Source organism: Haliotis rufescens, unplaced genomic scaffold (genome assembly GCF_023055435.1).
Source record: "Haliotis rufescens isolate VD_foot unplaced genomic scaffold, xgHalRufe1.0.p SCAF_1, whole genome shotgun sequence".
Taxonomy (NCBI): Eukaryota; Metazoa; Mollusca; class Gastropoda; order Lepetellida; family Haliotidae; genus Haliotis; species Haliotis rufescens.
In genome coordinates, this window is record NW_025963779.1 from 34,363,130 (window position 1) to 34,480,832 (window position 117,703).

Genomic DNA, 117,703 nt, shown 5'->3' on the forward strand with positions numbered 1-117,703 from the left:
ACATCTTGCCATCTGATTGGCGAGTCGCTGTGTGCAAGTCGACTCGCTATTATAACTATGACGTCATATGTTTGATTCACAATTAATTAACATCTTGATAGATCTAGCTAGGCACACAAAATATTTCACCGAATATAAGTCTCCAATAAAAGAATGTGTGGAGAACTACGGTGCGTTGATGTGCATGACCATTCCACCCCGCAAGTGCTATGACTAGCTGACATTTATAACGCCACTACCATGAGGTGACGCCATGCACTTGTCTGCCGCATCACACACTGTTCAAACAACACAGTGTTTTTGTCGGACACAAGGTAGAATCTAACTGTCACAGTATTTCAACGCGGTTCGCCTAAAAATGTAGTTTTAACTCGTAATGATGAATTCGTTAAACATACCAAAAGCGGTATGTACGGGGATGTTACATTAACCAGGCACGCGTTTTGCATGAAACATGTGCATGTGCACGTCAACCCGTGGGGAATTCCGGGTAAGATTACAGGGTGCCGTTATACAACTGTCGTAAGTCCATGTTATGGTATGAGAGATACGATCACCTCAGCGCTAAGATCGCTTTGTATAACGGGACCCATGTCCCTAGCAACCTATGCTTGGAAGGGGCGACTAAATAGATCGGATGGTCAAACTTGGTGACTCGGTTGATTACATGTTGATTGCATGTCATCGTACCACCAATCGGGGTGCTACTATTAAAGGCCCGGGGGCGTCCGGAGACGTTTGGTGACGCCCGGGAGGTTTAATCGGAAGTCCAGGAGTAAAAAATCGGTACATAAAACATGCATTTCTCAGTTTGGGTCGATCATGAGAATATCCCCTGTATATGGCGTACATACAGATTTTTATACAAGGGGTTATAGCTAAAATGGCACCTCAGCAAAACGTCCCCCTTCGAAAACGGCACTGATTGGCGAAAACGCCACCTCGCCTATTAAAGTTCACATGGTCCCTTGCAAATACAAATAATTGTGAAATTTTAAAACAAGTTTACACACACACGCACGCACGCTCGCACACACACACACACACACGGAGCTATGTGACAGCGATCTGTAATTAATCAAGTCAAACGGGCACGATTGATATTGACCAGTGATCCGCGCCGTCGGGGAGCGATGAAATACTATATAGAAGCAAATGTTGCAGGGACCCATCTACAGTGGGAATACGTCAAAAGATTTATGTTTGTTTGTTGTTTTACGCGGCACTCAGCAATATTTCAGCTATGTGAATAATCGAGAGTGAATCTCCAAATCCTGTGATTGATATCGTGAGCATCGATCTACCCTATTGGGATACGATGACATAGAAGCCTGTCCACCCGATCCCGTTAGTCGCATCTGACGACAGGCAACTACTTTAATTTGCATGATACCATTTCCAGTCGCTTCTTTTATTACATATAGTCAGTTATTAGGATGACGTGACCATATTGCCCAACGTTGACACTATAGTATGTCATCTGTTGTAAAGCTAATAGTAGTCAAGGGAGATAATGCAGTAGGTGCCCGTGATGTCACAACCTTGCTCAACACATGGCAGGCTGAATGTGTAAGGGAGCACATTGATATAGTTGTCAGTTTGAAGTCCGTCAGAATCTAAACCACAACGAGACATAGCACTCCTCTAAACAATCATGGAATACATGACGGACAGTCAAGTGAAGTCCACAAATACTATGTAAGTTCTACTGATTTATGATGCTCATCAGCTATTCATCATGTTCACGATCTTTCATTTGGAAATGCTTGATAAGTGTTACTGTTATTATTTGTAACCACTCTTACGTAGATCCTATCCTACTCCTTTAATAAGATATGTATTATGGAGATCATATACTTTTTAATAATTAAGCTAAGACCAAAGTGATAGAATTATTTCTTCAATGTACTAATGAGCTGTGTATCCTTTTTGATTGCTCGTGGTATACTTAAAGATGAAGAGTTTGGGAACAGGATGGTATAATTATATGTCCATGATATTCCATAATTTGCACTTTGACAGAGCTTGCGAAGGCTGGAGAAAACTCAGCATTGGATTTTAGTAAAATGTTTAGTTCTGTATAAGCGACCAGTGGATGTCAGATAGTGAAAGTGTAGCAATACATATCTTGAAGCTAATTGCATCAAGTGTAATTGTTTTTGGTTGATTAATTTAATTACTGAGACAAGAAACATGAAACAGACAGAGCCTTTGAGGTGCATTGCGTCCCTTGATCATGCCAGGACCCACAGATCAGGTGTTCCAAAGATAAAAGATTCATACCAGTTGTACAGCACCATACATGTGATCATTGGTTTTAGCAAAGTGCTGTACATGTATGACCTGCATCACTTTCTATCCACAACAAACTGGGAGCTGTGATATAACAGAAATGATGTTCAAAGCTGTGTTCAAACTCAACCTAGCCTCAGCACCGCCTGGTATAACAGATGGCTATGATGGCCAGAGTGACCGTGACTTTGTAAAACCTGCTTCTGTTGAATGAACCAACAATTAGACAAGCATGTTTTGTTCTTCAGCCTGTGCTGTAGATGTGGGACCCCAATAGAGCCGAACCCAACAAACACGTGTGTAGCATGTCTGCGAGGACAGATTGACATCACAGAGGGAATTCCCAAACAGGCTGTACTCTATTTTTGCCGCAAGTGTGAAAGGTAAACCTTACGTTTGATGAAGCAGCTTCTGCAATTTGAATCATGAGTTTTTACTAACTGTGTACAATAAGCAGTCCTTGGATCCTTGGAGATTTGCTCCTATAGGATTTGAATTTAAGGACACCTTTATCAATCACTTTAGCATTGGGCTATCACAAGAACTACTCGACTTTCATCATGTTCATGTTTTGTTTTGAACACTTTCAATTTACATTACCGTATTTGCCATAATAAGGCACTGGGCATTTAGAAAATGGATAAAGTAGGGCGCTTATTAAAACCATACATGATGAGTTAAATTTGTTTTCAGCGATTGAGTGGCAGTGAATAGACTTTGTTCAAACATTGATGAAACTGAAACGTTTTTGATGATAGTTACTAGGCAATGATAATTTATATTCCCCTTCTGCTCTGCCATTTTCTTTAAAATATCTAACTATACATGAGCAGGACACTGTATAGATCAAATACGGTATGTCCCTCAGATTTTTAACATTGTGTGATCAATTTTATTGTAAAGCATAGCCTTTATCTTGTATCAATGTAAAAACAATGTTGTTGGTTCTGCAGCTTTATTTGAGACAAATCTGCTATTACATATGTGAGAGAATTGCCTATATCCTGGTAGTGATTTGTACACTGTGTAGACCTTGAAACCAACTCACGCACTGTATGATACATGTACTGTCAGGTATCTGCAGCCTCCTGCCACATGGATATCTGCCCAGCTGGAGTCCAGGGAGCTCCTCACAGTGTGTCTCAAGAGGCTTAAAGGACTGGCAAAGGTAGGGCATGTTGAAGAATGCCTTTTGCCTTGAAAGGGGCAATGTGGTCAGGCTAGTTGACAGTCATTGCAATTAGCATTCAAGTCATTCAATTCCTACGCTGTGTGGCTGTATTGTGTGTGATGCACATTTTGTGAGGTTTATCAATCAAACAGTTATGATTACTGATGACTAAGACCAGTCAGACCAAGAAGCATAGCTGGTCCCTTAGATGTTCTTGCAATTGTTTTGGTCATTTTTAGATTTAAATAATTATGTTCTTCATATTTTCATATTATGTAAAGGATTTGCCTTGTATGCCAAGATGGAAGTTGTTTTAACAGGTGAATTAAAGTGATGATGATGTTGTGTGAAGTTTATTTTGCCAACGGAGTATTCTCTCTTGACTATCAGATTTTGATTGAGAACCAGAGAGTTAAAGTACAGTTCTAAAGAAAATATATGAAAATGATGAAGAATGAGAAAAGAAGCCAGCTGCAATAAGATTGTTTCTTTCACAGATGAATGATGGCTCTTATGTTAGCCCATGCATGAGTACTGCTGTCTCTGAGTTGAACATTTATTCTACAGGTCAACCTGGTTGATGCAGGCTTCATCTGGACAGAGCCTCATTCACAGAGAGTCAAAGTCAAACTCTCGGTACAGAAGGAGGTACATGAAAATACTCCATTAGTCGTTTGTCATTAAATATGTAAGACTGAAAGGAAATTGTGTCCAAATACCAAAGAAATGTTAGATAGTTTAGTATACTAGTTTACAGTTACATCCTTGATGAGGTTGTTTGTATTTTAACTCCGCAGTATTCCAGCTATATGACGGCGCTCTGTAAATATATCGAGCCTATGCACTTAAACACCATATGAATAAAATCAAGGAAACTAAGATACAGCAATCTTTAGGAGGAACAGATTTGATTGCAGTATAAGTTCCTTGTGTAAGACTTATCAAGATCTGTATTTTGTACAGGTGATGAATGGGGCAGTGTTGCAGCAGGTATTTGTGGTGGAGTTTGTTGTCAACAGTCAGATCTGTGAAGACTGTCAGCGTGTGGAGGCCAAAGACTACTGGAAGGCTGTGGTGCAAGTCAGACAGAAGGTACTTGTCCTCTCACCAGGGTAGATGGCAGCCTCGTCGTGCTCAAGATAAAATCTTTTGCTTCGATATGATATCTCTGTGTGTGAAGATCTAACAAACCCTCCATATTCAGGACAGCCAGTCAGCTCTGAGGATGATTAAGTTTTGGTACGAGTGACCAAGGTATTCAGAGCAGCATATGTGACTTCTGTATCTCGAAAACGAACATACATTAGCAGTTCTGAATGCAAAAAAACAACAAAGCCTGCACTATGATATTGTCATCGATTTTTTTATAAACCACGGTTTCTGAAAGGGAGATGATCAGAGTTCACTCTGGGTTCACCTGACAAGACCTCCTTTTGATGGTTTGTCAGATCTTAACATTGATAGTTATTACAGGGTAAAAGATCTGATTTTAGAGACATTGATAGTCAAGTTGGTAAGTTGTTGACTTGTCATGCAAAAGACTGTTCAGTTCCCTGACACTTGTGATCATGAATATGTGCTACTAAACAAAACATGAAACATTGCTCACACATTTAGCAATAAAATGCCTTAAAACGAGGGAGTATAATGGATGTTAATAATTCACAAACATTTTCATTCTTGGAAAACATTACACTTTTGCTTCACAAGTTTATTTTATAATCTTTTTGTTGACTGTAGACAGAACACAAGAAGACCTTCTTTTACCTGGAGCAGCTAATCTTGAAGCACAAGGCTCACTCCAACACCGTCAACATCAAGCCAATATACGGTGAGGCTCTCTCTCATAGGTTGTCCTTAGAGTCAGGGTAGGAATCTTGTCAGCACACTTGCAAATACTACAAACACTGTTACTGTCATTGCAGAGGTAACTTATTAAATATCTCTCATCAAATAATTACTTTCAGTGAGTGAAAAATGATCTCATGGCCATAAATAAAGTTTCTTTTAAGTCATTCAGAGTTGATCCTTAAATCTGGTGACATCGGCAACCAAATTAGTTAACCCTATTGCTGCCCTTATGTCCTTGACACAGGTGCCTCCTCCTCCAGTTATTCCATTTACTCCTTCATTGGTTATAAATAAATTATGTATATCAATATTCATTTTTTTTCTTAGATATTGTGATTTGCTATGCAGAGTTGCCTCCCTTAGGCTTGCCAGAACCCTACAATTGTGTGTTTGAATCCCAGATTCACCCTGATTATATCTGTCAACTGCCTCTAGTGGTAGAGCATCTGCCCTGAGAGTGGAGAGTCAGGGGTTCAATCCCCGGCCGTGTCATACCAAAAGACGATAAAAGATTGTACTTGTTGTAACCCTGTCTGGCGCTTGGCATTAAGGGGCTATAACAAGGACTGGTCAGCTTTGAATCAGTATACTGTGTCAGAGTTGGCTATTCTGGCAATACTGTTCAAACTCACTACTTGTATTTCGGAAAGTTTACTGAAAGTACTATGTACATGACATTTTTTCCTTGGTGTTAGGTGGTTTGGACTTCTTCTATGCCACTCAGCAGGACGCGAGGAAGTTGACGGACTTTCTGTCAACATATGTGCCGTGCAAGTGAGTCTAGCAATTCATAATGCTGATTGACTAACCTAAAAATGTGTTTTGAAAATGTTTGATTAACATAAGCTTTATTAACTTTAGTGGAAAGGTGAACCATTTCATTAACATATAATAAACTTACAACACCAATATTTAAGGATGATCTTGTTTCTTTGAGAAATGTTATCTCATGTTAAAGGGGGCACAGGTGGCCCAGCCGTCTAAGGCGCCGCAATTCGCTGTGCAGAGTTGCATCCTTTTGGCATGCCAGAAACCTATGATCCTGAGTTTCAATCTCGGTTTGCCTCGATTATGTTTCTAGGTTTGTCAGCACCATAACCATGTTCATGGGTTTCAACAAAGTGATAAATGTCTAAGACCTGCATCACTTTGGGCTTTCCTCCCACATCAAGCTATAACTGGAATACTGTTCAAAGTGGTGCTAAACCCAACTCAAGCACTCACTGTCTTATGTTAAAATGTCTATTTTGGTAATTATAGTTTTGAATTATATTACTGACTTTAAAACTCAACATTTTAGGAAAAGGGGTTACCTTTTTTTAAATTAAATGACTGAAAATGTCATCAAATCTATATTTAATTGACATTGATATCAACGTTGTCTAGTTGGATAAACATAAATGGTGCAACAACTGTCAGCTGGAAACACTTTCAGGTTTGCTTCCTGTCATATAGATGCTTCCAAATATTTGTCAGTGTGAGACGGTAGGGTGTATCATAAACTGGCCACAACGGCAACGGCAAGTGATTACACATACAAAATAATGTTATTTCATGTGTCAGATACAAAATAATGTTTTTTCTGGAGTCAGATACAAAATAATGTTTTTTCATGTGTCAGATTCAAAATAATGTTGTTTCAGGAGTCAGAAACAAAATAATGTTGTTTCATGTGTCGGATACAAAATAATGTTGTTTCATGTGTCAGTTCCAAATAATGTTGTTTCAGGAGTCAGATACAAAATAATGTTGTTTCATGTGTCAGTTCCAAATAATGTTGTTTCAGGTGTCAGATACAAAATAATGTTGTTTCATGTGTCAGTACCAAATAATGTTGTTTCAGGAGTCAGATACAAAATATTATTGTTTCATGTGTCAGTAACAAATAATGTTGTGCCAGGAGTCACATACAAAATAATGTTGTTTCATGTGTCAGTACCAAATAATGTTGTTTCAGGTGTCAGTTGGCCAAGGAGCTTGTGTCGCATGACCCACATAACAACACCTACAACTACAAATACACCTTCTCTGTTGAGATTGTTCCTCTCTGCAAGGTAGGTATTGATGTCATTCTACCTGTTACTGTCCTATTGGTATTGCTTATCCTTAGAAATAGTGGCCAAGTACGTCTGTATGTTGTGCTGGCAGACGGGCTGCAAGTTGCAATGTCCACTCTCAGGATTGTTGAAAACTTCACAGAATCATTCTTCATACTGACTTGTTTGAAAGATACATTTTGACTATTCTGTAGTAGTTTGGGCTGATGTTGCATCAGTAAAATAGTAGTGTACAACACTGATGTGATAAACACGTCCTCTGTGGATAGTGTTGCCATGTGAGTGAAAGGTCAGTGGTTCAAAAGTATGCCCCTTTAAGAAAGACAAGTGCGACGTTTCGGTGTAGATCACTTACTTATCACTTGCTTGATAAAGGTGTTAGGATCTACACCCAAACGTCGCACTAATTGTAATGAAGAAGTTGTTCATCCATAGAACTTGTCTTTCTTCATCACACCAACTTCTAAATGCCACTGAAAGAAGTTATGCCCCTTTAGTTTTAACTTAGAAATGATGTACTGTGTTATGGGTTTTCGGACATTTAAGAAACATTCATAGTATTCTTGCTCATCAAAAGAACAATTGTAAAACATCTCACTCACTTATAAAAGACAACTTTATCTCAAAAACAGGCCATCATCTGAGTATTTACATTTTCTGTGTGATGCCACACCCTGCGCAAATGATCGCAATAAACCTATGATCCGGCGATATGAGATATCCACAACATTATGATAGCGTGTCATTTATTACCGGCATTATATTTTATGAGTTCGTGTCTAGCTACAGAAATCAGATATGCTGCTCGGACTGCATCACTTGTTCTGATTGTGAAGTTCGAGGCCTCAGTGCTGATTGGTTGATGAGGAAGTTCACCTCACCTGACCTATTTTTCTTCTGTTGCCAGGACAACATAGTGTGTCTCCCCAAGAAGGTGGCCCAGTCACTGGGCAACATCAACCCCCTGTGTATCTGCAACAAGGTGACACAGACCATTCACCTGATAGACCCCAATACTCTGCAGGGTAGGTGGAGTCGTGCTTTTTCACAATACCAATTGGGCTGAAAGCTTGAGCTAAAGTTTGTCATGATCATGTTGATTGAGCCAATACTAAAACACATTTATGATGGGGCTCATTTGAGCTAAGGTGGTTTTGGGTAGCTAGTGGTTGAAGTGTTCACTTTTCACGCTGATGTCCCGTGTTTGATTATCCTGTGTGTTCATAATGTGAAGCCCATTTCTAGTGTCCCCTGCTGGGAAATTGCTGGTTTGTTACAATCTTCTTGAGGCAAGGGTGTTAACTGACTATAAAAGTCCCGTTTCAACCCTTGCTGAAATAGGCTGGAATTGCGGAGTTACATTTTGGCTGGACTAAAGATCTATGCATTGACCAGTTAAAATCATGTGATGAACTAGACATCCAGTTCGCAAACAAGATGGATTTCAAAGTGCAAATTTCGGCCGACTGCCAACTGGGCGTCAACAGATATTTGCACAGTGACAACATGTCTCTTATTGTCTCTTATTAAGCGCACTCCTTGTGTTTTTGCATTGAAAAGAACTCTCTGACCCACTTCAATTCAACACACTTCAACCTGGCATAATGATGTCAATATAGGTAGATGGGCCATGAAGCTATGACTACATAATTACTTAGAATGCTGAGTGAAGATACACATCCAAATACATGTTTTAGACAGCAAATTAATCGATAGATGGAAGACGTGATTCATGTTATTACATAAGTTTATGGAATGGTTGGAGTCTACTGGTTTTCAGTTTATGAACTACCGGGATTTATTTTATGATATGAACAACTGCCTCTGTAGTCCAGTGGTAGAGCGTCCGCCTGGAGAGCGGAAGGTTCGGTGTTCAATTCCTGTCAACGTCTTACCAAAGAAGTTATAAGATGGTACTTGTTGTTACCCTGCCTGGCGCTCGGCATTAAGGGGTTAAAACAAGGACTTGTCAGCTCAGAGTTAGTATACTGTGTCTAAATGGGATATTCATGTTAAACTGCGGCATGGTAAATCAGTGGGCTAGCACTATAAAATCAGCATTAGTCTGGACAAGAACAAGCAGCCACACACACACACACACACGTGCATGCACATCGCTATATAAGTGCAATAATCTTGGACGCGATGTTAAACCCCATTTCACCTTCTCCCACCTAATGATATGAACAGTGATGACTTTTATCAAGACTTTCATTTTATTTTTATTTTTTGTCCTCAGTGGCTGAATTGAGTGGCACAGTGTTCTGGAGGACGCCTTTCCGGATTCTCTGTGGCCCCAAACAGCTTATTGAGTACATGGTGATGCAAGTGGACTACATTGCTGACAAGGACCGGCCCCACAGAGTCCCAGCCTCTACCAAGGTAGGAGTCCACCTCCCTGTGTGTATCTGGGGTGGGATAGGACCACAGTCCCAGCCTCTACCAAGGTAGGAGTCCACCTCCCTGTGTGTATCTGGAGTGGGATAGGACCACAGTCCCAGCCTCTACCAAGGTGGGAGTCCACCTCCCTGTGTGTATCTGGGGTGGGATAGGACCACAGTCCCAGCCTCTACCAAGGTAGGAGTCCACCTCCCTGTGTGTATCTGGGGTGGGATAGGACCACAGTCCCAGCCTCTACCAAGGTGGGAGTCCACCTCCCTGTGTGTATCTGGGGTGGGATAGGACCACAGTCCCAGCCTCTACCAAGGTGGGAGTCCACCTCCCTGTGTGTATCTGGGGTGGGACAGGACCACAGTCCCAGCCTCTACCAAGGTAGGAGTCCATCTCCCTGTGTGTATCTGGGGTGGGATAGGACCACAGTCCCAGCCTCTACCAAGGTGGGAGTCCACCTCCCTGTGTGTATCTGGGGTAGGATAGGACCACAGTCCCAGCCTCTACCAAGGTAGGAGTCCACCTCCCTGTGTGTATATGGGGTGGGACAGGACCACAGTCCCAGCCTCTATCAAGGTAGGAGTCCACCACCCTGTGTGTATCTGGTGCATGACAGGACCACAGTCCCAGCCTCTACCAAGGTAGGAGTCCACCTCCCTGTGTGTATCTGGGGTGGGATAGGACCACAGTCCCAGCCTCTACCAAGGTGGGAGTCCACCTCCCTGTGTGTATCTGGGGTGGGACAGGACCACAGTCCCAGCCTCTACCAAGGTAGGAGTCCACCTCCCTGTGTGTATCTGGGGTGGGATAGGACCACAGTCCCAGCCTCTACCAAGGTGGGAGTCCACCTCCCTGTGTGTATCTGGGGTGGGATAGGACCACAGTCCCAGCCTCTACCAAGGTAGGAGTCCACCTCCCTGTGTGTATATGGGGTGGGACAGGACCACAGTCCCAGCCTCTATCAAGGTAGGAGTCCACCACCCTGTGTGTATCTGGGGCATGACAGGACCACAGTCCCAGCCTCTACCAAGGTAGGAGTCCACCTCCCTGTGTGTATCTGGGGTGGGATAGGACCACAGTCCCAGCCTCTACCAAGGTGGGAGTCCACCTCCCTGTGTGTATCTGGGGTGGGACAGGACCACAGTCCCAGCCTCTACCAAGGTAGGAGTCCACCTCCCTGTGTGTATCTGGGGTGGGATAGGACCACAGTCCCAGCCTCTACCAAGGTGGGAGTCCACCTCCCTGTGTGTATCTGGGGTGGGATAGGACCACAGTCCCAGCCTCTACCAAGGTAGGAGTCCACCTCCCTGTGTGTATATGGGGTGGGACAGGACCACAGTCCCAGCCTCTATCAAGGTAGGAGTCCACCACCCTGTGTGTATCTGGGGCATGACAGGACCACAGTCCCAGCCTCTACCAAGGTGGGAGTCCACCTCCCTGTGTGTATCTGGGGTGGGATAGGACCACAGTCCCAGCCTCTACCAGGGTGGGAGTCCACCTCCCTGTGTGTATCTGGGGTGGGATAGGACCACAGTCCCAGCCTCTACCAAGGTGGGAGTCCACCTCCCTGTGTGTATCTGGGGTGGGATAGGACCACAGTCCCAGCCTCTACCAAGGTAGGAGTCCACCTCCCTGTGTGTATCTGGGGTGGGATAGGACCACAGTCCCAGCCTCTACCAAGGTAGGAGTCCACCACCCTGTGTGTATCTGGGGCATGACAGGACCACAGTCCCAGCCTCTACCAAGGTAGGAGTCCACCTCCCTGTGTGTATCTGGGGTGGGATAGGACCACAGTCCCAGCCTCTACCAAGGTAGGAGTCCACCACCCTGTGAGGGGCAGGATAGGACCAAAGGGTCCTACGCTAAGGCTGATTGTGTGTCATTGTGTCCCAAAGGTATTGATTGTTGTTGACTAATCAGTATTAGGGACCAGTTCAGAAGTTTGATGTTGGATGATCTGTCTTCCATAAGTTGAGGGGTGGAGGGTTGATGGCCCTGTAAGTTTTCCAAACGAAAAATCAACTTGCCTGTACATGATTTCTCAATGTTTCATATCGTAAACTTAACTAAGCAAAAACTCTCGTCCCATTGTGCTAGTGGACTGTATGTTTACATTATGGGACCATCTGGTTGATATTACTTGTCAATATGGTGGTTTTTTAAAATATTTGTTCCAGAAAATACTGGAAAAGTAGCTTGTTTGATGGATATGGCGGATGTCTTGAAAAGATTTGTTGTTTATTGTTATTATTTATGAGATTTGTTGTTTATTGTTATTATTTATGAGTTTGTTGTTTATTGTTATTATTATTTATGAGATTTGTTGTTTATTGATTGTATTTATGTTTGTAGCATGTACTGGCTGATCTCTGGGTAGCCAGGATGAGCGACCTCGGGGTCAATGACCAGCAGTACCACTGCCGCACCCATCTTGGTCACCTTCTGAAAGTAGGGGACACTGTCATGGGGTAAGTTCCCTGTCATAATACAATTTGCTTCCTGTTTGTCATAATGATAACTGGGGCACGGGTGGCCCAGTCGTCTAAGGCGCCGCAATTCGTTGTGCAGAGTTGCGTCCCTTGGGCATGCCAGAAACCTATGATTGTGGGTTCGAATCCCGGTTCGCCCCGATTATGTTTCTAGGTTTGTCAGCACCATACCCGTGCTCGTGGGTTTCACCGAAGTCGTAAACGTCTGGGACCTGCATCACTTCGGGCTTTCCTCCCACATTAAGCTGACACGCCGCGATATAACTGGAATACTGTTAAAAGCGGCGTTAAACCCAACTCACTCACTCACTCACTCATACTGATAACTATTAGACAGTCTCCATGTTCTTGTTGATGGAGTGTCTGTCCTGAGAGTGGAAGGTCAGTGGTTTGATGACCTCATTCCAGCTCATTCCAAAATGTTTAAAGATTGTACTTGTTGGTATCTCACCTAAGCATTAAGGAGGGCGGTTTGGAGTCAGTATACTGTGTCTGAGTAGCACGAGTCCAGACTTATACAAGCAGCCATACATGTTAGTCACTATATAAGTGCATTTATCTTTAACAGGACATTAAACCCCATTTCACTTCACCTTCACTTGTTAACTATCATACAAGAAAATACTTAGATAATCTATCATTCCTCCTCTTTTTTCTGAGAATTGTAGATAAAATGTGTTTCCCATCCACAAGTGGAAACACCAGCTCATGTGTTTGTTGTTGGAACAAGGTCACATAAACTGTCTCTTTGTCATGAACAAAGACTGGAATCATCTATAATTCTTTGCGAAATCACTTTGATATGACATCACTTTGCAATGGGCCATTTCGTCAACAGTGAAACAACTTGAATAAGCTTGATAGTCGGCATGAAGCCAAAACTATAATGCTTTCTGAGAATTAGTAAACATAATTGCAACAATACCATTGTCGTTATGGATAATTTTGTCTCGTTTTACTTTCTTGTTATGCTTGTGTAAGTAGTTATTAGAGTAAGCTCAGCCTAAAATTCTTTAATTTTAGTCGTTGGTAATATATCATCAGTTGTTTAAGTTTGAGTTTGGTTCATTGTATGCATGTGCGGTAGATGTGTATTCTGTGAAGCATTATGTTGATTGAAGGTTTTCTTCCCAGGTTCGACTTTACAAATGCCAATCTGAACCACAAGGAGTTTGATCAGATCAGTTCGGAGAAAGTCCCTGATGTGGTAGGTGGGCAGGGCAGTGGTCCCAAGCCAGGGGAAACTGTGGGCAGGGCAGTGGTCTCAAGCCAGGGGGAAACTGTGGGCGGGGCAGTGGTCTCAAGCCAGGGCAAACTTGGGGCAGGACAGTGGTCTCCAGCGAGGGGGAAACTGTGGGCGGGGCAGTGGTCTCAAGCCAGGGGGAAACTGTGGGTTGGGCAGTGGTCTCAAGCCAGGGGGAAACTGTTGTGCAGGGTAGTGGTCTCAAACCAGGGGAAACAAGGGTCAGGACAGTGGTCTCAAGACAGGGGGAAACTGTGGGAAGGACAGTGGTCTCAAGCCAGGGGAAACTGTGGGCAGGAGAGTGGTCTCAAGCCAGGGGAAACTGGGGACAGGGCAGTGGTCTCAAGCCAGGGGGAAACTGTTGTGCAGGACAGTGGTCTCAAGACAGGGGGAAACTGTGGGAAGGACAGTGGTCTCAAGCCAGGGGGAACTGTGGGCAGGAAAGTGGTCTCAAGCCAGGGGGAAACTGGGGACAGGGTAGTGGTCTCAAGCCAGGGGGATACTGGGGGCAGGACAGTGGTCTCAAGACAGGGGATACTGGGGACAGGGCAGTGGTCTCAAGCCAGGGGGATACTGGGGGCAGGGCAGTGGTCTCAAACCAGGGTAAACTGGGGACAGGGCAGTGGTCTCAAGCCAGGGGGATACTGGGGGCAGGGCAATGGTCTCGAGCCAGGGGAAACTGTGGGCAGGACAGTGGTCTCAAGCCAGGGGAAACAAGGGGCAGGACAGTGGTCTCAAGCCAGGGGGAAACTGTTGTGCAGGACAGTGGTCTCAAGCCAGGGGAAACTGTGGGCAGGACAGTGGTCTCAAGACAGGGGGAAACTGTGAGCAGGGTAGTGGTCTCAAGCCAGGGGAAACAAGGGGCAGGACAGTGGTCTCAAGACAGGGGGAAACTGGGGGCAGGACAGTGGTCTCAAGACAGGGGGAAACTGTGGGCAGGGTAGTGGTCTCAAGCCAGGGGGAAACTGTTGTGCAGGACAGTGGTCTCAAGCCAGGGGAAACAAGGGGCAGGACAGTGGTCTCAAGCCAGGGGGAAACTGTGGGAAGGACAGTGGTCTCAAGCCAGGGGAAAACTGTGGGCAGGGTAGTGGTCTCAAGCCAGGGGAAACAAGGGGCAGGACAGTGGTCTCAAGCCAGGGGAAACTGGGGGCAGGGCAGTGGTCTCAAGACAGGGGGAAACTGTGGGCAGGGTAGTGGTCTCAAGCCAGGGGGAAACTGTTGTGCAGGACAGTGGTCTCAAGCCAGGGGAAACTGTTGTGCAGGACAGTGGTCTCAAGCCAGGGGAAACTGGGGGCAGGGCAGTGGTCTCAAGACAGGGGGAAACTGTGGGCAGGGTAGTGGTCTCAAGCCAGGGGGAAACTGTGGGAAGGACAGTGGTCTCAAGCCAGGGGAAACTGTGGGCAGGAGAGTGGTCTCAAGCCAGGGGAAACTGGGGACAGGGCAGTGGTCTCAAGCCAGGGGGAAACTGTTGTGCAGGACAGTGGTCTCAAGACAGGGGGAAACTGTGGGAAGGACAGTGGTCTCAAGCCAGGGGAAACTGTGGGCAGGAAAGTTGTCTCAAGCCAGGGGAAACTGGGGACAGGGCAGTGGTCTCAAGCCAGGGGGAAACTGTGGGAAGGACAGTGGTCTCAAGCCAGGGGAAAACTGTGGGCAGGGTAGTGGTCTCAAGCCAGGGGAAACAAGGGGCAGGACAGTGGTCTCAAGACAGGGGGAAACTGGGGGCAGGCAGTGGTCTCAAGACAGGGGGAAACTGTGGGCAGGGTAGTGGTCTCAAGCCAGGGGGAAACTGTTGTGCAGGACAGTGGTCTCAAGCCAGGGGAAACTGTTGTGCAGGACAGTGGTCTCAAGACAGGGGGAAACTGTGGGAAGGACAGTGGTCTCAAGCCAGGGGAAACTGTGGGCAGGAGAGTGGTCTCAAGCCAGGGGAAACTGGGGGCAGGGCAGTGGTCTCAAGCCAGGGGGAAACTGTTGTGCAGGACAGTGGTCTCAAGACAGGGGGAAACTGTGGGAAGGACAGTGGTCTCAAGCCAGGGGAAACTGTGGGCAGGAAAGTTGTCTCAAGCCAGGGGAAACTGGGGACAGGGCAGTGGTCTCAAGCCAGGGGGATACTGGGGGCAGGACAGTGGTCTCAAGACAGGGGATACTGGGGACAGGGCAGTGGTCTCAAGCCAGGGGGATACTGGGGGCAGGGCAGTGGTCTCAAACCAGGGTAAACTGGGGACAGGGCAGTGGTCTCAAGCCAGGGGGATACTGGGGGCAGGGCAATGGTCTCGAGCCAGGGGGAAAGTGTGGGCAGGACAGTGGTCTCAAGCCAGGGCAAACTGTGGGCAGGACAGTGGTCTCAAGCCAGGGCAAACTGGGGGCAGGACAGTGGTCTCAAGCCAGGGGGAAACTGTTGTGCAGGACAGTGGTCTCAAGCCAGGGGGAAACTGTGGGCAGGGGAGAGGTCATTAGCCAGGGGGAAACTTGGGGCAGGACAGTGGTCTCAAGCCAGGGCAAACTGGGGGCAGGGCAGTGGTCTCAAGCCAGGGGGAAACTGTGGGCAGGGCAGTGGTCTCAAGCCAGGGGGAAACTGTGGGCAGGGCAGAGGTCTCAAGCCAGGGCAAACTGGGGACAGGGCAGTGGTCTCAAGCCAGGGGGAAACTTGGGGCAGGACAGTGGTCTCAAGCCAGGGGGAAACTGTGGGCGGGGCAGTGGTCTCAAACCAGGGGAAACTGGGGACAGGGCAGTGGTCTCAAGCCAGGGGGATACTGGGGGCATGACAGTGGTCTCAAGCCAGGGGGAAACTTGGGACAGGACAGTGGTCTCTCAAGCCAGGGGGAAACTTGGGGCAGGGCAGTGGTCTCAAACCAGGGGAAACTGGGGGCAGGGCAGTGGTCTCAAGACATAAGACTCGGGGAAACTGGTATGAAAAACATATATAAATTATTCTGGCAACATGTTTGTTTTCAATCTTTTCATCCTTTTCGATTGTTAACTTTTACTTCTAATAAAATGTGTAGACTATGAACATTCTGTGGTAATTGTTAGGAACATTAAAAGGTCAATAGCAACTGCATGCACAAAGTTTTTATTTGCACAAGCTTCAGATAAAGAGCCTATGTGTGGGTGGACAGTGCTTGAGCATATGCTTGACCCCTTGTGATATAAAGGAACTTGATGGATGCTGTGGTCAGACTTGGTGACTTGGTTCATTTCATATCATTGTACACCAATCAATAATATCAATCACTTGAATGTTAACATGCCTCAACATATCACTCAAATAGTGCTGACTTGGCATAAAGCAACAAACAAAACAAATCTGAGCATCCTTCACTTGACGAGGCCCACCAATGTGTTAAACAAGTTGACTTGTCTGCTTTATCTGTGTCAGTACCAGAGAGCCAGTGTCATCCAACATGTGTTGTGTCCTGGAGCTATCACGTTGTGTGGTGTTTTCAGATTGTGGTGAAGAAAGTGTTTGACACTTCCAAGAGAATCCGGAAGAGGAAGTGGAAACTGAAGCACCTGAATGACGATGCTGCCATTGAGACTGCAAGCATGGAAAGGTAGCAGAGATCTGGGGGCAGATTGGATGTAAATCTGTAGCTTCTGTAGTGTGTTGAAGAGATGTCTGTGATGCAGTAGTCCTGTTGTCCATGCGTTACTTGCCAAAGATAAAAGTAAAACACTCTAACTAAATGACCTATTTATTTTCTTGATGGATGTCTGTATTTCTCTATATCAGTGTCTCTTCCTTTAGTTTTGACTTTGTAATGAGATATGTTGTACTAGCCGTGTTCATGGTACAGCCTGCTACATGGGGTGGCTACAATGTTACAACACCATGTTCTCTCTGCAGGGACTACAATGAGTTCCTGGAAGATCTGGAGGACGATCCTTCTGTCAGACAAAATGTCAACATTTACCTGGGTGAGTCTCCCCATACAGCTTGGACTAACATTGTCCATTGTCTGGCCCTAACCGTTCTCTGTGGCAGTGTTTATCACCTCTCTTTCCCTCTGCCATTTGGTCACCTCTCTTTCTCATGTTTATAAAAAATGGTAAATGACTGAATTAATGGAGAACATAAAATTCAAGCCATTGTCACATTTGAAGTTAAGGATATCTGCTGGTCTGTGTTAAGAGTATTTCATGTTTAGTCTGTGACTCTCATTTGCACTGTCTCGTATCGGCCTATAGATTGATTTAGAATATGATGTAAAGCATTCCAGATTCATGGCGGTTTGAGTTGTGTGGTGAATGCAAAAACATACCCGCAGACACTCTAACTCACTGGTAGGCACACAGACTGTAAGTATTGAGTGAGAGGTGAAGGGAAGACATCAAGATGTAAAAGATATAAACATTAGTCACCATAACGCCACCACCGGATAATCTCATGGACAAGTTATACCATATTGTCAGTTGTACACATCTGATGGCTCCCATGTGATAATACCGAGAAAGATGGCATCTCAATTGCTACATAGTGTCCACTTGAATGTTGTGTGCCTGCTTCAGATCGGAACAAGCTTGCTGTTGACACAGACGACACGGATGATGAGGGCGTGCCACAGATCTCGCTGCAGGAGATGCTCGAGGATCTCCACATCGCTGAGGATGCAACTGGGGAAGATGGGGCCGACATGATTGAATGATTCTATCTGTGATGCAGTGTTCGATCTGTCTGTGATGCAGTGTTCGCTTTGAGAAAAATTGTCTACTGTTTGAATACTGGTCATGGGACATACATAAACCTACCATGACTCATAGGATTTATATTCTTGAATCTTTTAGGGTTTTTTTTCTTTCTTAAAGGTAAGAAATTTGGAATATCTGAAAAGGCAATTCAATCTTGTAAATATACATTTATTGAGATTTGTTACATTTGTTTGTTGGGATATTTGTGGTCACTGCTACCAGATGTTAAGCACTAACTTGAATGTGTTTCTGTCTTGCTCTTCCATGTATATATTTGTGATAATTTGGGGATTTATCCCGATCACTGCATACTATGTGCCAGAACCTGGAAAGTTTTTTAACAACTTTCTGATAATTCCCTTGTGAATGAATACTGCAAGTCATTTGTGGATTAATGCTAGAAGTCCCTTGCAAAGGCTTGGGGCTAGAAGTCCCTTGCAAAGGCTTGGGGCTTACACCATTCTTTCACTCTGAACAGAATAATCCAAAATTCCTCGTAACTCATTGGTTATTCTCTAATTACTTCACATGATGGGTAATTACAGGTTACAGGGTTCATTATTAGAAAGACATTCTTAAACCCTGTGACCAACCCGCATCAACTGGTGACAGATGTGCTCGTTTTAGTTTATCATGTTTTGTGCATTTGTTCATGTGTGAACTGAGTAGAATACTGTGTACAGCTATTTCCTGATAACAATAAATCACTATTCTAACCAAATCTTGTTGTGTTTATCAGCCATATAAGTCTTTGTTGTATATACTACTCAAAACAAGTTGAGCAACACTCGCAACTGGAAGGCTGCATGTTGCAATACCCACCAGCCATGACAGGTTAACTATCACATGAAAAAGTCCGGTGTTCTTATATCATCAGATAAATCTTTTCTTGACTTATTCACAAAATGTATGTTTTGCTTTATGTTTGATTCCAGTATAGCATAATGTCATTATTTCAACTCAGTGGTAGAAATTAGCCTTTATAGTGAATACTGAATAGTAAGGAAACCCTTAAAACACGGAATGTCAACTTGCCCTTGGGATACTTTCATCAGTAACACAAACTGATTCAGACTATGGCGGGCTGGTGCCAATCTCATTGAGATCAGACGTTTTACTCTTGATGTGAAGATAGGAGGACATCTCCATTGGTTGTGTCCGGTGAAGCTTGAATGGACTTTGACTGCCCAGTCTAAATGAAGGAGCTTGGGATTTTGAACCAATCAGATGTCATCTTTTTAAAATGATTTGGCTTTATTTCTCTACCGCCTTGATTAGGAAATTTTGGTTTGTACAGATGAAAACACACAACAAATATTCCTTCAATTGTACTTCCTTTTGGGAGTAGATCCCATGACACTCAGAAACTTGTCATTTTTGTGGAGGTGTCCTCAAGTATTCACACACAGAGGTATTGTACCAGAGTAAAGATGTGATTGTAATGAGTTTGGGCTAATGCTAGTTTCTGTCTCTGCATCTAGGCTCACATGAATCATGTAGTTTTCAGTGTAACATAAACATCATCACAAATTCATTAAAATCAGATCTTAGTTCTCCCTACCGCTAATTTTAGCGTTAGCGAGAACTAAGATTTGATTTGAGATGGACATCATCAATGCTTCTGTTGAGATCAAAGTTACTTGGGTCCACGTGTGAAGAACGAGTGACCTCTTGTTATGACCTCAGCAAGAGCTTCACATTCTTGGGCACACAGAGCATCACATCATTTAGCCTGGCCATACCCTCATTGTTAGATGGTGTCAGGCTCACTGAGATAGCTGCACAGAAGGAAAGGGTGGCACTGAAGCATGTGATCTACGTCTAATCAAGGGTTTTAAACACCTTCGATATACTTTTTACAGTCTGATTTGGTTCATTAGATCAATGGGGGCACGGGTGGCCCTGTCATCTAAGGTGCCGCGATATGCTTTGCAGAGTTGCATCCCTTGGGCAAACCAGAAACCTATGATTGTGGGTTCGGATCTGGTTCGCCCCGATTATGTTTCTAGGTTTGTCAGCATCATACCCGTGCTCGTGGGACCTGCATCACTTCAGGCTTTGCTCCCACATTAAACTGACAAGCTGTGGTATAACTGGAATATTGTTAAAAGCAGCATTAAACCCAACTCATTCACTCACTCATTAGATCAAGTTGACAAGGTTTTGTTGTAGGTCCAATCACATTATTATCACTTGACCCACTGAGGGTCCTGTGCACCACGTCCAGCAGATCACACAAGGGCCATAACTCTGTCAAAAATATATTTTTAGGCAGGTCTTCGAACTCCAACATAATCGTCTCCAAATGCTGACTTTGTGGTGAAAGCGAGATTGTGGTGATACAATACCTCCAGAATCCATGTTGAATTCCATGGATTACAGGGGCATCTGTGGCCCAGTCGTCTTAGGCGCCCATCGCTTGCAAAGTTTTGCGTCCCTTGGGCAGGCCAGAAACCTATGATTGTGAGTTTGAATCACAGTTCGATCCGATTTTGTTTCCTGGTTTGTCAGCAGTATAACCGTGCACCTTGGTTTCACCAAAGTGGTAAATGTCTCAGAGCTGCGTCACTTCAGGCTTTCCTTCTTAAACTGACGTTATATAACTGAAATACTGTCGAAAGGTGGCTTTAAACCCAACTCACTCACTCCATGGTTTCAAGGTTCTATCATTACACTGGTGAACAGGTACTTCGTTATAAAGTGTAAAACAAATGCGAGTGTGTGGTGCAATCTGATTGGTTGAAAATGTGATCAAATGTGATTTAAGCCTGGAAATCTGGACTATTCACTGAGCATGGATACATTCCTTTACAAGTATCTCTTTTTCTTTTATCAATTCCAAATTTGAAATAGTCATTTGATCAATATATATGAAAACAACTTCGATTCAGTTGTTTCTTTTTCACATTCTGCTGACCTGATGAGTCTTATTATCATGTGATGTCATCCACTGTGTCATGACGAATGATGTCATGTGTGTCTCACAACTGTGAGAGTTCATGTAAAGAGAGAGAGAGAGAGAGAGAGTGTGTGTGTGTTTCAGATAAAGAAGGTTAGCTTCTGTAGTTGACGATGAGTTTTCAGATGTATCCTTATGTGTTCAGAACAGATGTGACTATACATCTTTCGTGATGAGTCTACTTCTACTGCTATCGTATGGAATGTGTGAAAATGATGAACCAAATTGTATCACTTCAGGTAACTGAACACACTATAGATGTTCAAGGGCCATTATTTGTTTATTTGCTGGTTCACAGATTTGTTCGGACAAAGTCAGATGGAGGGAAAAGTATAAGCGTAGATTTATTATGCAAGAAATCGGAGGCGATAGCATAGCCTAGTGGTATAAGCGTTCACTCGCTACGCTGAAGGCCCCGGATCGATTCCCCCACATGGATACAATGTGTGAATCCAATTTCTGGTGTCCACCGCCATGATATTGCTGGAATACTGATAAAAGCGACGTAAAGACGTACTCACTCACTCACTCACTAAATCGGCTACGACTACTAATCGATTGGTTAGATATGAATGTAAAATTGCGCGCCATTTTCTCGATTTTCTAAAAACGATGACTATAACTAGTGTAAATCATATAAAATATTTGTTTGTTGGTGGAAAAAAAATGGAAGTGTTATGTTGAAGAAAAAAGAAAGAATTCAGTTTGTGTTTAGATGGGGTCGGCGGATCTATGATCCAACAAATAAGAAAATGTCACTTGTCGTGTGGATATATTATTCTAACATACTGCGTATGAGTAAACCATTCAAGCTTCTTCAAAAAGATATCAATATTTTGTATAATTAATTAGATTGAATAACATACTTCACTAGTTCGTGTATGTTTTCACGTCCCTTTTCAATTTTATTTTATCCGGGATAACATTGGAAGTAGAGGATCACAGGGGCCACATCTGCTAATACAAACTCTTCAAATTACAATAGGAAAATTGCATTTTTTGACTTTTGGGAATTCATGAAGTGATCCTTCAGATAAATTCACCACTTACAGATAAACAAAAAACTATCGAAGAATTTTACGTTTTTCCAAGTCATTGCAAGAAAATCAAAAGACATTACAAGCAGAAGGAAAATGTTCTTGGTTCAGCCTTCGCAGTGCTCCCCCGATTCAAGGGCAGATAACTCTAAAAGGACTAATTGATGTGAAACTGAAAGTGTTTCTAAGACATGCACATGTCTATCTAGTATATTTGACATCAGAGAATCCTGAGGTTTCCCTAACTACAGTAAAATGTCTGTCTGCAGATTCTTTTTGGAAGGGCGGTGTAAATACGGCGAAAGATGTCGATTTGAACATCCAAGAGGTTGGTTTTCTATACTTTGTTCGGTTTTCGATCAGTGTTATGATCTGAAAACGAGTTGCTTAGCATGTCACAGCAGTCAGCGTCAATAAACACCAGCTCGTTAGACATGTTCGATCTGCATTTAAACTAATGTAAATATTTTGGGGACGTATTTACAAAATACGCCAATGTTGATATTGAATCTAACTTAGAATCTTAGTCATTATCTGTTCTAAGAAACGTGCACCCTACTACAGGCCCGTTAGAATAGGAATATATATCATATGAGCTATTGTTGGAATGATTGCACGAGAGGTGTCTGTAGGCAGTAAAGGCCCCGTGACACAAAACAACCTCGGCTAATGTTAACCTTAACTGCTTAGGTTAGAATGAAGGTAATCCTAGTCTGAAGTTACGCCTGTTTTACAAAGCAACTGATGTGAAGTCCGTGTGTCAACCTTTGCTCTACGGTTGCAATCATCAGGCTGTATGACATCATTTGCTGACGTCATAAATCAATATGCTGTTAAAAACATGACAGTTTGAGATTTGTTTGCCTATTTATAACACATAATTATATAATAGTTGAACCATTTCAACAATGAAAGGGCAACCGTTTAAAAGGATCTCGAAAAGGCCTAATGTAATATGAAACCAACAGAGTGTGTTGATGAAAGCCGAGTGTCCGATAGCTTACTTACATACCAATCTGTCTATGGTGCTGAATATATTTCTGTTTGTCTTTACCATGTTTGTTTGTACATGTTGTGTGAGAATTGAAATACTGTTCAAACATGTGGACCACCTTTAGAACTTTCCCATGATCATGATGGTGACTGTTGGAATTTATTGTGTGGTTCGTGTGAGTGAGTTAGTTTTTATGTCGCTTTTTTCAATATTTCCGCTATGTCTTGGCGGGAAAACCACAAATGTGCTTCACACATTGTACTCATGTGCCTTTGGCCTGACGAGCAAACACTTTGACTAATAGGCTACTCTACTGCTCCGGTATTATAAAAAATTTATGTTGATGAACTTATACAATGTACATCATTCACAGGGGGACAGAATCAAGGAGTACAACGACAGCTGTTCGGTGGGGGTGGTGGAGGGGGAGGAGGAGGAGGAGGAGGAAGTCGTGTCACCTTCCGAGACAGTTTCGGCTCGAGTCAGAACACAAGCCAGTACAAGTGGACAGCCCAAGACAACAAACAACAAACAGGAAATGTTGCTAGTGCTGAAGTTATGTATGTATATTAAATATTTCCTTTATCTGAATTCTGGGGATAACAAATCCTAAGATTGGACATAGATCATGTAGATGAGATGTTAAACTGCAGGTAAATCTTCAGAGAAACATTAGCTATAAAGAGCAGATTCATTGAGTCTCTAGCTGGGATGCAAATAACACAAGTTCTGCTTGCTTCAGTCAGATTTTTCTTATCATTTTAATGTTATAGATATCCTGAGGGCTAGTAGAATTTTTTTACTTTTCATGGGCTTTTCATGTGTCACCACTATTCAGACAAGTAAAGTTTCATCCTTGTCTCCACATCATACAGATTATGCAGTGTACATATTGATTCGTAATACGTGACACTGAAATCATGATGACTAGTCACTAAACAAGTTTGTGCCAGGTTGAAATTAATGAATGAATTAAGGTGTTATACAGATAATCATAGTTTGACAGTCTTGCAAAGACAAACCATTCTTTTTGTAGATTCCAGATTGATGTTTGAAACTTGCTGCATGTTTCTGCCTTCCAAATATATTCAGGGCAATATCTGTTTTCATTTTGTACTACCAGCACTGCTCTCCAGACTGAGATTGAAGTATGGTTGCAGTCCAAACAATGGCCGTTCTCTTGTATCTCCATTGAGAAGGATCTCCCCTGCCTCCCAGGTAACCATGGTTTCAGTATCATGTAAGACCCATGTATCATAGAGTTTACTTGATCAGACCTGCTCTACAGCCTTCGTAGCACCACGATTATCATAACTCTATATACAAAATATATAGATAACAACTTCTTTATTTTACTTTAATAGCAATGTTTCGGTATAGATCCTTATACCATTGCAAAACTGACATTTCAGTATAGATCTTTAATTACACTGGTATAAGAATCTAAACTGAAACGTCGCCATAACAGTAAAGTTGAAAAGTTGTTATCCATGAATTTTGTCTGCTTTGTCGCCGCAGTATTGCTGCCTGCAGCATAAAACAATATTCACTCAGTGTCATCTCAGAGGCTATAGATTCCTGTAGAACACCAGAAACCTATAGAATGTTCAAAGCAGCATTAAATATTTAAAATATTTTTTTTATTCCATTTTCCATCATATTTTACATTTCAATATCATACATAGAGTGTGCATTGATTTATTGTGACATTATTGGCATGTTTGTAGCATGGACAGATCATATATCATAGTTATACAGAGTCTCTAAGTAATACATGTAGATAAGACCAGAAGGCATGGAAACTTGCATAATTACAATTTGAATATGCAATTCAGTTTGTAATTTCATAATATCGAAGTATTTCTTTTTGAATTACTAAAAAGATTGGTTTGACTTCTATTAAATGTGTACAGCATAGATTTTGTTACCATAATTACTGCATTGAGTGAATTGTTATTCTTCTCTTTAAATCCAAACAGTATGTGTTCATTACTAAAATTAACTCTGCCTCCAGTATAGTTTCCAAGCCAATCTGAAAGTTTCGTCCATATATCAGCAGCATAGTAACAAGTCAGTCAACAAGTTATGGTTTTCATGATAATGAATGGGGGCGGTCGGGTAGCCTAGTGGTTAAAGCGTTCGCTCGTCACGCCAAAGACCCGGGTTCGATTCCCGACATGGGTACAATGTGTGATGCCCAATTCTGGTGTCCCCCGCCGTGATATTGCTGGAATATTGCTAAAAGCGGTGTAAACCATACTCACTCACTCACTCATGATAATGAATGAAAGACTATAATATTTCTACAGATGCCTTGCTGCTGGACAAACGAGGCAGATACTGATTTGTTACTCATTTTGTTTTTGTCTAACCTTTGATCTGTCCTGATTATGTTGTTTCTTTGTGTCTCTAGACTTTGAAGACATCTCACCGGAGGAGCTGAGATTCGAGGCCTATGCAGCCATCAAAGCAGGCAACATCCAACCCTATGTGAGTTGATGGTTGATTGCTAAGTAGTCAGTCTCTATTATGTGGAAAAGAATACAGTAGAGCACAGATATAACGAACACGGATATAGCGAACAAACGGATACAACGAACTGTTAAAAAAATCCCAGATTTATCTCCTATATAATATCATATAAACTTTACGTATATAACGAACTCTCTACAGCGAACTAACGGATACAGCGAATTGATATCTGATCACCGACAAGCCCATCTATCACTTATTAGTGACGTGTATAGCGAACTGAGAAATCTCACTCAGTGTCAAGTGTCACTGACAATTGGCTGTATGCAATCAGCGGCGAATCAATACAATCAGTGGTGATGGATCAACCTTGTTAAATTTGCATTGTGTTAATCTTACCTGTACATCAATCAGGCATGTTATTCTCTATTGTTATACTAATTGCTCTGAGAATATTCTGATCTGAAATATGGTCAGCATGGCAGGCATACTGAAATGTCAGAAAGTATAGCTTTTGCCTAGGGCTGGGACGGGTAACTCGGGTACTTGGGTCGGGTAGGTACTGAGAAGGACCCGGGTACCCACAGGACTACCCGGACCTGTGGTTAGTCATGTGTTATATTGTTTAATGACAAAATGATCAAAAATTATATGGTTACACTATAAGACACTAAAGTTCACATTTCTTTCTGACCATGCACCCATTCCTATTGACTTTTATATGTTTGAATAAAGATAAAACTTCAGTGTATGCATGACCAGATCATTTTATTACGTGTATCTAAATACATTTTGTCCAGGGCTACGGTCAAACTATTCCCATCTATTGAGACCTACAGCGGGTACCCGGGTAGGGTCGGATAATAGGAGGGTGGCTACCTGGGTAGTAAATTTGGACTCGTCCCAACCATACTTTTGCCTAATTCTCCTTGTGTGATCCTGCCTGAAATCTGATGTGCAGTGTGTGGAATATTAGAAGTTGTTTTACACATGTTTGATATTTGACAATGTTCTTCCAGCTGTTGGGTAGCCTAGTGGTTAAAGTGTTGGCTCGTCACGCTGAAGACCCGGGTTTGATTCCTGACATGGGTACAATGTGTGGAGCCCATTTCTGGTGTCCTCCACCCTGATATCGCTGGAATATTGCTATTGGGACCCCTGTAGTTTTACTGCAAACAGGCTTTAGGAAATCTCCTTTCAAAAACCTGACAAGACCTGTTTAAACTTTATATGGAAGATCCCAGCAGTGGAGCTCTAATATCTGCTGCTGAAATTTAGATTGTGGACTAAAACATCGTTCTAAACAGTGAAGCACTTGTTCACCATAAAGGTTTTCATGTTCTACCAACTCCTAAATGCCAACCAAAGATTATTATATTTTTTTCAATTTGAGAAAATAATGATCAAGTGTGCTAGAGAATATTGAGAGACTATTTTTGTTAAATTTCATGCATATGTAATTTGTAATTTTTAGTTATATTATATTGTCTGGTTTCAGGTTGAAAAGGTTCGCCTGTTGTCAGTGGATTACAACAACAAAAAGAATCACCTCAAAAATGCCAACCCAGCCCTCAAACAGAAGCTGGTGAGCACCCCAAATATTACACGGCAACCAAGCTAAAGGATAAGAATTAGGGATAGAACGTTTGTCATGGAATTCTAACCAAACAAACAGAATTTACTAATACCAACTTTCTAAGAAGAAAACAAGAAAAGTTTCGATTTCTCTTTCAGTTTTCGCCTATATTGGTTTCCAGTTTTCTTGTTTTGTTTTTTTCTGTTATGTTTTGTGGGAAATGGTATGCACACTTCACTTGCATAGCTACATGGCTGCTGACTGAGTATGGTTTTACGCCGCTTTTAGCAATATAGCTACATGGGTTTCTATGAACCTTAAGTGAACCTTAAGATGTTTTCTGTGTGGGTTTTTTCAAGTTCAAGATAATATTTCAAGTTATATTATTGGGTCATTTTTAAGCGAATCATTGGTAGATTGGGAGATATTGTGTGTACAGCTGACGAGAAAAGACAAACGCTAATCTTAATCTCTGCATATAAAGCAATGCCTAGCAGAACAGGAATTACAATTTAAATGGTAAATCATCATATCATATGACTAATTTGGTGTCTCACTGTGTCAACATGCACAAACGGCATCGTGTGCTGGAGTTATCAACGCAACCAAGCATGTATATAATGGAGTCTGGACTGGACAATCAAGTGATTGACATGAGCATTGATCTACGCAAATTGAATACAATGACCTGCATCAACCAAGCCAGTGAACCTGACCAACTGATTCCATTTGTCGTCTGTTATGACAAGCATAGTCGCCTTTTACAGCAAACTATGTAGTGCCATGAGCATTAACTTGGTGAATGGAATCTGACGCAGTATCAATGGATTATTATTATTATTATTATTATTATTATTATTATTATTAATGTCTTCTTGTTACCTACAGATGCAGTTTATTGAACAACACCGGAATAAGAAATCACCAGGGTAAGTTCCAAACCTCACAAGAAATCATGTACCAGGTGTATCATGATACACCTACACGACATACTGATGCATAACACGATACTTGAGTCCTGATACTATTTGTATCATGATACACCTACACGACATACTGATGCATATCACGATACGTGAGTCCTGATACTATTTTATCATGGTACACCTACACAACATACTGATGCATATCGCGATACTTGAGTCCTGATACTATTTGTATCATGATACACCTACACGACATACTGATGCATATTGCGATACGTGAGTCCTGATACTATTTGTATCATGATACACCTACACGACATACTGATGCATATCGCGATACTTGAGTCCTGATACTATTTGTATCATGATATGCCTACACGACATACTGATACATATCGCGATACGTGAGTCCTGATACTATTTGTATCATGATACGCCTACACGACATACTGATGCATATCGCGATACGTGAGTCCTGATACTATTTGTATCATGATACGCCTACACGACATACTGATACATATCGCGATACGTGAGTCCTGATACTATTTGTATCATTATACACCTACACGACATACTGATGCATATTGCGATAGTTGAGTTGAGACTCTCAATTTTTGCCATTTTGGGGCGAACTCTCCTTGTCTTGTCCAATGGGGCCCAATTGACGCACGGTCGGTCTCTCGTCCATTATGTGTTTATCTCACATGATTGGTCTATCTAGTGCAAAGCAGATTTAGCATTTTGGTTCGTGTTAGGCCAGAACCCGAGTAGATATCAGACTAGATCATAACCAAACTTTAATAAATTTTACTTTATGAAACTCGATTCAGAATGCAAAACATGAATTGATTCATGGGTAGGCATATCATCCCTTGGGCATGCCAGAAACCTCCGATTGTGGGTTCACATCCTGGTTTGCTCGGATTATGTTTCTAGGTGAGCACCAAACTCATTCTTGTGGGTTTCACCAAAGTGGTAAACGTCTGATGCCTGCATCACTTGGGGATTTCCTCCCACAGTAAGCTGACACGCCATGACTTAACTTGAATATTGGTCAAAGCAGCGTTAAACCTCTCACTCACTCACCCACTATGATAATGATGATGTTGGTAAACTTGATGGTGCATCCATTTGAAATAATTGCAAGACTTTTCACGCAGACAGGTATGAAGTCAGTTTAATGAGATTAACGTAATTGCATTGCATGTTTTCAGGGCGCAAGCATCATCTTTTGGGGGTGAGTATTATTATATATTAATACATAACCATACCATAACCATGAGGATAGACGGGTCCGATGCAATAACTTTCTGATATTTGCATGTGTATTTGAGCAATTTTCAATGCTGATTGGTCAATTGAAGCAATATGATGTCACGTTGCATTGGAGACCCGTGAAGATCCGGGGTAGAATAGGTCTTCAGCAACCCATGCTTGCCGTAAAAGGCGACTATGCTTGTAGTATAAGGCGACTAACGGGATAGGGTGGCCAAGCTCGCTGACTTGGTTGATACATGTCATCGATCCCAATTGCGTGGATCGATGCTCATGATAGCGATCACTGGATTGTCTGGTCCAGACTCGATTATTTACAGACCGCCGTCATATAGCTGGAATATTGCTGAGTGCAGCGTTAAACAACAAACCAACCAATCACGTTGCATTGGTGTTGAGAGCAATGATGTCACAGATTGATAACATTACGTCACCTGAATTCAGTGATGTTTCTCTGTATTGTTTACATTACATGGATTTCTTCATCTTCATCTTTAGATGACATGAGTAATATATAGAATAGCCAAATAGAAAATCTGCAATAGTAGTAACACTGATTTCAAACTATTGTTGAGATGATACACATTAATTTTGAAAGTAAGACACATAATAATGTTTTCAATTAAGTCAAAACAATTTAATCTAACACAATTTTTTCAAACCCAGTTCAAATAAAGAATGGATACAACTCGGAATAAGTATTCAGTTTGAGAAATCTGAGTTAAAAACTCTTTAAGAAGGCATTTGAATGTAGAAACTAGAGTTACGTCAATTTATGCTAGGTTTCTGTATAAGAATATAGGGCCCAGTAACCTAGACTTGGTTGGAGGAACACATTGGAGTTACCTCCCTTGTCAGGATTTACATCAAGCTCCTCACAGCGATAGCCCGTTCGCGTAGCTCTCTATACTATCGCTGCCACCAGTCATAAAACCCCACTGTGATAGGTTGCCACAACCATGCTTGGAGTTGAACTGGCAACCGAATGAAAGTGATGACTGTCGTGACGCCGAATACATTCATCGCTGCTAAATTACTTTCTTTGTTTGTCAATTTGAATTTCTGTTTCATTAAAACTATCGTATTATTTACATAGTAAGAATGTATGGGAGAAGTTTGTTGATTTTCCGTTAGTCTGCAATCTCGAATCAATCTGTTTATTAAAACAACAAAGTAAATTCATCTGGAAAACATGGTCAGTCGTAAACCTTTTCAAAATGAAATATGATGGCATTCCCAAAGACATAACAAAAGTATAAACGCTACTACATTTGGGGTTAGAGGGCAAATTTCAAGATTCTTGTAATTGCCGCAGCGATGTTACCGAGAGTGTAACGAAGGTGTCACGCGCTGGGAAGGAGCTTTCATTTACATGCAAAAAAACAATACTGACATCACTGGTTTTAATGACGCTGGCTCATGATTTTGTACTTTTGTGAAATTCAGGGTCAGCATATCTTTAGATTAAGTTATCAAATATAAAATGTCGAAATATCCAGTGTTATTGGTGTAGAATTTTGCTTTGGATGAAAACAGGATGTTGTAATAAGGAAATCTCAGTTCCTTTCTTTGTGATGCCATGGAAGCTTGAGGCACTCAAGCCTTTTATTCCAGAAAAGAAAAAATGAAATTAAAAAAAGAAATAACAGCAAGTATGCTTCGTTTTCAGGCAACAGTGCCTTTGGTGGAGGAGGAGGTGGAGGGTTTGGGAGTGGGACAGGTGGCATCTTTGGCGCTTCAGCTGGGAAGTCAGGCAGTTCATTTGGGCAGGCAGGCGGCTCCTCTAGTATATTTGGTGGTGGATCATCATCATCTGGCTCAGGAAATTTGTTTGGGAAATCCACAGCTCCCTCCTCGTCCAGTGGAATGTTTGGTCAGAGTAGTGGTGGCTCATCCTCAATATTTGGGTCAGCTCCTGCCACTTCTGCATTTGGTTCCAGTTCCAGTTCCTCATCGTCTGTGTTTGGTGGAGCAACAGGTGCAGGAACTACTTCTACAGGGACGTTTGGGGGGTCAGGGTCGACAGGGGGGTTTGCTGGCAGCACTCAGACTGCGCAAACTGGTGGCTTTGGTGGCAGTGGTGGGACTGGGTTTGGATCTGGTGGAGCTTTTGCTGCAGGCAGAACAGGGGGAGGGTTTGGGAGCAGTGCAACCACTGGTGCATTTGGGAGTTCAGGTGGACCATTTGCAAGTAGCCCAGCTGGCAGTGGTTTTGGTGGTGGGGCTACATCCACCTCAAGTGGTTTTGGTGGTGGGTCTACAGCCACCTCAAGTGGTTTTGGTGGTGGGTCTACAGCCACCTCAAGTGGTTTTGGTGGTGGGTCTACAGCCACCTCAAGTGGTTTTGGTGGTGGGTCTACAGCCACCTCAAGTGGTTTTGGTGGTGGTTCTGCTGGTACTGGTGGTGGCATATTTGGGGGAAGTGGATTTGGCACTCAAACTGGGACATCAAGTTTTGCAGGAACCACTGCAGGTGCATCTGCTTTTGGTTCTACACAGCCTCCAAGTGGGGCATTTGGCTCCCAACCAACACAATCTAGTGCACCACCTAGTGGATTCTTTAGTAGTCAAGGGCAGGCAACTGCATCTGCACCAGCACCTGCACCAACACCAGCAAATAACAAGTTGTATACGCCATTAGCAGACTTGACTGAGGAAGAAAAGGCTCAGTTTTCAGCTCCATCATTTGTCCTGGGCAAAATTCCAACCCGACCACCACCACAAGAACTTGTCAATGGAACTGTGGGACGATAACAACTGTGTATATGGGTCTGTTTCATATCAGCACTCCAGTCTTTGTCCAAGTCTTTGTGTGAATATTTCACTTTGTTATTTGATATATTTTTTTGATCAAATTGTTCATTGTACATGCTGCAGATAAATTCTTTATATTGCTTTAAATATTTTGTTTTTCCTTAAATACATGGAAAAAGGCTGGACCTCTAACTTGATAGTTTCTGGGCAGAAATGTACTCATCAACCTGATTAGAGGTTATGAAACTACATTTGTTCATCTGGGTAGTCGTGGAAGTATAGATGAAGAAAAATGGACTCTTGGCAAGAGTTCACAATTTATATGCAGCCAACTACCATGATATTGATTTATTGGTCTCTTGACTTTGGGGATTCTCGGTTAGAATAGGTCCCAACAATGTGTGTAGGTCTTTACTGTCTTAGCCCTTCATTTGCAAGACATCTGTCCGTGCCCAGTTGGCGGTACACATGCATTGCAAATCCTGCAGGCGACCAAAGTCTGCATGTTGAAATCCATGTTATTTGTGCACCGGATGCCAAAATGTAACTCAGGAATTCCAGCCTGTTTTGACAAGGATGGAAACTGGACTTTCATAGTCAGTTAACGCCCTTGCCTTGGGAAGATGCAGCCTTGAAATAAAATTTGACAATTTGCATCCTGGGCCTCAACTAGGCCTACTTATGTTTTAGTTGCATTTGGGGGGTTGAGTTTGAAAGGCAAAATAGTAGTAGTAGGAGCAGGTAATATTGGACTACTATACCAGAAGAATAATTGTTGACACAGGTGAAATGTTAGTGTAGGAACACATTGGTTTCTTGTAAACCTACATTGCTTTTGACATATGGCTTTGGTTTAATTTGGCTGTACCAGAGAATCTGTGATGTGAATTTAAATTAAACACAACCGTGCGCCGTTGATATGTTTCAGCAGAAATGGCTTTCCGAGATTTACGAAAGTTCACTGTTTGAACCAGAATCATATTTTTCAAAACTACAGAACAGGAATTTTCAGAACATCATTGTTCGTTTTAGACTTGGCCTGAATGATCGAAAATTGAACAAAGGAAAAATTCAGCTGTTGGGTAGAATAGGTCTTCAGCAACCCATGCTTGTCGTAAGAGGCGACTAACCTAACGGGATCGGGTGGTCGGGCTCGCTGACTTGGTTCATGCATGTTATGTTATCCCAATTGCGTGGATCGATTCTCATGTCAATCACTAGATTGTCTGGTCCAGACTCGATCACTTAAAGACCACCGTCATATAGCTGGAATATTGCTGAGTGCAGCGTTAAACAACCAACAAACAAACCTAAGGATATGCCCATTTTTTGTCGAAGAGAGATATCCTTGTATGTTGATTTGCCCTATATGCGAAGTCTAAGGAGCAAGTGCTTACCACAGTGGTCTTTACCTCATATAAAATTGTCTACACAAAAGACCCTCAAACACAACATAAACCAGCTGTGTACAAACATCATGCGTTTGTGTTACGAAATGGCATAATCTAAATAAATGACTAAAGTGTTAATGACAGTTTAAATATAACAAAGAAATCGTGTTCCGTTTCACCTATTTCAAAATGGGACATCCTTTACCATAGTCATAGTGAGGACCAGTGGTTATGTAGTGTCCATCCCTGATGAAGGATGGTGACAACCTTTACCATAGTCATAGTAAGGGCCAGTGGTTATGTAGTGTCAATCCCTGATGAAGGATGGTATCACTAACAGGTCACATGTTAAGACTATTTGTTAATAATCTGCTCCTTCACATCTGACCGGATTTCCTTGTCCGTTATTTACAGTGACAGTGAGCTAACAGTTGGATTACCGGTATTTTTACGGACACTCTAATAATAGCGCCAGAAAAAACGCCGGTTTGTTGACAGGGCGGACAGTTTTGTTATCAGCGGGACCTCTCGGAGCCTTTGTGAACACTGCTTTAAAAAAAAAGGTTGATCGCCAATTGACGCGTCGGGTGCTTGCATTTTTTCACTGAACTATTTTATCGATTGAGAAAATCTCCTAACAGTCTGTTTAAGTACTCTGAGCCAAATTACCATTTAAATGCCATATATGACTTGCACATGGCACTAGTTGGGGACCCGTCAAGATCCGGGTTAGAATAGGTCTTCAGCAACTCATGATTGCCGTAAAAGGCGACTAACGGGGTCGGGTGGTCAGGTTCGGTGACTTGGTTGATGAATGTCATCGTATCCGAATTACGCAGATCGATGCTCATGATGTCAATCGCTGGATTGTCTGGTCCAGACTCGATGATTTTACAGATCGACGTCATATATCTGGAATATTGCAGAGTGCGGCATTAAATAACAAACAAACAAATGAAAACTAGTTGGGTGTGTAGTATTTGTATTTCTACTAAACTAAATGACCATGTACACCCCAAACAACCACTCGGAAAATGGAAGATTTCATACCATTCAGCACTAATTATATAACGAGTTCACAGGGACAAAGTTTTCTTTCACAGTAAATTATTTGTGTGTGATATTTAATCTATTGTGTTTTACAATTAGATCACTGCTGACGCAACCAGTGTTGAAAACGGTACTTCAACGTGCAAACATTCATACTGAACATTTATCATCACCCGAAACCAGGAAGTACTGATTATCTGTTCCTCGTGAATAAATTGTGCAAATATGGAGTCAAAGGGCTCGGATCTCAGTTTTATGTGTCTGGGGGGAGTATTCATGTTAAACTGGGGCATGACACACAAGCACGCACGCACGCACGCACGTTCACACGCGTAGCTATAATGTGCAATGATAATGCGACGCTAAACCCCATTTCACCTCACCATTCATTCATTCATTCATTCTTTCACTCTGGACAGGAAATGCGTAATTTCAACGTAGCTTGCTGGTTATTTGCTAATTCATCACGTACAGGGTTCCAATAATCGGATCAATAAAAGTACACATGAAGCACACGCGGAATGCTTCTTTTACTTTCACGCACGTAGGTTTGATACGATTGTTGGTGTAATGAAGACGTCATTGTTGATTACCTGACGTAATTTAGTCAATCATTGCTGACGTCATTACCTTTGGCAACGTTAGCTTCTCACTGTTCTCTCATCATCGGTCATCCAGTGCGTCGTGATCTATTACCCATAGGGTTGAAATAACCAAGTTGATAATAATCACATGTGCACTAGTGCACAGATCGCTTCACGTGCACCAGAGTATTCTTTACGCCGTCCGAACGGCATTGTTGACGTCATTCGATTTTTATTATAAGGTCGGAAACAATAGCTGAAGATTGTTAACATTTGAGGGGCGCTCAAAAGGATAAGAAATAGCAAGTTACAAAAGACATTATTACACCCGCATATGTGTCATTCTGATTTTACGAAACTCCTTTAAGAATTCATGTATTACCTTCGTTCTCGGTTGGGAAATACAGAAATTCTGACACGCGGTTCGTGAAATCAGTATGACACACGTGTTCGTATAATAATCTCAATCTGTAATCCAAAACTGACCTGCACATGAGGATGAGAGCAAGGGTATATCACTGCAGTGTAATTAAAAAATTAACGTCGCGTCCAAGATTATTGTACTTAAATAGAGACGTGCATGCACGTGTGTGTGTGTGTGTGTGTGTGTGTGTGTGTGTGTGTTTGCGGCTGCTTGTACTAGTCCGTGACCTGTATAATGGGATGTCCTCAGATCTGTGTTTTGCGGTAGTGAGAACTAAGATCTGATTTTAATTAGATTGAACTGATCGTTAATCAAGATGAAGATTACAAACATGAAAAAGTTTGGAAAATATCTGTCAACGCCCAGTTGACGGTACACATGCTTTGCAAATCCTGCATTTGACCGAAATCTGCAGGCCAGTTTAAGAACCGGATGTCGATTTCGTTAAGCGATTTTGAATGGACAATACGTAGACTCGTTAGTCCAGCTAAAACATGACTCCGAAATTCCAGCCCAGTTCGGCAAGTCACTTAACTATCTTGCCTCGGGAAGATGTTCATTACAAAGGTTAAGAAATTGCTAATAGGCTGAAAACAGTCGCGAAACACTGCAAATTTAAGGTCCAAAACACAACTATGATACCCTTTCAAATTCATCACCTTTGAATAAACATTTCTTGTTTGTTTCATTTTAGCCACCATCAAACATTGGTGTATACTTAAGAATTGACCTTCACTTTGTGTGAGTTCATTGGAGTATGAACCTGCATAGAGTGAGGGCCAAACTGTATGAACGTCGGAGCTTGCGACGACGTTCATACAATGTTTGGCCCTCACTCTATGCAGGTTCATACTCAATGAACTCACACAAAGTGAAGGTCAATTCTTATAATTTTTTATCACAATTTCTTTCCTCAAAGGACGTAGGCCAAGATCTAAACACAATTTTATTTAGTACGTGTGACTTCATGTTTACACTGACAGCCAAACAACAACCAGCAATATCGCGGAATAAAATAGATCCCCGAAAAGAGAGGTGACATGAGTGTATGGATGCACAACTTGCTCTTCAGAAACATCTTACGCAACACATGTGTTCATATAATATCCCCATTAGATGAGAAAGGTCTGTAATGAACTACCTCAGTAAGTCAGTCACAATGACAGCGCGTCGTAATACATAAATTACATCAAGTACAAGACGTCAAAATGGCCGACACGATAAACGTGACGGGAGGATTTCCGAAGTTGTTAATGAACCTGTGGCGGTTACATGTGTTAGTCATAATTGATCAACTGACCGATTATTGAAAGGTGATTAAAGATGCGTCAAACAGACACCAAGGTAAATTCGTAGATTGCTGGAGACGGTCACTGTCAGCCTAGATACAGATCGAGTCGATACTGACGATAGTTTGGATGTGCATTTTTTCGTTTGTTCATTAGGATGGGCCGTAACGAGGAAATTTGTGAACAATCATGCAGTCAAGCTCTCTTACGTTTCTCAATGTATACTGAAATGCTGAGACCAGGATAAAAGGTTCTAAATGATCAGATATAATGCTAATGTATGTTTTCGTGCTAGGGAATTCCCAGGGGTTTCCCCAGGAATGTGGAAGTAGTCCGTCAGTGTTTACGTCATTTCAAGAACACGGTCTCGTGAAAAACGTATGAACGTCAAATTGTGTCGTTCATACACTTATGAACGTCAACTTCGCGGTCATGTGACTGACCTCTCGTCCAATGGAAAATCCGTATATCGTGTAAACGTCAAATTAAAAAATTATTTTATTTTGCCCGGCAGTTTAATAAATAATGAACGTCGAGCTTCAGATTATTGTTTGATGAAAACGCTAAAGGGGCATTGCTTTTACATGTACTTGTGATATTTGGACTGACTTCTGAAACCGGATACATTCGAGGTTTGTGAATTAAAACAAAGGGTACGACCGAAAGTATTACAGCTGAGTTGTTTTTAAAGTATCGGACCTAGAATCTAAAAAAACCCACAGGGTTCAGCTGTACGTGCCAAACCAGATGTTGGTAGGCAGCAACTAACATTTTCTCGCTGGACAGTAAAAATTGTGATTTCACGCGAGCACATGGATCATGGTTTAAGCATGTTTTTGGTCCTTTTACTTAATAATTCTGAACTATATCTAATTAATATCATGCACCGAAGGGCTTCTGGACCACAAACATTATAGTATTTACATACGACATTATCTGGCGCGACAGAGACGAGTCGAGAACAAGGTGCTTTGAAGCGTAAAACGGCATTATTACCTAATACCAGCGCAATTATATGTCATATTTAGCTTTATTTGGCTAATTTGGGATGTGTATCAATGTAATACCTTTTTACGATGAATAAATCTAACAAAACAATTCCGCACGAGTTGGGGGCGGTCGGGTAGCCAAGTGGTTAAAGCGTTCTTTCGTCACGCCGAAGACCCGGGTTCGTTTCCAGACATGGATACAACGTGTGAACCCCATTTCTGGTGTCCCCCGTCGTGATATTGCTGGAAAAGTGCTAAAAGCGGTGTTAAACGTCACTCACTCACTGTACGAGTTGATTGCAGTAGGCTGCGTGAACACATTTACTGTCAAGGTTGTTGGAATAATACTGTCTGGGTAGTTATTTATTTGAACAGATTTAAACAGCAGTGATATTGATGAAAACATTAAACGTTTTGATAGTCCATGTACTCATTCACAGTTTTCCAACTACCTTGTTTTGGCCGCAAATAGCTTTATACGTCCTCGTGTGGCTTTAAGCAATAAAAACAATGTCCATTGTACGATTCCGACAATGTTGTATTTGTTTGTTTGTTGTTTAACGCCGCACTCAGCAATATTCCAGCTATATTACGGCGGGAGACTGTATTACACGCCTTTGTATATGAATCACTATCAAATAGTGATGATACCAGGTGTTCGCGACAGGGTGAGCGTATCCTGTCCCGCCGGTGGCACCCGTCGCAAATACATGCAACGGCAAATCAATTGTTCACCTGAAAATTGCATTTGTGTCATCTTTGTCACTGATGCGTCAATTTTGGAAATATCCTCTATCATAGAACTTCTTTGCTGAGGTCTTGAATGTTGTAACCTTGATCAAACAACTTTTGAGCAAGCGTTGTATGACCCTTTTCGTAGAAAGAGCATGTTCGATTGCATGTACCTCACACTGTACTGCAGGGAACAGTAAAGTGCGTCCTGTGGGGAACTGTGGGGAACAGTAAAGTGCGTCCTGTGGGGAACTGTGGGGAACAGTACAGTGCGTCCTGTGGGGAACAGTACAGAGCGTCCTGTGGGGAACTGTGGGGAACAGTACAGTGCGTCCTGTGGGGAACAGTACAGAGCGTCCTGTGGGGAACTGTGGGGAACAGTACAGTGCGACCTGTGGGGAACAGTACAGAGCGTCCTGTGGGGAACTGTGGGGAACAGTACAGTGCGTCCTGTGGGGAACAGTACAGTGCGTCCTGTGGGGAGCAGTACAGTGCGTCCTGTGGGGAACAGTACAGTGCGTCCTGTGGGGAGCTGTGGGGAACAGTACAGTGCGTCCTGTAGAAAGAGCATGCTCGATTGTATGTACCTCATAAGTTGTGAAATGTAGACATAGTCATACAGTCATGTTGATAGTTTTTGTCAATCTTTCTGCATAGATCTAAGTATGAAAATATGCTGAAAAGCACCTTGTTTTCTACTCGTCGCTCTCCCACCAGATGACACCAAAGGGTAAAGTAAGAAATATTGAACATTATATTGAGTGTCGAATGAAAATACTGTAACGATTGTGGTCGGGAAGCCCTTCAGTGCATGGTATAATAAGATTATTCATTTCTTAATCAAGTTAACTTTCACAAGGAAAAATGTCTTCGATAACACACACACACACACACACACCACACTTTTTTTGTCATGCAACTGTCATGATATCAGCAGACCAAATCAGGTGTCACATAGACACCCTAGGGAGTGCAGAGTCTATTGCAAGACAGAAACGTCAGTAACGTGTGTATGATCCACGGACATTGACCACAGCTTCATGAAACTATGAAAGCCTAATTCAGTCATACATCATCATATTTCGTATTTCTGATTCCCACACGTGAAATCAAGAGACTATGAATATGGCGGCTTTTGTGCATGTATTTTCATGTATTGCTATAAAATTCACCTTGGCATTTATTCAATTTCGATCGACATGCATTAGGTAGGACAATATGAGAGTGACCCTGTCGACATTCTTGTATTATATGACATACCAGCACACTATCGTGGTCATTGTGGAGCCATCAAACGGCTGTGTTTGCGAGATACATCCACTGCATAGATGGTGTCAAATGGACCTACTTACGATAATGGAATGGGATTCTAATATCATGGCATAAAATGATATGTTTAGTAACTAATGACTGCCGAGTGGGGCGGTAGCTGTTATAAACTTTGCGCATATAGCCATTATTGTCTGTGCACAATGTGCACAATTTAAGCGACCCGTGAAGATCCGCGTAAGAATGGGTCTTCAGTCACCCATGCTCTTAAGAGGCGACTAACGGGATCGGATGGTCAGACTCGCTGACTTGGTTGATGCCTGTCATCGTATCCCAATTGCGAAGACCGGTGTTCATGATATCAATCACAGGATTGTCTGATCCAGACTCCATTATTTACAGACCACCGACCACATATAGCTGGAATATGAGTGCGGCGTTCAACAACTGCGAGTTGCTTATGTGAATGCACACATACACTATATACATGTCATGGGTCAACGCATGTCTTCCGCGTATTTGAGCGTACGGAAGGCCTGGTAAACAGCTCCATTGACGGTGGTTTTGTGCGTGTCGTATGAAGAACCCTGTATGAAACTATTTGGGCCATTACTCTGTTGCCAAGAGCCGTGGTAGGGCTTTCAACTTTCAACCCTAACTCAGTCCACGTAAACCACTACGCCACTGTACTGGGATCGATATTTACGAGTGACACGTACGCTTGTCCTCCGGGTCGATTATTTCTGCATAGCTTACCTCGTAAGCTGTACTTTGTCATAAGCTTACAGGGACGGAAGGCCAGTGCTGTTGGAAAATAAGGCCGCGAATCAACAATACGCGCTTTGTGTCCATATACATTCAGGTGTCTATACTGCTATGGTGTAAAGCCTTTCGCGGGTGTTCGTTTCGTGAGACTTGTATTTGTCCAAGAAGTGTATATATAGACACACGTGCGCTGACAACGACTTAAATTTTACGTATCTGTTTAAATTCCAACGTTTAAGTGATCAGACGCCAAAGACAGATCTATAAAATGTGTACTGTACAATTACACATATTTATATATATATTTTTTAAACTTTTGTCTACATTTATTATGAAACGATACACATAAAACAATGATAATGGTTAAAGGACAGCCTATATTACATAGCAGAGAAGAAAATGATAGCGACAAGATGGACCAGACGAAAAGAATCCTTCAGAAAATAAATTCCACATATATATGCACATTTCAACGACACACATGGGCTGTACATATGTCTGAGTAGGAGAGTAAATCTTGTCATCCGTTTCGGATTGCCATCATAAAGCTATAAACGTCGTGGCGGTCTGTGAATGAAACCATGACGCATTTTAACAGGCTGTCCAACTTAGACACATTATACTGACTCCGAGTCGGGACAGTACGGAGATACATTACATTGACCCCGAGCCAGCCAGTTCTATCCCCTTAATGCCAATCGTCAGGCGTGGTAATAACAAGTACTTTGAGTTATATGTGTCACTAGTTTGGTTTACGGGATTTAACGAGCTGAAAAGGCGTGTACACCAGGAGGACTCAAGGTCGAGGGGTGTACAAGAACGTTCTGCTCGTAAAATCCCCTGCACCCCGCTGGTTGCAGATGTAACGAATTTATCGGAGTGTGTTTGTGTGACATTTTCAGATCTAGCTCACAACCGCAACACTCCTCTACCCAGAGTTCCATAGTACCTCTGCCACAGACCAGCGACATGTGACGAGTCGTCACGTCTTACACACTCCATTCAAGATATTGTGTATGTTTTTCATCTGTTTATTTTTTTATGAGTCTACACATTTAGATAAACATATATATCACAGAATGGTTAGCGTTCATTGAGAAAACATCCAAAAACGTAAAGAACTATTTCCATTTCCGTATTTATCCTTTGTTTACATTAATTTTATGGCTCCACGTGGTGTCATCGAAGAGTGAGTGAGTGAGTGAGTTGTGTTTAACGCCTCTTTTAACAGTATTCCAGTCATATCACGGCGTGTCAGCTTAATGTGGGAGGAAAGCCCGAAGTGATGCAGGTCTTAGACGTTTACCACTTCGGTGAAACCCACGAGCACGGGTATGGTGCTGACAAACCTAGAAACATAATCGGGGCGAACCGTGATTCGAACCCACAATCATAGGTTTCTGGCGAGCCCAGGGGACGCAACTCTGTCATCGAAGAACGGTCACTTGGCTGTATTATATATAGAATACTAAACGAGCTCCCGTGTAATACCAATTTTATGAAACGAGTGAATAGTTGTGGTATCTGACGAGCGAAAGCGAGTCAGATACCACATCCATTCACGAGTTTCATAAAATTGGTTTTACACGGGAGCGAGTTTAGTATTTTATTTATTACTTGCCATTTATAACGTTTTTAGAATCATTCTGTTGAGTATGAATAGGCTGACAACCTACACGATCCACGGCATAGTCCAATTGAGTTAAACAGAATAATACTTCAAACACGTCAAAAGTTGAAACGTATGAATTTAATACCATACAACGGTCCACCTTTAGAATTCACAAAATTATCGTATGGCCAAGACTATCGCAACTCACAATCTTTAACAGACTAACGACTGTCGTTCCGCGACAATACGATCGCCTTGTTGAACGGTCCTTGCACCTCAAAGTTGACAATAACGTCACAATACCCGATGACGTAAATTGTGGAATTTTGTTGCAAGATCCATCGGCGAAACAATGCCATGTGACGTCAGCCTAGCAACAAGGTTGCTGGGGTCATCGAGTGTGCATAAGCTCCTCTCAGTGATCTATCATCTCCACACGCAATGTCGTTGAATAAGCCAAGGGATGTTGAGAGCTTTCAATATTTGTTCGTGAAACGTGTTCCGAGAGTACATAAGCACGCGTTTTGGTATCACACAATGATATATATACATACTGCGTCGTGTGGGGAACAGTGCAGTGCGTCGTGTGGGGAACAGTATTGTGCGTCGTGTGGGGAACAGTACAGTGCGTCGTGTGGGGAACAGTACAGTGCGTCGTGTGGGGAACAGTACAGTGCGTCGTGTGGGAAACAGTGCAGTGCGTCGTGTGGGGAACAGTGCAGTGCGTCGTGTGGGGAACAGTATTGTGCGTCGTGTGGGGAACAGTATTGTGCGTCGTGTGGGGAACTGTGGGGAGCAGTACAGAGCGTAGTGTGGGGCGTAATGTGGGGAACTATTAGAGGTGTAGTTTAGGGAACAGTTTGGGCCGTACTATAAGGAACAGTGCAGGGTATAAGATATATATCAGATCATGGTACCCCAACATACACATCGACCCACGTGGTCGGTAAGCGTAGTAAAAATTACTTTATTCCAATTTCTTTTCAAATGCCATTTTTTAAGAGATATATTAACAACTGTAGTCACATATGCCATTTAAATGAACGGTCTCAAATTAAAAGACCCATTGGACGGAAACCGAAAAAAAAGTAAATAAAGCATATATGTATAGCAGATAATTGTTTGCAGATATAGCATGGTTTGTTTTGTTAAGTCAAGGTTAATGGTGCAGTTGTCGTGTCTACACACGTTTATTTACAAACAAAACATGAGAGTGTGCCATGCGAAAGAGATTTAACACGCGTTTATATCTGAATTCTTTCTAGGTTTTATGTAAGTATGCGCAACACATCACGTTTTAGGCAGAAGAAAACTAAAATCTAATTGCACAGTGGAAAGAGTAATTAGCAGTAATAACAGTTGAATAATTGTTGTTGTCGCGATTGGCACGTTTTCGCCAGCTGATAGCCCAAAACCCTTAAGCCTGAAGGAGCTGCGCAATGTTGTGTGACGGAGTGCTATTTTTAGCTACATTATCCGGTCTCAACAGGTTGGCATGGCGCGGAGCAAAACAAGGTGTGGGAGTGGCGGGTGACAGTCGTTGGTCGGGTTTGTTTTGCCTGACAGACGATTGCACTCAATGTACAGTTAGAACGTTTATAATCGCCCTCGATGGGGACATAACATTGCAGGGTTCAAGCCCGGGTCGAGAACGTGCGTCTGAAAGTGAACAATTACTGCTGAGTCGATGTTGTCATGTGTCGATTCTGTATTTAGCGAGCTCCCACAATTGCTTTTGAATTTAATTTATAGAAAAGACTAACGTGAAACAAGCGTTAACGTAACAATTAAAATAGATGTCAATACAAATGAGGGATTCAATTATTTAAAAAAATAGACGGTGAGAATTCTGTTTATTATCTATACAAGGCCATGAAATAAGACGGGGTATATATCTTTGGGCAATTGTTTTGATAGAGTTATGGCCCTTGTTTGATGTTTTGGACATGGTACACAGTACACCCAATGGGACAACTTTTCTCAGAAGCCACTGACCGCCACCATGGTTTAATGGTAGAGCGTTCACCCGAAGTTCGGAAGATCCTTGTTTTGATCCCCGGCCGCGTCATACCCCCCAAAAATGTTAAAAGATAGTACTTTTTGAGAGACACCCTGTCTAGCGCTCGGCATAAAGGGGCTAAAACTAGGACTGCTCGGCTCGGAGTCAGTATACTGTGTCTGAGTGGGGTATTCATGTTAAAGTGTGGTTCAGTATCTCAGTGGGCTATAAAATTGGCATTAATCCGGACTAGTACAAGTAGCCCCACACCCAGACACGCGTGCATGCACGTCGCGATATAAGTGCAATAATCTTGAACGCGACCTTAAGCCCCATTTCACCTCACCTCAGAAGCCACTGTAGATATAGAAAGATGAAAATAAATTCATTTCTCCTCCATAAAACTTTGCAAATGCACAAGGCCTAGAGCCTATCGTTTTAACAGAAATTTAAAATTATATATTTACAATTGCAAGCTTGCAGCATGGTGGGGTAGAAGATTCTGAGTTCTTTGTTCCATGTCAAAGCTAGCTGTTGAAAGGATAAAAAAGGAAATTGAAAACTTAGTAAGTGATGACATAAACATATAACAAATATTGTTTTCGCACGGAACTGCAGAGTCTCTTTTGAAATAAATACTGCAATGTATCAACTTGTATTACTCAATCGAAAATGGGGATGCTGAATATCCTTACATTTACCTTTTTTGTGTCCTCAATAAAAAAATAATAACGAAACAACAAAAATACAAACTGCACAAAATATATATATGACGCTGCAAATACCGACCTCCCCAGGAGGTAGAAACGAACTTGCGCTCTAACTGTGCCTTACCCATCTTGAAAATTATACTTGCAAATGAGTTGTCTTTAGTATGTATAGACCTGTTCATTCTTTATCCAAGACAAAAAACAATCTAAAATGAGTGAGCACTTTTCTAATCAATGAGGGAACACTAGCAAACATTATTTTCAAACATATTCCATGGGTGAGTTCACAATTTTTGACCACCAAGTGTAAACCTCCCGTATAACAAAAAAAACAAAACATCATTGCACATCAAGGACATTTTACCGAAAACCCAAAGGACTACTTCGTGGGAAGGCTCCAATATCCTTGGTGTGATACCCAGGCAAATTAATTATTCATCAATGCCCAGATTCTACTGAATTATCATGTACATGTTATCCACGTATACCGGCGTTCTCTTTCATTTTCCCGGCGCATAGACAGTCAATGGAAGCGTTAAATATAGTACAATTGTGTCTGAACAAACTTGACAGATGTCTGACGTCGGAACCATTTATTGTTTAAGACGCGCTTCTCTTTGATGTCTAAACGGTAGCCGTCAACAATACGCCGATAACTTGCAGGATTAACAAAGTTAATTACACAGACTTCAATCCGACGTTGATCGAAGAATAGCTTGACAACTCCGACGCTAAGGACTTGCCACATAAGTGCTAATTGACCTGTAGAGAGACTTGAGTGACAGATGAAATGACCGACTGTTTGGGTGCATTAATCCACGACTGCGCTTCCCCACGTGTATTTAGAAATTACGCCATCAATTAGTAGGATTGTATTCAGCATGAGCTCGCGCATAGACTGATACCCAACCCTTGTTTATTGGTTTCGTTGGTTTTGGAAAGACGATCGAAGGATTGATAAGACACTTACAGCATTCCGTGAGAACACGTTTCACCTTCGTTCGACAGGCTGGGCTACCTGGAGTTCATGAGAAGCTCGCACCTGTTGATTGAATTACCTTCGATCACGGAGAGTCGTTGCCACTGGCCTATATTATCGCTCGTATGGCTGCTGTTTTGTCCAGTTTTATTGACATTTGGAACGACAAGAGGTGGGATAACGTTTGTCGGGTAAGTATCCATGTGCTCAGTTTGTGCTCTAGCGTAATCTATACCGAGAGTACTGATCATTAAACCAAATTTCGTACACATAGTCACTTCTTTGAAAATAAGACATGTTTCCCATCATCTCGATGTCTTATTCAGATATCATTCTTTGGATTCATTTGAGGCCACGTCCACCGAAATACGTGTTTATATTAGGACGAAATTTAATATTACGAACTTCTTTATTATGAGGAACACAACGTTTCGGAGTATATGCTTACTCCTTCATCAAGTGTCATTCGGCTGAGTAAGCATGTACTCCGCAACGTTGTGCTCCTCATAATAAAGAAGTTGACATCCATAAATTCTCTTCCTTATGTGTATCATTTCTAAACGCCTTTCAAACACGAACTATCCATATATTGAGACTTGATCACTGTGTAATATCTAATATCTAATCTATCTATCTAATATCAGTTAGTGATTTTGTACTCACCGATTAATATATATTTTAGTAAAGAGACAATTATAATATAAGTTTATTGAAGTGATATTAATATAAAATGTATGTTTTTATACTATTTTGAGAAGAAATATATAAATGTACTAAACAGAGAAAAAAAGAAATGTTCATATAGCTGGCCTATAAGACAGGTTCTAGTATAGGTAAATTACGAGTCAGCTGTCTTTATTTTTGTGGTGTGGGGAATAAAATATATAACAAACACACTTTTTGCAAGGTTTTGAAGTTAACATTTTATATTACTACAATAAAAGATCTTGTATTACTGGATATTATTCTCACAAAATGTTGTTGATGTTGAAATTCCCGGGTTGGGCACCTGGGGCGTTCACCTGCCGTCGATACAGGATATAGGTGAAATATGACGTCACTTTGTCACGTGAGTCCACGCGGGATCGAGGCACATGCGCAGCCGCCGCCATTGTTCTTGGATCAGTGGAAGGGGATATTAGTGTCATTTTTCTGGACATTTTTTCGTTGGAAAGGACCTATTTTAAACCAAAAAGTGTGCCGATTGCTTCTTTAACAACATTTTGTGTGATCAGACTGTGAAAAGACATTTGTTATCCCTTCAAGGACTCAACATCTTAGTGTGATGTCTGCAAGTGTAGATCAGGTATGGAGTTCCCGTCCATGCGATCGGCCATCTTACACCGAGTGCTAAGAATGTCGGTCGCGATTGTTCGATAGTGGTAGTTTTCTGTCGCAATATGGTTTGTATTGTGTTTGAATAAACTAATGACATGTTTTTGTTTAATTTCATATCCACCGATTCCCGTATAGAGGACAAAAGGACAGCCAAATCAAGGTATATATTGGTTACTATCCCGAGTCCTAATCAAAGGGGCAGAATTTAGGCGACGTGACACGCCATCTCTTCCGATTATATATAGGCCACGTTTGATAACACCAGAGTCCATTTTCTCCATATGGAAGACTAGACAGTTAGTTTATATATATCATGTGTGGGTCCAGTTAAGCAGTTGCTTTGACATTTATTTGATATATAAGGAGTCTCGTTCGATTTGAACTGGACTATGCGGAAGGTTTTACAGAAACCACTTTACCGCCATTATTTGGAGTTGGGCGAGGCATGTTCGGTTTGCAGGTCTCCGATATTATATGTGACGCAATTCTGTGCAAAGAAAAGTGTCCGATGAACATGTGTACTGTTTGTGATAGAGCTGTTCGTTTTGAAATGAGATTATATCAGTTAGTTTGAAGGTCGAGTTGAAGAAATAACTACACGAACTTCCTGGATTGAGAGACATGCTCCAGGAGTTTTGTTGCTGTAACAATTTTCTTGCTCGTTGCCACGATTGTTTATAATTTTAGTCTCAAAATCGTAGATATAATTAAGGAAATGAGATTGTTTTGATAGTTATAATACGCCTGTCATGCTAGGTTAACGTTGCTTATGTAACACCTCCAAGTACACATCAAGGGTGTGATTGTAATTTGGGAAAAACCTGGTACATGCTGAATAATCACTTATGTATGTTGAAAGTTAAGATTCTCATTCATGTAGGCCTGCACACTGAATGAAGATTTGATGTGAAATTGTTTGAAGTTGTAAGTTGTAACCATGGTTATTTAAGTCAGGTTGGGGTAACCACAGGTCAGTGTATGCATTTGCTACAATACAAAGTAATGTCCCCAATAGAGTATTGTTGATAACACGATCAGCTTATAATGTAAATGAATATAATGATATTTTGCATAGTACTTATTTATCGAAACAATGGTTGAATCAACGTGAAAATTTCATTTATGCCCAGAACTGTTTGTTATCCTTGACATGTCATGGGATTTATGGGCTGTAAAGATGTGCACAACCCTCACATCACTCTTTAAGAGCATCTTTTAAATTTCTCTTTTGAAGGCATTTGCAACCTATCTAGAATACAACACAGTAAAATTTACAAATGTGTAATGATAATGCCACAAACAACTTGTTTTGTTTCAAGTGTCCAATGGTCCCAATAAAGATTCCGGCGTGAAAGACGAAGAGTTCGACCAATACCTTCAACCACCCCACCAGGTACGTCCCAGTGATTAGTGAAGGAATTTCATTGGTGATAAATAGGTCATAATTGGTTTGTCACAGTTGATGAATCAATATTTTAACTGGTCACATTTTGGTCTTTCACAATAACTAGATGGCCTTTCTTTTCATGAAATCAAATACTGTCCTTTTCAAAACTTGATTGTATATTTCATTAATCAGTATTTATAGATTCAGTTAAGTGTTTTTGTAATTTTTCAGTCATCAATATTATAAGTTTTTAGTTTCTAGATTTGTCAGCACCATACCCATGCTTGTGGGTTTCACCGGAGTGGTAAACGTCTAAGACCTGCATCACTTCAGGCTTTCCTCCCACATTAAGCTGACACGCCACGATGTAACTGGAATGCTGTTGAAATCGGCTGACACGCCACGATGTAACTGGAATACTGTTGAAATCAGCGTTAAACCCAACTCACCCACCCTATAAGTGTTTAACAGGTTATAGCTAAAACGAACCCACGCCATACTGTTACTGTTGCAAGGCAAAAACAGCACCTCATATTTTTTCACTTCAGTTTTGAACAAGCAAGAAATGAAATTAAAGTTACATGTTCACATACAAACACATCTTATTTTGAAATGTTAATCACCTTAAAACAAAAAATAGCCTATGTGACAATTGTTTGGTGTTTAACGCTGCCTTCAGCCATATTCCAGCTATATGAAGGCGGTCTGTAAATAGAATCTGGGCCAGACAATCCAGTGATTGATATCATGCGCATCGTATGCATCAAAAAACCAAGTCGGCGAGTCTGACCACCTGATCCTGTTAGTCGCCTCTTACGACAATCATAGTCACCTTTCATGACAAGCATGGGTTGCTGAAGACCCATTCTACCACGGATCTTCACGGGTACTATGTGACAATGATACATAACAATGATGTTAGTTTTGTGTTGAAATAAGACACAAATACAATCAAAGTTACCAATAAATAAAGCATAAATACTACCACATAAAATGTGTTTTCTTAATTGGTAAATGTAAGGTGCAGTTTTTCCTTGTCCTTCACTATCTCAGTATCTGTTTTTACGAAAATGGTGAAGTTTTGCAGAGGTGCAATTTTGCCACAGCCATTAAGTATGACAAGTTCAATGAATTGATATATTTGAAGGCTTAAAGCATCCCAGTGTACTTACATTGTTTTTCTTGTAAAGTGTCCTGAAGACTTGTTGAGTTTCAATGTTTTTGTTTCAGCAGGCTGGCTACAGTACCGCACCAATGTCAAGCCCTGGAGTTTCCGACCCCTTCCTGCCCAGTTACTACACTCCGTCGATGTCGTTTCCGTACATGGACCAAGGACTTGGTGCTGGACCCTGGTCAAATGGCGGGGATCCACCCATGTTTTCAATGACCAGTTATGACTACAATGGAATTTTCAATAGTTTTGGTTACCCACCTTTTGGGTGGGATTACTCACCGGACTATTGGGGAAATGCAGGCCAGGGACAGAAAAATAACCGACAATACACTGAGGAATATTACCGGCCTGATCAAATGATGCCAGCTGAGGCTTATACTGGTATGAATGGTGAACTTGATCGTGATGGCGTTAATAGTGTGGAACAGGGATTGAAAGGAATGAACTTGGGAGATGGAAAGAAAATGGAGAGTGTTGGAAATGATATGGGAGTTGAACAGAATGGTAATGTGGGTGGTCCTCAGGGGCCTCCCATGGTGACTGGGGGTGGGTCCCAAGCTCCAAAGAAAGCATCTTGGGCTGCCATTGCAAGTCAGCCAGCGCGTCCTCAGCCTCAGATGAAACCTAGGACAATTCCAAGAGCGCCTGTGAACCCCAACAAGCATAACATGGACATAGGCACTTGGGACAATCGAGGAAACTCTGGTAATCGCCAGCAACAACAGCCAAGACAGGGATTTAGTGCTCCTCGACGACAAATGACACCTTACAATTCTGGGAACTCAACTTCTAACAACCAAAACAACTCTGGTGGCAATGCAGGAGGCAGTTCGTCAACCTCTGCATCTGCATCTGCTTCGGCAAGTGCTGCTGCTGCAGTATCGCACCCTGTGTTGGACAGGCTGAAATCGGTCAATCAGTATAATCCCAAAGAGTATAATTTGAACCCCAAAGGAGCCCGCTTCTTTGTTATCAAGAGCTATTCGGAGGATGATATTCACCGATCGATTAAGTACAGCATCTGGTGTAGTACAGAACATGGAAACAAACGACTAGATGCTGCCATCCGTGAGCGAGAAGGAAAGGGGCCTGTCTATCTTCTGTATAGCGTGAACGGTAGTGGCCATTTCTGTGGATTGGCTCAAATGATGTCGCCTGTGGATTATTTGAAAAATTGTGGCGTATGGGCTCAGGATAAGTGGAAGGGTTCCTTTGAAGTGAAGTGGATCTATGTCAAGGATGTCCCCAACAGCCAGCTGCGACACATACGCCTGGAGAACAATGAGAATAAACCCGTGACAAACTCTCGGGACACTCAGGAGGTTCCACCAGAGAAAGGCAAACAAGTGTTGAAAATCTTCCACAATTATAAGCACACAACATCTATCTTTGATGACTTTATTCACTATGAGAAGCGCCAAGAAGAAGATGTCAAGAAGGTATGTATTGGGGTTTGATAGGTTTGGTACAGGTAAGTATGAAGCACAGACGTTAAAAAAAGTTGCAACATCTTCCATGAGCCATAACACATAGCAAATCCGACATTGATTACTAATAGCATCAAATTCAAATAGAGACAGTAATGCTTATAACTCTGCAAGCACTGAACATTTGTGATGACTTTTTGATACACACAGGTAGATTTAACAACAAATTTGTATGTAGCCAGCAGGGCTTCCTTGTATAAGTTAATGGCCTTTCTCCAGACAGGTCTATTACTAAATGGTGGTAGCTGCAAAATAAGAGTACCTGAGGTCACGTTGCCAGCGAGCAGGTTCCTAAAAAGTTTAGAACTCTTCACCCTAAAACGTTTTTCATGCACTCTTAGATTAATTTTAGCTTCCATTTGCCTCATTTCATGGTGATATGTGAGCAAATAAAGAAGTTGCGGTACACAACATTACAAAAGGACGTCCAGTTGTCATTCTACTTAGAAGATCCCATTAAAAAAATTAAACATTCAAGAAGGGATGAAATTTTGACCAGCCAGACAGGCCTTCTAATTTGTTTCAGCAAACCCTTTGTGAATTAAAGTGGCCACAGGCCAATGGGCCAGCACTTAAATCGACCCATGTGCATATGGGGACTAGGTGTGACTGTTAGGGATATTATCACAATTGCAGTAGTATTAAAGCCAACTGGATAATTATATTAATCATTGCAATAGAAATTAATAAAGTATTGCTGACATCTCATTTTTCTCCCTACTACACAACTAAAACCAAGGAAAAGTAACTCTGGTCTTGTCATATTTCTTGTGAACCAACAACAAAGACAAGTTTGAAATTAACATAAAACATGTATGATTTATGACTAATTGCAACTATTGAAACTATCAATTGTGCATACTATCAATGAGACGTGAAGATTTTCGATAGAATAAGTTCTTCAGCAACTCATTCTTGCCGTAAAAGCCAACTATGTCTGTCGTAAGAGGCGAGTAATGAGATCGGTAGGTCAAGCTTGCTGACATGGTTGATGCATGTCATATTCCAACCGATGGATTGATGCTCATGTCAATCACTGGATTGTCTGGTCCAGACTAGATTATTTACAAACTGCAATCATAAAGTTGGAATATTGCTGTGTGCTGTGTTAAGCAACAAAGAAAGAAACAACAAACTATCAACGATATTGGCATTTTAAGATACATTAATTTTGTACTTACAATTGGGCAAACAATTGCAAATAGTTGTACAACCATTACACTCCTAATGGGGACACACGCTCTCAGCATTTGCAACATTGATGATCCAGCTATTATATTACATCGCTGCCATAGCTTTGTTTAGGGAGGGAAATCAACTATCTCAGTACTAATTTTGCACAGTTTCTCTGATCATGAGCTTTGATTGGACGTTTATTTTTTCAATCGAATTGGGCTCAAATAAAAGCTATGGTAGTGATTTTGTTGATGGTTATTTATCATAATAGAATGGAGATATACACTGATGAAAACAGCTTATGACAGATTTATCTTTAACCTTATTTATCATTAGGCAGCCCCATGTAGTCAATCACTGGATTGTCTCTTCCAGGCTTGATATAATTTACAGACGTTACACGCATACAACATGCCCTCTCATTTGTCTCCGCACAGAGATAAGTAGCATATATTGTCTCAGGAATGATATCTCTGCTTTCGTATTATGACATAGTAGATTTTTAATAGTTATTTAATCTCATTTGAATCAGTTCTTTTACTCTGGTATGATACCTCATGTTGATCTGAGGACACCTCCATAGAAGGTCACTTCAGGTAAGCGATCTAAATGAAAGATGTGTGGGTTCTTGAGTCAGTTGTTCAGCTTTCTAAAAGTTTCAGGTGATATTGCTGGAACATTGCTTAAAGTGGCGTAAAACCATACTCACTCGTCAACAAGATTGCTGTTACTAGTGTCAGGTGATTAAAAAATGGCATCTTTCTGTCTTCAAAGACATTTAAGACGGAACACTTATTTTGGGAAATGTATTAATGCAATTGGCTCTTAAGGATGTTTGCTGGTCTTCAGGTTTTTTTTTGAGGACATGTATTTATAAGTGGTCACCAGCACAACTTGTGAAAGAGTCAACTGTCTAACAGAAAACATGGTTGCTGAGCAACATCACAGGTTCTCACTCACGCATTGTTGACACGTCCAGTTATTTTTGGATGAAAAAACATTGATGTTAATGTCACATCTTCTTGAAACAATGCAGTTACCTCAAAACTGAAGTATTTGCAAAGTCAGACAGATGTTAGTAGTTATTTATTTTTGTATATCTTCATATTGGAGATTGGTAGTTCCCCACCGTGATATTGCTGGACTATTGCTTAAAGTGGCGTAAAACCATACTCGTCAACAAGAGTGACTGTCAGTAGTGTCAGGTGATAAAAAAAAAATGGCATCTTTCTGTCTCCAAAGACATTTAAGACGGAACACTTATTTTGGGAAATGTATTAATTCAATTGGCTCTTAAGGATGTTTGCTGGTCTTAAGGTTTTTTTATGAGGACATGTATTTATATGTGGTCACCAGCACAACTTGTGAAACAGATATTATTAGTTATTTATTTTTATATATCTTCATATTTGGGATTGGTAGTTCCCCACCGTGATAAGTCTGCAAATAATTGGTCACAATTCGATGTGCTGAGATGTAATAAATCTATAATCATGGGTTTGATTGGATCCTTGGATCATCAGCACCATAACAATTTGCGATGGTTGTCCAGGACCTGCTTCCCTTTTAATTTTTATCCTACATGAGGCTGATGGTGTAACTATAATAATGTTCAAAGTGACATTAAGCTCATCCTAACTCACTCAGGCCATCAGGAAACCTAGACTGATAACCTGACCAGCTAGCCAAAAATAGCTTTCTTGAATTTGATCAATAATGGAATTTTGACCAGACCGGACAAGCTAACACTAAGTTTACAAGGCTAACAAATTATTTGCAAACTGGCTTCAGGCAAATTGTTTACAGTACAATGTTTCTGAAATTCTCCCATGACGACTCCTCACCCATCAATATGTATTCTTATGGTTTGCATTGTAAATATGAGCAATGGTACAGATGCCTACAAAGTTCAAATTCTCATTATTTCAAACTTGCATTATAATGACAGCTGTCAATATTTTTGACAGGGCTTAAACTTTATCATGCCTTCACTTGGAACTTGTAATGATTGCAATCACAAATTCTGCTTCAAGTTCATGTATGTGTGTAGTGATACATGAATGTCATACTAGCACTACCTAGTGTCTAAATCAAGATAACAACCATTACCAAAGTTTCATCTGCTATTACAGCGGTAGAAACTAACATGTTTAGTCCACTAGTCCTTATGATACAACATACAGCAAAACCCTTAAAAATGGCAAATATCTTCTCATACTTTATCATGTTTATGCTACCTCAACTATTGGACAGTTTGGCAAGAACTGTAGGACTCATGCCAATGTCTGTTGCTGAGTTGTCACCTTGCTTTTATAGCAACAAAAAGTCGTATGGAGGTTTTGATCAATATCAAACACAAAGAACCATGTAAAAATGTTTAAGTTCCTATAGAACTTTCCCTGCTGTTTTTTTTTAGATAATATGTTATGCCTGCCAAGAAAACCACTTGGGTTGAGTTAACTGCTTCCATATCAAGACAAAAATCAATGAATATTATGACACAATCAAAATGAGGTAAATGGGTGCTTTCACTGACTGGATACATCTATTGAGTATTGTTTCGCTGAACTAGAGTTTCCACTTGTTTGAGGCCATCTTCCCACGTCAGTCAGGTTGCTTTGACGTGACAAACGTTTTGACAACAGCAGTATATAAAACATGCTCACAAACATCATTGATAGGTCAGGGAGGGCAGTACTGTTAGTGTTGGGGCTGTGATTTCATGAGTGAGTACCATTCTTGCTTCATCAATTGACCATCTGGAGTAACCCAGAAATGTAATTTATGTTGGTATGCCTTGCTCTATGGGTAAGAAATATAATTTGTGAATCCAAAAGAATAACCAGTAGAGATTATCCGCCAAAACAGATTCCATTTGACGTAAAGTGCCAAAAAGCTGTTAAATTTATATGAATGGACAACTGAAACAAATGTAGCAAAGAATACTTTTTATGGTTTATTGATATGACAGAAATAATGAACACACTAAAGAATGGCCACTGAAAAAGTGCTCTGTTACCAAGGGATGATTGCTTCTGTACAATTATGAAGCATATTTACCTTTCATATTTTCCCATACTTTCAACAACACAATGTTAATATAGCTACAGACAGAAAAAATAAGAAAAAGCCCATGTCTTTGCTTACCATGCTTACTATGTTGATTGCTGTAAGTTGGTATTAATAATCATAATGGTAAAATCTCCTTAGATCCACTTCACAGCTTTTCTCCATTCCTCTACAAATAATTGACCAATTTCAAAAGAAAAAATATGATTCTGTACAGTGTGAATGCAAAGTACATTCAGTGTAGCTTATGAATGAATCTCTTGTAACAGTGTTTTTGCTAAATTAGGCTACCGTATATATATTTTTGACCGACAAAAAGAACTTGCCTGAAATAAGGGAAAAAAACCTATGACTTTTGACCTAATATTTTTAGGGCCAACCTGGGTTTTACCTTGACTTGACCTTGAAATTGGCACTAGTCCTGTACTCCTTGCAAAACTGCCCAATGGTTAAGGTATCACAAGGACTAGTAGAAATTTGCCATTTTTAAGGGTTTTGCTTTATCATTATAAGGACTAGTGGCCTAGAAATGTTAGTTTCTACCGCTGAGTCCAGGGGACCCTCAAAAATTAAATTTAAGGGTCCTTGCAGGCAATTTTAGGGGTCCTGTGAAGTAATTAAATGGCATAGTGTACTGTACAGTTTGATAATTACTTTAGATCCTGGATTGAATCAGTGATCATGTGGACAGTTGTCATGTCTGATGGATGACATTACAGACACCCATAATTCCTCTTGCTGTGTTTTAAAAACAAGAAATCTCATAGTACGTCCCAAAGGATGCAGCATATTTATTCTCTGTGTCAATTCTGCACATTTGTCCGTACCAGACGCACATTTGTGTGTCGTGTAAAACGCTGGGCTACTGTTTTACAAATATGGGAATAAGTGAAATTAAAAAAACACATTTTATCACTGTTTTTTTGTAAGAAATTGCGAATAGTACATATGTGTATAAAAATCTTTATTTTAACAAAATCGTAATTCTGTGAGGTGTGACCTACGAGTTTGTTCTTCATTCACTAGTAGCAGTACTAATCTCAAAAGTTGCGTTGAATTATTTGGGGGGTCTCTAGATACTATAGCAGCAAACATCAAGGAACCCAGGATCCCTTTTCATTTCAAACATGTTTGTTTTAAAATCACACTGAGAACACATGGTGTTTGGGTGTGCTTAACACTGCTTATTTAAACATGGCTCTTAATATGGTGAATACGGTAATATGTATTTACTATTCATGGATTTACAATCCTTGGATAATATGCTATTCATCTCTGGTGGTACCTATACACTCACACACATTAATTAGCCACCTGATTAGTGTTACCACAAATGTCTCCGGGGGTTGTACACCTTGCCACTAGTCTTGTGTAATGGAGGCAGCAAGTCAGGCAGCAGGTGCTTCGTATGGCTATCCCTATATCATTGTGTTTGTGTTACGTGATCAATATATATGTGAGCTTGGTGCTGGGCTGCTTGCTGAGATCATGAGTCATGCTGGGCCTCGAAATACATATGAGATAACAATGCTAGGTATCCATGAATTCTTTGCAATAGTGAATAGGAAAGAGAATTAAGTGAATTCTTGTTTAGGCCACTTTTTGTTTTAGAAAAGTGTACTTTTGGAGAAGAAATATTACACTAATATCCTTTATTAATTATTCATGGTTAACATATGGCTTATGACAAGGAGTCCTTGACTTTCATGCTTAATTTGAATACTGTTAAAGCTTCTTTTTTTGTGTGCAGTTTATGTGTTGACCAAAAAGACTTCTGTCAAATTACTAAATAACATTTTTATCAACTATGATTGATGTTGATATATTTTGATACTGCCTCTGTAGACATTGAAGAGGGGGACCATTCTATTTTATGGATCACTTCACAAATAATTTATTAACAAAGGGGGCCCATGAAGATCTGGGTTAGAAAAGGTCTTCAGCTTGTAAGAGACGGACGTTCTTGTCACAGAGACAACAAACAGGATTGGGTGGTCACTGGTCAGGCTCGCTGACTTATTTGATGCATGTCATCATATCCCAATTGCGTGGATTGATGCTCATGATATCAATCATTTGATTGTCCACTCCAGACTTGATTATTGCCATCATATAACTGGAATATTGCTGAGTGTGGTGTACCTTAAGCAAGAAACAAATAAATATTAAAAAAAGGACATGTTATATTCAAATACCTAGATGTCATACAGAAAAGAAGTGCCTCAATGCTTAACATAAATTAATACTGGTACTTTTGATCAGGGAACTTGTGCCTCATGGTTTCTGTCAATGTTAACAAATATGCATGTCCACTTGACATGTTCCAGTGAACATTGATCAAAGAATTTAATTTTTTAAATTTAGTCTTCAGTCTTCAGAGGAAGCTGAAAATAGTTACTGGTAAAATGTTTTCAAAATAATGATAGATCTCAATCAAAAAGGAACGTTAAATATGAACATTTGATGATTTCCCCATTTCTGTTTCATCAGCCTGTCCCATTTGGGCCATCATATTGTGCAAATATTGTACTTGACAACAGTAATTCAGACATAGCAGGTTCAACACCAATCACTTGACAGTGGAAATCTGCTGTTTTGATTTTATGTTTTATTCCTTTGTTTGTCTTGTCTCATTTCTGCATTGGCCTGGTAATTTTGTACATGGCATTTACTGTTTGACACTTACACCTGTTTTCTGTTTGCAGTAAATGGCGGCGTGCTGTGTCGTTCTTGGCAAATTATGTAAAGGTTGGTTTTATTTAAATTAACTTTTTCTCTTTTAACGTAACAAGTGTGCTGATATTAACTCTTATGTTAGAAAACGTAAGCTTATTTCTTGTACTGGGTCAGATAGATTAAATCATTTCTAATGCTGTCAGGAATTGTATTTATAGATCATATTAGATGATACAACCTTTTGTTAAAAGAGGCTAATTGATCACATATTGCATCATTTGTAGTTTGCAAATATTTCCTTTCTTTTTCAGGAAGTAAAGTAACTCCCAATGAGGATTTTAATGCCAAGCAACGAGAACTGATGATTTTGCCATTGTGACACAATTTATCTATTTCTGGTTATGGAATGGACATTTTTCAAGGATTTAGACAACCTAGTAAGACATCGTCTTAGAAGACATAAAATTCACCTAATACTTTACCAATCAATTTTATTGTGGATGTGTACCACAGATAATCCATGATGGAAACTGACGTCAACAGACCAATGTAGCTTGTTGTACTGATGCCTAGATGGGTAATCTCCCTTGGTAAAGGGAGGCAACCCGTCTAAGACTTGTCTTCAGATGCTCTCTACCTGATCGAAGGTTTTAACACTCAGCTGCCACTCTGGGTCAAGACTCAAAGCCTCATGGTTTTACATTAGGCTACACAAGTGGACAAGATTGTGCCGTGATAATTCTTTTAAATGTGAAAAACTTGAAAAACTCATGAAAGACTTCAAATCGTGATAAAAACACTTTTCCAGTGATACAAACTCAGAACTTCAGTGAAAAACTAAGTTGTTTTTAAAACATTCGTGTACTGATTGCAGCAAAACAAGTTTGGAGCAGATGATTTTGTGGCCAATATGGCATCGTGTCTCTTCAAGCATGGAGCAAGCGAGCGCCACTGTTGTTGCTACTGGACTTGCAGCTTGTGCCCGTGGGATTGGTAGCATTTTGTTTCAGTTATCCCAATAAAGTGTATACTAAGCATGTGTATGTAGAGCTTCGTTGATTCTTTACACAGTATTTCCTCTCATTTAGTGCTCTATATAAGTTGCTCACCGTTTTGTCAGGTTCAACTTAAACCTGTGACTTGATGCTCAACACTGAAATAGCAGGGGCACTTTTGAGATGGATGTATAGAAATATTTTCTGATGAACATGAACATTTTCGATGTTGCAAGACTAATTTATCGCTCATTGTGAAACACTGGATGCAGTTTTAAGCATTGCTTTTATTATGAATATTTTATGTACCCTTATGTTGTTTAGCATATTGCCAGAGGAAGAATTGTTAAATCTTGTGACTTATTGTAATCTGGGATGCATTTTGAAATATTTGTAATAAACAGCACGAGAGACATCACAAAGAATACCCCTAATTCCTGAGAGGTTAAAGTGGGAGATGCTTTTGAGAAAGGAAAAAGATTTATCCTTAATTACATAAAGTAAATCACAAAGCATTGATCCAGTATCTTGTCCAGCACAAGATTATGCACTTGTTATATAACATGAATTGTTGGATTTTGGAACCAGAAATTTATTCATGTAATTGTACCTTACAATACTTGGCATACCTAGATTTCAGTTGATTGACAAATTGGTGATACTTAGCTGGAGCACAACAGATAATGATTGCTCTGATTCGAGGTGTCATTTCTATTTTGTAACTGGAAGTGATCATGAATCTGAGGAAACTATTGTCTAAATGAGAGGAAATAGTCATTCAATCGTATCATTATTTTCAAATTCACTTAATCTGAAAGGATAGGATTCTATTTGATTTTGCTGATCTAGTAGTAGTGCTGACAGTTCTCATCAAGTTTTGATTTTTCCTTCATTCGTATCCAGGCTCAAAGATTTCCATATTACAACTATACAATGTTTGAATGTTTATCATAGTTGTCAAAAAGATATGTAATGGAATAAAATGTTGACAAGATAAAGTGTGCATATGAGATTATCAATTATTTCAAGCTAGGATAAATAAAATGTTAAGTTTGCTGAAAGAATGTTACATTATTCAGCTGATATTAAATTTGTGTATTGTAATTGTTTTCTCATCAGTCAAAACTGGACTTAGTTAAATATTTTTCGTTGATGAATTGTCTCACTGGCTTTCAGGGCTCCACAATGAACTCACAACACACATGGTATAACATTTTAACATAGGGCCTTGAAAATGATAAGTAAATGTAGTGGGATTTGTCTTCACATTCAAAATTTAAGAAATATTCTTTCAATGTAGTGTCTGCAATGTTTGACTAAACATGAGGCATTTCAGTTGTTAAGAAATATTCATTTTTTCATATATGCTTTCTGGATTAGGACTTTTATGTGTTTCATTACATGAACCAGTTCATTTCGGAGTACAAAGAATTTGTTGTGAATTTGTTATATTGTCATGTCAATCATGAAAGAGACAAGTGTTTAGCTGTATAGAATAGATAAGAAAAGGTGTTAGTTTTGTCATTTCATGGTATATGCTGATTCATTGACTTGTCACAGAGAAAGTGATTCATGCTTGCTGTTGAATGGAAAGTTGATCTCTTCCTCATCCGAGATGCGACACAACAGGATGTGAAGTCATTACTGCTGTGATGATTTATCTTGGGTGAACTTGGGCAATTACAAGCAACAAAGAGTTTTCAACGAATACCTCTAGTATTCAAACACCAACAAATATACATGCATTAAATAGTTAAAATAACAATTTAAATAACCAATGTTCCAAATATGTAAAGCCAAATACCTCAAGTATTTGAATGCCCTCAGGTAAAGTACACTACAACAAATAAGGTTTGGAAATAACATTATTCTAACACTATCAGATATACATATATTTAATGAAAATAACCATTGTTGGTGTTGTGGTATTTGAATACATTCAGGTCAAATGGAAACAATTGTGGAAAATAACGACTGGTATTTCTATTTGAATACAATTGTGGAAATATCTGTTAATATAGTATTTGAACATCACATATGTACATTGTATAAAAATAACAAAAACATTGTGGAAATAACCATTGTACCCGATAACCATTTCAAAATACCTTTATGATATGTGACTGCTATCTGATCGACATGCATTCTAGGTTTTGAAAATTTTCGACAGTATTCCAACACCAGCAGATTAACATGTGTTTAATGAAAATATTTGTTAAGACTTGAATGCTACACTTTGTGAATACAATCAGAAATACACACATTAAACGAAAACGAAGTTATTTCAAATACACGCACTTAATAAAAATATTATTTGTGGAAATAATCTCTAGTGTAATCGAACATTACAGGGACACGGGTGGCCCAGTCGTCTAAGGCGCCGCGATTCGCTGTGCAGAGTTGCGTCCCTTGGGCACACCAGATTGGGGGTTCGAATCCCGGTTTGCCCCGATTATGTTTCTAGGTTTGTCAGCACCATACCCGTGCTCGTGGGTTTCACCGAAGTGGTAAACGTCTGAGACCTGCATCACTTCGGGCTTTCCTACCACATTATGCTGACACGCCACGATATAACTGGAATACTGTTAAGAACGGTGTTATACCCAACTCACTCGCTCGAACATTACACCAAAACTTATGGAAATGGCCGATTTCAAATATTCTATTTAAGCAGGGTGAGACCATTCGATCAAGATAAATTACGTGAAAATATACACGCATTTATAACAATAAACATTGTTGCAAATAGCCATTGTTTAAAATACCTGAAGGACTTTTTGCATGTTATTAAATTTATATAACGTTTGTAGAAGTTATCAGTTTCAAATATCTTTATGTATCATCAGTCTCACTTCAGGAAGGTGCAACAGCAATGAGGTATTGCTTTTATGATCTCATCTGTTTTAAGGGTCGGACGACCCTGTGCAGAGTTGTGTGTTGGGCGTTCCAGAAACATTTGATCGTATGTTCTAAGTTTCCACCAGATTGTTTATGTTGGTATTTCAACATCGGCACCATGAGTTGAGCTAAATTGGTAATCGTCTAAGACCCCACATTACTTCGGCCTTGCCACCAACAAGCTGACTTGCCGTGATATAACTGTTCAAAGTGGCGTTATACTCGCTTACTTAATAACAGCGTTGTGAAACGCATGTTACCACTATCACAACTACTTCATAATAGCCACTGAAAATGTTAGTTTTAGGTAATAGTTGAAAGGTTAATTATCTACCCCTCGCGCCTCGTGTCAAATATCTTGCAAACAAAAACTAGGCTGGAATTCAGGAGTTACATATTGGCTGGACTTAGAGTCCATGCAAAGTCCAATCAAAATCGCGTGACGAGCTACACATCCGTTCGCAAACATGAAACATGGATTTCAACGTGCAGATTTCGGTGGACTGCAGGATTTGCAAAGCATATGCACCGCTAAATGGGTGTCGACATATTTTGCAAATCTTCTCATGTTTTTAATCAAGGTACTTAGTGATTTGATGCACTTCGCGAGGTAAGACCCGTTTTATAACACTATAGATCTTGATTATCGATCAGAGCGCCGCCATTTTGCTTGAAGCAAGTGCAAGTGATACAATAAGTGGAATCGGATTGGTCAGTTGGCTGGGACATAGAAGGGACATAACCTGTAATAGCCACTGGTTGCGTTTCGATCGATCCCAGAAATTCCATCTTAGTTCGGCAAGGGCTGAAACTGGACTTTTAACGCCCTTACCTCGGGAATATTGGTACATGCTGACCACACGATCCATTTAGTCGCCTCGTTAGACACGTATGGTTACTGGAGACATACTGACCCAGAATCCCATGGGGGTTCGGAGTATAAAATGATTTCAATTGTAGCGATGGCATGTGGATGTGTATGTCCCAAATGATCGACTGTTTTGGCAACATTCTAGCTACAAAATGGACGACGTGTCATTTTCTGAAAGGTTATTGTTATTCATTATTATGTTAATTATGATCTTTAGATCACTTTTCAAACACCTACAGTTCAAAATGACGTTGGAAAGGCGGGCATATATAGAAACCGCTATCACGTCGAAAGACACGCTCAACAACTTTCCTCACTCGACGAGACCAATCTCCACTATATTACAGGGATGTGAAATCTCCGCGGGAAATCGCGTTTTTTTAAACTGTAGTCCTCGGGGGAAAAAAAAAATCATCTTCCGCGTGAAAATATATAAAAAAAACACTCCGAAAATATTATCGAAAACCGGACAACCGTCGAGATTGTCCTGTTTTCGATCAGGGCTTTCAGCATCATAGGTTTTCGGACATCATATGTTATCTATCACGAGTACTTGCACTGTAACGTGGGGTATGACACCACACAGAAATTGTAAATACTCAGATGATGGCTTGTTTTCAAGATAAAGCTGTCTTTTGGCCTATACGTGAATGAGATGTTTTACAGTTGTTAATGTGATTAGCGAGAAAACTATAAATGTTTCTTCAGCGTCCGAAAACCTATAACACGGGGATATATGTTGTATCAATGTCTAATGTTTGCAATGGAGTTTTGATTTTTTCAACAAAAGGTAAGTAAGTAAAAGGGTGATTTTTTTTCAATTTGCTTCAACATGGGGAAAGGGTCAGACATTGCACGCTTGTGACAGTTGTCCTCGTGTCTGGGGGATGGGGGGTGAAATTTATGGCTGTATTGCCCCCAGACCCGGCGAGTAGCCTGGTGCGCGGAAGCTATGCCCGATTTTTAAAAAGTACTGATTTAACTTTGAAATTTTACTGCATCCGTGATTTTTTTCTATTTGACTTACTGACTTTTGCCATTGACTTATTACATTCGTGGTGTAAATGTTGGCCAAACTGCACGAAATCCCTGATATTACAATTTGTTTTATTATAATTTAAGGCAAATAAGCACTCCACCATACAAATTGCCAGAAACGTAGTTATCTCCCTTTAGTTTACTCGGTCCGTTTCCGTTTCCGCGGGTTAGCATTCTGAAAAACAGAAAATCACATAACTCAGAATTTGCTTCTTATTTGTGATATATTGATTGCTGTTGTGCCTGCGTCAAGTCCCGTTTCTCACGACTGAGAAGTCCCGATTGTGTGGTATGGGAAGGACAGTCCGGACCCGATGCACCGGTGTATGAGTAATTGAATGTACAATCAGCCACAATGCACGCATGACAGATTTGTGTGGACCTGTCACACCAATGGTTGATACCATGAGCAAATATAAAACCGGTCTGATAACCATCTAATCCCGAATCTAGTAAGGATCATACTCAACATACAAGTGTATAGTACCTTCGAGCGTAATGAGAAGAGAGCGCGTGCTTAGTTTGATCTTTGACCATCCCCGTCTTATCTCTGCAACATACTCCCAACGTGAGTAATAAGCTACACAATATCATTTTTTTTCTGCTGTTTGGAAACCCTCGTCTGGTACTGGGAGAGATTGCACCATGCATGAACTATGACTCTGTAAACCCGTTAACATGAACATTATGGCAGGTTACACAAGTGATAGTGTAATAAAACCCGGACGATATGCACTATAAATACCGTATGCGTAATATGTGTCTCTGTCACTATATATACCGTATATATAATATGTGACTCTCGCACTTTAATTACTGTTTACTTAAAATAAGGATCTCTCACCATAATAACAGTATACGTATATACGGCGGCGTAAGCGCGTAAAATACAACGCACTCGCGATATATGTATACAAAATATAAGGCTCTCTCACTGTATATACCGTATATGTACACACTGTATTGCTCTCATACTGTATATACAATAGTTATACACTCTTCAAAAAAAGAAACGCATAGGTGTTTTGAGAATTCCAATTAGATTTTTTCCCCAGCAATCGTCATAAAGACCATTCTTATATTTGATTCCCGTTAATCATGTCATGTTTGTTGTGCATTGCGCGCAAACACATCTCAAAAAAATGTTTTTTTGTTAACGTTTATCAGCAAAAATGCAAAGGATACACGGAAATTGCTTTCAGTAAAAGTTTTCAGCACAATGCACGTGCAAAATGTTGGAAACAAGAGTAGAGACACTCATCAGTTCATCAGTTCATTACGAATTTTCTGACGTGAACGGAGATCGACAAATGCCAAGATTAACTGCAGCTGACCGAAATTTCGCCATTGGACGTTTGGAAGCAGGGGAGCCCCAGTCTGCTGTTGCAAGACACTTCAACGTTCACCAAAGCACCATATCTCGACTATGGGATCGATATACCCGCACTAATTCGACTCAAGATCATCCCAGAAGTGGAAGACGAAGAGTGACCACCCCTGCTCAGGATTGGTACATCCGGTCGCATCACCTTCGGAATCGATTTGCTACAGCAACGGACACTGCAGGACAAGTGCCTAGTATGCGAAGAATTTCCGACCAAACCATCAGAAATCGTCTGAGGGAAGTGGGATTTCGAGCGAGACGACCAAAAGTTGGACCTGTCTTGCGACGTCTACACCGTCAACGACGTGTCCGGTGGTGCAACCGAGTACAGGCATGGGATCTCAGGAACTGGCGACGCGTTTGGTTCAGCGATGAGTCACGTTTTCTTTTTCAACGACGGGATGGAAGACAACGTTTATACCGACGTCGACATGAACGTTTTGCGCCGAACTGCGTTCGACAGGTGGATCGATTTGGTGGAGGGAGTGTCATGGTGTGGGGAGCCATACCCTACACGGGTAGATCACAGTTAGTGGTTGTCCAGGGCAATCTTACAGCAAACCGATACATACACCAAATTCTGCGTCCTCACCTCCTCCCAACTTTGGACCTCTAGAGGGAGCTGTTCCAACATGACAACGCTCGGCCCTACACAACACGTGCAACAGTTAATTTCCTTTTTAATGAGAACATCAATGTCCTTACATGGCCGTCCAAATCGCCTGATCTCAACCCGATTGAACATTTGTGGGACGAACTTGATCGAATTAATGCTGTGATGCTGACAATGACGACAATGCTTTTGTCGATCACTGTGTCTTATTTCATTTGATTGTGTTCATGCATATTCTGTGTAGATACTTTTACATCCGCTTAATAAATATCCTTATTTTTTAACAATGCGTTTCTTTTTTTGAAGAGTGTATGACTCACTGTATATACCGTATATGCATATGGCTCTCTAACTATATATACCGTATATACATACTATAATGCTCTGTATATACGGTATACATAAGGCTCTCTAACTATATATACAGTATACAGAAGGCCCTCTCACTATACAGGCAGTATACATAAAGCTCTGTAACAATATGCAGAAGAAAAGGCAATCTCGCTATATATACTATGTAAAGAAGGCTCTCTCAATATATGTTATTAACATAAGGCCGGGCCATAACCGAACCAGGAAGACATGGCGTGCTTCACTTACACTGCAATGTTAATAACGAAAGTCCGCTCTAACGTTTTAAGTTCATGTGATATAAAAAAACAACAACATTCTCATGACAGCTGTCACACTTATCAGTCGCTTTCGTAAAAAAAAGCCAAAAACAATATCAACTCTTTTTGTAAGATGACAGAGGGAAGTAAGACTTGCACACACATCATCAATAACCATGACAATGACAGTTCATATCAATGGTTAATCCCGCTGTCACAGTCCCTCGACTGAAAAACTTATATTCATTTCTTGATTCAGTCATATTGGAAAAAAATGCCGTGGGTGGTAGGAACAGATTTGATTGTGCTTCACCGTATCCAGATGGCGTGAGACGGTAGACACTGGTCTGTGCGTCACCAGACGGCGTGGGACGGTAGGCACTGGTCTGTATGTCACTAGACGGCGTGGGACGGTAGACACTGGTCTGTGTGGCACCAGACGGCGTGGGACGGTAGACACTGGTCTGTATGTCACTAGACGGCGTGGGACGGTAGACACTGGTCTGTGTGTCACCAGACGGCATGGGAGGATAGACACTGGTCTGTATGTCACTAGACGGCGTGGGACGGTAGGCACTGGTCTGATTGTGTGTCACCAGACGGCGTGAGACGGTAGGCACTGGTCTGTTTGTCACTAGACGGCGTGGGTCAGTAGACACTGGCCTGATTGTGTCACCAGACGGCGTTGGACGGTAGGCACTGGTCTGATTGTGTGTCACCAGACGGCGTAGGACGGTAGGCACTGGTCTGATTGTGTGTCACCAGACGGCGTTGGACGGTAGGCACTGGTCTGTGTGTCACCAGACGGCGTTGGACGGTAGGCACTGGTCTGATTGTGTGTCACCAGACGGCGTAGGACGGTAGGCACTGGTCTGATTGTGTGTCACCAGACGGCGTGGGACGGTAGGCACTGGTCTGATTGTGTCACCAGACGGCGTAGGACGGTAGGCACTGGTCTGATTGTGTGTCACCAGACGGCGTTGGACGGTAGGCACTGGTCTGATTGTGTGTCACCAGACGGCGTTGGACGGTAGGCACTGGTCTGTGTGTCACCAGACGGCGTTGGACGGTAGGCACTGGTCTGTGTGTCACCAGACGGCGTTGGACGGTAGGCACTGGTCTGATTGTGTGTCACCAGACGGCGTAGGACGGTAGGCACTGGTCTGATTGTGTCACCAGACGGCGTAGGACGGTAGGCACTGGTCTGATTGTGTGTCACCAGACGGCGTAGGACGGTAGACACTGGTCTGATTGTGTCACCAGACGGCGTGAGACGGTAGACACTGGTCTGATTGTGTCACCAGACGGCGTGTGTCAGTAGACACTGGCCTGATTGTGTCACCAGACGGCGTTGGACGGTAGGCACTGGTCTGATTGTGTGTCACCAGACGGCGTAGGACGGTAGGCACTGGTCTGATTGTGTGTCACCAGACGGCGTGGGACGGTAGGCACTGGTCTGATTGTGTCACCAGACGGCGTGTGTCAGTAGACACTGGCCTGATTGTGTCACCAGACGGCGTTGGACGGTAGGCACTGGTCTGATTGTGTGTCACCAGACGGCGTAGGACGGTAGGCACTGGTCTGATTGTGTGTCACCAGACGGCGTTGGACGGTAGGCACTGGTCTGATTGTGTGTCACCAGACGGCGTTGGACGGTAGGCACTGGTCTGATTGTGTGTCACCAGACGGCGTGGGACGGTAGGCACTGGTCTGATTGTGTCACCAGACGGCGTGTGTCAGTAGACACTGGCCTGATTGTGTCACCAGACGGCGTTGGACGGTAGGCACTGGTCTGATTGTGTGTCACCAGACGGCGTAGGACGGTAGGCACTGGTCTGATTGTGTGTCACCAGACGGCGTTGGACGGTAGGCACTGGTCTGTGTGTCACCAGACGGCGTTGGACGGTAGGCACTGGTCTGATTGTGTGTCACCAGACGGCGTAGGACGGTAGGCACTGGTCTGATTGTGTGTCACCAGACGGCGTGGGACGGTAGGCACTGGTCTGATTGTGTCACCAGACGGCGTAGGACGGTAGGCACTGGTCTGATTGTGTGTCACCAGACGGCGTAGGACGGTAGGCACTGGTCTGATTGTGTGTCACCAGACGGCGTTGGACGGTAGGCACTGGTCTGTGTGTCACCAGACGGCGTTGGACGGTAGGCACTGGTCTGTGTGTCACCAGACGGCGTTGGACGGTAGGCACTGGTCTGATTGTGTGTCACCAGACGGCGTAGGACGGTAGGCACTGGTCTGATTGTGTCACCAGACGGCGTAGGACGGTAGGCACTGGTCTGATTGTGTGTCACCAGACGGCGTAGGACGGTAGGCACTGGTCTGATTGTGTGTCACCAGACGGCGTTGGACGGTAGGCACTGGTCTGTGTGTCACCAGACGGCGTTGGACGGTAGGCACTGGTCTGATTGTGTGTCACCAGACGGCGTAGGACGGTAGGCACTGGTCTGATTGTGTGTCACCAGACGGCGTTGGACGGTAGGCACTGGTCTGTGTGTCACCAGACGGCGTTGGACGGTAGGCACTGGTCTGTGTGTCACCAGACGGCGTTGGACGGTAGGCACTGGTCTGATTGTGTGTCACCAGACGGCGTAGGACGGTAGGCACTGGTCTGATTGTGTCACCAGACGGCGTAGGACGGTAGGCACTGGTCTGATTGTGTGTCACCAGACGCCGTAGGACGGTAGACACTGGTCTGATTGTGTCACCAGACGGCGTGGGACGGTAGGCACTGGTCTGATTGTGTGTCACCAGACGGCGTGGGACGGTAGGCACTGGTCTGATTGTGTGTCACCAGACGGCTTTGGACGGTAGGCACTGGTCTGATTGTGTCACCAGACGGCGTTGGACGGTAGGCACTGGTCTGATTGTGTGTCACCAGACGGCGTGAGACGGTAGACACTGGCCTGATTGTGTCACCAGACGGCGTTGGACGGTAGGCACTGGTCTGATTGTGTGTCACCAGACGGCGTAGGACGGTAGGCACTGGTCTGATTGTGTGTCACCAGACGGCGTTGGACGGTAGGCACTGGTCTGATTGTGTCACCAGACGGCGTGTGTCAGTAGACACTGGCCTGATTGTGTCACCAGACGGCGTTGGACGGTAGGCACTGGTCTGATTGTGTGTCACCAGACGGCGTAGGACGGTAGGCACTGGTCTGATTGTGTGTCACCAGACGGCGTAGGACGGTAGGCACTGGTCTGATTGTGTGTCACCAGACGGCGTTGGACGGTAGGCACTGGTCTGATTGTGTGTCACCAGACGGCGTGGGACGGTAGGCACTGGTCTGATTGTGTCACCAGACGGCGTGTGTCAGTAGACACTGGCCTGATTGTGTCACCAGACGGCGTTGGACGGTAGGCACTGGTCTGATTGTGTGTCACCAGACGGCGTTGGACGGTAGGCACTGGTCTGATTGTGTGTCACCAGACGGCGTAGGACGGTAGGCACTGGTCTGATTGTGTGTCACCAGACGGCGTGGGACGGTAGGCACTGGTCTGATTGTGTCACCAGACGGCGTGTGTCAGTAGACACTGGCCTGATTGTGTCACCAGACGGCGTTGGACGGTAGGCACTGGTCTGATTGTGTGTCACCAGACGGCGTGGGACGTTAGGCACTGGTCTGATTGTGTCACCAGACGGCGTGTGTCAGTAGACACTGGCCTGATTGTGTCACCAGACGGCGTAGGACGGTAGGCACTGGTCTGATTGTGTGTCACCAGACGGCGTTGGACGGTAGGCACTGGTCTGATTGTGTGTTACCGTATCTAGACGACATGGGACGTTGCAGTTGGTCATTGGTTTGGCTGGACCAGAATCGATTATTGATATCGTTGGAAACTGCTGATTGTGGCGAATAAGCTCACTCCTTGCACTCATTCATTCTTCAATGGGGTAGTCCTGTGGTAATTACATCTGGTTGTTTCGCCTACGCTCGGTTCGAGTCTCATTGTAGGTAAACCCTGCTGCGTGCCTACTTTGCTATATTATTAACTGACGCACTCACTCATTGGGAGAAATGTACCAGTCCCCAAATGTGGCGCAACTGGCTGCGTGAAGTTGCGTCCCTTAGGCCTACCATAATCCTGAGATAGTGGGTTCGAATCCCTGAGTTATTCTTTTTATGACATCATAACCTTGCTCGTTGGTTTCACCAAAGTGGTAAACATCGAAGACCTGCATCACTTCGGTATTTCCTCCATTATGAATTAGCTGTCAAGCCAGCTGTGATATAACTTAAATACTTTTCCGGCGTTAAACCAAACTCACTCACTCCACGATACTACACAATGCATGCTATTCTAACATAGCAGAGAGTCGGACCCGGGACAAAGGCGTGACAAATGAACAGCCTGTGCTACAGACAGGATCGTTTCCACTCACATTGTGTTTTGGTCATCAGTGGCTTGGGGGCGGTCGGGTAGCCTAGTGGTTAAAGCGTTCGCTCGTCATGCCGAAGACCCGGGTTCGATTTTTTCCTGTCTAGGATCATAGGTCACTGCACACGCACTCATTCATTCATTGGTTTGAAAACACATTTCTTCCCTGAAAAATAATATTTAAAAAACTGTCACCGAACTGCTACATTTCTTCACAGGGCAGTATATATTCCAGTCACGTGTATTCACACGCCAGTCAGTGAATATGAATCACACGAGTATAGATTTATACCGCTGATTATAACCAGCATATGTGATAACAGGACCTGCACGACCACCCCTCGCTGTAGAATCTCGTGGTGTCTCAACGTCGGACATCATGGTGTATGTCGGACCCATCGCACGGTAATCACCCTTATTTTGACTCTTACAACCTCTCAGTAGGTACAGCTTGTTTGTTGAAACAAACTATACACCAAGTAGATTTAAACAAAATGTCATCATCACAATGAACACGTTCGTGTTGTATATATAAAGAATCGCGTGTTCTTTGTCTTTGTCTTATTTTGAGTAGTATACAAAGAAATATTACTCTGTATGTCCATTATTTGTACCGATCGGAAACACGGACTTTCAAAATGTCAACTTAGTGTTTGTACGATTTTCCAATTGATATGCATGACTGCATATGAACTTTTTTTTAAGTTAATTAATTGATTATTGATGTATCCTAGTTTTAAAAGATGCTGTTTTAGGTCCTGATCCGATTTACGTTTCTCTGTCTTGAATATACTTTAAAAAAGAAAGAAAGAATAAGACGATTCATGTCACGTTTTTAAAATATTTCCGTGCTCAACATTCGGAAAAGAACGTTTGCTTTGCTGTAATCATTGATGCTATTTTCGCGTTTACATTTATTACAAAAAATGAAGAACCATCATATTGCTGAAACCTTCCACTACCTGGGTACCTTCTTGCCCCTGTGTCATGTAGTGCTCAGCATCACTCAGACAAGAATCCCGACAATAAGACTGATCTACTCATTTATTTTGTATGTTACATATCCAGTGCCATATAAGGCGCCGTCCAGCAGAGTTACCAGCTAAAAATAGATTATTCGATCAATCGTCAGGAGAATCCGTCTCTTCAAATAAAATAGATGCCGTATACAACAAATAACCTGGTAATGTCCTCTTTGCAGCTCCTGACATTTTAGGGTAAGCCATGGGTACGCCCTGGATAGGCCTAGGATCAGAATACGCTGTGAATAGTGAACGAGATATTTGTGTAGATGCCACCCTCAGACGTCACATTTTGCGAATGCGGTCGACATTCTTTACTGTCAACATCACATAGTTATATAGCTGTGCCTGTGGCTACCATACAACCAGGTAGACTATACAAAGACCATGTAGTCTATATAGACCCCCTGATACAACATTTCAATTCCAGGGAAATATGATATTGTACCTTTAAATATAATTTGAAAGATGAATCAGGATTCTACTTGATTTAAACACTTTTTATTCACAAAAAGTGAATGGGATTGGGTACAAGTTCTCCAAGTTAGGACCCCTTCTTCCTTCTTTGATTCTACCTCATGCCTACTATAGTATTACCAACGTCCAAACAATTTTGAGACCTACATGTTGAAATATTAATGGGGAAATGGGCACCCTTCGATTGCACAACCCTTTTTTGGGGTACCCAGTCAGTCCACTAGATATAGAAATCTTTCCCTCAGCGAACACGTAAATGCTATATATGTTTGACTACTACTCAATCTGATAAGGGGCCCATGCCTGTGTCACCTCCCAAGTGTCACCCCCACCTGCCGAGCTATAGTAACCGTAGTTGTTTATGGGCCGACGACTGGGGTGGGGTGCTTTGCCGGGTGGGTGGATGTAGTCTCCTTCTGTTTTAACACCAAAACCCGTTATCTTCACAAGCTGATGTTCTAAAAAAGTGTGTTGTGAGTCAGTTGTTTGGCTACTCCTGACGCAGAGAAGAAAAATGTTTGTCTGAAGTGTTGACTGAAAAAATATTCTGTCTCAAACTAAAATCCAGACCGACAGAAGGATTCAAATAAATCACACATTAACTCGAGACCCCTGTTCAATGTGAGCAAACGTGTACCAAGTCTCCACAACTTGACCGCATTCCATACACTCGACCGGGGCTCCACGTATTAAGCATTTTAATTTGCTACAGTATATATATATTTTGTTATCTCTGTTTCGACATCGTTGCAAGCAGGTAATCGCACCACGGGTCGAAGTCCGGTCTGTGTATACAGGTGTACTGCGGTCAGATGGCCAGCGTGCTGTTTTTAACTAATGATTGTCATTTGTTGAATATGTTTTGGAGGGTTGGTAGGAAAACACGTCCCATGATTGTAAGAAGATATGCATTTCTTATAAATCCCATATTTCAAGTAAGGACAACGTGCATTAACATATAGTACTGACGCTGAGATAGAACGTTCTGCTGCCTGTTGACCGTGACACGGATGTGAACGTGCCTTGACAAGGGAGGTAACCACTGTTTTATTGTTATACATTGGTAATTAAGTTTTATATTGTGATCAGCTGCTGCACGAATTACAGGCGCTTGCACAGATCTAACGGACACACTTCTCCATCTCCAGATAATACTACATCAACGACAACCACTACTTCCACTACTGCATCCCTGAACAAATCCGCTTCACAAGTGGCTCAATCAACAACTAGGAAGGGGTTGACACATTTGACATTTACAACTTGAGGCATATTTATACGAGCGAACCGGGAAGTAAGACAAGATGGTGGACGTGGCGGCCATGTTGTCCTTAGTATTGGAGGTGATAGTGCTCACGGGGAAGTTGCTGTACTTTTGGCTGGAGGCGATGGTGCTGGCCGTCCTCCCTGTCAGCATACAGGGGAAAGACATTTCGGGGGAAACTGTCCTTATAACCGGCTCAGGTGGGTTATGTAACATTGATACGTCTATGGTCATATCATACTTTACGAAATGGCTTAGTCGTTTAAAGCTGTGTAGGGTTGCGTGAAGGGTTACGTTCCTGAGCCGTGTCAGATTTTCTCTTGGATCCCCGTGGGGGTGAGGTGAAAAGGGGTTTAACGTCGCGTCCAAGATTATTGCACTTATATATAGCGGTGTGTGTGTGTGTGTGTGTGTGTGTGTGTGTGTGTGTGTGTGGCTGCTTGTACTAGTCCGGACTGATGCCGATTAATAGTGCTAGCCCGCTGAGATAACATGCCACAGTTTAACATGAATACCCCACTCAGACACAGTATACTGACTCCTAGCCGATCAGTCCTTGTTTTAGCCCCTTAATGCCGAGCGCCAGACAGGGTAACAACAAGTACCATCTTTTAACGTCTTTTGGTATGACGCAGCGGGGATCGAACCACGGACTTTCCGCTCTCCGGGCGCCGCTCTACCACTAGACTACGGAGGCGGCTCTGGATCCCCGTGGGAGTCTGGATCTCTGAAACGCTGATGAGATATTGCATGCCCTTACATAGGTTGTCGAAATGTACGACGTGAGTGATGTTGTGATGTTTGTTGTTTAACGCCGCACTCAGCAATATTCCAGCTATATGACGGCGGACTGTAAATAATCGAGTCTGGACCAGACAATCCAGTGACTGACATCATGCATCGATCTACACAATTTGAATACGATGACATGCATCAACCAAGTCAGCGAGCCTGACCTCCCGATCCCGACAAGCATAACCGGCTCTAATGACAAGCATGGGTTGCTGAAGACCTATTCAACCCCGGGTCTTCACGGGAATACTCGTAATGGTCATCGCACAATGCCAGATTGGTGAACTTGCTGACCCGTGCATGGTCAGCGTGATATTACATATTAGTTGTTATAGTTGTTAATTCATTCGACATATTATTTTTCTATGTAAATGTAAATTGTAAAAAAGGATTAATGAAAAAGATGACCCCCAACACACCCACACCCAAACCCACTTTCCCTCAATCAACCGATGTATTATATCGCCATTCTATACTAGTTTATCCATTCGACGCCGATGCAGTTCTTACAATGTTTAGTGGTTTAATGGTGCTTACGTAAACAACATTTAGTGGTACGTCATTAAATATTAACAATCTTCATTAAACGTTTTCGGCATGCATCCTATTTTCACCGTGTTTCCGCAGGAAGTGGTATCGGTCGTCTGCTCGCCAAGCGTTTTGCCGACCGTAGTTGTCGTCTGGTGCTGTGGGATATCAACAAAGAAGCTAACGAGGAAACAGCGGCAGAAGTTCAGCGATTCGGAATCACCGTAAAAACATACACAGTGGATCTGTCGGATGCGAAACAGATATACCAGGCAGCCGAGAAGGTTGGATTTACTGTTTTATGGATTCATTGATCATGGAGAAAAAAATTATAAATACTTTCACTGAACAAAATGACACTGAACTCCTTTTTGACTTCCTCGATGACGAAAAGTAAGTGAAAATGTGGCTTTCCGTGCGCAATAACATCGAAATCTGATATCATGTCCTGATTAAGCGCATTTTCAGTCGGGAAAGATAGCTCACTGGTGAGATAACACCCAGATAAACTTGTTATTTCACAAGATGAACCAATAACCCATATTTGATTGTCAACCTTGAACTGGGACAAGGGCTGCTTTAGGCGCTGTGATTCGCTGTGATTCGCTGTGCAGAATTGTGTCCCTTTGGCGTGACAGAAGCCGATGATCGCGGATTCGAATAGAAGAATCGGATTGATTGTGTTTCTAGAAATGGCAGCTCTATAATTTCAGCAAAGTAGTAAACGTCTAAGATTTGCATTGCCCCCCCCCCCCCCCCCGGCACCCCCTAACATTCAGCTGATACGGCTGACAATATGAATACATATTTTTCGGAATAAATAGATTTGACTGTGTACGGGACCTGTTATCTTATTTATTGAAACAGACCGGGATGTTCTAGATCTAACTGTTTTGGCCTGTTTGTCTGCAGGTGAAACGTGAGATGGGGGATATTGACATCCTGGTGAACAATGCTGGGATAGTGACTGGCCGGAAGTTCATGCAGTGTCCAGACGAGATGGTTCAGAAGACAATGCAGGTCAACGTTCAGGCGCACTTCTGGGTCAGTTCCGGAAACTCTGGACACACTGCAAGGGGCGTTAGGGAACAGTTCAACAGTTCCATGTCGGATTAAATCTTAATGACTTAGGTTTAGAAGTGGTGGGTTAACAGAATGTTCAATCCTACAAAAAAGATTTTTCAGGGGATTTACAGTTTAAAAAAATAAAACACCGAAACCGTCATATTTAATCCAGAAAATATAAGACATCTCCATCGTAGGAAATAAAACCATTTGAATTAAACAAACCAGTTAACATGATGTGCTCGAAAGTTCTGCGAAGTAGGATTCGCTTGAAGATAGAATCTCTTTAAGGGTGTCAACCATGTTACAAATAAACTTTTTAGGGGTGTGGGTATGTCTCTAGACTGAAGGTATTATAGGTATTATAAGACATGTCATACCTTTGCTATCATAACGTTCGTGACACACATTCCGAGCAAATACGTCATAATCCAAGGGAGTTAAGCTCATAACCACTTTTTGATTGAAATCAATTTCTTGTAAAATAAATAAGTAAAAAATTTATGTACCCTGAAACTTTCTATCACTTTTTTATTATATTTTGCAAATTCGTAACATTTAGGTAAGAACTTGCCGGAAAAAATCAAAGCCGTTTTTGTGGGACATTTTGGTATATGGATATCGGTATGGTGGCCGAGAGAGGACATCGCTTTCTCGCTTTCTCGCTCTATCGCTTTATCGCTTTCTCGCTCTATCGCTCTATCGCTTTCTCGCTTTCTCGCTTTCTCGCGGTACAGCAATATTCCCTCTTGGCCACGATATGGGTCGCATGCGTCATGTGTTTCTTTAAGATAAAAAGTATATACGTAAAACAACATTAATGAATTGTCCTCATATGGACGGAGAATGTTGAAATTTTCTCACTATCTATTTAAATATAATTTAACAGTACAGACATATGTGCTTTTATAACAATCCACGTATTTCTGCGTAAAAAGAATTTGATTGATTTATGGCCCTATTTAGCTATTGGATCCCCCGCCCCCAGGGCATGTTATCGAAACAAATAGCAAATAACGCCGCTCAATAGCACTGAATAGTACGTACTTCCTAAAAGGCAATAGTGTTTTCCTAAAAACAACGCTTATATCAATGCTTATTCCGTTTGCGGAGTAGATGTCATCAAAGTGGAAGTCCTCACCCATGCAATGGTAATACTACCTGATGTTCATTATGTAATTTCTAGTTTTTGGATGACATATTGTTCTCAGTAACCGTAATGTGGAAATAGATAGTTGATTGGTTTTATATTCAAGTTGGTATTTCCGCTATTCAAAGTGTTCAGTGAGGTCGTCTTATCAACAGTCATTTCTGAGACATAAATGCAAAGTATAATTGCCGTATTCGACGTAATAAGCGCCCCGCTCTAATAAACGCCCACGGCGTTATTTGCTAATATAATGGCTAGTGAACAATCCCAGCACCCCTTCCGATTGATTAATGTACACAAGACTTATTTATTCGCGTATAATAAGCACTCGTTATATGCACACTTAATTATGGACAATTAAATTCGGGAAAAATATATCTGTCGTGCATAAACATTTCAGGCTGTCAGCATAAACCACGAAATTCATCTTTCAACTCAACTTTTTTTACACCAAAATAATATTCTAATTTTGAGAGCGCCCTGGGCGCTTTTTACGTCGAATGCGGTAATTAAGTCTACGCTAATTTGTTTGCATTTATTATTAACTCTAACGTTAATTTCAAGATTTACAGTACATACTATTCAAAAGTAGTTAAAGAACACCCGATTCCTTCATATGATTTTGGTTAGTCATTAGAGAAAGCGATAAAGCGATAAAGCGATAGAGCGATAAAGCGATAGAGCGAGAAAGCGATAAAGCGAGAAAGCGATAGAGCGAGAAAGTATAGAGCGAGAAAGCGATGTCCCCTCTCGGCCACCATATATCGGCGTTATGTGTGTATGTATTTGTATTAAGAATAGGTCCGCGGCAGCTTCCACAATAAAAAGTAAATGCCTTTTCTACATTACTGGATTCCATTGCAATTATATCTGTGAATGTTTAATGCAGGGACGCTTCCTCTGCATTAAGCCTAAACCCAGTATACTGTGTAATTGAGAGCTCCCACGACTGGCATTCATTAAGTTAGACAAGGGAGAGGTGGTTCTGGGGGTATCAGTGGGCCACCCACATCAGCTGTAAACACCAGTGGACAGAACAGGATCAACTGATAAAAAGAAGCCAGAATCTCGCCTGTCAGCCTTGTAGATTCGGACAGACCCTGGAGCTGAGGCAATCTTGACTTGCCAAACCATTCTAGACGTGTGTAGGGTGTATTTTTGTATTTATTCTCTAGGGACTAGTTGCGATATCTTATAGGTATACTTATCAGCTTTTACGTGTACTGCCCCACTTTACGTATGTCTTAGAAACCAGTGGTTTTCGATAGGAAAACTGAAGGAGTGCCTGGGTGCGATATCGCAGCTACGAGTAGTCCACTAATCGCTGACTTGGTTGATTATATATCGTCGTACCTCGACGGTGCTGCACGTGAGTGGTTTGTCTGACCCGGTTAATTACACGCTACCATGATATACAGTAAACTACGTTTATAGCGAACACGCTTATTACGAACTGACCTATATAACGAACTTAATTTTAGTCCTGCCATATGTTGTATATATGCTGTATATATGCTAAAAACGAACTGCGGTTATTACAAACTAAAATTAGTGGTCCCTTTGTGTTCGTTATAACCGTAGTTTACTGTACTTGGTAATATTGCTGAATGTGGCATTAAACTGTAAATAAACATGTTATTTCGGAACTATTTTTTCAGACGGCGAAAGCGTTCCTACCTTCCATGATGGACAGGAACCACGGCCACATCGTAAACATCGCAAGCTCCGCTGGACTACTTGGTGTGTCTGGTTTGGCAGATTATTGCGCCAGTAAATTTGCGGCAGTCGGGTTTGACGAGTCTCTTAAATACGAACTGGAGTCGTCAGGATTGACGGGTGTTCATACAACGGCAGTCTGCCCCTACCTCATAGACACCGGCATGTTTGATGGCTGCAAGTCAAGGTGAGCTACTTGGATTGTCGTCACCATGACCTGATTAAAATCAGGTAACGAGAACCAAGATTGTATTTGAATGAGACTGCTTCAGCGTAGGAGCGCAGAGTGAGTGAGTTAATATTTATGTTTAATGAGCAATATTCCGGCAATAACAGCCGGAGGCACCAGAAATTTGCTTCACTCCTTGTACTCATGTGGGGAATCCAACCCGAGTCTTCGGCCTGACGAGCAAACGCTTTAACCGCTAGGCTACCCTACCGCCACGTTAAAGGCTCCGCTGATGCTATGGGGGACTTTCAATGGACAGTAGAACATAAACTTTGCGATCCTGCGATTAACATTAATCTATGACTACAGTGAGTGGACGTGTTATGTTAACCGCCGCATTGAAAGGTATTTCAGCTATATCAGGGAGTGTCAGCTAGCTTAATGCGGGAGGGAAGCCCGAAGTAATGCATGTCTTAGACGTTAACCGTATTGTTAAAATCCGCGGTATGGTGATCATACACAGTGATTTGACCCCACGATCGTGGGATCATTACATCTCTAAGAGACTTAATTCTGTTCAACTCAGGCATTTATGTATTTGCTCATTGAGAATATGTGGTAAATCTGTAGATTGGGAAGAAACTTCGTATTTACGCATTATCGAAGCGGTGCAAGTCCAATACAAAAAGAAAGCAGTCTGTGTGAAGAGGGGGTGGTGGGGTAGCCTAGTGGTTATAGCGTTCTCTCGTCACGCCGGAGACCCGCCCCACATGGGTACAATGTGTGAAGCCCATTTCTGGTGTCCCCCGCCTTGATATCGCTGGAACATGGCGTAAAACCATACTCACTCACTAAAGAGGGCTTCAGACAGATATGTCTGTGTGAAGCTTGGTTTTATATGTCTGTACACAGAAATGATTCGTGGTGTGCGGTTGTTTGCGTTAAGTATTGAATAAACATACTTTTCAGTCATAAAACCATTGATATATACCACTCGAAACAAGTTAAAGAACACTCGGTTCTTTCCTATTACTATAGTTTATAATATGCCATGGAATGCCAGATTCCGCATTTCAAAGTCGTAACAGTATTCAGGAATTGGTTTGATCAGCTTTTATCAGGACTTCCTCTATATTTATGTTTCGTGCACAGTTCTGTATATTGGCATTTGATGACTGAGTGGAGCTGGTCCTACTTGTTACAGGTTCAGCTTCCTCCTGCCCAAACTGAACCCCGACGATGTTGTGGACGGCATCATGGACGCCATGTTGTGTAACTCCGCCATCGTCATCCTCCCCAAGATTCTTTACGCCTTCATAGCGCTCAAAGGGTATGTATAGCATGGCTCAAAGGGTATGTATAGCTTGGCACAAAGGGTATGTATAGCATGGCTCAAAGGGTATGTATAGCATGGCTCAAAGGGTATGTATAGCATGGCTCAAAGGGTATGTATAGCATGGCACAAAGGGTATGTATAGCATGGCTCAAAGGGTATGTATAGCATGGCTCAAAGGGTATGTATAGCATGGCTCAAAGGGTATGTATAGCTTGGCACAAAGGGTATGTATAGCATGGCTCAAAGGGTATGTATAGCATGGCTCAAAGGGTATGTATAGCATGGCTCAAAGGGTATGTATAGCATGGCACAAAGGGTATGTATAGCATGGCTCAAAGGGTATGTATAGCATGGCTCAAAGGGTATGTATAGCATGGCTCAAAGGGTATGTATAGCATGGCTCAAAGGGTATGTATAGCTTGGCACAAAGGGTATGTATAGCATGGCTCAAAGGGTATGTATAGCATGGCTCAAAGGGTATGTATAGCATGGCACAAAGGGTATGTATAGCATGGCTCAAAGGGTATGTATAGCATGGCTCAAAGGGTATGTATAGCATGGCTCAAAGGGTATGTATAGCATGGCTCAAAGGGTATGTATAGCTTGGCACAAAGGGTATGTATAGCTTGGCTCAAATAGTATTATAGCTTGGCTCAAAGGGTATGTATAGCTTGGCTCAAAGGGTATTATAGCATGGCCCAAAGGGTATTATAGCATGGCTCAAAGGGTATTATAGCATGGCTCAAAGGGTATGTATAGCTTGGCTCAAAGGGTATGTATAACATGGCATAAAGGGTATGTATAGCTTGGCTCAAAGGGTATGTATAGCATGGCTCAAAGGGTATGTATAGCTTGGCTCAAAGGGTATGTATATCACATGGCTCAAAGGGTATGTATATCACATGGCTCAAAGGGTCTGTATATCACATGGCTCAAAAGTTATGTATATCATATAGCTCAAAGGGTATGTATATCATATGGCTCAAAGGGTATGTATATCATACGGCTCAAAGGGTATGTATATCATATGGCTCAAAGGGTATGTATAGCATGGCTCAAAGGATATGTATATCACATGGCTCAAAGGGTATGTATATCACATGGCTCAAAGGGTATGTATAGCATGGCTCAAAGGGTATGTATAGCATGGCTCAAAGGGTATGTATATCACATGGTTAAAAGGGTATGTATAGCATGGCTCAAAGGGTATGTATAGCATGGCTCAAAGGGTATGTATAGCTTGGCACAAAGGGTATGTATAGCTTGGCTCAAATAGTATTATAGCTTGGCTCAAAGGGTATGTATAGCTTGGCTCAAAGGGTATTATAGCATGGCCCAAAGGGTATTATAGCATGGCTCAAAGGGTATTATAGCATGGCTCAAAGGGTATGTATAGCATGGCTCAAAGGGTATGTATATCACATGGCTCAAAGGGTATGTATAGCATGGCTCAAAGGGTATGTATAGCATGGCTCAAAGGGTATGTATATCACATGGTTAAAAGGGTATGTATAGCATGGCTCAAAGGGTATGTATAGCCTGGCTCAAAGGGTATGTATAACATGGCATAAAGGGTATGTATAGCTTGGCTCAAAGGGTATGTATAGCATGGCTCAAAGGGTATGTATATCACATGGCTCAAAGGGTATGTATAGCATGGCTCAAAGGGTATGTATAGCATGGCTCAAAGGGTATGTATATCACATGGTTAAAAGGGTATGTATAGCATGGCTCAAAGGGTATGTATAGCATGGCTCAAAGGGTATGTATAGCTTGGCACAAAGGGTATGTATAGCTTGGCTCAAATAGTATTATAGCTTGGCTCAAAGGGTATGTATAGCTTGGCTCAAAGGGTATTATAGCATGGCTCAAAGGGTATGTATAGCCTGGCTCAAAGGGTATGTATAACATGGCATAAAGGGTATGTATAGCTTGGCTCAAAGGGTATGTATAGCATGGCTCAAAGGGTATGTATAGCTTGGCTCAAAGGGTATTATAGCTTGGCTCAAAGGGTATGTATATCACATGGCTCAAAGGGTCTGTATATCACATGGCTCAAAAGTTATGTATATCATATAGCTCAAAGGGTATGTATATCATATGGCTCAAAGGGTATGTATATCATACGGCTCAAAGGGTATGTATATCATATGGCTCAAAGGGTATGTATAGCATGGCTCAAAGGATATGTATATCACATGGCTCAAAGGGTATGTATATCACATGGCTCAAAGGGTATGTATAGCATGGCTCAAAGGGTATGTATAGCATGGCTCAAAGGGTATGTATATCACATGGTTAAAAGGGTATGTATAGCATGGCTCAACGGGTATGTGTAGCATGGTTCAAAGGGTATGTATATCACATGGCTCAAAAGGTATGTATATAACATGGCTCAAAGGGTATGTATATCACATGGCTCAAAAGGTATGTATATCATATGGCCCAAAGGGTATGTATATCACAAGGTTCAAAGGGTATGTTAATCACAACGTTCAAGTGGTACGTCTAGCACACCGTGCAAACGATACGTATATCACAACTTACGAATATTACAAGTTTCTCTCAGCAACTACGTCGAACATTGGACCAGTGTAGATCCGTGGTAGAATATGTCTTTAACAACCCATGCTTGTCGTAAAAGGCAACTATGCTCGTCGTAAGAGGCGACAAACGGGATCGGGTGGTCAGGCTCGCTGACTTGGTTGATGCATGTCATCGTATTCCAATTGCGTGGATCGATGCTCATGATATGAGGGTAACGCTATTTTTCAGGGCATTATCATTTGCAGAAGCCCGATGTCTTCTATCAACTGCCCGACGAAGGATAATGGCCCGTCGTCAAGCAATAGGAGGGCATTATCAAGTTACAGTGGCCCGCTCATTTCTGATAACATGCGGGCGGGTTAATGATAATTCTATCCATTTTAGCTATAATGTTAATTACTGGTTTGTCTGGTCCAGACTCGATTATTTACAGACCGCCGTCCTATAGCTGGAATATTGCTGAGTGTGGCGTTTAAACAATAAACATCACATCATTCACGTCGTACATTGTGACAACATCTGTTAAGGCATGCTCGTACGAAACGTATGGAACGGTTGGTCGGGCTCTTCGAATCGGTTGCTTGCGTGTCATCGCACACTGACTGCGCGGGCATTACTCATAATATCAATCACTGAACTAGATTCGATTATTGACAACTCGCCGTCATAAAGCTTGAATATTGCGGCGTTAAGCAACAACAGACAAACCTTTCTGATAATAGCTTTCATTGTAGACTTGTAAACAGTTAGGCGTCGGCGTAGACCATCAGTCAGTGTCACATGATCAAAGTCTCGTTGTACATGTTATACGTTGGGGCAACTCTGTTTCATCTGCTGGCCCCGATCGAGAAACCGCTATGAATTGTATTGCTCACTTAAACGGAATTTTCTTTTCTCTTGCAGCATTCTTCCAATTAAAGTAGTGTTCCTATTGTGTGACTTTATGGGTGTAAACTCGATGATGAATACCTTCAAAGGACGAGGGAAGGAACAATAACATTACTAGCCTCCAGACGCTCAGTCATCAAAATCGGAACCGACGAATCTGTTCACTTGACCTCGATAGGGGCCACGCTTCTACCAGTACCAGCCCACACTGAACCAAAGCATTAGCAATCATTGTCTCGTGTATTCATGAGTGAGCCAGACGTTCTAAATGTGTTGAAGTATCTTGAAGAGATTGTGATAGCCGGTGTCTTTGTGTAGGCCATATACATATATTTAAAGGGACTCTTCGAGCAAACGTTTGAGTCTTTCCGAACCTTGGCCTGTTTAGACAACCTACTCCTCACAATCTATTCGTATTTTCTGTTTTAGGAGTCGCTGAATCTATAATTAATTGAATATTTTATTAAGGCATTATTAATCACAAAACGGGAGAATAAGCACAGGATGCATATCTCACCCTGACCTTTTAGCTCACCTGACACATCATAAACTGATAGAATGCGTAATGAAGAAATCATGAGAATCAGCTGATTCCGGAAGTAGAATCAACGAAGGAACACTGGAGTGATTTCTCCGACTGAAACCATGTTATAGATGCTGTATAATTTCTCCATAATTTTGCACAATGACCTATAGTTGCGTCAGTTTTACTTTGCCAGAACGAATGGCCAGTGAAATCCTGGCTCAGAATCAACCGCAACAACAATAGCATGACGAGATCATAATAGTTTAAACATGATTAGAAATTATGGATCTTACATTTTCTAAATACCACAACACAGCAGCCTAACATTGAGCAGAAGAACAAACAGCTGACATATATTGAAATGTTGTGTGGGCTAAATGTAACAAATGTTTGTGTTATTTATACACTATCTGCCGATTTAATATAGGGCAAAACAGAAAATAAAGAAACTAGGGGGATTTAAAAAAATTATAAACCATAGTATTCTATGAATTGTCAAATACATGAAGGACATTTACCATGACATTAACACACCGGTATGAAAGCGTATAACTTAATCTTTAAAAAAAACCCGTTCTTATGCTTGTCAACAGGATATATATGATTATGATTTCATATTAAGCCAACAGCCGAAACTATTATTCTTTCCAGAACACGTCTAAGACCTGCATTACTTCAGGCTTTCCCCCCACGTTAAGCTGAGACGCCGTGATATAATTGGAATAAAGTTAAAATCGGCGTTAAATAGAGAATCTCACCCGAGTGTCTTTTGATATCAACTATATCAACACGAGTTGATAAAAGTGGAAAAATTCCGAGGCTTGCCGAGGATTTTTGCAACTTTTATCAACATGTGTTGATATATTTGATATCAAAAGACACGAGGGTGAGATTTTATTTATCATCCAACATCATTCTTTCAACTTTTTCAATTTGTAGACAGTAATTAGCAGTGTCTTCAGTGTAAAAAGTACTGAAAACAGCTTCAGTAACAGAGCCATTAGTGATGTCATTTGATTGTGACGTCATGGTAACCAGTGACGTCACAATGGTCTGCAAAGCATTGTGATGTAATTTCATTGCAGCGATATCTACAGTGTAGATATCGCTTGATCTCATCTCATCTTTCTAGAACGCCCAGCTGGAGTGACTCTATAGTGACACGCGGTCAGTGATAAAACATGATTGTGTATACATGACCTGCTGTGAGAGCGAACGTGTGGACTAGAGGTCTCCGGCATCTCATTTCGCAGTACAGAGTTTCTAAGACGTACGAGAGCGCTCGGGAGGCCTTTTGGTTAAAGCGTTCGCTCGTCACGCCGAAGACCCGGGTTCGATTCCGACATAGGTACAATGTGTGAAGCCCATTTCTGGTGTCCCCCGCCGTGATATTGCTAAAAGCGGCGTAAAACCATACTCACTCACTCACTCTAAGACGTATGAGGATCCACCGGTCATGACTTCGAACCCAAGGTTCAGTCTTAGTATGATCTCTAGTCCCTCCCCTACATTACGCCGACACGCCACTGTAACTTAAAAAACTGTTCCAAGATGCGTTAACCCCCTGGATGCCAGAGGGACATATATGTCCTTCCTCTACAGCCCTCACTTTGAAGTCGAATAAAATTCAAAATACATCACCCACACAAATACACTTCACAGTTTTGAATAAGGTGGGAAATTCCCTGTTCTGTGTTATCATCCACTGCCATTTTAGGCCAAGCACAATTATTGAAAATGACCTCTGAAAATTAGGTACATCGTAAATGTCGCCATTTTTTACACATTACTAAATCACCACTCACGGCGTTATTTACAGCATGTTTTGAAATCTAAATTTAGGATATTTACTCGGAGAAATGAATTTCAAAAATAGTATATTAGTGATCACGGGTATCTGTCTTTTATGAAATCACCAATGATCATTCCAAAACGTCTCCGATAACCCGAGAATCGTTTCGAATGTTTTGGAAAATACGCAAACACGAACGCCGAAGTGAACTTTCCGCCATATTGGATAGTGTTTACAAAATCACGTTTCAGGTACACCGGTTATGAGGCGCCTGTAACATCACGTATATTTCAAACTTAGCTGCCATACACACATCCTTGAATTCCTCATATATTTTAGATGCAAATGACCAATGGTCTTTGTCACCAATACAAAGTGGCTGGATGAAATCAAGCAAAATATGTTAGGTGTGAAAACGAACGCTGTGCTCGAAAAACTGCACTTGTTTGAAATGTAAACAAAGCAAAATACAGATTTTACACAGTGTAGCATTTTCTCCTATTTTGAGCTATCCATTCGTCTAATCTTTCAAGACATTGGCTCAACATTTTCAGAATATGCACGGGAAGAGAAAAGTAGGAAAAATTAGGGTATTCAAAATAGATACATTGCAATGATTTGATATTTTCAACAGATACTGTCAAAGTTACCGTCCTGTGTGACGCCATGACTGACGCAAAATCACGCACAACGACAACGGTATTTATCAGAATTTCTGCCTATTTCCGTTTGTTTCAATGAAAATTATAACAACAAATAACAGCCCATAGATTGTCAGAATGTTTCTGACTACTTACATGTCACATTTATGTATATACGATCCCTGAATCAACGAAAGTCCCCTCGTAAAATCCCGTGCACTGTTGACAGTCAACACACCATTTTGTAAAAGTCGGTCACAGGTAGTGATGTCATACGTCAACACTGTTGTACATATTTGGTAATTTCTTTGAGGTGAAGGTCCTTGAATGAGAGTGCACACGATCATTGTATCATGCTGTTTACAGTTTCAATTATGATGTAGATTTTGCATATGTTTTATACATTTTTTCACACAATTAATCTCCCTTTGGATATTTGTCAATGTTCAAAATGATATCATACGCAAATATAAGCCACAACATGTATGAACGAACCTTTGGTAATCTCCTGTTTGTTTGAACATTGTTTACATAACAATTGATAGGTTTTTAGTGTCAAATACGATATTTCTTTCCTTTGGACAAGTGTTACAAGATGAAGTGTAAATGTAACTGCAGCATGTACGTATTTCTTGGGATGTGTAATATTCAATGTCATAAGTTCATATAATCAATGTCTTTGAAGAGCTGTTTCATTTTATTTTATAACTAAAACTGAATAGATCTGTTACTTTAACAAAATGGATAATATTTTTCGTAAAAAGATATGCACACATTTCTGAAAGAATTGTCTTGGTCTTGGAATTGTTTGATACACAGAGCAGCGATAGCTAACGATTCGCCAGGTGCGTGTTAGCCACAAACAATTTACGAATTATTCCTCTTGTTTTGCATTATATAATCAATGGGTTCATTCTTTTTTCAATATTGTGATCACAGGATATTAAACTGTTCACTTTATTTCTCCAGGAATTGTAAAATGTATAAGATTAAACCCATGCCAAGTACCCTAGCTGTTGGTTCAACCGTATACGATTATCCTGATAATTCTATACCAATAGAGCTTTCTTCGCATCTTATAGTGTGTAATTCTGAGACGAGATGAAGAGAAATAATAACAATATCTGTCCAATATTGAATATAATTTGGTTGTTTTGAAATATTCTTTTGGGTATTTCATTACGTAAATTGATGCCAAACAGGTGCGTGTCTTGTCCAATTAAGACACACGATAAACTAGCTAATTGTTTACATATTCAAGACATTATTTAATTGGTGAAAGCAGTCATTTTATGTTGTGTAGAAAAAGCGTCAAATTACGTTTTATACATCGAGATTTTCCATATCATGAACGAAAATTAGGGGAGATATATATTAATCAAAATACCAGAGTCATCTTTCTCCGACGTTATCAAAGACATAAAAACAGCCATGACGTTAAAAAGAACGGTGTTATTGTTTTGGGTTATTTCATTACATTTGATGATAAGGCTAGTGCTCCATTAATAATGGTGCAACATTAGTCAAATTACACTTACACATTCAGGAGAATGTTGGAATCTAAGGACTTAGTTATAGGTTAGATAGGGCCATCCATTTCTCTTTTACCACTTTTTTATGAAGCACGATTTCATCATTTCTTATGGGTTTTTTTTTACAACTAAACGTATACAGTTTCTTTATCGATATTTGTGTTGGAATAGTTTGGTTCCTCGTGAACAAAACACCACGAAAATATATTATCCTTACCCACAGCTAATTCTCACCAAGTGACCTGAGTTACAATAAACTAGTGCTAAGCTTAGCGGAGCTATGCCCCTTTTTCTTTATGCGTGTGTAACCTTTCTGTCGCCTTTTGACGTCATAGAGAAAAATCAGTTTTCGTCATTTACGGCAAGCTATTTTTGGCATTGCATGTTTGTCGTTATACATACGCATATAACTCCATTTGGTATATAGTTATGTCGTTCAGATATTAGGCAGTATTTTGTTCGCTCACAGATTCTGTAAAGCTTGTAAATAAAAAAAATCGTCGCACAGTACTTTTATCGGTGTACGATAAAAAGCGGAGAAATTTACTGTTTTTAAAGGAAGAAAAAATTCTCGGGCAACACTTAGAAGTGTATTTTTTTAAAAATCGGTTAAATATTTGCATTTCACTTTACACCATCAAATAGGAAATTTTATATTCTCCACCTCTGCGTAATTTTATAGCCAGAGGTAGATCCAGTGCCGCGTGAGCGCAATTCTCGCACAACCTTCACTTTTCCGATCTTAGGAAAATGTGCGTTAGAAAAAAAACTCGGCATCCAGAGGGTTAACGCACTCAATCACACACTGAACTACATATTAATTTATATTTTAAATATATACATCGACTACTGTTTTTCTTCTGGAAAGTGAATATTTATGTCTTAATAAATCTTTGTAACGAGCCAAGTTTGTTTTTTATTCCCCTTGACGAGAAATAAACCATGAAGTCTCACACGTTGGAAGATGGCGTTGCTTGGTCACTTATTATTACCTGCTGAAAGACGTCAGCTTGTCTATTAACGCCTCCAACAGCGCTGCGTCAATCGGCCTGCTGGTCGTCTTCTGTTACATTAGTGGGCTGGTTTCGCTGACAAGTTCCTGTCGGCTTCTTGTCACTATATTAGCAGAATATTAAGACCATTAGCATTTTTAAGTTCAACGTCGCGTTGACGTCATCGAGTGTTTTAATACGGTCGAGCCTCTGGGAGGTACTAACTATGTACAGGTGTACGTGAATGCATGGCAACTAGACAATACAAAACCCGATAAATCAATACTTACAAGCAATTTCTTCGACAATGTGTGATAAATATGTTTGAATAATAATCTGCCATAGTACCACTTTCTGGGTATATATATAAATAAGTGTGGCATGATCTTTTCTTTTCCAGATGCATACGTAATAAAGACCTTTTACCCCGTCAGGATTATTGTGGGTACCTTCCGCCAGTTTCATTGTGAGGTCCTTTCCAGAACTGTTCCCCGGTACCCCGCCAGTATCATTGTGAGGTCCTTTCCAGAACTGTTCCCCGGTACCCCGCCAGTATCATTGTGAGGTCCTCCAGAACTGTTCCCCGGTACCCCGCAAGTATCATTGTGAGGTCCTCCAGAACTGTTCCCCGGTACCCTGCCAGTATGGTTGTAAGGTCCTTTCCAGAACTGTTCCCCGGTACCCCGCCAGTATCATTGTGAGGTCCTCCAGGACTGTTCTCCGGTACCCCGCCAGTATCATTGTGAGGTCCTCCAGGACTGTTCTCCGGTACCCCGCCAGTATCATTGTGAGGTCCTTTCCAGAACTTTTCCCCGTGATCCGCCAGTATCATTGTGAGGTCCTCCAGGACTGTCCCCGGTACCCCGCCAGTATTATTGTAAGGTCCTTTCCAGAACTGTTCCCCGGTACCCCGCCAGTATCATTGTGAGGTCCTTTCCAGAACTGTTCCCCGGTACCCCGCCAGTATCATTGTGAGGTCCTCCAGGACTGTTCCCCTGTACCCCGCCAGTATCATTGTGAGGTCCTTTCCAGAACTGTTCCCCTGTATCCCGCCAGTATCATTGTGAGGTCCTCCAGGACTGTTCTCCGGTACCCCGCCAGTATCATTGTGAGGTCCTTTCCAGAACTGTTCCCCTGTATCCCGCCAGTATGATTGTGAGGTCCTTTCCAGAACTGTTCCCCGGTACCCCGCCAGTATCATTGTGAGGTCCTTTCCAGAACTGTTCTCCGATACCCCGCAAGTATCATTGTGAGGTTCTCTCCTGAACTGTTCCCCTGTACCCCGCCAGTATCATTGTGAGGTCCTTTCCAGAACTGTTCCCCGGTACCCCTCCAGTATTATTGTGGGGAACTCAAGAACTGTTCCCCGGTACCCCGCCAGTATTATTATGGGGACCCTGACCACAACTGTTCATCGATACCCCGTCTGTATTTATTGTGGGGACCTTCCATAACTGTTCCCCTGTACCTCGTCTGTATTTATTGCGGGGACCCTGACCACAGCTGTTCCCCAGTACCCTCGTCAGTATTTATTGTGGGGACCCTGACCACAACTATTCATCGGTACCCCATCTGTATTTATTGTGGGGACCCTGACCTCAACTTTTCCCCGGTACCCTCGTCAGTATTTATTGTGGGGACCCTGACCACAGCTGTTCCCCGGTATCCTCGTCAGTATTTATTGTGGGGACCCTGACCACAACTGTTCCCCGGTACCCCGTCTGTATTTATTGTGGGGACCCTGACCACAACTGTTCCCCAATACCCTCGTCAGTATTTATTGTGGGGACCCTGACCACAACTGTTCCCCGGTACCCTCGTCAATTTCATTGTGGGGACCCTGACCACAACTGTTCCCCGATACTCTCGTCAGTATTTATTGTGGGGACCCTGACCACAACTGTTCCCCGATACTCTCGTCAGTATTATTGTGGGAACCCTGACCACAACTACTCATCGGTACCCTCGTACGTATTAACTGAGGGAACCCTGGCCACAGCTGTTCACCAATACCCCCGTCAGTATGTTGTTCTAGGTACCCTGACCAGGACTATTTCCTGTTAAAATCACGCATCTGCCACCAATTGGGCGTCAATTATGTGTTCATGACCATTGGAGTTTTGTTTTGAATCATTGATATGTGGATATGGTTTCAGATAAGATGCAAAATGCTACCTCACACTATAGTATTGATTTTAAATGATTCCATGACTTGGTTTCGTATTTACAGCTATGAATTATTCTCAGAAATATATTCAGCTGTCATTTACATGACTGATGTTTGTGGTGTTAAATGTCGTGTCTGTGAATTTAATCCAGTTAAATGGTTCAACATGTTCGCGTGTTCGTCGTCACGTTGATACCCTCTCCATGTGTACTTATCGATGTGAAAGAGCGTATAACCCTTCCAACAGTTTATAATTCAAAAGGTATTTCATTTGTCATACAAATAACTAGATAGTTCTAGAAAGGGTCGGATCTACATGCGTACAGAGAACTTGATGCCATCCGGCAATTTTATGTCATGTTATACGCGACTTATTTAATCAAAGGAAGTTTATGACAACAGTTTATCAGACAGACTTTTGAAACCAGTAATAAAGATGTATATTTCTGTGCGTGTGTTATTGTACTAAGTTCATGTCAGTGTAAATAAGTGAGAGCGCCAGTTGTATGGCGGCGTGTCAGCTTCATGTGGGAGGAAATCCCGAAGTCTTGCATAATTGAGAGAGTAAGTATGAATTTTTACGCCACTTTTAGCTATCTCACGGCGGGGAACACCGGAAAATGGGCTTCACACATTGTATTCAGTTGGGGAATCGAACCTGGGTCTTCGGCGTGACGAGCCAACGCTTTAACCACTAGGCTTCCTCACCGCCCCCTGTATAACCTGTTGAGGTCCGGGTTAGTCTTCAGCAATACATGCTTGTCGTAACAGGCGACTAACGGGATCGGGTGGTCAGGCTCGCTGACTTGGTTGATGCATGTCATCATACCCCAGTTGCGTAGATCGATAAGAAACATACTCAGGATTAGAACCCACGATCAAAGGGTTCTCCACGATCTCCTGAGGGAGGTTTTTTTAATTGTCAATTATTCTCATTTTTCACATATGAAATATACATAAATCTTACTACACTGATACTTAAATTTCGCATTCAATGATGGCTTTTTGTAAATGATGAGAATTTGTGTTGTTATCTCTCTTGAAAAATGGATACACGTCTTTAAAATGATATAAATAATTCTTGTTACGTCACTTTTGTTCTAAACGAGAGTTAATTTCTACGAACAATTTCAGCCAAATAGCAGAATCACCCCTATCCTATTACATACAACATGAACTAGTCCATTGTCATTGCGCATCTCCGAGTGATTCGTCGCCACATGCATCAACTTTTGTACCCACGAAATCTCGACTGCACGTGCAACCGCCTGTTTCATTTCGACACAGTTGTAGTTGGTTGTGTTTCTGTGTTAATCATTTATGTCAAAGGAAGACCTAAAAGTGTGTATTCCACGCCATCGCGTATAATGTATTATTTTGTCATGACAGGGTGACCCTTAGAAATATTGTATTATTGTACATCTAAAACCATTACGACAAACACATCAATTATTTTCTAAGCATAATCACTCGCAAACACCATATAGGGCAACCGCAGTAGTGTGCGAGTTTAGTAGTGTTTTATGCCGCATTGAGCTACATTTTCAAATGTTCAAGCAACACATTTTCAGTAACAGTGAGAGAGTGAGTGAGTTGGGTTTTTACGCCGCTTTTAACGGTATTCCAGTTATATTGCGGCATGTCAGCTTAATGTGGGAGGAAAGCCCGAAGTGATGCAGGTCTCAGACGTTTACCACTTCGGTGAAACCCACGAGCACGGGTATGGTGCTGACAAACCATAGGTTTCTGGCGTGCCCAAGGGACGCAACTCTGCACAGCGAATCGTGCGCCTTAGACGACTGGGCCACTCGTGCCCCCACATTTTCAGTAACAATCAGATGACCCTCTTTGAGCTCTTTGCAGAAAGATTGTACCTCACAAGTTGTGAAATATGGTCACCAATGGCTGGAACTTGCTGGGGAAGTTGACTCTTGGAGAGTCATCCCTATTGTCATAAGCTTTGTGGAGAGTTGTTTGTCATTCAGAATCTTTATGCATAGGTCTTAATATGAAACATATGAGGCGGTTTCACTTGTCACGCTTTGTTTACTATTAGAGACAATCAGCTGGTTGTTACGTCATTGCAGATTTTACGGTTAGATCAGTTTGATTGAGATGAGCGGTGAATGAAGGAGTCGCTTGATATTGGAGTATGTCAGAAGCTTAACACGCTGCCACAAACTTATCTTTGGCGCTTTTTTATGTTCTATATTGTATATTTATAAAGTAATATAATGTATATATTTATTAATATATGTACTTGCTAATTTGAGTGTTTGATTCGTGTAAATAAATTGATAGTGTTATTGTTGAACAAAGATATCCTGTTCTGTGATTATTTGGAAAATGCAAACTGTGGCACCTTGTCCAGATAAGTGAACCCCCTAGTTCCATCACATCTAGCTCAGGTGGGAAAGTCAGTGGAAGGCATTTGACAATTATTGAACGTCAGACCATTCATATACATGAAGCTGTAATTAAATGTCTTGGCCAAATTCACTTGTTTTTTTTAACAATCCGAGCAGAAATTCTCACACGTATGCACAAAGAAACAGGTAAGTGTACGCTAGGAGGGGGACACAACTGCTGCCCAATTGGCATGCTTACTTCTTAACAAAATGTCTCGCCCCTAAATTTCACATGGATGGTACCTATCAGGAAGTCCAACATTCCTCATACTACTTTCTCATTAAACTTCACATGACATTTACTTTATAGTTTTACAAACTTTCTAGAACCTTGGAAGACAGATGTAATTATATATATACATAGTCCCCACTGTTAGTGAGTGTAAAACATGGATCAAGGAATGCAGTGTTTTCTTAAGTTTGTCGTTGGGGATAGTGGTCGAGAGTAAAAAAAATCCAATGTTTTGACATAATTGAAGATAGTTCTTTTCTGAGATTGCGAAACTTAAGCAATGCCTTTGGGTTTTTAAGAATACATATGATCCGACTTGTCTCAAAAATTGTCTGTAAATATAAAGAAAATCCTTTGACTGTATTAAGGATTATGGTTAGTCTTTGAGACAGGGATTTGGTGGTACATTTGCTGGACCCAACAATATATCTCTATCTGTACGGGTTTTTATGGAGCTTTGGAATCCAGGACAAAAGAGCGATGACCATATCTTCAGGTTTCAGATTCAAGCCGCGATATAACTGGAATACTGTTAAAAGCGGCGTTAAACCCAACTCACTCACTCATTCAGATTCAAGTCAAAACCTGATAGTACTGATGCGTAGTTCAGCGGAGTTCTTCCTTAGTTAACATACTGGTCTTATGTGTGGCATTATTTGATATGTCACTTACACGAAGTCCGTTGATCAACAATTAACGTCGTGGTGCTTACACACAATAGTTATGTTAAATAATTTGAGGCCTTGCCAGTCGGAACTACACACTTTTCAGGTAGGGAAGCCAGACTTTGGAGGGCAGCTGGCTGGCACAGAATGGGTTTATTCCAATCGTTTATTCATTTTCTACCAATGCTACCAATGACATCACGCACTTAACCCACTATTCAAAACATTCAACTTGTTCATCTTGCGGGCTGATCTGTTTTTTTGACGAACGCTTCGACAGCATCCATAAAGATTTTAATGTTGCGTTTGTTTGCTTGTTTGTTGTTTAACGTCGCACTCGGCAATATCCCAGCAATATGGCGGTGGGCTGAAGACAATAGAGTCTGAAACAGACAATCCAGTGATTGACATCATGAGGATCGATTTGGGTACGATGACATGGATCAGCCAAGTCAGCGAGCCTGACCACCTGATCCCGTTGGTTTCGCGACAAGCATTGGTTGCTGAAGACCTATACCTACCCGGATCTTCACGGGTATTCTAAAGTTGTGATTCCAGTCAGTAGCAGGTTATCCACTATATGTTGACCCATGTTTGAATAACTGACGAAGATTGTGACTGTCAACAACAGAGAATTCACCTGTGATCACCTGTGATTGTATGACCAACAGGTTGGTAGCACTAAGATGAGCCTTGGCAGCCGCAAGTAATAGAATTTTACATCATGAGTGTTCGTATAGGAAACTGAAACTGTTGCTGGTTCCGGAAATTTGAAGTATTGTGGGTCTTGTACATGTAGGGAGAGTGGTTTTTGTCCAAAATTTTACTTTATGTTTGCGTATTTCGAATTTAGGAACATGCGGTATTTCCTGATTGAGTGAAGTCTGTTTCGGTTGACTGCTGGAGTCGTTTGATTTCTTTAAACGACACAGAGTATATAGTCTTACTTGCAGTCCCAATGGGTCCAGAAGGAGAAACTAATCTTCAAAATCAATGGCATATTTTGGCCTTCGTCTTTTCATGTGACCATGGCTGCGCCGTCACCTTTGGGTGGCTTTTAGTTGGTTACAAAGGCATTGCTTAACATAACAGTGTTGAACTCATTGATTTTCTCTGGACATCATATAAGGTCGAACGCATTTGAGGCTATTAGATGCGTGGTAAATAAAATACGCTTGCTTTCATGAAAAGGATGGAGTGATTTTCAGAATTGAAAGAAGTAGTAATTGGAAACATTTCTGTTGATGTCCGATCTATGCTGGCTGATTCGTCTCGATACTTTCCGTGGCACCCGACACAAACACATGCAAAGACAAGTCAATTGTTTACATGAATAAAAAAGTACACGGGAACATACAGTCTTGTAAATCCGACATGGTTGGTTGCATATGATATGCGGAATGTCAATAGGGAATTTCATCGGACATCATGCTGATTTGCTTCATCACCTGAGAGATTCTATCAAAGAAAAGTGGCGAGGAATGCTGATTGCTAGAATTCTACTCATCATGACAATGCCTCTTCTCACACCTCTCGACTTACAAAGGCAGATGTGCGACAATGTGGGGTCAAAGAGCTTCCTCACCCTTCATACTCGCCGGACGTGGCACCACCTGTTTCCTAAACTGAAAGAACACCTTCGTTGAAAGCTCTATGACGACAACGATGACCTCAAAGCTGCCGAGAATTGTTTATTTTAGGGTGGCTTCAGAAAACTTCTTCCTAACTGGAATTGAAAAGCTTTACTATCGATATGAGAAGTGTATTTAAAAATATGGAGATTATATTGGAAAATAAAATTAAAAACACTTTCACAAGTGTTGGTTTTGTTTGTTAGGCTTAGAACTGTTTGACCAGCCCTCGTATCCAGCTCTGTGTGCGTGCGTGCGTGCCCTTGTATGATCCCAACTACTGCCACTTTTAAAGTGTTAGTCCACACCATGCCGTAGTTTAACATGAATACCCCACTCAGACACAGTATGCTGACCAGTCCTTGTTCTACCCCCTTAATGCCAAGTATTTCACAGTATTTTGATATGACGTAGCCAGGTGATGGAACCACCGACCTGTTCTCCGAACAGATCCTCGTACCACTATACCATGGAGGCGGTTGACAATACATGGATCAAAATCAGGCTATGATTCAACATCCTGGCAACTAAGGAATACAACTTGGCACTGTTAATTCTATCTGCTTAAAACACTCTGCTACGTCACTTAATTGAGTCTAAAAATGTTTGAATTAGCCTATCAGTGATATATTTGTGTCCACTTGTCCACCACAAGTGAGGACTTATTCTACTCCAGAATCCCATGCATTTGTCATTGTTTATTCAGTTTTGATAGACATATAAATTTAACAAATTTGCAGAATCATAACAAAAACAAAACAGCACTTACTCATAAAAAAACATATGACAGGACCCCTAGTAACAGGACCCTTATTAACATACATCAACAACTGTGGACAGGGCCCCTATTAACAGGACCCTTATTAACAGGACAACTATTAACATACATCAACAACTGTTGACAGGGCCCCTATTAACATGCATCAATAAGCTGTGGACAGGGCCCCTATTAACAGGACCACTATTAACAGGATCACTATTAACAGGACCACTATTAACATACATCAACAGCTGTTGACAGGGCCCCTATTAACAGGACCACTATTAACAGGATCACTATTAACATGCATCAACAGCTGTGGACAGGGCCCCTATTAACAGGACCACTATTAACATACATCAACAACTGTTGACAGGGCCCTTATTAACATGCATCAACAGCTGTGGACAGGGCCCCTATTAACAGGACCACTATTAACAGGATCACTATTAACAGGATCACTATTAACAGGACCCTTATTAACAGGACCACTATTAACATACATCAACAACTGTTGACAGGACCCTTATTAACATGTATCAACAGCTGTGGACAGGGCCCCTATTAACAGGACCACTATTAACAGGACCCTTATTAACAGGACCTGTATTAATATACATCAACAGCTGTTGACAGGGCCCCTATTAACAGACACGAACATATGTCTTAATGACCGGAGTACTTTCAGGGATCCCTGCTTACAGACAGACACCAACAGCTGTTTATAGACATGTTTGAGGTTATGCAAGTGAACCTGCACAGTGAGACTGGACCTACCTGGACGCATAGCATTTACCACAAAGAACTGCTTCTAAGTAATCAGTGACCAAATAGCAAAATACATATTAACCTGTTTAACATAAAAATCCTATACAATGTCTTCCATGGCTCGATTTCAGAAATTTGATCTAACCTGCACCAGGTGCATGTTGACATGAAAACCAAGTTGCACCAGACAAAACCAGGTTGCACCCGGTCCCATAAATGTATCAAGGGTGAAACATAGGCCGGTCTGCTGCCAGTGTCACATAAATTAATGACGCATTGTTGTAAAATGTAATGGTTACATAATCTTGAAGTACCCATAGTTCGATGAAGTCAAGACTTAGAAAGCCTAACACATGGATTGGTGTTGCACCATGTTAAAAATATACTACTGAGTATTGAGTGTGTTCAAAGATTGATTTGGTGTGGACAAGTAAGAGCTAGTCAGAACCAAAATTTATTTGTATTTACATACACTTGGTGCATGTAGACATAAATATTTGGTTGCAAGTTTCAATAATTGGTTGCACATGAGCATGTTTTATACAGCTAAATCGAGCCATGTCTTCTTCAGGTAAGATCATATGAACCGAATATTCTGAACTTCATACAGGGTAGAAATAGTGTTGATATTTGTCCACAAGTGAGGTTAACTTAAAAAACAATCTTAACCAGTGCAGTAAATTGCTCACTCTTGTAAAAATCACATATCCAGATAATCACATACAATATAAACAGTGAGTTAGTGGTTTCAGGAACAATCCAGCCATATTATGACACCACAAATGGGCCTGACCATTGTACCAAAGTGGGGAGTTGAACGCATCATAAGCCAAAGCTTTAACCACTAGGCTATCGACAATCCTTACATGACAGAGGTGTGCAGGATTTCCACTGTACACATATCACACACATGTCCACAATATTTCAGTTTTAGAAACAGTCATTCTGTCAATTATAACTTTGTTGAAACGAATGTCCTTTAAGGTGAGATACAGTCTGTACTGCACAGGTACACTTATAGGATCAAAATGCTGAAATGAGTGTCATGTTTTAAAATAACTTCAACCAAAATATTCATCCTACTCTGAAACCATACCATAAATATTCAAAATCAAAGCAGCGTAAACATAATCCACTTTCAAACTAGTTCAAGTAATCCATCTGCTGAATGTACCTTTATTCATACAGCTATTTAAAATAAATAATACCGGTATGCAGTGGCAAGGTTTTGAGAAATGGCAAACTTTGTGGTAACATAGCTGCAAACAGTCCTCCATGAAACCATTCACATGTAAGGCACTGATACAAAACTGTTTCTAAACATCACAAGATGCAAGCAACAGTTTCAAAGGTTGTTCCTTTCTTATCAAACTGTTTGTTGCCATGGAAACAAGTGATGTTAGTTGGTTGGTTGTTTGTTTGTTGTTTTACACAGCACTCAGCAATATTCCAGCTATAAGACGGCGGTCTGTAAATAATCGATTCTGGACCAGACAATCCAGTGATTGACATCAATCAAGGATCGAGCATCGATCCAAGCAATTGGGATAGGATGACATGCATCAACCAAATCAGTGAGCCTGACCACCCGATACTGTTAGTCGCCTCTTACGACAAGCATAGTCGCCTTTTACACAAGTGATGTTAATTGAGATTAAAAGCCAAGAGCTGTTGCAGCTGTTCTGCAAATTTCACAAACATTCCAATTCACAATGCAGTTCATAATCTAAATACCATCAAATGGCCACTCACTGAAACAATGAGGCCGGAAATACATGACAACTAATGAGGAGATACACGAACTGTGTTTACAATGTAGAGCTAGGTTACCTGAAGATTTAACCATGTTAAATATAACATTTGAAACCTCACGCTGTGCATTCGGATCCAAATTCAATTTAGCATGGTTAAACCTTCAGGTAACCTAGCTCTACACTGAAAACACAATACTGGTGTGTATGTCTCCATTCTACCATGGCTAAATAAAACATGAACTCTTTGATCTTAGCAAATACATTGAGTGAAGAGGCATGGGTTGAGTCTATTGTTTTGAGTGGGTTGTCAATCAGAATTTACAAAATCACCCACAACAGCCTTTAAACAAAATATGGCACTCTATATACTCAATCAGTTTGTTAACACTGTAATACTTTACTCAAACGTATGACAGGCACTGAGAAACATATGACAGGCACTGAAACATTTAGCATGGCAACTTCGTAAGCTAACCTGAGGTTACCCTAAAGAAAACTAAGCAGGCCTTGCAAAGTTTTCATTCTTCACCGCATGTCACTTTTTGACATCATATCGCTCATTGTGATGCAAAAGATATGACATCACAGTCGTATATAGAAAAGCACCAAATAGCAAGCTCTCTGTGCATTTCTATCGTGTTTTGTGCATGGATTGTATTGCCACACATTGTTTAAATATTGTGGTAACTGCAACACTGCATTTTGTAGCCTATAATTGAAGATATAATTATTTCAATATGCCAACCGACAATAACTGTGAATGAAGTACTATTCTAAAAACATTAGATTCGCAGTGATGTGGCCTTCAAAACTGCGGTTTCAATCAGAGGGTGTTTATTGTGATTTGATACCTCTGATTGACCAATCAAAATCGAGTATTTTCCAAATTCATGGTAGAATTTCGATTTAGAAGGCTAGTTTTCATAAATGCCCAAGCATACTGACTGAGTCAGTTTTACTTAAACGACTCTCTAAACATTCTTCTAGCTATGTCAAAGCCATCTTTGATTATCCAGTCCATTATAGTTCTGCACTCAGCAATATTCCAGCTGAATAAAAGAGTGCCTGTAAATGATCAAGTCTTGACTAGACAATTGTGTGATTGATATTGTGAGCAACGATTCATGCCGTCCAGGTCAACATCTGTTAGTGTGTGTTAATGACCCAAGTCATCAAGCCAGACCTCCCGATCCATTTGGTCGCCTCTTACAACCAGCAAAAGTAGCTGGGGACCTATTCTTACCGTGAATCCCCACAGGGTGTAACCATCCACATCTCATATCTTATCATGAACTGAGAACACTGAACTTCACATTTCTCTCATGCATGATCTAGCAATCAACAAACAAACAGCCTCATCTCAACAAGAGTTTGACAACAATCTACTGTAAAAGTAAAGGCCCTACAGGAGGCAGCCCTATGTTAAACAAATCAGAAGGCTGTCATAAACAAACAGCAAGGAGGACAAAAGATATTTTCCTGAGGACTAAGACAGTGGAATGGAAGTCCTTATGCAACAATATGAGTTGCATAATAGTGAATACCCATGAAGATCTGGGTTAAAATAAAGGGATCAGTTGACTAAAGGGATCAGCTGGTAAGACTCGTGGACTTGGTTGATCATCGTATCCCAACTGTGTAGATCGATGCTCATGATGTCAATCACTGGATTGTCTGGTCCAGACTGGATTACTTACGGACCGCCGTCATATAGCGGGAATATCGCTGAGTGTGGCGTGAAACAACAAACAAACATAGTAGTGAAATCGCTTTTCAATGGTGAAAGAAAATTGGCTGGATGGATGTTTGTATCATTGCGCCCTTTGAACCAGACTCAAAACGAAGCTGTGGATGTAAAGCGGTTCATGGTTTTTAAGATTGGGAATACAATACACTGGATAATCAAAGAAGTGTCTTGGATTGGTGGCGTAATGTAGGTGGCGAGTCCTCTTATTGATATTAACTGTTCTAACAGTGCTAAAAAATAGAAATTGGAATCATGGTAATGCTCTTTGTATTGCTTTGATTTCTCTTGGGGATCATAATGATTCAAACATGATGCTCAGCTTTACCCATAAACACCAGGACTGAACAAAATCTACTACTGACTTTGTCCCAACCACATCATGTTTTACAGATGAGACTAGAGGTATCCATGGCCTAGAAAATCTGCTCAAATAAATATGAAATTGGTCTGGACCAGGCTTTCTGAATGTCCCTGAAATAACAAAGTGTGCCCTCTGTTCAGTCCCTCTTCTGTCGGCCCTTGAAGTTATCCATGGTGTGGTTGACACCGAAGAAGTTGCTCAGGATCATCCCACATTTGACTGGTATGATTCTGAAACAGGCATGATCTACTCACCCACCAACACAAACAGATATTGCTGAAAGGTGTCATTGGGCTCTAAGCGCCATGAGGCTGTGTAGGTTATCAGAATGTTTGGGCATATCACATTTTACAACAAGCAAGGGTCATATATCAATTTGACCTGACCCGAATATTAGAAAGCTGTTGGATTTCTTAACATCTAATACCCCTGTAAAATTGTACGGTAACCTTTTTATTACTTCCTGTCAGAAGTGAGGCAATTTTTTGTTTCAATATCCAACAATGCTTTTTTCTATTGGAAACAAAAAAATATATGATATGTATATGACATATATGACATTAGAGAATAACTATTTTGAGTAAATAAAAATAAGGCACAAAATCAAACTCTGGAACTCACATTAAGACAGTTCTACAATGTCAACTTACTGTCAAGCAATTTCCAAAACAATTTCATTATTATTTCAAGCGCCTCACTGCTTACCAGTTACATTTTTACAGCAGACCCTAAAATGCATGTCGATACTGATATAACGGACTGCCTCTTACCCTTTCAAAGCTGCCACAAAAGCAATAGCAGGAGGAAGCATGACAATATGAGTGTTGGTCAACACGCCGTTGATGATGGAGTCGGCGACGTAGTCCGGGTCAAGAATGGGCAGCAGCAGGGGAAATCTGAAACAAGCAATTTCCTTTATTGAAGATTCATTACAGACAGGGTAGGCTTATGGACGTCAATTTAATTGTTCACAGATGCTAGTTCCTTTATCTGACAAGTGGATGTGGGTAGCGGTACTACCAAAGATGTTTAAAAAAGTACAGTGGAATCTGTCCCATTCAGACTCATTTGGGATCGGTAAAAAAAGTCTGGTTTACGACAAGGTCTGGATAACACTACAAAAGTTGGGACAGAAGACAAAACGAAAAGCAATGATATATATATCTGACACAGTCTGCTCACTGATGCCAATCTTCTCACTCATGACACTGAGTTAAACTAAATAAACTGAGTTTCTCATTAACAGTTGACTAAATTCTAATTACTAAGCAGACAAAATGTTGAGATGAATAGGATTACATGCAGGATTAGCATTGTTGTTTGAGCTGAGAGTGACTGAGCTTACTTCAAAGCGAGAAAACATCAGGTCTGGCCCGGCCCAGCCAGGTCCTGTCCAATCTGACTTACGACAGCTTTTTTTTCAATAGTAAATTGGTTGTTGCGACCATAATGTTAGTCCAAAGTGTAGATAGTCAGAATTAGAGAATTGTAGGTCACTTTGAGTAATGCTTATTTATAAAGGAACTGAGGGGACGGGAGAAAAAGTCAAGTTTTCACCTAAATCCTAATTTGACAAGAGTCTGATTTGTGCATATACATCTTTGGTCCTACTGAGTTAATTTAGGGCTTTCTGGATATGTCCGTAAAGATAGAGGAGGATTGACCTTGCATTGCCAGGTTGAAGCTAGGTTGGAGCTGTTGAGTTAGTTAGCCAACACTTTACTGTGGGACCTCAGGCACTCCCTCCAATCATTAGTGCTTGCTCACACAGTCATCAACTCCAGATTGTACATTTGTGAGCATGTGCTAAGTAGGGCTATGACGAGTCCAAATTTACTACCTGGGTACCCACCACCCTATTACCCGACCCTACCCAGGTACCCACTGTAGGTTTCAGGAAATGTCTCAAAATGTCCGATTGGGAACATTTTTAGCATAGCCCTGGCAAAAAGCATTAAGATATTATATTAAACAATCTGGTCATTCATAAACTGAAGTTGAATTAAGTTATATCTTTATTCAACCATATGAAAAATCAGAAGGAATGGGTGCGTAGTCAGAAAGAAATGCCAACGTTAGTGACCATAGAGTTCTATATAATTTTGTCATTTAACAATATATCACGTGACTAACCAAGGGTCGAGGTTGTCGTATGCAATTTTTTATCAAATTTCGAGTTTCTTAGAAAAAGGTGTACTTAGCACTAGGGCTGTGTTAACTAGAGTACCCGGGTCGGGTGGGTACTGAGTTGGATCCAGGTACCCGAGTTACCCGTCCCAGCCCTAGTGCTAAGAGCACCTTTTTCTGAGAAACTCGAAATTTGATGAAAAATTGCACATATTTACCTAGGATAACATTGGATAAAAGAGTTTAAAGGGATTGCTAACCAAAACTATAAATCACAACTAATCCTAACGATCATAAAGTGATGTTTGATTAGCAAAGATACCCAACCCTATAGCTCATGAAGGGATGTTTGATTAGCGAAGATGGTCATGTTTGATTAGTGAGGATGCCCAACCCTATAGATAGTGAAGGGGTGTTTGCGAGGATGCCCAACCATATAGAAAGTGTAGGGGTTTTTGCGAGGATGCCCAACCCTATAGATAGTGAAGGGGTGTTTCATTGGAAAGAGGTGCCTAACCCAAGCGACTGTAAGGGGTGCTTGATCAGAAATGGCCAAAGATAGAGCTGAAGGTAATCCACCTTAACCCTAACACAACTAACCCTAAGGATCAGGGAGACGTGGAAGATCAGTCTAGCAAGAGCCAGAGCCAATAAGTGCTGTATAGTTTTGCCCACCTTCCTGAGGCAAGGGCATTAACTGACTATATAAGTCCAGTATACTCAGTGAGCTCCCTTGCCTCGGGAAGATGAGCTAGGCCTAGTTGACTGCAGTCCTTCAAGAGTCTTCCTTAAGATTTGACGAAGCTAACACTGTACCTTGTCTGCACTCCCTCAAACATGCCCGTGTTGATGTAGAAGGGGCAGATAACTGTGGTGTGGACCCCAGTCTTTTCCATTGACAAGAATTCCATACGTAGTGATTCATCAAAGCCGACTGCTGCAAACTTGCTGGCACAGTAATCTGCCAGACCGTTCACCCCTGAAATACCAGCAGCGCTGGCAATGTTGACAATATGGCCATGGTTCCTCTCCAGCATCCCGGGAACGAAACACTTGACAGTCTGAAACCATATCAAGACACAATGCCTTCAGAAGTGACCCCTTGCAGTTATTGTTGTCCTGTAATCCTGCTGGAGTAGGAGGAGATGAAACAGGACTAATCTTACCTGGGGTATTGAGAACGACTTGAAAGTTTTCGAAGAAATGTATTTTTCTTAAATAAACCACTTGTCTTGGGCTATTTTAGATACATCTCAAGATATCACCTCTGCTAACCCCAAAAATGTCTATTTGCCATTGTGCACTACCATCATGTATTGTCCTATTGGCCACTGAGGATTAAGTTGACTCAGCCGTGACTGGAACAAAAGACTCATTCTCTGATCTGGCTCACCCAGAAGTGGGCCATGATGTTGACATCCATCGTCTTCTGAATCAACTCATCTTTACATTCAAGAAACTTCTTCCCAGTTACGATTCCAGCATTGTTCACAAGAATGTCAACTTCACCAACATCTCTCTTGACCTACAGAAACAAAAACATCTTATAGTCATCAATCCACTCTACCTGCATACATCATCAAAGATTGACATTAATTGCCTTCAGAAAATCTGTGAAATAAGCATGTGAAATTTGTTGTTGTTATTGTTTTGTAGAGGTCAACCAGTGGGTGATAGCATGAATTTTCACCCATGCAGGGAACAGGAACAAACAACAGTGAAGTAGATAAAAGCAGGAAGTCGCTGTGAGAGATTAACTGTAGTAATTTGAAAAAATCAAGTGTTCTTTAACTCTTTTTGAATAGTATATATTACTGGGTATTCCCAAAACATTCAGAGGCATGAGTGGCCCAGTCATCTAAGATGCACAATTTGCTGTGTTGCGTCCCTTGAGCACATCGGAAACCTATGATTGTGGGTTTGAATCCTGTTTCGCCCTGATCATGTTTACATGCCCATACTCTCACATTAAGCTAATACACAGTGATATAACTGGAATACTGTTCAAAGCGGCATTAAACCCAACTCTCCCACTGAATCCTGGATCATTTCCATCTAGTCGGCCGTAAAACAGAGATGTGGCTCTGTAGCTCACCTGAGTCTGGCTGGAATATTTGCAACATTATAACATGAAGGTTTTAAAGGCTACTATTCAGGGCTATTGTCATTATTTCATCTAAACAAGAATTGTAAATTTTGATTTTTAATGCCATGTCAGTTAGACTTTGATGCAGTTTCAGGATCTCCCTTTCATGGAGTTTGGAGAAGTGGCAGACAGATGACACAAAGCTCACCATCATAAGGATGGTTATATGAGAGCTGAAAATGTAAGCGTTTACAACAGACAGAAGGTTGTATTGTTGACAAACACAATAACATCAGCTCACTTTCTTTCAATAGAGTGTGGCATACATGCAATGAGACTTTGTATATTCAGCGCCATCAAATTTTATCTACAATTACTATATAAATTTATACAATTCTTTCATTATCAACAATATCACCAACAGGAATAGATTGATATCATTGTTCAGTCCTGATAAGGCATTACATGCATGATCGCCAAATTCTCTAATTTCCAAAGCTGTTAAAAATTCAATTCATGTGCTTTCATAAAAGATTTGCTGATATCAACACCTGCCAGATTCCAATAGGTTCCAGTATGAAATGTTTAAGCCTGATTAGATTTTAATTTATACCTTCAAAAACACCAATAAATAACTGACACATCACAACAAAGTAAACATATATTTCATGACTAGATACCAGATATATTATCATATTAAAATTTACCAATGTTTTTTTGTTTTGTTTTGTTTGTTGCTTAACGCCGCACTCAGCAATATTCCAGTCTGTAAATAATTGAATCTGGACCAGTGATTGACATCAAGAGCATGGACTGAGGCAATTGGGATACAATGACATGCATCTACCAAGTCAACGAGCCTGACCACCAAATCCTGTTAGTCGGCCTAGCTCTTACGACAAGCATAGTTGCCATTTACAGCAAGCATTGGTTGCTGAAGACCTATTCTACCCACGATCGTCATGGGTCCTTTACCGATGTGAAAATGGTTTTAACATAATGGGAAGGTTACCTTACTACTTATGAATCAACTTTCTGAGATGTCAGCAGTTTTTAAATCATGATAGGGTGAAAATAAATAAATGAATTCACAATTTAATTTTGTAGGACAAATAACTTTAATCTAACATGATAAATATGCTTTAATAATCCTATGAACAAAATGTGCATCTGTAAAACTGTATATACAATTAAGGCATTATCAGATGACAGATGCTGAATTTGCTGACTCGAGTGTCATATTGTTAGCCTGTGTTATCATGGGACTCTTCTTTTCAACAATTGACCTTTAGACCAAACAGTACTTCTAGTTAAATGAATATCTATAACACACTGATATTTGGAACTCTTCCATGACTGTGCTACCATACATTTATTTACAAAAACGTGATAGCAATGTAGCTCACCTGGTAACATTTTTAACAGGCTTAAAATGTCACTGTATGAAGCCATTTAGGATACTTAGATTTGATAGTGTTCTATCACTCTATTACATAAGTAAACCTATCATTGTGCATGAAAAGGAAAAGAATCACGATTTTCAGATGTCTGTCTTTAACACAGGATACACTTCTCATTAATGGACCCTCTACATGTTCAAACTCGAATACTCTGATCTGTTTTCAAGGCCTGCTTTTTTCCTTGTATGACACAGCAAAACATGGATACCATCATAACGCCATTGCTGGCCAGGATCTACTCTCCCAAAGTGATCTTAGCTCTACACCGATCGCAACTCCCATGCTCTGACATTGACTTACGATATCTGTAGCGCTAAGATCATTTGGTACAAGGGGGTCCAGATCATTCCACTTCACATAGTGAAAGCAAGCTAGCTGTTTTGGGAGTGTCAGTGACATAATTAATTAATGCACACATTACAACATGAATGAATTGAAATAAATTGCAAAATTCACACCTGTTCTGCTGTATCGTAAATTTGCTCTTTTTTCGACAAATCAACTGTGTATGCAATTGGTACGGAGCCTAGTTTGCGTAACATTTCAGCTGTCTCTGCCATCCCCTGGGTGTTGACATCCCATAATATCAGCCGGCACCCTCGGCGTGCAAATCGAATAGACAGCAGTCTGCCTAAACCACTTCCTGAAAATTACATAGATCATGAATGAGTCTAGGCTACACATTGTAAAGTGTGAAAATGAGTATTGGTTATTGCCAAATTAGTAATCTTGCAGCGATTCATGACAAGATATTGTAAAGGTACGTGACACAATTAAACCCTAAGAAACACTATAGGGAAATAAATGGCATCATATTTTTACACTTAAATAAACTTTTTAATTCACTACAAAGGGAAGACCAATATAATTTCTTATTTTGAAAACGTAAAATAAATAAAGAGAATATAAAAGAATGTTGAAAAAGAAAATCTGTTGAACAGGAAATTAAATTGGTGCAGCTAATGAACACATATTCATAACAACATGAAAAACAACTGATAATAGTAAATTCTCATTAATTTGAAACATGTGCAAACATTTACCCAAATAACTTGTTTTATGAGGGGGCATGCACGTGAAATCTCAATACGGAAAACGCATTGGAACCCGGACATAATTTAGACATATAGGCATATGACATGTATAATAAGTTGCACAGAAGGCTGCAATGAACTACACTGTTTAAGCCTGGTGTCTCGGCAAATGAAAAGTCACCTGCTCCTGTGACGAGCACCGTCTCGCCAGCCACATCCTTGCTTCTGTAGCTTGCTGGTATGAAAGCCAGCACTATAGCTTGGAGCCATAAGTAGGCCACCTGAAAGAGGACGACAACTGTCTCAACAATTACGTTCATCTTGCTTGCAGTCACCCACGCTGTCAACCACTGACACTCGAAATCGGTGATTGGACTTTGATATCTCGTTAGGGGCAGATAACTCTGCCCGACTGAAGTCATTGCAAGGAAATCTGAGCTGTAGACATTGTGCGTTGACACAATACAAGTATTGTTATGCTAATTTTATATCAAAACATTTTGTGAGAAATTAATTTCTCTGTTGGACTGGATTCAATGGAAAACTTTGCCATGTTTGCGGGGACAACCATGGGGGTCGGTGGGTCGGATGGGGTGTAAGGGGTGGGGTGGGGTGGGGTGTGGGGTGTGTGTGTGTGTGTGTGTGTGTGTGTATTATAGTGTTATTTGTTTCTAAATACAGATTAAAAGGATTATTTTCTCTTTTAGATTGCATTCAATAGAAAACCGCAGTTCTTATTAAATGGACAACCATTGTCATGCTTATTGTATCTAAATACACAAATATGAAATATGAGCCATGCTGGTGGTCCCCGTGCGTTTGTCCCAATAATGATACTCGGTTTGTGGGTTCGAGTCCCATGGCTTGTCAGCTTCTTATAGTTAGGGCCCTTAGGGGGATTTTGGGGCTGTTTGGTGCAGATTCTTGCAAAAGCACCAAATTTGGTACAGATCTTGGTTATACCATACTAATTCGATTTCTGCCGGGCCCCAAGAAGGGCGAGGTCCGGGGCCGCCATTTTGGCTAAAAACAAAATGGCCGCCACTAGGATTGGCGGTCGATCATATATCAATAACTATTTGGCCTAGAATCACATGTAATACCACTTTTTAGGGGTATTTTGGGTCAAGGAAACCGATTCTGATAATATTTCAATGATTTGAGGTCAATGTCAATCACCAAGGTCCATTAAAGGTCATCAAGGGTCAAAACCTTGTAATGCGGAGCTATTGGATATTTTGGATCACATTTCCATCCAAAATGAATTGAAATTTGTTAAAACTTGTTGACCTGTTTGATGTAACAGTGCTCATTGAATTTCTGCCAAGCGCCAAGAAGGGCCAAATTCAAAATGGTGCCACTCATCACATCAAGCGCACGCGGTATGCCCATCAGGTATCCTTGATTGGACTGTATTTGCTCAAGCAGAACGCCTACTCAGAGTACTGCATGACTGAAGTAGGCCCAGCGAAGTCATTCGAAATGTGGAATCAAAATGCCCATGACGTTCCTCAGTTCAACTTCTGGTCAACGATAGTAGAATTAGAGCTGTTGATGACTCGATTTGTACGGTCTTTGCGGGAGGGAGACTTTACACTGTATGTGATTGTATGTGACAAACTTTGTGCGTGGTTTCATGCTCTGGATCATACAAACTACGCACGTTGGTTGCGAGTACATGTACGCGACATGGTTCAGCTGGCTGATAAGCACCCGGACATATATGATGAGTTCATGAAGGGCAATTTCGTAGTGCAAAAGTCAGCTAAAAAGTTCAGCCTCATGGCAAAGGACCAGTCTCACGAACAGTCAAATAAAAGCCTACAGGCACATGGTGGTGCATCGGGACTATATGAGAATTCTGATGCCCTTATGCTGTTCATGCTAGCAGGACCAGACTGTGCTCGGATAGTTGAAGAGTTTGAGGCCATTCATGAACCAACATCGACATCCACTGCTCATCATGAGGAAGGTCACAACTTGCAGGTCAGGTTTCGAAAGGATGTACTAGCATTTGTCAAGGTCGTTGAACAGCTGGGGAATCCCTTCCTCGCTACAACCCAAGAGCTTGTTGCACTAGACACACAGAATGTCATGGATCCAGCCGTCGCCACCTCACTGGCACAAATGCACGAAACAGGTCAAGTGCTTCATGCAACATATGTCTCGGAAAGGCTGGAAGAAACTTTAGTACCTGTGTTCGATATCATCAAGCGAAACAGCATGTTAACATTTGCCAACCGGCCTGATCTCAAGAAAACAGGCAAGCGAGATAACAGCACGCAGAAGCAAAGCATGGCCCTAGTCACACAGCTTTTTCTGTCACTGCAGTCGCGACCCGATGCCGATATCCGGGAATTCTTTCAGTTTGAAAATCAGCGAGAACCACCAAGCTTGGCAGATCGAGGATCACTAAGATCTGGAACAAAGTCAGATATTCTTCAATGTATCAATGTACCAACTGGCCGTGCAGATGCTGTCAAACAAGCAACGGTTGCTGTCCTTGATATGGCTGCAGTGATTCATCTAGTTCGTCCAACAAGAGCAAAGACGTTTAATGAGTATGTGTCATTCCACATCATTCCGTTCTTGAAGTCACAAGTTAACGGTACTAGTGTCCAACGCATTGATGCTGTATGGGATACATATCCAGAGGACAATAACCTGAAAGGTCTCACACAACAGCGACGTGGAAACGGCCCACGAACGAGAATTGTTGATGGCAAGACTCCAGTCCCAAAGCGGGATTGGAATAGCGGTTTCCTGAAAAATGTTGCGAACAAAAAGGAATTGTTCTCTTTCATCAGCAGAGAGATATGTAAGAGTGATGACATGGCCGGAGTAAATCTCATCACAACCCACTTTGAAACTGTCCTCACGAACACTAGCGACTCCGATATCACCGGACTAACGCCATGCAACCATTCCGAGGCCGACACGCGAATCATATTACATCTCATGCATGCTGCTCAACAGGGGCACAAAATCGCTTTTGTGCGCACCGTTGACAGTGACATCGTCGTCCTCACCCTCAGATTCTTCGCCACCCTTGGTTTCTCAGAGCTCTGGGTTGGATTTGGAAGTGGAAAAAACTACCGTGACATTCCTATCCACCAGATCTCATCAGATCTAGGTATGTCTGCGTCCCTGGCATTACCACTGTTTCACAGCCTTACAGGATGTGATACCACATCACAATTCCTTGGATGTGGTAAGAAAACTGCATGGGCAGCCTGGAACAGCTGTCCAGAGCTGACCCAAACATTATTGGCTCTGGCAGCTGAACCTACGCTATTCAGTCTCGAGTCAGCACACATGAAGGTCATTGAACGATTCACCGTCTTGATGTATAGCAAGGGATGTGGAGCTGCTCGGGTTAATGACGCCAGGCATACACTATTCACCAGTGGGACCAAATCCCTAGAAGTCTGCCACCGACCCAAGCCGCTCTATTACAACATGTTAAACGAGCACTTCTACAAGCATGCTTCTACTGGAGCCAGGCCAATCTGGCACAGCAGGATATCCCTGACTTCAGCGAATGGGGATGGCACAAGACTGATGGCAACTCATGGCATCCGCTGTGGACGACACTGAGTGATGCGTCAAATGCATGTGCAATCCTTTTACATTGTGGCTGCATAAAGGCATGCGCCGGACGATGTAAATGCTACCGTGCTGGAGTACGATGCACATCTCTTTGTAAATGCGAGGGAGGTTGCAATAATAATGTCGAGGGAAGTGACTAAACATAAGAGACAGATAAAAAAATAGGTTAATTCTCACCATTAAATGTATACAATGTACTCTGATAGTGTAATGTCTGAGAACTTAGTGTAATGTCTGATAAAAGGTTGTTAATAAACAAGTTGTTTATATCATTCTTTGTTTTGAAATTTGGTTGGGATATCGTTTAAAATGACTGATTTGTTTTCATGTACTGAATCTCACCCGGAAATGATCCTAAAATTGCCTCAAAAGTGACCTTGAGGGGTGGCCTTGCCCTTAAATCAGTGAAATAATACCAGAATTGAATTCACTGACCTCAATAACCTATCAAAAGTGGTATTACATATGAATCTAGGCCTTCTAGTTTTTGACCTATGACTGACCCTGATCCGGATGGCGGCCATTTTGGATTTAGCCAATATGGCCGCCCTTCATAACTCCCGCCATAAATACAAATGGCATTGTTACATCGACAGCTCGATAAATTTTAGTTCATTTTAAAGGGTAATGTGATCCAAAATGTCCCCTAAGCTCCTCATTACTAGGTTTTGACCCTGGTTGACCTTTAAGAAACCTTGGTGATTGACCTTGACCTCGAATCATTGAAATAATATCATAATTGGATTCCCTGACCCAAAATACCCCTAAAAAGTGGTATTACATGTGATTCTAGGCCGATTAGTTATTGACCAATGATCGACCGCCAATCATGGTGGCGGCCATTTTGTTTTTAGCCAAAATAGCGGCCCCGGACCTCGCCCTTCGTGGGGCCCGGCAGATATCGAATTAGTATGGTATAACCAACATCTGTACCAAATTTGGTGCTTTTGCAAGAATCTGCACCAAAATATCCCTAAGGGCCCCAACTATTACCCGTCCTTATAGATTTCCCCAGACTGGTGTGTGTGTGTGTGTGTGTGTGTGTGTGTGTGTGTGTGTGTGTGTCTATTATAGTGTTATTTGTTTCTAAATACAGATTAAAAGGATTATTTTCTCTTTTAGATTGCATTCAATAGAAAACCGCAGTTCTTATTAAATGGACAACCATTGTCATGCTTATTGTATCTAAATACACAAATATGAAATATGAGCCATGCTGGTGGTCCCCGTGCGTTTGTCCCAATAATGATACTCGGTTTGTGGGTTCGAGTCCCATGGCTTGTCAGCTTCTTACCCGTCCTTATAGATTTCCCCAGACTGGTGTACTTCTACAACCTGCACAGCATTTGGAATTTTCTCTCACATTAAGCTGGATTTAATACACCGATATATTTGTAATACTGTTCAAAGAAGCCTTGAGCTAAACCCATTCATTTCCACTTTAAATGTTGGTTGTTCATTTATTTGTCATATACTCATCAATGATATGAGACATTTTGCATGTGCGGTGGAGCCACCACAGAGACGGCCATATCACAGGGGTTGTATTAACCAGATTCGTATTACACCCCCGCCTTCAGGCCCCCGTCAATGCATTTTGACATTGATAACAGCCCGGGTGGTAAGAAATATAGAATACTAAACGAGCTCCCGTGTAATACCAATTTTATGAAACTCCTGAATAGTTTCGAGTTAGATACCACAACTATTCACGAGTTTCATAAAATTGGTTTTACACGGGAGCGAGTTTAGTATTTTATTTATTACTTGCCATTTATAACGTTTTTAGAATTATACTGTTGAGTATGAATAGGCTGACACCTACACGATCCACGGCATATTCAAATTAAGTTTAACAGAATAATACTTCAAACACGTCAAAAGTTGAAACGTATGAATTTAATACCATCCAACGGTCCACCTTTAAAATTCAGGCGTCCGTTCCACAAAATTATCGTAGGTCTAATCGCAAATCAGATACTTTAACTTAGACTAACGACTGTCGTTGCGCTACAATACGATCGCCTTGTGCCACGGGCCTTGCACCTCAAAATTTACACTCACGTCACAATACCCAATGACGTAAATTGTGGAATTTTGTTGCAAGATCCATCGGCGAAACAATGCCATGTGACGTCAGCCTAGCAACAAGGTTGCTGGGGTCATCGAGTGTACATAAGCTCCTCTCAGTGATCTATCAACTCCATACGCAATGTCGTTGAATAAGCCAAGGGATGTTGAGAGTTTTCAATATTTGTTCGTGAAACATGTTCCAAAAGTACATAAGCACGCGTTTTGGTATTACACAATGTGTAATACAGCTGTATGTTTATTAAACGGGTGATCTCTTCACGGGCAAGTAATAAATTGGAGTTACGTCCCTTAGAGTGTCGTCTGCTCGGCCAGCTTTCCCGTGACAGCGTCTTCGAAACAAGGTGCAAATGTATTACATGCATTTGCAAATAGATTCATTTTACAACATTATGTTATGGTATATAATAAACAGGTTATTATACGGCCGTTTTTATATCATACGCCATACCAGCCCGAAACCATCATTTCAGCCCGATGACGGAAAGTCACAGCGTCAGAGGGCTGATATGTGGGTCTCGGGTTCACGTGGGAATGATATGAAAACGATGATACCTCTAAATAGCGTTGTAGTCCATTTTGAATCACTATTATTTTGATTAGGGACTGGTCATATATTACAGGGGAGGAGGACGTAAGATTTGGAGGGGAGGGTGTTTGTGTGTGTGTGTTTGATGGTTCACAAAAATGTGAGGAGGGGAGAAAGGAGAGCATGACAAAATGAAAGAGTTCTATTTTTCAAATATAAAATTTATAAATTTGAACAGTATTTATGGACTTGTCATTTCTTTCAGGGATGGGATGGGGGATGGGGGATGGGGGATGGGGGTGGGGTCATGAAATAAATGTTACATAATTATAATGTGGTGGTGGTGGGTTAGTTAAAATATGATAGTGACTTACTGACCTAAGACAATCTAATCTCTGCCTGGATGAGGGCAACCGGTCTAACTGAAGCTGGATGGAGCATGTCATGAGTTGTCAGACTCATAGGTGTCTATCATTCCACAAATTACAGACTTCAGGAAGGTCCTCAGACATGGGTTCTTGTAAGGTTGTTGGTTTATGGCTTGTATTCATTCTGCTACCTTGGTTTAGGAGACAATTTTATAATTAATGATTCATCTTTTCATATTGATAATTTGAGTTGTGAGCATTATGTGATTTCCTTTATATTTGCTGGATATTGAATTTGACCTATCTTCAGTTTGTTTGTTTGTTTATTTGTTGTTTGCACTCAGCAATATTCCAGCTATATGACGGCGGTCTGTAAGTAAATGAGTCTGTACCAGACAATCCAGTGATTGACATGCCTATTTTCAGTAGTGTATGTGACCTGTCATCACTATTCATCCAAGTAATGCAGTACAGAATCCCATTTAGGAATTATTGTCAGTGTTGAGAATTTAAGTTTGATTGTTTGTTTGAAAAAGCAATCAACAATCGATCAATGATCGCAGTCGTAAATTAACATACATATTTTTACATTTAACTTTAAGCATTCGTTGTTGGTATATACAAAATACTCAAACGCATAAATAGTGTTTGATTATACTCTTCAGGGTCAGTCATGGAGTTTTGGTGTTCCCATGAACCCAATTCAGGGACGGTCATGGGGTATTGGTGTCTCCCATTCAGGGTCAGTCATGGAGTATTGGTGTTCCCATGAACCCAATTCAGGGACGGTCATGGGGTATTGGTGTCTCCCATTCAGGGACGGTCATGGGGTATTGGTGTCTCCCATTCAGGGACGGTCATGGAGTATTGGTGTCTCCCTTTCAGGGTCAGTCATGGGGTATTGGTGTTCCCATTCTGGGTCAGTCATGGAGTATTGGTGTCTCCAATTCAGGGACAGTCATGGGGTATTGGTGTCTCCAATTCAGGGACGGTCATGGAGTATTGGTGTCTCCCTTTCAGGGTCAGTCATGGGGTATTGGTGTCTCCCATTCAGGGACAGTCATAGGGTATTGGTGTCTCAAACTCAGGGACAGTCATGGGATATTGGTGTCTCCCATTCAGGGACGGTCATGGGGTATTGGTGTCTCCAATTCAGGGACGGTCATGGGGTATTGGTGTCTCCAATTCAGGGACGGTCATGAGGTATTGGTGTTCCCATGAACCCAATTCAGGGTCAGTCATGGGGTATTGGTGTTCCCATTCAGGGACGGTCATGGTGTATTGGTGTCTCCCATTCAGGGTCAGTCATGGAGTATTGGTGTCTCCCATTCAGGGTCAGTCATGGAGTATTGGTGTCTCAAATTCAGGGTCAGTCATGGAGTTTTGGTGTTCCCATGAACCCAATTCAGGGACGGTCATGGGGTATTGGTGTCTCCCATTCAGGGTCAGTCATGGAGTATTGGTGTTCCCATGAACCCAATTCAGGGACGGTCATGGGGTATTGGTGTCTCCCATTCAGGGACGGTCATGGGGTATTGGTGTCTCCAATTCAGGGTCAGTCATTGGGTATTGGTGTCTCCCATTCAGGGTCAGTCATGGAGTATTGGTGTTCCCATTCAGGGACGGTCATGGAGTATTGGTGTCTCCCATTCAGGGTCAGTCATGGGGTATTGGTGTTCCCATTCAGGGACGGTCATGGAGTATTGGTGTCTCCCATTCAGGGACGGTCATGGAGTATTGGTGTCTCCCATTCAGGGTCAGTCATGGAGTATTGGTGTTCCCATGAACCCAATTCAGGGACGGTCATGGGGTATTGGTGTCTCCCATTCAGGGACGGTCATGGGGTATTGGTGTCTCCCATTCAGGGATGGTCATGGGGTATTGGTGTTCCCATTCTGGGTCAGTCATTGGGTATTGGTGTCTCCCTTTCAGGGTCAGTCATGGGGTATTGGTGTTCCCATTCAGGGACGGTCATGGAGTATTGGTGTCTCCCATTCAGGGACGGTCATGGAGTATTGGTGTCTCCCATTCAGGGTCAGTCATTGGGTATTGGTGTCTCCCATTCAGGGACGGTCATGGGGTATTAGTGTCTCCAATTCAGGGACGGTCATGAGGTATTGGTGTTCCCATGAACCCAATTCAGGGTCAGTCATGGGGTATTGGTGTTCCCATTCAGGGACGGTCATGGTGTATTGGTGTCTCCAATTCAGGGACGGTCATGGGGTATTGGTGTCTCCCATTCAGGGTCAGTCATGGGGTATTGGTGTCTCCAATTCAGGGACGGTCATGGGGTATTGGTGTCTCCAATTCAGGGACGGTCATGGGGTATTGGTGTTCCCATGAACCCAATTCAGGGACGGTCATGGGGTATTGGTGTTCCCATTCAGGGA

The 117,703-nt window shown here is 41.5% G+C and overlaps 5 protein-coding genes across 9 annotated transcripts; 4 read left to right on the forward strand and 1 right to left on the reverse strand.

Annotated features, from left to right (window-relative positions):
* The first annotated feature begins 1,517 nt into the window (after window positions 1-1,517).
* LOC124139462 (60S ribosomal export protein NMD3-like) lies at window positions 1,518-18,901 on the forward strand. The gene is made up of 15 exons (XM_046506528.2): window positions 1,518-1,698; window positions 2,541-2,675; window positions 3,367-3,460; window positions 4,031-4,111; window positions 4,427-4,555; window positions 5,204-5,294; window positions 6,010-6,088; window positions 7,272-7,368; window positions 8,279-8,396; window positions 9,611-9,753; window positions 12,115-12,230; window positions 13,386-13,458; window positions 16,939-17,045; window positions 17,339-17,409; window positions 18,001-18,901. Exons 1-15 carry the CDS (start codon window positions 1,655-1,657, stop codon window positions 18,135-18,137), a joined length of 1,515 nt encoding a protein of 504 aa, XP_046362484.2. The 5' UTR covers window positions 1,518-1,654; the 3' UTR covers window positions 18,138-18,901.
* A 3,408-nt stretch (window positions 18,902-22,309) lies between these two features.
* On the forward strand, window positions 22,310-32,317 carry LOC124139464 (nucleoporin NUP42-like). 2 transcript variants are annotated; one of them, XM_048395369.1, is made up of 9 exons: window positions 22,310-22,504; window positions 23,544-23,730; window positions 24,294-24,388; window positions 25,584-25,660; window positions 27,141-27,227; window positions 28,107-28,147; window positions 29,362-29,384; window positions 31,092-31,664; window positions 31,698-32,317. In XM_048395369.1, exons 1-9 carry the CDS (start codon window positions 22,432-22,434, stop codon window positions 32,174-32,176), a joined length of 1,635 nt encoding a protein of 544 aa, XP_048251326.1. In that variant the 5' UTR covers window positions 22,310-22,431; the 3' UTR covers window positions 32,177-32,317. The 2 variants fall into 2 exon arrangements, with proteins under 2 accessions (XP_048251326.1, XP_046362485.2); XM_046506529.2 differs by having other exon boundaries at window positions 31,092-32,317.
* Window positions 32,318-47,043: 14,726 nt separating this feature from the next.
* LOC124139465 (YTH domain-containing family protein 1-like) lies at window positions 47,044-59,319 on the forward strand. 2 transcript variants are annotated; one of them, XM_046506531.2, is made up of 6 exons: window positions 47,044-47,275; window positions 47,443-47,467; window positions 48,627-48,700; window positions 49,928-51,307; window positions 58,306-58,348; window positions 58,588-59,319. In XM_046506531.2, the coding sequence occupies exons 1-5, from the start codon at window positions 47,255-47,257 to the stop codon at window positions 58,306-58,308; spliced, it is 1,503 nt and encodes a 500-aa protein (XP_046362487.1). In that variant the 5' UTR covers window positions 47,044-47,254; the 3' UTR covers window positions 58,309-58,348; window positions 58,588-59,319. The 2 variants fall into 2 exon arrangements, with proteins under 2 accessions (XP_046362487.1, XP_046362486.1); XM_046506530.2 differs by having other exon boundaries at window positions 47,045-47,275; window positions 49,925-51,307.
* A 12,035-nt stretch (window positions 59,320-71,354) lies between these two features.
* On the forward strand, window positions 71,355-85,333 carry LOC124139466 (epidermal retinol dehydrogenase 2-like). Of its 3 annotated transcripts, none has more exons than XM_046506533.2 (7): window positions 71,355-71,484; window positions 73,727-74,042; window positions 75,262-75,446; window positions 76,075-76,206; window positions 79,036-79,280; window positions 80,467-80,592; window positions 84,049-85,333. In XM_046506533.2, exons 2-7 carry the CDS (start codon window positions 73,883-73,885, stop codon window positions 84,140-84,142), a joined length of 942 nt encoding a protein of 313 aa, XP_046362489.1. In that variant the 5' UTR covers window positions 71,355-71,484; window positions 73,727-73,882; the 3' UTR covers window positions 84,143-85,333. The 3 variants fall into 3 exon arrangements, with proteins under 3 accessions (XP_046362489.1, XP_046362488.1, XP_046362490.1); XM_046506532.2 differs by lacking the exon at window positions 71,355-71,484 and adding an exon at window positions 73,408-73,613; XM_046506534.2 differs by lacking the exon at window positions 71,355-71,484 and having other exon boundaries at window positions 73,636-74,042.
* Window positions 85,334-97,304: 11,971 nt separating this feature from the next.
* On the reverse strand, window positions 97,305-109,104 carry LOC124139467 (epidermal retinol dehydrogenase 2-like). The gene is made up of 6 exons (XM_046506535.2): window positions 108,898-109,104; window positions 108,141-108,325; window positions 105,530-105,661; window positions 104,953-105,197; window positions 102,780-102,905; window positions 97,305-102,239 (listed from the first exon to the last, which is right to left on the reverse strand). The coding sequence occupies exons 1-6, from the start codon at window positions 109,034-109,036 to the stop codon at window positions 102,146-102,148; spliced, it is 921 nt and encodes a 306-aa protein (XP_046362491.2). The 5' UTR covers window positions 109,037-109,104; the 3' UTR covers window positions 97,305-102,145.
* Window positions 109,105-117,703: the final 8,599 nt, after the last annotated feature.

Bases quoted from the DNA above. Each gene is read 5' to 3' on its own strand.
- LOC124139466 (XM_046506533.2), top strand. From the start codon at position 73,883: ATGGTGGACGTGGCGGCCATGTTGTCCTTAGTATTGGAGGTGATAGTG. The intron at 79,281-80,466 runs GTGAGCTACTTG...TACTTGTTACAG, and splicing joins TTTGATGGCTGCAAGTCAAG to GTTCAGCTTCCTCCTGCCCA. The intron at 80,593-84,048 runs GTATGTATAGCA...TTTCTCTTGCAG, and splicing joins GCCTTCATAGCGCTCAAAGG to CATTCTTCCAATTAAAGTAG.
- LOC124139462 (XM_046506528.2), top strand. From the start codon at position 1,655: ATGGAATACATGACGGACAGTCAAGTGAAGTCCACAAATACTAT. The intron at 5,295-6,009 runs GTGAGGCTCTCT...CCTTGGTGTTAG, and splicing joins CAACATCAAGCCAATATACG to GTGGTTTGGACTTCTTCTAT. The intron at 6,089-7,271 runs GTGAGTCTAGCA...ATGTTGTTTCAG, and splicing joins TCAACATATGTGCCGTGCAA to GTGTCAGTTGGCCAAGGAGC.
- LOC124139467 (XM_046506535.2), bottom strand. From the start codon at position 109,036: ATGAACGTAATTGTTGAGACAGTTGTCGTCCTCTTTCAGGTGGCCTAC. The intron at 105,662-108,140 runs GTGTGAATTTTG...TTGTTTCTGTAG, and splicing joins TTTACGATACAGCAGAACAG to GTCAAGAGAGATGTTGGTGA. The intron at 102,240-102,779 runs GTAAGAGGCAGT...TGCCTGTTTCAG, and splicing joins TTTGTGGCAGCTTTGAAAGG to AATCATACCAGTCAAATGTG.
- LOC124139464 (XM_046506529.2), top strand. From the start codon at position 22,432: ATGTCTGTCTGCAGATTCTTTTTGGAAGGGCGGTGTAAATACGGCGAA. The intron at 22,505-23,543 runs GTTGGTTTTCTA...CATCATTCACAG, and splicing joins TCGATTTGAACATCCAAGAG to GGGGACAGAATCAAGGAGTA. The intron at 28,148-29,361 runs GTAAGTTCCAAA...GCATGTTTTCAG, and splicing joins CGGAATAAGAAATCACCAGG to GGCGCAAGCATCATCTTTTG.
- LOC124139465 (XM_046506530.2), top strand. From the start codon at position 47,255: ATGTCTGCAAGTGTAGATCAG. The intron at 47,276-47,442 runs GTATGGAGTTCC...ATTCCCGTATAG, and splicing joins TGTCTGCAAGTGTAGATCAG to AGGACAAAAGGACAGCCAAA. The intron at 47,468-48,626 runs GTATATATTGGT...TTTTGTTTCAAG, and splicing joins AAAAGGACAGCCAAATCAAG to TGTCCAATGGTCCCAATAAA.